Here is a 144179-nt window from a genome sequence, read left to right on the forward strand (position 1 = left end):
AATTTCCTTTGTTGTTAAGGCTGAATGACATTCCTTTGTGTGGATATCACATGTAGTTTATCCATTCATCCATCGATGGACACTTGGGTGGCATCTGCCTCTTGGTATTGTGATTCATGCTGCTTGGAATGTGGGTGTACCCATTTCTGTCCCAGGCCCTGCTTTTAATCTTTTGGGTATGACCCTCTCTGACGAGGTGTTTTAAAACTTTTGAAAACTTTGAACAGACTTTCCAAATATCAGATTCTTTGAACTCCAGCTAACTTTGGGGTGCTTCAAAGGGCCCCTGGAGCATCCCAAAGAGAGATCCTAAACTAGTTGGGTTCACTTGGTGTGTTAAACTACATGGAAAACATTGTCCAAGCTCGCTGTTGCCTGTGGCAGATGGAATCATCAGGCTCTCCCCAGTTTTTTCATAGCCACCAAACAGACGGGAAAGGATTTGGGGTTCTTCTGCTGTCTAGTCTCTCACCTCACCCAACTTCCAAAAATCTAAAGAATTTCTCTGTTTCCCGGACTCGGGTCTTGAACCCCTTGCCCAGCTCCACTTTCTCCAAGGATTCCTCTTTGAATCTATCGGACCCCCTTCACTCCAGGCCTTGGCAGGCCATACACTGCTATGGACAGCCTATCGGGCTGGCCGCTGCCCAGAAGCCCATATTATAAACTCTGTAGATGCTCAAGCGTGAGGAATACACCCCAGTATAGGGAAACTTGTTATAGGACATAGGCTTTATAAACAACAGATCCCCCTCAGGGAGAATCCTGGCAACGCACTGGCACTGGTTCAAACGTCCCCACCCCCAACCCCTGGGGACCCTCGTGAAAGGTACTGGGTTGACCACAGACATCTGGTTGGGCGATGGGAGAGCAGAAGACACTGAAAACCCCATTAGGTTCGAAAGGAATTCGGAGGATGCTCTGACCCCTTCAAGTTAAAGCCTCCTGGTAAATGTTTCCGGGACGCCGGATTCCATTTCTAGGAACGGTCGGTTGTAGGTTGCTCAACATGGGAGGATCCCCTTCTAAGCCAGAAAAAACATCTCTGGAGTGTATCCTTAAGAACTGGAAATTTTTAGGGACTTCCCTGGTGGCACAGTGGTAAAGAATCTGCCTGCCAATGCACGGGACACGGGTTCGAGCCCTGGTCTGGGAAGATCCCACATGCCGCGGAGCAACAAAGCCCGTGCACCACAACTACTGAAGCCTGCACGCCTACAGCCCATGCTCCGCAACAAGAGAAGCCACGGCAATGAGAAGCCCGTGCACCGCAACGAAGAGTAGCCCCCACTCACCACAACCAGAGAAAGTCCATGTGCAGCAACGAAGACCCAAAGCAGCCAAAAATAAATAAATAAAATAAATTTTTTTAAAAAAAGTCCACAAATAACAAATGCTGGAGAGGGTGTGGAGAAAAGGGAACCCTCCTACACTGCTGGTGGGAATGTAAATTGGTGCAGCTACCATGGAAAACCGTATGCAGGTTCCTCAAAAAACCTAAAAATTGAGCTACCATATGATCTAACAATCCCACTCCTGGGCATATATCTGGAGAAAACATAATTCGAAAAGATACATACACCCCAGTGTTCATAGCAGCACTATTTACAATAGCCAGGACATGGACGCAACTTAAGTGTCCATTAGCAGATGAATGGATAAAGGAGATGTGATGCACACACACACATATACACAACACATACTCACTATGGAATATTACTCAGCCATAAAAAAGAATGAAATAATGCCATTTGTAGCAACATGGATGGACCTAGAGAATATCATACTAAATGAAGTCAGAGAAAGACAAATATTATGTATCACTTACATGTAGAATCTAACAAATAATAAAAATGAATCTAATAATGAAACAGAAAGAGACTCACAGACTTAGAAAAAAAAACTTATGGTTGACAAATGGGAAGGGGGGGAAAGGGTGAACTAGAAGTATGGGATTAACAGATACACAACACTATATATAAAATAGATAAGCAACAGGACCTTCTGTAGAGCACAGGGAACTATACTCAATATCTTGTAATAACCTACAATGGAAAATAATCTGAGAAAAACAAAAAATATATATATAACTAAATCACTTTGCTGTACACCTAAAACGAACACAATATTGTAAATCAACTACACTTCGATAAAATTAACATTAAATTTAAAATAAAAATAAAAAAAGAGGAACTTCCCTGGTGGTACAGTGGTTAAGAATCCGCCTACCAATGCAGGGGACATGGGTTCGAGCCCTGGCCCGGGAAGATCCCACATGCCACGGAGCAGCTAAGCCCGTGTGCCACAGCTACTGAGCCTGCACTCTAGAGCCCGCGAGCAACAACTACTGAAGCCCGCACACCTAGAGCCCGTGCTCCGCAAGAAGAGAAGCCACCGCAATGAGAAGCCCACACACAGCAACAAAGAGTAGCCCCCGCTCGCCACAACTAGAGGAGGCCTGCGCACAGCAACGAAGACCCAACGCAGCCTAATTAATTAATTAATTAATTAATTAAATTAATAAAATAAAAAGAGAATTTCAGAGGCGGGTCTTCAAGAACAGACCACGGTCCACATGAGTAGTGACCATGTCAGCGATGACAATTCCTGACAGGCAGGCATGAGGAAATGTCAGCTAGAGGAAAAAGTTAGAACCTGGTGTACACAGGTGCCTTGGATCTGGACAGTTACCTGGCCAGGGCAAGGCCAAACAAGGGGGGGTCCATTAAGGTGACTGCAAAACCTCTGCCTCTGACACCTTCCACGTGACACCACAGGAAGCAGGTGTCGGGGATGCTCAAGGAGAGCAGAAGCCAGTGCTCACACCTCATCCCAACCAACCACAGCACCAACCCAGGGAAATGGAAAAGGAAGCAGTATCCGTGGTCCTGATGAGAGAAAGACAGAGCTGCCACTGGGGAAAGGGGAAGGACACAGGGGTGGATCTGAGGTTCTTACCCAGGGAGGCTCTAAGTGCCAAGTTCTCCAGCTTCACATCACGGTACAGGCATCTCCGAGACTCATCAAGGAGACCCCATTCCTCCCCGGAAAAGGTCACAGCCCCATCTTCAAAGGTCACGCCATCCTGCTATGATGGTGACAGATGAAACCACAAACAGCCCCACTCCCAAGAAGCCACAATCCATTCTCCACCAACCCACCCACCCTCACATCTACCATATGCCCATCCTCCTCCCAACCTCCCCAACTCAGAGAAGAAACCAGGCCCTGGTACCACTGGTGCCTCTGTCTCCTCAGGGGTCCATTGATCACTGGGCAAAGCCATCAGCAGCAGGAGGCACATGGGCAATCAACAGCTAAGCTCTGGGACAAGCACAGAAGGATGTACCACCTCCACAGGCTATTGCCCGGGTGTGGCCACAGTCATGTGGTTTCCAGTGCAGTGCTCTAGACCATCAGACGTGCTCCCTGTCCGACGCACATCCCTCACAGCCCCATGCCCACGGCCACCAGCATCAGTACCCCCTACTGTAGGCGTCTTGTTACTCGTATTTCAGTCACCTCCTCATAACCCCACTGGTGAGGGTATAATTCCCACCCTAAGGGTGTGGCCAAACACATGACCCCTGACACTGGCCAGATGTAATCAACAGCTATTTATTAACCACATATTAACATGTGGGAGACAACACACAAGGCCATGGGAAGGCCACACGCTGGCGGAGTGAAAAACCAAGGGCTGTGGGATGCAGTCTCTTTGGGATCGAGAGGGTATGGTGCCCTGCTTCCCACAAGAGGACATGATTGGCTTGTTTAAATGACTCTGCAGGCTGGTAGGGAACTGAAACTCACTACAAAGGGATAAGCAGGAACTGTGCCTGCTCCCTTTGATAAAAAGGGTTGTAAGGTTAGGAGACATTACCTGTGAGAAGCATGTGCAGGGAAACTTGCACCACGGCCATTTGAGGGCATCCTTGTTTCACCAGATGCCAAGGCAGCGTATCTATTGGCCTTAATTTTAGAACTTACAACACAACTTGGCAGACAGCATCCAGAATATCCTTGACAAATTCAGAGAGGATCCAGTATGACTACAGACTTCCCATGGTTCCTGTTAGCAACCACAGCCCCAAATCACTCCATGCAGGTCTCATTCAACTCCTTGGCTCAGACGCAGCCACAGAGAACCATGTGTGGATCTCAGCTACCCATGGTCCTATCTGCTTTTTCTGCACTTGCTGTGCCCTCAGAAATCACACCCTTCCTCTGTCCATCCAACCATCATTCAAAGCCCAGGCCCACTGATAACCCACCCCAGGTCTGGTGACTCACAGATGACTGAATTTGCCCCTGATCATATGCACCTGGCTGAATGAAACATCCTAGACTCCACCAAAGTCCTCACAAAGTCTTGGTGAGTCCATAAAATGGTGAAAAAGCACAAGTTTCAGCCTGAGTATATCTTTAAGTATGCACAATTTATGGCAAGACAATTAGTCAATCCTCATTTTTCATGGATTCTGCATTTGTAAATTTGCCTACCTGCCAAAACTGGAAACCCCTCAAATCAATACTTACATTTTTACACTTCTTGGTGGTTTTGTGGTCCAAAATGGCCTCCAAACCTGGTGCTTATGTGCCGCCTAGAGTTCCTAAGCCCAAAAAATGGGCCTTAAAGAAAATACATGTTAGGTAAGCATTGTTCAGGCATGAATCATCATGCTGTTGGCCATGATTTCAGTGTTAACGAATCAACAGTATACAGTAAATGAGTTGTCTTTAAACAGAAACACATGGAAAACCATGTTATGTACTGACCTGTTGACAAAAACATTGTGACCAGAGGCTCTCAGGAACCTAATTCCTGATTTCCCCTAGGAACAACGGCTCTATATTCACTGATTCAGTGAATTAGAGAACATGACTAGCGTGAATGACAACTGACTGTACTTCAGTAAAGCTGTTTAAAAAGCAAAGGTAGGGCTTCCCTGGTGGCGCAGTGGTTGAGAATCTGCCTGCCAATGCAGGGGACACGGGTTCGAGCCCTGGTCTGGGAAGATCCCACATGCCATGGAGCAACTGGGCCCGTGAGCCACAATTACTGAGCCTGCGCGTCTGGAGCCTGTGCTCCGCAACAAGAGAGGCCGCGATGGTGAGAGGCCCGCGCACCGCGATGAAGAGTGGTCCCCACTTGCCGCAACTAGAGAAAGCCCTCGCACAGAAACGAAGACTCAACACAGTCATAAATAAATAAATAAATAAATAAATAAAAGAACGTGAATTTCTAAAAAAAAAATAAAAAAAAAAAAAAGCAAAGGTAACTCTTAAAATTTGTAACTTCCTAATTATTTCACTATGCTTTACTATTCTATACATTCTCAAGGTTATTTGCGTCTACTGTTATCAGTACGGCAAAAACAGAATACAATGAGGTACCTTCTTGGCATCTTTGTCTCTTCAGGCTGCCACAACAAAATACCACAGACTGGGTGGCTTAAAGAAATGTATATTCTCCTATTTCTAGAGGCTGGGAGTCTAAGACCAAGGTGCCATCAGGAATGGTTTCTGGTGAGGCGTTTCTTTCTGACTTCTAATCAACCACTTTCTTGGTGTGTCATTAAATGGCCTTTCCTCTGTTCGTGAATACAGCGAGAAAGTGAGCACCTTCTGGTGCCTTGTCTTCTTCCACGGACACAAGTCACACTGGATTAGGACCCCGTTCTTATGACCTCATTTGTCCTTAGTTATCTTCTTATAGGGCATACCTAAAAACATAGTTACATTGGCTGTTAGGGCTTGAACATATGAATCTTGAGGGACACAATTCAGTCCATAACAGACTTACCTATATTATGTAAAGGCTTTTATTTCTTGTGAACATTCTGGTATTTTAGGAGATTGGGGTTGAAGGTAAAGGACTTTCCATTCACTGCACTCATAAGGCCTTTCTCCAGCGTTAATTCTCTGGTGTCTAATGAGGTGAGAGCTCTGGCTAAAAGATTCCCCACGTTCACTGCACTCATATGGCTTTTCACCAGGGTGAACTTTTTGATGCATGATAAGGTTGTACTTCTTGCTAAATAATTTTCCACCTTCCCCACACTCATAAGGCTTTTCTCTATTGTGAACTCTCAAATGCTCCCTGAGGCTACAGTTTTTTCTAAAGGATTTCCCACACTCACGGCACCTGTAAGATCTTTCCCTCTTGAGGACTCTGGTGCTGAACAAGGGTGTGTTTGGGGCTGCAAGCTTTCATGCACTCTAGCCGGTTGTAATGGCTGTTTACACTGTGGAAGTCCACCACACACTCCGGTCCACTGTTTGACTTCTCCCTGATGTGAGTGGCCTGTTGCTGAAGATGTCCCGAGCTGGCCAGAAAGTCCTTCCCAACATCCTTACAGGTAAAGGACTTCCCTAACACATGGAATTAGCAGCTCTTCAAGAATAAGGCTCTGCTCATGCTGCTTTTGAAGCATTTCTCTCCAACACGCTGCTTGTGCAGCTGATAAAGGTCTGCAGTGAGAGGAAATTGTTTTCCACATGCCCCACACATGTGCAGTTTCTGCCTGTGATGTGTTTCCTGGTGTTCAACCAAGTGCAAACTGTCTCTCAACATGGGTCCACACATCTCACAGAGGTGGGCCTTCTGGGGAGACAGACCTGCTTTCAGAGTCCTATCCTGTGGCATTACTTGGCAGAAATGCTGTGCTCAGAAGATGCCTCCTTATCCTTCACTCCACACCAACAACCTGAAAGAAAGAAATGCTGGTGAAGTGCATGTTGATTCCGGTGAGAAGGGTAACCTGTAGAAAAGTGTGTGTGGGACAAACCCAGGAACAATCAGTAGGATTGTTCTGGGGACCAAAGAGTTGGGTACAGGTTGAGAATGGGTTGCTTAGCAGAACTGGGCCTCTAAAGATCACAGAACAGGGGAGGACTCACGAGGTTAAATACACCACCACTGGGTGCGGCACAGGGAGGAAAGGGTCTACAACTCCTTCCTTTGGAAACAACTCTCTCTGGAGATCTGGTCTTCTGCTGACATGAGTGTGTTATGTAGAAGAGTGTGTTCAGGACCAAGAAAATGCAACTGCAACAGAGTAGCTGGTGTTCAATGACTGTTTAAGAATATGTGTGCTGTACTTCCCTGGCAGTCCAGTGGTTGGGACTCTGCATTCCAATGCGGGGGATGTGGGTTCAATCCCTGGTCGGGGAGCTGGGATCCCACATGCCTTGGGGCCAAAGGGCCAGAACATAGAACAGAAGCAATATTGTAGCAAATTCAATAAAGACTCTGAAAATGGTCCACATCAAAAAAATCTTAAAAAAAAAAAAAAAGTGTGCATGTTACGATGCACATGTAGAGGCCAATGTCAGAGAGTACTACAGGTGGAGAAATGAGAATGGCGAGTGATATGTGTAGCCCACAGATGTGGTGAACAGCCCTGAGCTGGAAGAGCAGAAGTGACAAATAGCAGAGCTGACAAGTTGGTAGTGTCAAGAATGGGAAAGGAAAGGCGTTAGGCTGCCTTTGTCAGCAGCACCAAAATACTACTCAAACAGAATAGGTTTCTGTATGATCTGAGCACAGCTCAGACATCGTGCCTCCCCCAGGGCTAGGCTCCCATGGAATCCATACTGCTGTAGCTGGATTTATGCTACAAACTCAAATGTTTATGTCCCTGCAAACACCATATGTTGAAATCCTAACCCTCAATGTGATGGTAGTAAGAGGTGGGGAACTTTGGCAGGTGATTAGGTCATGAGGGTGAAGCCCTCACCAATGGGATTAGTGCCCTTGTACAAGTGACCCCAGAAAGCCATCTCATTCTCCTTCTGCCATGTGAGGACACAGCAACAAGAAGGCCATTTATGAACAAGGAAGTGGGCCTCACCAGACACTGAAACTGCCAGTGCCTTGATCGAGGACTGCCCAGCCTCCAGACCTGTGAAATAAATGTTTGTTGTGTAAGTACCAGCCTACGGTAGTTTGTTATAGAAGCCTGACTGGACTAAAACAGAAATTGGTTTGAGAAGTGGGATGCTGCTTGCAAGAAAAACCTGAAAAATTAGAAGTGGCTTTGGATCTGGGTAATGGTCAGAGGTTACCAAGAGTTTTGAGGTGCATATTTGCAAAAGTCAATATTGTCAAGAATGCTAAGTAATTCTGGTAAGAGCTTAGGAAGAAAAGAGGGGAGTTATAGAGAAAGCTTCCATCTTCTTAGATGATAATGAGTCATGAACAAAATGTGCATAGAAATATGGATGGTAAATGCTATTCTATTCTGATGAAGTCTCAGAAAGAAATGAGGAATATGTTATTAGACAAGGAACACTGAAGATCCTTTTTATAAAGTGGAAAAGAACTTGGCTGAATTTTGTTCATGTTCTAGTGTTTTATAGAAGGTAAAATGTGTGAGCAATGAAATTTGATATTTAGCTGAGAAAATTTCTAAACAGTGCTGCAGAGTGGCTTGGTTCCTCCTGACTGCTTAGAGTAAGATACAATTAGAGAGGTGACTTGAGGACGGGATTGTTAAGCAAAAAGGAACCAGAACTTAAAGATCTGAAAAACTCTCAGCCTATCCATTTTGAAAAGAATGAGAAGGTGTTTTCAGAAGAGAACACTAAGACTTTGATAAGATTAGCATGCATATGACCCAGGAACCTCATCTGCCATCTCAAAAATGATCCCCCTTAAGGTGATCAGGGACCCTCACGGCTGCCACCCCCACCACAGGCCCAGAGAGCAAGGGCCAAGGGAGAGCAACATGACTCCAATGGGTGGGGCCACCTATCTGGGTCAGGCACACCACGATATTCCTGCTCCGTGCCTCATGGTGGGGCCCCAGCAGAGAGCTGTGGTGTGCTTGGCGGACACATGGGGCCAGGGATTCACAGAGCCATAGCACCTGGACCCAACACCAACAGAGCCACCAACTAAAAGTGCCAGACTGAGAGCCACCGTCATGAGATCCTAATCCAGGAGAGCAGCAGAGGCAGGACTGCTCCCCAGTGGGCCTGGAGGGCAGAACACTGAACCACAGAGGATTATTCTTGAGGCTTAAGGTCCAAAGACATTTGCCCCAGTAAGCTTTGGACTTACTCGGTACCTATCACTCCTTTCTCCCTTCCCTTTAGAATGGGAATTGCTTCATTCTGGGATGGGAATGTCTACCTCATGCCTGTTCCACCACTATATTTTGGAAGCACATAACTTGTTTGGTTATATAGGTTCTCAGCTGGAGAGAAATCTGTTGCAGGGTAAACTGTATTTCAAGTCTCACCAATATCTGATATAAATGATATTTAGATGAGACTTTGGAATTTAGAGTTGATGCTAGAACTAGTTAAGATTTTGGGGGCACGTTTGCTGGCCCTGCAAGGTAGAAATGGTGGCGTAGTAGGTTTTTGTTTTGTTTTGTTTTTTTCCTTTCCACCCACAGGATTTGGGTTTCTGGCTGGGAGTCAGGTTTCTGGAAATCTTCGTGGAAAATTAACGGTATATGCGGTATCTGTCTTCAATAGAGCTAAAAGGAGCCCAAGCCCGTTAACCAGCTGAACAAAAGCTAAGATGGAATAGACCCTTGCTGAGATTTAGACTGGAGAGGTTGTGGAAGTGGGGCTGGGCCAGGATACAAAGAGAAATACGGGGGAAGAGAGAAGTTACTAAGAAGAATCAAGAGATCCTAGCATTCTTATTTGCTGTGTGATCTTAGTCAAGCAACTTATTCTCTATAGGAATTCTTTTATAAAATTTGACCAACAGGACCCACCTCACAGAATTACTGAGAAGAAAAAAATGAGAATTCTATAAACCTGAAGAGTAAGCTTTTAGAAAAATCATCAGAAGGAAGGAAATTGTAGAAATAAAACTGGAAGCATTCAGAATCTTGATGGTGTGCCAAACCAAATGTCAACTGGAGCTCGACCAAAAACTAAAATGAGCAAACCAAGGCCCAGGAAAGCCATGTGGCTGACAGGGTCTTGGTGCTCTGGGCTGGTGTCAGGCCTGAGCCTCTGAGGTGGGAGAGCCAAGTTCAGGACATTGGACCACCAGAGACTTCCTGGCCCCATGTAATATCAATTGGTGAGAGCTCTCCCAGAGATCTCCATCTCAACACTAAGACCCAGCTCCACCCAGTGGCCAGCAAACTCCAGTGCTGGACGCCCCATGCCAAACAACTAGCAAGACAGGAACACAACCCCACCTATTAGCAGAGAGGCTGCCTAAAATCATACTAAGTTCGCAGACACCCCCAAAAAACACCACCAGACGTGGTCCTGCCCATCAGAAAGACAAGATCCAGCCTCACTCACCAGATCACAGGCACCAGTCTCCTCCACCAGGAAGCCTACACAAACCACTGAAACAACCTCACCCACTAGGGGCAGACACCAAAAACAATGGGAACTACAAACCTGCAGCCTGCAAAAAGAAGACCCCAAACATAGTAAGTTAAACAAAATGAGAAATCAGAGAAACATGCAGCAGATGAAGGAGCAAGGTAAAAACCCACCAGACCAAACAAATGAAGAGGAAATAAGCAGTCTACCTGAAAAAGAATTCAGAGTAATGATAGTAAAGATGATCCAAAATCTTGGAAATAGAATGGAGAAAATACAAGAAACGTTTAACAAGGACCTAGAAGAACTAAAGAGTAAGCAAACAATGATGAACAACACGATAATTGAAATTAAAAATTCTCTAGAAGGAATCAATAGCAGAATAACTGAGGCAGAAGAACGGATAAGTGACCTGTAAGATAAAATAGTGGAAATAACTACCGCAGAGCAGAATAAAGAAAAAAGAATGAAAAGAATTGAGGACAGTCTCAGAGACCTCTGGGACAACATTAAATGCACCAACATTTGAATTATAGGGGTCTCAGAAGAAGAAGAGAAAAAGAAAGGGTCTGAGAACATACTTGAGGAGATTATAGTTGAAAACTTCCCTAACATGGGAAAGGAAATAGTCAATCAAGTCCAGGAAGCGCAGAGTCCCATACAGGAGAAACACGCCGAGACACATATTAATCAAACTATCAAAAATTAAATACAAAGAAAAAATATTAAAAGCATCAAGGGAAAAGCAACAAATAACTTACAGGGGAATCCCCATAAGGTTAACAGCTGATCTTTCAGCTGAAACTCTGCAAGCCAGAAGGGAGTGGCAGGACATATTTAAAGTGATGAAAGGGAAAAACCTACAACTAAGACCACTCTACCCAGCAAGGATCTCATTCAGATTTGATGGAGAAATTAAAATCTTTACAGACAAGCAAAATTTAAGAGAATTCAGCACCAGCAAACCAGCTTTACAACAAATGCTAAAGGAACTTCTCTAGGCAGGAAACACAAGAGAAGGAAAAGACCTACAAAAACAAACCCAAAACAATTAAGAAAATGGTAATAGGAACATACATATTGATAACTACATTAAATGTAAATGGATTAAATGCTCCAACCAAAAGACATAGACTGGCTGAATGGATACAAAAACAAGACCCATATATATGCTGTCTACAAGAGACCCACTTCAGACCTAGGGAAACATACAGACTGAAAGTGAGGGGATGGAAAAAGCTATTCCATGCAAATGGAAATCAAAAGAAAGCTGAAGTAGCAATTCTCATATCAGACAAAATAGACTTTAAAGTAAAGACTATCACAAGAGACAAAAGAAGGACACTACATAATGATCAAGGGATCAATCCAAGAAGAAGATATAACAATTGTAAATATTTATGCACCCAACACAGAAGCACCTCAATACATAAGGCAACTGCTAACAGCCGTAAAAGGGGAAATTGAAAGTTAACACAATAATAGTAGGGGACTTTAACACCCCACTTTCACCAATGGACAGATCATCCAAAAAGAAAATAAATAAGGAAACACAAGCTTTAAATGACACATTAAACAAGATGGATTTAATTGATATTTATAGGACATTCCATCCAAAACCAACAGAATACACTTTCTTCTCAAGTGCCTATGGAACATTCTCCAGGAGAGACCATATCTTCAGTCACAAATCAAGCCTTGGTAAATTCAAGAAAACTGAAATCTTATCAAGTTTTTTTTCCGACCACAATGCTATGAGACAAGATATCAATTACAGGAAAAGAACTGTAAAAAATACAAACACATGGAGGCTAAACAATACGCTACTAAATAACCAAGAGATCACTGAAGAAATCAAAGAGGAAATCAAAAAATACTTAGAAACAAATGACAATGAAAACACAACGACCCAAAATCTATGGGATGCAGCAAAAGCAGTTCTAAGAGGGAAGTTTATAGCAATACAAATCCTACATCAGAAATGAGAAAAATCTCAAATAAACAACCTAACCTTACACCTAAAGCAAATAGAGAAAGAAGAACAAAAAAACACAAAGTTAGCAGAAGGAAAGAAATCATAAAGATCAGATCAGAAATAAATGAAAAAGAAATGAAGGAAACAATAGCAAAGACCAATAAAACTAAAAGCTGGTTCTTTGAGAAGATAAACAAAATTGATAAACCATTAGCCAGACTCATCAAGAAAAAAAGGGAGAAAACTCAAATCAACAGAATTAGAAATGAAAAAGGAGAAGTAACAACTGACACTGCAGAAAAACAAAGGATCATGAGAGATTACTATAAGCAACTATATGCCAATAAAATGGACAACCTGGAAAAAATGGACAAACTCTTAGAAAAGCACAACCTTCCGAGACTGAACCAGGAAGAAATAGAAAATATAAACAAACCAATCACAAGCACTGAAATTGAAACTGTGATTAAAGATCTTCCAACAAACAAGAACCCAGGACCAGATGGCTTCACAGGAAAATTCTATCAAACATTTAGAGAAGAGCTAACACCTATCCTTCTCAAACTCTTCCAAAATATAGCAGAGGGAGGAACACTCCCAAACTCATTCTATGAGGCCACCATCACCCTGATACCAAAACCAGACAAAGATGTCACAAAAAAAGAAAACTACAGGCCAATATCACTGATGAACATAGATGCAAAAATCCTCAACAAAATACTAGCAAACAGAATCCAACAGCACATTAAAAGGATCATACACCATGATCAAGTGGGGTTTATCCCAGGAATGCAAGGATTCTTCAATATATGCAAGTCAATCAATGTGATACACCATATTAACAAACTGAAAAATAAAAACCATATGATTATCTCAATAGATGCAGAAAAAGCTTTCGACAACCTTCAACACCCATTTAAGATAAAAACTCTCCAGAAAGTAGGTATAGAGGGAACCTACCTCAACTTAATAAAGGCCATATATGACAAACCCACAGCCAATATCGTTCTCAATGGTGAAAAACTGAAACCATTTCCTCTAAGATCAGGAACAAGACAAGGTTGCCCACTCTCACCACTACTATTCAAGATAGTTTTGGAAGTTTTATCCACAGCAATCAGAGAAGAAAAAGAAATAAAAGGAATCCAAATCGGAAATGAAGAAGTAAAGCTGTCACTGTTTGCAGATGACGTGATACTATACATAGAGAATCCTAAAGATGCTACCAGAAAACTACTAGAGCTAATCAATGAAATTGGTAGAGTAGCAGGATACAAAATTATTGCACAGAAATATCTTGCATTCCTATACACTAATGATGAAAAATCTGAAAGAGAAATTAAGGAAACACTCCCATTTACCATTGCAACAAAAAGAATAAAATACTTAGGAATAAACCTACCTAAGGAGACAAAAGACCTGTATGCAGAAAACTATTAAGACACTGATGAAATAAAGATGATACAAACAGATGCAGAGATACACCATGTTCTTGGATTAGAAGAATCAACATTGTGAAAATGACTGAACTACCCAAAGCAATCTACAGATTCAGTGCAATCCCTATGAAACTACCAATGGCATTTTTCACAGAACTAGAACAAAAAATTTCACAATTTGTATGAAAACACAAAAGACCCTGAATAGCCAAAGCAATCTTGAGAAAGAAAAACGGAGCTGGAGGAATCAGGCTCCCGGACTTCAGACTATACTACAAAGCTACAGTAATCAAGACTGTATGGTACTGGCACAAAAACAGAAATATAGATCAATGGAACATGATAGAAAGCCCAGAGATAAACCCACGCACATATGGTCACCTTATTTTGATAAAGGAGGCAAGAATATACAATAGAGAAAAGACAACCTCTTCAATAAGTGGTGCTGGGAAAACTGGACAGCTACATGCAAAAGAATAAAATCGGAACACTTCCTAACACCATACACAAAAATAAACTCAAAATGGATTAAAGACCTAAATGTAAGGCCAGACACTATAAAACTCTTAGAGGAAAACATAGGCAGAACACTCTATGACATAAATCACAGCAAGATCCTTTTTGACCCACCTCCTAGAGAAATGGAAATAAAAACAAAAATAAACAAATGGGACCTGATGAAACTTAAAAGCTTTTGCACAGCAAAGGAAACCATATACAAGATGAAAAGACAACCCTCAGAATAGGAGAAAATATTTGCAAATGAAGCAACTGACAAAAGGATTAATCTCCAAAATATACAAGCAGCTCATGTAGCTCAACAGCAAAAAAACATCCCTCATATCCCTAGATTCCACAGCCACATGCCCATGGCCGCCACCACCTTAGGGTCCACACCATAGGCATGTCCTTGGTCTCCCCACATTACTCGTGTCTTAATCAACACCTCTTCACCCCACTGTTGAGGGTGGAATTCCCAGTGTGTAGTTATGGAGACAGCCAAACATGTGACATTTGACACTGAACTTATGAGACATACAGCAGTTTATAAATCACATATACTCACAGCCTGAGAGAGGAGGACACACCACACTACACAGGGCCACATGGAGGTTGTACTCCAGAAGAGAGGCTGTACACTGGGGGCTGTGGGACATAAGCTTTGTAGTATCAAGAGGGAGAAGTGTTCCTTGGTTCCCATGGGAGGATGTGATTGGCTTTGTGCAAAATTCCATGGATTGGTAGGAACTGAAACCTGCTACAAAGGGATGAACAGGAACTGCTCTGGTCTCCTTGCTAAAAAGGTGGTATCTGGTAGGAGCAGAGTGGGGAGGGCAACTTGCACTGAGGACATCTGAGCCATCCCATTTTCTACCACCCATGTTAAGGCTACCCATAATGGGCCTATGCTGCAATTTGGCAGATGACATACAGATTATGCTTGACATAGTTTCCACTTGACTGTGTTGGTTCCATAAGCAGCCATGGAAATGTGGAACAAGTGATGAGTCTATGGAGGGGTTTGATGGGCTCAGGTTTCCATGTACCCCTGCCTGGCCCTGAAGTCTGGGATAGCTCCTTAATCTCTGAGCCTCAGTGATCAGTTCGCCTTTTACAAGGTGTCCCTGTGCCTACCACCCTCCCCCACTTGCCACCACACTGTCAGAAACAGGGCCCCACCAGAAACCTAGCAGGACCCTGAGGGGCTCCTGGGTACAGAAGCCTTTCTGTGTCTTGCGTTTCTTGTTTGTAGGTCAAGGGATACGCATAACAATATCCTTGAGCTCTACTGCAGAACTAAAACCCCCAACAAATAGAAGACGCTAAGTACCTGATGAAGCATTCTTCAGAGAAGATCAGGAGACCACCTGAGGCCAGATTAAAGGAATGCAAGCCTTGCTCACACCCTGATCCTTAACAACAACCCCGCTCTTCAACTGCTGCTATAAAACTCCTCACCAAATTCCCCCGGGGTTGGGACAACAGGTTTTCAGGGCACGAGCCCACTGTGTCCCCCCTTGCCTGGCAAAGCAATAAAGCTATTATTTTCTGCTTCACCGAAAACTGTCTCCGAGATTCGATTCGGCACCTGTGCACAGAGGCCAAGCTTTTGGCATCACACCCACGGCCGCCTCACCGTCCTGGACACCGGGGCCTGGGCTGCGAGCACAACAGCAGGCGCCCCGCACTGGGGGCTTTAGTGTCTGCTGGGGTGAGGGCGGTGAGGGCCCGGAGGACAGGCATCTACCTGAGGCGGGTCCCTCAGCACCACCGCTGCCACTGGGGTCTGTGGGCAGAGCGGGACCCGGATCGGCAGTCCCTCTCCCAGGCCTGGCGCGGGGCATCAGGGCGGCGTCGCCGAGCCTCAGACCCGCTTTTGTCCTGGGGGAACAAGGCCTCTTCTCGGACCTTCTTGGCCGTCACATCGGTGCAGACCCAGCAGTCTGGAGCCAGAACAGACCCAGAGCAGTTAAAATGGCCGCCACGAGAAGGAAACCGGAAGTCCCTCCCTTATGACTTGCACCTGATACGGAAACGCCCCTTTTATGAGACTTTGATTGGCTGAATGGCGCTGCCGCCCTTCGTGGAGCGTTCTGGGTAATGTAGTTCCTGCAGAGCCACTCGCCGCGTGTGAGGATTCTCCCCGCTGACCTCTAGTAAAGAAGGCAGAAAAAAAAAAAAAAAAAAAAGAAGGCAGAGCTCCGCTGCCAGGGGCGCTGGGAAATGGTGCGTCTGGGTTCCCGGGCAGAGGAGGGACTTCGCTCCTTCTTGAAGAGGCCATACTCAGATTTCTGGGGAGCCCTTTCTGCAACTGATCGCGCAGGTGTTTGGAGACGTATTAGTTTGGACTCCCGGGAAGCTCAGCGTGCTCTGAGAGGCTAAACAAATTCTTTCAGACGCCCCCAAAGTCTACAGATACAAATGAACCTGTCATTCCATAGAGTCACAAAAGTTGTGTCCCCGGGTATAGGAAACTCATAAAAATTATCGTATGCAATTCAAGCGTCAAAATTATAAAAATTCAACCATGTTTAGGAATTCAAGAAATTATCTTTAACAATCATACGGCAATGATCATAGACAAAAATAAATTAACTATGTAAGTTTGAAGTAATTGCTGTGAAGCAAATTGAGATATAAATCTACAGTAAAAAAACAAACACAGGGACTTCCCCGGTGCCGCAGCGGTTAAGAATCCACCTGCCAATGCAGGGGAGATGGGTTCGAGCCCTGGTCCGCGAAGATTCCACATGCCACGGAGCAACTAAGCCCGTGCGCCACAACTACTGAGCCTGCGCTCTAGAGCCCGCGAGCCACAACTACTGAGCCTGCGTGCCACAACTACTGAAGCCTGCGCACCTAGAGCCCGTGCTCCGCAACAAGAGAAGCCACTGCAATGAGAAGCCCACGCACCGCAACGAAGAGTAGTCCCCGCTCGCCGCAACTAGAGAAAGCTTGTGCAGCAAAGAAGACCCAGTGCAGCCAAAAATAAATAAATTAATTAATTAATTTAAATAAATAAATAAATATGGTCTGGGGACTTCCCTGGCAGTCCAGTGGTTAAGACTCCACGCTTCCAATGCAGGGAGTGCGGGTTCGATCCCTGGTCAGGGAACTAAGATTCCACATGCCGAGTGGTGTGGCCAAATAAATAAATTAATAAGGTCTGCAGCACTGAAGTACACAAATGGTAAAATATGAATTTAGACCTCCTCTTCAAACTATACACAAATATTAGTTGCCAGTAAGGACACTGGTAGATTCCAAACCTTGGGGCAGCTGCAGGGAGACTGCAGTCCTGCAGTGCCGGGCAACAAAAAGACTAAGGCAGAGGAATGCAATAGAATGTTTAATGCCCTGAGAAAAATCGGAGCAAGGGTGGGGAGTGAGACTATTAGGGAAATTAAGACATTTAAATGCAGCATAGGGACTCCCCTGGTGGCGCAGGGGTTGGGAGTCCACCTGCCAATGCAGGGGACACGGGTCCGGGAGGATCCCACATGCCTCGGGGCAGCTGGGCCCAAGCGCCACGGCTACTGAGCCTGCGCTCTGGAGCCCGTGAGCCACAACTGCTGGGCCCATGTGCCTGGAGCCCGTGCTCCGCAGCAGGGAGAGGCCACCGCAATGAAAGGCCCAGGCTAGCCTCAACTGGAGAGGGCCCGCACGCAGCAGTGAAGACCCAATGCAGCCAAAAATTAATTAATTAATTAATTAATTAACTTTAAAAAAAGACTAAAAGGCTTTCAATCCTACTTTTAAAAAATAAAAATAAATGCAGCATACTGTATATGGTAGAACTGGTGAAACACACACACACGCGCGCACACACACACACACACACACACACCAGGGAAGATGCATGTCTGGAAAAAATCTGAGAAAGCCTGAAGCCTTCACACTGGGTTGATTAGTAAAGGTCTTTCCCTGCATGGAGCCAGTCCCTAAAGACTTGGACAGGTGGCTTAATGTAACAATTAAGAGAGCGACAATCCCATCACTTTTGCGTAATCACAAGAGTGACATCTGTCATATTCAAAGACCCACACTCAAGAGAAGGGAACTACACAGCTGTGTACACCAGGGGGCAGGAGTCTTGGGGCCATCTTAGAATTCTGCCTGCCTCAGTGATTCTTGCTAAGACACATCTGCCTGAGAAGATTCATGCTCTTCTCATTTGCTTGATACTTGATAAAAAGCAGTCCAGGGATTTCCCTGGCAGTCCAGTGGTTAGGATTCAGCGCTTTTGCTGAGGTAGCCCAGGTTCAATCCCTGGTCGGCAAACTAAGATCCTGCAAGGTGCGGCCAAAAACAAAAAAGAAAGAAAGAAAAAGAGTGTATATATATATGTATAACTGAGTCACTTTGCTGTACAGCAGGAATTAAAACAATGTTGTAAATCAAATATAACACTTGTCTCTTGAGTATTGGTCTTTTGAGTGGTGAGCAGCTGAACTTGAGTTCGGTACCAGCCTCCTCAAGTTACACTAATCTTTTTTTTCAACATTTTCATTGCCCCCAAGAGAATCCTCCTACCCACCAACCATCTTTCCCTTTTCTCCCCTCCCCTGGCACCTAGAACCACTTATCTACTTCGACCTTCTATGGATTTGCCTATTCTAGGTATTTTGTATAAATGGAATCATACGATGTGTGGACCTTTTGTGTCTAACCGCTTTTACTTAGCATAATGTTTTCAAGGATCATCTATGTTGTACCATGTGTCAGTACTTCCTTTTCCTTGCTTAATAACATCCCACTGTATGGAGAGACCACATCTTGTTAATTTGTTTATCGGTTGATGGACATATGCGGTGTTTCCACCTTTTTGCTCTTATGAATAATGCTGCTATGAACGTTTGTGTGAGGGTTTCTCTTGTGTGCAGATACATATATTTTCAATTCTTTTGGATATATACCCAGGAGTGGAATTGCTGGGTCAGGTAGTGACTCTATGTTTACCCTTTCAAGGAACCATCAGACTGTTTTCCACACCAACAGCACCGCTCAGATTAAATCCTGCCCCTTTTGTTTTGTTTCCACAGCTCTCGGTGACTCCCAGCTTACAGCACTCAGTACATCTGGCAATGCTTTATAGCTCTTTGCCCGCAGACCTATTTCCTGAACCAGGTCCCAGATCCCTAAAAACAAAGGTTACTGTCTGCTGTCATATTCATTTTGACATTCTCAGTCTTGTTATACATAAAATGGAAGCGAGCTTCTGGGATTAACAGATAATGTCACTGGGGAGGCTTTGTTTCATGAAAGTGGTTTCCTCACATGGTCTGGGAGACTTACCCGAAGAAACTACTGTTTAGGAGTGAGAAAAGAAAATCCTGACAATTTCTCTTTCACACTTACGAAGTTGGATTTTTTTCTTTTCCAATTAAGTTATATTTATTCATAAACTCTAAGAACTAGGAAGCAAGATTGCTATGAATTGCTATGAATAAATTCATATGAATTTATTTCCTGTTTTTACGTCTGGTGTTCTTCCTTTAGAGTGCTCTTGCACAAGGTTCTCCAGGAGCAAGTCATGCTCATATTCTGTCATGTCACTGTTTCCTCCACACTGGCTGGCATGTCCTGCCTCTCTTTCATTTCTTTTCACAGACGCCCCGGATTTGCGGTATGTATAGCATCCTTTATTTCTACTTCCTTTACCAACTTTTGCTCTGTGTTCAATCTCTTCTTTTCCATATGTTTTCTTCTTTTTGATCTAATGACTAAAATGTAGATGTAACATTATTTAGATACTAATAAATCAGGAATTAGAGACAAAAGAAGTGAGGAAATATATGGAAAAATAAAGGAACAAACAATGGAATTTTCAGGCTTTCATGAATGTTATTTGTCTGATAAGGATGGTGAAAATTGCATTTCGAAATGATTTTCCCACTTTCTGTATTCAAGCTTTATAAATATCCAGTTTTAAAATTTTATAATATTGTAAATCAACTATACTTCAATTTTTAAACATTTAGAAAAGTTATAATTCAATGCAATGAAAATACATTAAAAAATATTTTCTAAGAGTACAAGGGCGGTCTGCCTCAGTAAGCATCAACTATCTCTTCTACTCTTGGCCTCTCAGCCTCTCTCTGACTATCTCTGGGGGTTAGAGAGCAGATCCATGCAGCGGATGCTTAATAGTATTGAATCAGACAATGAAATCTACATCATTTTGCTCTAGAATTTTTTTAAGCAAGTACTGAAGAATCTCAGAACTTCTACAAAATCAGGTTTCTATGAGCATATATGTTGTTCTCTCCTCACAAGGATTTGCAGGGGTAGTGGGCAATTCTCACGGAGGCGTCTCTGACCTGGGGGTAGTAACATCTGTTTCGTGGGCCTGCATCTCATTTCCACATCAGACTGAGGCAGACAGCGCAGGAGGGCATTTGCCTGTCTGTGGTCAAAACTCGGCAACAACACGACACTGATAAGTATGTTTAAGGGAAATGTTGAGTCCAGGAAAAGTCTTGTATCCTGAACTCTCTTTTCAGTCCTTGGAATTGCCTTGCAAAAGGAATCAAACAACCACACAGCTGTTTGCCCCTCTGTGTAATTTGATGTGAATGGCTCATTCCTGCATGTGTGGCTGTAAATATTCATTAGCTTTGCCTTTGAAAACCCAACCATCATTGTCAGCTCAGCTTCCCTTGGATTTTGGATCTGACAAGATAAATTTGTTGACCCTCTACCTGAATGAATGAACTTTTCCAGTTCCTTGTCACTCTCTGGAAGGAGGTGCGTGGACTCATCCTGGCCCTCATCCTCAGAGCCCTCCTCTTCATCTCCTAATAATGGTATCTTGACATTTTTATAGAGCGACGCAAGTTGTTGTTTTTCCTCAGCCTGTACCAGTCGACTGGAGGACAAAATAGATAAATTTAAAAGCACAATTTTCCCACTAAATCATACTCTCTTAATCTTGTGACTTTCTGACTGAAAACGGGTCACTAGTACATGGGGGAGGAGGCAGAAATAGACTTAAACCCAAATAATTATAGAACTCAGATTGGGGCTGACACGCAGAAAAGGGGCGACTGATTTGGAGCCAGGTGACGGGAATGGGGCACTCGGGCTGGGCACAAACCTCCATGATCAAGTTCAATAACATCTTAATGCAATATTTTACAAAAGAAAAATTAATGCCAAGAAATCCATGAGGAACACAATGTCAACATTTTAAATAAATGTAGCATAGGTACCGCTGATTTTTCCTTTCGCTTAGTCTCCAATATGCTTTGGCCCGACAACGTCACTGATCATGTATTTAAAATGTTGATATTTTGTTCATCATGGATTTTTGAGGGCATTAATTTAGACTTAAAAATATTGCAATAAATTATTATTTTTCTTGACTACTGAGTTTCTTGACTACTGCACCCCCTTAAATTTTGCACCTGAGTTGAGTGCCTCGCTCTCCCCACCCTAGGCCCAGACTTGGAAGTGGATCATTGAACAGATATTTCTGTGTGAAGTGAAAATGGGTAATAGAGTGTTCTACTTTTTCCTAACATACTTACCTTCCTAATTGTGTTTGACTCATGTAATAACAAACCATTTTAGGGTTAGCTTATTTGTGTTCTAAGGGGCTATGATGGAGGAAGGGATGTAGGGGGAACATTCCAGAATCATGCTCTGTAGCAGGAAGAAATGGCCTGATTGTAAACACTGTTACAGATAATCAGGAAGCTGGAACAGGACCAGATTTTGGGTGAAGAGAGTGAGGTGCTTTAGGTGCACAGTTTAAGGGGGTGCCAAAAAACTCAGTAATGGAGATAAATATTTTGACTTAATATTGTAAAAAATTAAAATGAGGGGATTCCCTGGCGGTCCAGTGGTTAGGACTCGGTGCTTCCACTGCCTAGGGCCCAGGTTCAATCCCTGGTCGGGGAAATAAGATCCTGCAAGCCTCATGGTATGGCCAAAAAAAAAAAAAAAAGAAAGAAATGAATAGGGAAAATCCATGATAAACCAAATATCAAAATTTTAAAGACAGGATCCATCAGTGCTGTGATGAACCATATGGGAGACTGAGTCAAAAGGGAAAATGTGAGTCCCTATATACATGTTTTTATGTATTATTTTACGGTTCTTCTTTTCCAAAACATTAAAGTAGTTGAAATATATTTTAAAAATTGAAAAGTGCTGTATCAAAACTCATAGCATTATTTTAAGTTTAAATACTTTATCTTTACCAGAAACAAAATTTATTATAACTTTACTTTCCTGGTTTAAGTGAAATCAAACTCACCAATATATTTTCAAAAATCTACTTCTGGAAAAAATTAACCACTAAAAATTATGTAAAAACATGTACTTTGGGGCACATATTTTTCCTTTTGCCTCAGGTCCTAAAATGTCACTAGGGGGTAACACAAATATAAAAGCTGTAAATGTTGACATTAGCTCAGTAATTTAATTGGGCACTGAAATTCCAGGAGGATACGTTGTAGTGAGTTACTTTAGCAATCTTCATATGTTAACATCTTTGTCTAGACTAATGAAATAAACTGAAATTCAGTTACATAAATTGAGTCATAGATAACCCAGAACCAAACATACTGGGGACACTCTCTCCTTAGCAAAATTTCTTCAATTTTACCTTTAATTTTGCCTTCATTTGACATATTCCAAGTGGTCCTAAAATGGCTACCTTAAAAAATATCCCATACATGGCAATACGTTTCCCATGTACACACTTAATTCTGATAGAGTAAATAATTTAGTACTTCCTCAAGCTGTTTCTGATGGGATATAATGGAGTCCTGGAACTAAATCCTAGAATAAGAATCAATGTGTTGGTCCTGATCAGAGTAGCATAATGTCACAGTGCGGCTCGCTTTCGTCTGACACTAATTTCAAAATGATCACATAACCTGAGCTTGACCACAAGCTTTATTTGTGCGAACAAGATGAAGTGTCTTCCCTAAACACTACTATTACCCCTACTATTGCATTGATAATAAGTTTCTAGTGAAAGAGAGAGTGGTCACTCTTTTCTGCTTTGCACTATTAAGATTCCCTCCAAAGTATCAAGTTCACTCTAGAAAGCCACATTTTGGGAGGATGACAGCATCTCTGACTGTGGCTTTCAAACATTTTTGATCATGATCCACAGTAAGAGATAAGATTTACCTCACAATCTTGAGTCTGAAAAGGTTGAAAATCAGCATTTACTTTTTGTTGTTGTTGTTGTTTACTGCGTTGGCTCTTTGTTGCTGCACGCGGGCTTTCTCTAATTGGGGTGAGCGGGGGCTACTCTTTGTTGCGGTGCGTGGGCTTTCTCATTGTGGTAGCTTTTCTTGTTGCAGAGCACAGGCTCTAGGTGCACAGGCTTCAGTAGTTGTGGTGCGTGGGCTCAGTAGTTGTGGCTCGCTGGCTCTAGAGCGCAGGCTCAGTAGTTGTGGTGCACGGGTTTAGTTGCTCTGCGGCATGTGGGATCTTCCCGGATCGGGGCTCTAACCCGTGTCCCCTGCATTGGCAGGCGGATTCTTAACCAGTGAGCCACCAGGGAAGCCCAACATTTACTTTAATACTTTCTATTCTACTAAATTGTATTCTGTTCTGTTTCTTTTTTGTTTGTTCGCTTGCTTTTTTTTTTTATTAATTTCTATTTTTACTTAAAAAATTCTTTTTATCCAGTTTCTTTTAAATTTTTTCATTTATATCATGACCCAACGTGAATATAGCCCATATTCTGAAAAAGACTGTCTGAAAATGTATAATGACCATAATAATTTAAGGATTATAAGAATTATCACCATCATCATCATTACTATCACAAAATAATAACCTAGTTAACTTATGTCTTACTTAAGGATGGTACAAGTTATTTAGCATAGACTTACTATATCATGTAGGAAATAGTGATCCCACATATCAGGGCAATACTGAAGGCTATACACGCAATTGTAATTACTTGAGCAAGAGCAGGTCTATGAGGAATCAGCGCTAAAAATGGAGAAAAAAAGTTCTCATAAAATCTCATTTTAGGTGTGACTATCAGTTAATATATTTGTTAATCATATTGTTTTGGCAGAATGGGAGAGAAAATCAGAAATAACCTTAAAAATAGTATTCTTAACTAAAAAAAAAAACAAAAACACAGAGGCTAGATTGTACAGCCTGTGTGAACAAATATAATTTGAATTCCCACCCAATCTCTGATTCCTTTTTCCATCTGCCTCCTGTCTTTGGTCAAAGCCCTCTCTTATGAGACTGGATCCCTGACTTAGTACAGCAGAACCGGCCATCGATGTAGCTGAAAGGAGAGTGGCCTTAGTTTTACAACTCAAGTGTTGCCTGGATGGTCTTAGGTTGTGTAGTGCTGTTACAAAAGGAATATTGTAGGGCAATTCAGAATCTAATTCCACAAACCTGTATTGGGGTTGGTATTTAGGCCCACTGAATGTGCTACAAAACCTTGGATGCTTTTTGTAGGCTCAGGTGTATCACTTCTCCCATTATCTGAAATAAAAATAAATAAACAGAGCTATTGTTGGTACAAACTGAACAAAAGAGCAATTGACTAAGTACATTACTCAACCACTTGTAGGAACTTCCCTGGTGGTCAAGTAGGTAAGACTCCACGCTCGCAATGCAGGGGGCTCGGGTTCAATCCCTGGTCAGGGAACTAGATCCTGCATGCTGTAGCTAAAGAGTTTGCATGCCGCAACTAAGATCCCATGTGCCGCAACTAAGATCCCATGTGCCGCAACTAAGATCCCATGTGCCGCAACTAAGACACGACACAGACAAAATAAATAAATAAATATTTTTAAAAAAAACCACTTGTAAAAATCTGACAAATTGAAGTGCCTACTCCTTGTCGCAAACGTGGCCTTCCCTCACTTTCTGTCCCTTCACTGGTTCAACGACTGAGCTGAGAAATACTTTGAGATTCATACCTCAATGTGAAGTCAGCCTGACATGACAAAAAGGATCTGGACTGTAAAAATGCTTGCAGATTAAACGCTTAATTGTAGACTTTAGGTGTGGCATACATAGATGTTCATTCTATGATTCTCTCAACTTTTCTGTGCTTTCAGATTTTCTTAATGAAATATTAGGTTGGGGAGGTATGGGTTACAGTCGGTTTCAATACAATGACTCCTGAAAATTGGTTGTTGGACTTGGCAATGGGAAGGTCATTGGAGACCTAGTCAAAGGAGATATTATCGATGTGCATGAGTGAAACAGGTTCGAGAGAGAACAGGGGGAAAGGAATTGGAGAGAGCAAGTTTTGGAAATTTCCTGAAGTGTTTTGCTGTCATGGAGGGAAGAGAAATGGGGGCAGCTCCCAGAGGGGACTGAGGGATCAAGAGACGAGTTTTGTTTTTTAATATGGGAAAACCGACAACATGTTCATATAAGAACGGGGATGATACTGTTAAATACTGTGATGTTCCTGGAAAGGGACAGAGAATTGCCCAGGGTGTCCCCAGTTGACCTGAGGGGATGTTAGCTGGTGCACAGGTCGGGGGTCAGCCTTGGCCTAGACAGCAGGAAAAATGAGAAGGTACAACTGGGCTAGATCAGGGGATGCAGACACTCTGTCAAGTGCTTGTATTTTGTCAGTGATGGAGGAAGCAAGGTCATCCCCTAAGAGCGAGCCTGGGGTAGATATGTTGGGAGTATTTGTGGGATGAGAAAAATAGACGAGAAAGTCACCAAGCAAAAGGGGAGGGTAAGTGAACTAAGGAAATGGAGTAGCTTTCTTTCTTTCTTTCTTTCCTTCTTTCTTTCTTTTTTTTTTTTTTTGCCGTGCCACGTGGCTTGTGGGATCTTAATTCCCTGACCAGGGACTGAACCCGGGCCCTGGCAGTGAAAGTGCTAAGTCCTAACCACTGGACTGCCAGGGAATTCCCTGGAGTAGCATATTTTAAATAAAATTCCCAGAAATGGAATTGTGGGGTATATCGACTCTATTTTCTTATTTTCTATATCTTTGATGGTCTACCATTTGGGGCCTTCATCCTGGGAAAGCTCCACGTCTCAGGGCTGGCTACTTCCCAGAGACAGCAAGCGACTCCCCTGTGGTGTCTTTGATATTCAAACCAACAATCAAACCCTCACACACCAGGCCAATACTCCCTCTGCCCTGAATCACCCCAGGGCCTGGTACTGGACACCTGAGAACCACTCTTATAGCCCAGGGCCCACCAAAATTATTCAAACTATGCAACACTAAGCTTACTCCATGTACCTACCCCACCTCACCCATTCCTTCCCTCAAAAACCCCAATAGAAGCTCTGGGTCATCCTCTCCCCTCTCCTCCTCCTGCCTCCTAACCCACTCTGGTCCTTCCCCACATGGCCCGGCATGGTGTGCCATGCCTTCTGTTTCTAGGATTCCGTGTGTATAAATGTCTTCCTTCATGACGATCATTTCCGTGTCTGCGTGTCTTACCATACCTGATTAAAACAAATCCCAGGGATATTTCAACACTCTGGGTCAAAAAGTGAATGCATTCTTTTTATAAGAATTGCCAATTGCCCTCTGTAGAAGTTGTACTCATTCCTAGCCTACAAACAAGATATGAGATTATCTTTCCCTACTCCTTTGCCAGGAGAGTTTGTTGTGAAATATTTTGCCTATTTTCAACATGATAGCTGAAAACTGGAATTCTAGTGTATTTTCAATGTGTATTTTCCTTATTGTGAGGTAGGCAACTTTCCACATAACCAAGAGCTGAAGGTTACAGGAGAAAATGGGAGTCTTCCAGTGATCTGACTAGAAAAACAATTCTGTCTCTGTCTCTGTATCAGAAGCTACACTTGGGACCCAAAGCTCAGGCATGGCAGAGGTCTCAGTGAACCTCTATTACCATCTCACAAGACAGGTTAGTGTCAAAGTAAGGACTAGAATGTGGGCTTTCTGATACCTTGGCCCGAACTCCTTTTCTGGGCTTTGGTGCTGGGGGGTGGCGGGGGGTGAACTGGGAAGTGAAATATTATAGCTGAGCTTTAGGAAGGGTAATAACGTCTTTGGGATGGATGGAGGGATGGATTAATTGTGGGTTTGGTTTTTTTTTTTTCCTGTATTTCCTGATGCTTTGACCTCTGTGCTATTTTCTAATCTGCCCCAAGCAACATCATTACTAATCCAACCATGGGGCGGGGGGCGCCTTTTTCTAATTTGCACAAAGGGGCTGTACAGGTTAGTGACAAGCAGCACGGGGTGCCCTCTGGAGCCACACAGCACAGCAGCTTTGTGAACGTCCATGGATCCCACCCACCCTCTCAGATGCCTTGACTTACCAGTACGCCCTGGGAATGGCGTGGGTGTAGTACGTGCTGGAGCTACACGGCCGTTGAAGGGGATCAAAAAGAAGAGACAGGTTTAAGATGCATTTAGGAAAATTAGGATGTAACTTGGTATTAGATGAGGGGGCCTAAAACGTAGTTTCCAAATAGCTAAGTTGGTAAATGTTCTCAATAAGTTTATTCCAGTGCCTAGTATTGATAGAAATGCGCGGCTTAATTTGCAAAAGCATGGTGCTCTGCTTGCATCCAGTGTTTCCTCTGATGAATCTGGACCATTAAGAACACAATGCATTTGGGTCCTGGTCTGCTTTTGCAGTCACGCAAGCTGGGAAACCTCCTCCCAAGCTGAGGACCTGGAGAAACTTAGCACAGAGCTGAAGGGGGCTGTGCTATCATCAGGTCAGAGAGCCGGGGCCAGGGAGGGCCCAATAGTCACAGCCCTTCTGTCACCCAGCTTACAGAGAATGAAGAGTATAGGATGTAATTTCCAAGCAATGCTTATCTAGTTTTATTATTTTATGGACCATGCTACTAACAAATATACAAGAAGAGACACATTGGGCTTCCCTGGTGGCGCAGTGGTTAAGAATCCGCCTGCCAGTGCAGGGGACACAGGTTCAAGCCCTGGTCCGGGAAGATCCCACATACTGTGGAGCAACTAAGCCCGTGTGCTACAGCTACTGAGCCCGTGCTCTAGAGCCCGCAAACCACAACTACTGAGCCCACATGCTGCAACTACTGAAGCCCGCGTGCCTAGAGCCCGTGCTCCACAACAAGAGAAGCCACTGCAATGAGAAGCCCGTGCACTGCAACGAAGACCCAGGCAGCCAAAAATAAATAAAATTTTTTTAAATCTTAAAAAAAAAAAAAGAAGAGACACATTGATATAGCACATAAGAGGACCCCAGAATACAGTTCTCATTTCACTGAACGAGTACTAACAATGACTCATCTCTGTGTTTTGAGAAAGCTCCTTGAACGTGAGATAATTGAAATTCCTTAGCGTACAGTGTGGGCTTTTTGGTGACATTTGTGGGTCTTTGTGACTGTATATAACCTGGAAAAGAAAACTTGTAGCAGTGAAATGTAATTACTCCTTTTTACTTCCTCTAAAACAAGTGAAAACATGCTTGAAGTGACCCATTAAGTGTGTTGTCTGTCCAACTGGTTTGAACTCACCTGCATAAGGCAAGCACAAATGAAGTGGGAATTCCATTAAAAACAAAAATAAAATGGTGAAAGAACTTTGAACCTTGTCCATCGTTCCAAAACTGCTAGTTTGTTATCGTATGGATGAAAGGAAGTATTTAGTTGTAGGCTAGCATCTGTCCTATATTTCTCTGAGCAACTAAGGAGCTCTTCTCGCTACAGAATGTTTGGGTTCTGACTGGGAACCACCAGTGTGAGGTCAGCTCACGTTGCCACATGGAATTCTTTCATGGAACCAAGTCAGCCAGTGGGGAGCCTAACAGAATGAGTGAGCGCGTTGGGAGGGATGCTAAGCTCTTGGGTACAGGTGTGAATAAGACCAGGTCCCTGCCCTCAGAGACCGTCCAGATTAGTGAGGAGGCAGAAAGAAATCAATTATAATCCCATGTGAGGCCTTCCCTGGCAGTCCAGTGGCTAAGACTCCGTGCTTCCAGTGCAGGGGGCCCGGGTTCGATCCCTGGTGGGAGAGCTAGATCCCGCATGCACGCCACAACTAAGACCCGACACAGCTAAATAAATAAATAAATATTTAAAAAATAATAATAATTCAATGTGACACATCATAAGAAGCCAACAGAGAAAACAGCAGGGCTCTGTGTTCAAATGCCTGAATTCTAACCCTCATCTCTGGCTTCCTAGATGTTTGAGCTTGATCAAGTTACTTACCCCTCTGAGCTTCAGTTTCCTCATCAGAAGAATAGGACAGGAACTAATACCTACTTCACAGGGTTACAGCGATGGCTCAATAAGGGAGTCCACGCAAAGCTCAAAAAGAGTGTGGGCACTGAACGTTAGTTTTGGTTGTAAAATGGGAGAGTATAATATTTGCAATAAAGCAATTCAATACTCCTCCAGCCTCTGGGGGTGCTGTTCAGAAACCTAGACCCAAGTGGCCATCTCCAGAAGTTTCTTTAAAGGAGATTAAATGAATCATCTGAAAATGTGGAAATAGGATAGAAAACTAGATGGCATGGAAGAAAGTTGTCCCCTGGACGTGCCCTTTGCCCATCTGGTAGTTCCCACAATACAGAAAACAGGTTTTCATTCCTCCTACCAATTAGAATAAGTGAACAGACCAGAGACCTTTCGAGGCTTGTAAAGTCCCCTGGGGTTAGGAGTTGGTTCCTCGTGTGCTCTGCCCCAAAGGGCAGCTCCTTCCTGAATGTGAGGAGATGACAAGGCAGGCCTCCAGATATACGCCCGCTGTGGGCCATGAAGTTTCTTGCTCTGCTCTTACAACAGCCCAATCTGCCTTCCTCCCATCCTGCCATGCCCGGGGGGTGAGCCAGGTAAGAACAAGCGCCCCATGCTCTCTCTCTAAATCCCGCAGTCTCAGAGTCGCCCCCAATCAAGCCCGTCTGGATGAGTTCATCTGCTGTGTCTCTTTGAACTTAGTTTGGGGCTCCCTATCGGTACTGTGACCTTTAGACTGGATTTAGGTCTCTCAAGCTCCCCATGGACACCACTGTCTTTGGGGCTGGTCTGGGATATCAACTGCCCAATGGTCACTACTGCCTTGCCCAATCCTTTCCGATAGGTCTGTGAACACCTGGCTCTTCCTAGACTTGGTTCTTACAGTCTGTGCACCCAGCCCAGCTGGATGAATCCTACAAGCATCAGAATACCACTGTGAGTTAATAATGCTGACAGATGTGTAGAGAATAATACCATGTCAAGCTATGAGGATTAGGCCAAGAGATAAGATCTTTCATAATGTCACCAAAACCTTTCAACAGATTCCCTTAAATCCAGAGGTGCCTGACCTGTTCTCTTGGCTTTCTTCCAAAGTAGGGTGTACGGTTGCAAAACTGTGTTCCCAACCTTCGTCATATGCCTTATAGGACTATTCCTCATTGTCACCTTTACCAAAATTTGCCGTCAGTGGCCATGTCCAGCCGTCCCAGTCACCTTTAGCATCTCCACAACCCAGGTGGAAAGTGTTATTCACCCCAAATAATATTGTTAATGATGTTGGAGCACTACAGTGTGGATTGTATTGTAGTTTTTTTTTTATTGAAGTGTAACTGACATTAACATTATATTAGTTTCAGGTGTGCAACATAATGATTCGATATTTGTATGTATTGTGAAATGATCATAAGTCTAGTTAACATCTGTCACATATACATATCACAACATATATAATTACAAGATTTTTTCTTGTGATTAGGACTTTTAAGATCTACTCTCTTGGGACTTCCCCGGTGGTCCAGTGGTTAAGAATGTCTTGCAATGCATGGGACGCCGGTTCGATCCCTGGTTGGGGAACTAAATCCCACATGCCGAGGGGCAACTAAGCCCTCGCGCCACAACTAGAGAGCCCGCACGCCACAATGAAGAGCCCACGCGCTGCAACTAAGACTCGACACAGCCAAAAATAAATAAATATTAAAAAAAAAAAAATCTACTCTTAACAGACTGGTGGTTTGCAAGGGGGAGGGATGGAATGGGAGGTTGGGGTTAGCAGATGTAAGCATTTATACAGAGACTGGATAAACAACAAGGTCCTACTGTATAGCACAGGGAACTCTATTCAATATCCTGTGATAAACCATAATGGAAAAGAATATATTTTTTAAAAATGTATATATATGTATAACTGAGTCACCTTGCTGTACAGCAGTAATTAATGCAACATTGTAAATTATTTATATTTCAATAAAAAATAAAAACAAATAAAAATAAAAACATTTACTCTCTTAATAACTTTCAGATATGCAATACAGCATTATTAACTACAGTTGTGACGCTGTACATAACATCCCCATGACTTATTTTATAAATGGATGTTTGTACCTTTTTACCCCTTTCACCTATTTCATTGTATTGTAAAATTTTAAATTTTGTATTTTCCTGCTGCCTCAACATCCCCGCAAACTGGCTGTGAGCACCCCTCCCAGGTGACCAGGCTTATCAAGTGATAAGGCTGGCCCCTGCTACAAGGGGCTTCCTCTTTGCTCTCCCCTGAACATGACCTAGTGACATTCAAAAGCACCAATGACATACCTCATGCCTATTCCTGTGTATTCTACCCCCACCCCTAATAAAACACTTGCCTGTGGGCTAGTCTTCACTCTCTGCTCCCCACCTGCTTGGTTGAGCCCGCTCCCTGGCTTGCAGCATGTGTGGACCTTCGTGGCATGCCGTAACTCCGTCTTTCTAGGACCTGTGAGTATAATAAACTTTGTTTCTTCCTGCTACTCTCCTGTGTCTCCTCTTATGGCTGCACCTGACTGACCATCACCTAAAAGAACATAAAACAGTGTTCATAACATTATTTATAATAACCAAAAAGTTATTATAAACCCAAATGTCCATCAACTGACAAATGGATAAACAAAAAGGGTATATCCACATGATGGAATATTATTCATCCAAGAAAAGGGGCAAAGTACTGATTTATGCTACAACACTGATGAACTATGAAAACATTATGCTAAGTGAAAGGATCCAGAAACAAAAGGCCACGTTATATCATTCCATCTATATGAAAGGTCCAAAATAGGAAAATCCATACAGACAGAATGTAGATTACTGGTTGCCAAGGGCTGGGGGGAGGAATGAATAGGGAGTAGAGTAATTGCTAATGGGGTTTCCTTTTGGAGTGATGAAATGTTCTGGACTTAGATAATTGTGATGAATGAACAATACTGTGAATATACTAAAAACAACTTTAAAAAGGTTAATGTTATGGTATGTGAATACCTCAAGAAACCTATTGTTTTTTCAAAAGACTTTCTTTTTTAGAGTAGCTTTATGTTCACAACAGAGTTCCCAGGTACCCTCTGCCCCCTCACAAACACACACACACACACACACACACACACACACACACACACACAGCCTTCTCCATGATGGCATCCCACACCAGAGAAGTACATTTGTTACAGCTGATGAACCTACATTGACACATCATAATCAAAGTCCCTAGTTTATGTTGAGGTTGACTCCCGGCATTACAATTCTATGGGTTCTGACAAAGGTATCATGACATGTATCCAATCTTATAAAATGTCATACAGCACAGTTGCCCTGCTGTAAAAATCCACTATGCTCCACCTATTCATCCCTCTCTCCTCCCCCAACCCTCTGGCAACCACTGATATTTTCACTATCCCAATAGTTTTCCCTTTTCCAGAATGTCATATGTTGGACTCATACAGTATGTAGCCTTTTCAAATTGGCTCCTTTCACTTATTAATACTTATTTAATATATTCTTTAGTAGTATGTTTCTCCATGTCTTTTCATGGCTTGGCAACTCATTTATTTTCAAAGCTTCCAAGCTCTTTTTAAAATAAGGTGTAGTTGATTCACAATATTAGTTTCAGGTGTACAACATAGTGATTCAAAACTTTTATAGATTATACTCCATTTAAAGTTACTATAAAATATTGGCATATCCCTTGTGATGTACAATATATCCTTGTAACTCATTTATTTTATACACGGTAGTTTGTACCTCTTAATCACCTACCCCTGTCTTGTCCCTCCCTGTCAAAGCTATTATTTTTAAAAAATGAGAAAAGCCTTTGAGTTTGGGTGATCTTAAGTGAAGCCCATGGACTACAACTCCCAGAAGGACGCACAGGCCGCTGTCTCCCAGCGGCCTGAGTGCTCCCATTGGTCGGAGGCACGCCACGGTGCCTTCTGGGAGTTGTAGTCTGAGCCTCACAGGTGCTCCCCTGTCCGAGGAGGCCAGGGCCCGGCCTATGGACCACAACTTCCAGAAGGCTGTGCAGCCCAGCCGCGTCTCCTAGGTAACTGAGGATGGGCTCCACCAGTCTCTTCCTGCTGCGGTTGTTCTCCAGTTGCCTTAAGCTTTTTGCTCAAGGTTAGGAGTTTTTAATTACTACCGGAAAGAAGGTAAATCCGATCCAAGCTTCTCCACCATGACCATGACCTTTTCTCTTGGGCTTCAGTACTTTTTAATAATGTGGTTTCTTTGTGTTTATCTTGCTCTGAGGTTCACTGAGCGGTTTGAATCTGTACGGTGAAGCGTTTCATCACTTCTCTGCACGCTTCTGCACCACGTTGGTCCAAGTTTCCATCTCTTGCCGGAACGACCACAGTAACCTCCGCGCTTGCCTTCCTTGGTAACGGTTGCCTCCATCAGGTCATTATCCACACAGCAGCCACTAGGACCTCTTTAAAAACAAAAGCATTTTCTGTCCTTCCTGGTTAAAGTTGCTCAGTGGTTCCCATACAGAAACCCAGCCTTCGTGCGTGTCTGGGCAGCTCACCAAGGCCTTGTGGGAGGTCATCCTTCCTGCTGTGGGTTCTGACCAGACCCAGAAGCAGGGCCTGGAGCCAACTTCTGCCAAACAGAAAACAAAATCAAGCTTAGGTAAGGAGAGACTACATTCAAAAAGACGATTCCAGTAAGGAGAGGGGGACTGTTGCAGTAGGGAGAACACTCTGACAGTAAGATCTGCAAGCATCTCCAAGGTTGCGCAGAAAGGAACTTTCTTTCACAGGGAGGAGTGAACAAGGCTAGAAAGAACCGGGTGTGGGGAGTGGAAGATCAGACTGCAGCAGGAGATGTCTTGCCGTCAGCTGGTTCTAGAGAGGGGCCACTTTCCTGCATTCGAATACTTATTTAACCTTAGGAGTAAGTCAGAGTTCAAGGGTCTTTGGGGAGGGAAGAAGCTGAACTAAAGTTTGGTGAAGTCAAGTCAACAGACTTTTGTTCTGATTGATCAGCGTGGACAGTCTAGCTAATCATTTATGAGAGTGAATGGAAATTTGGAGAGTCTGGCTCTGGCCTTGTCCTATGTGAAAGAGGGGTCAAGAGTCCTACCTGTCCTTCGCAGTAAGCCGTTTCCTGGAACACAAAAGGTTGGAGGGACTCAACTATCTCTGTTTTCCAGGAGCCTGGAGGTAAGGTTCAACATTTTCACCCCTCACCTCCAGGTTTCACCCCTCCTTTATCCCAGAACCCTTTGAAGAGGATCTTGGGGTTGCCCCTCTAGGCCACGTGAAGCCTGGGCTACCAGGCTTTTCCTATGGTGTCGTCATTGCATGGGGCCGGGTTAGAGTCCCTCACACCTTGCGTGGGTCCTGCCCAAGGTGGACCCATAATGACCCCGATCCAAGCTGGCTTCCTTCCATGTCAGGTCCCACTGGATGTCTGCTCCCAGCATGACAAGAATCTCCAGAGCACTGGGTCTAGAGGATCGGGGTTGGGGCCAGGAGGTCTATATTTTTAATAAGCCCCCAAGTGACTTTTAGGATCAGGAGTTTGGGGAGCAAGGCCAAACTTAGTGACTTCCTGCTGGAAAATCTGATCAGGTTCCCTCTGATTCGGGCCCCCAGTTCTCCACCTGGGGACCCTCCGTCCTCAAGGCATAAATACTTGTCTAGACTCTTCAGCAGTTCCTCCCACCACGAGGACCCACCTTGAGCACAGTGCTGCCCGTTAAGTGCTACCCACTCCATCTGCAGGGGGATATTGTCTCTGTGACAACACAAGGAAGGGTGTTGCCTGTGCAGACAGAACAGCATCTGCAGGGAAGGCTGGGATGAGCCCTGACCCTCGTGACTCGAAGACTCTGTGTTGCTGGGGAGCTCCCAGCACCGCCCACATTCCTGGCCACTTCTCTGCCCACAAGGTGAGTCTGATTTGTAGCATCTCTGATATCCACCCCCACCCCCCATTTTATGGTCAAGCCTTCTGACTAGTCCTTCTCCCACATACAGGGGTTCTTGACCATCTGTCTATGATTGCAAAGCCCTTCTCCCTGTGGGCACCACCCCACAGTCACCCCCAGTCTCCTCTCCATGGTCAGAAGACCCAGGATGATGAGAACTCATGGCCACCCCACCTGATGAGGTCGGGCTGCTGGGAAGCACAAGCAACAACCTGCTGGTGTGTTCCAAGCACTCACAGAACCACAGGTGCTGTGCTGGACACTAGGGACACAGCACGACCAGGACCAACGAGGTGCCCTCCCCCATGGAGCTCACAGCCTAGTGTATGGTGTCGGGAGATGGTGTGGACAATAAGGAAGGAAAAAAATAGACCAGGTGATGTTCCGTAGAGACGTGTGCGATGAAGCAAGTAAAGACAGGGCAGTGAGGTGGAAAGTGAGGAGAATTCGTTGACTGGATGGTCCAGCATCACCCACAGCTGCAGTGACACAGCCTCTGGTTCAGGCTTCCTGAGGAGTGGAATCAAGGCAGGGCTTCGGAGTAGCTGAGAGACAGGCAGAGACTACATCACATCAGGCACATGTTTCTCCACCCTGCCTCCACAGAGCCCTGGGCTGGTGAATCACATTTCAGCTATCTTGTGAGGTAAGAAGTCAGTGATTGGCTTTCTGATGCCTTCACCTCTCCATCCTAGGATCCATCCTCCCACCCCTGAGTTCAGTGGGGTTTACAGGGACCAGGATCTGATCCTGTCTCATGTATGCATAAAAACTGATGGAGTAGCTGCTTCCCTAAGAGAAATAAACGTGCTCACTGGCCAGGCAGTAAGCAATTTTCTGAGCATAACTATTTCAAAAAGAAAAACAACACACTGGATTACAGATTCCACCAGAAGCACGTATATTAGAACAGATGGACCAAAATTTTAACTTAGTCAATTAAGTACATTTAAAGAGATAAGGCATGATACTAACAATAGGAAATGAGAATAAGAACACATAAAAGAGAACCAAGTAGAAATATTAGAAATGTAAAATAGTGGTTGAAATGAAGACACAGTAGAGGAAATGAGCAGCAAAATGGACAGCTGAGAAACAAATTAGCAAGCTGAGGAAATGTCCAGACAGAAGGAAGAAAGGAGAAGGAACTAGAGAACACAAAAGAGCAGGTAACAGATATGAACAACAGACACAGACACACTGACATCTAAATAATAGGAGTCCTAAAAAGAGAAACTTTTTAAATGGCAAAAATGAAATATTAAAAAATAAGAGATAAATTTCCCAGAATGTAAAACAGAATAAAGACATCAGATTAAAAGGTCCATAGAAGTGTCTTATGAAGTTAAACATTTACTTACCGTACAACTCAGCTATTCCACTCCTAGGTTTTTACCCAAGGTAAATGAAAACCTGCATACACAAAAAAGCCCTGAAGAAGAATGTCCATAGCGGCTGTATTTACACTAGCCCAGAACTGGAAACAAGTCAATGTCCATCTACAGGTGAACAGGATGACTACTACCTGTGGCACATCCGCATAATGGAAAGCTACTCAGCAAAGAAAGTAGACTACTGATAAATGCTACAACGTGGATGAGCCTCCAAAACATGCTGAGCAAAAGAATCTGGATACAAACGTAGCATATGAATAGAATACTGTATGATTCTATCTTTATAAAACTCTAAAAGACAATTCTAATATGTACTGACAAAGCAGACATGTGGTTGCCCAGGTCTTGGGGTAGGGTGGAGATTAACTGTGAAAAGACATGAGGGAACTTTTTGGAGAAGGGCAAATATTCTCTATTTTTATTGTAGTGGTGGTTGCAAGGGTGTTGACAGTTTTCAAAGCTCATCAAACTGTGGCCTTAAAGGGAGAGTCATCAGCATACCAGTGGTGTTTACAGGGCTTCAAGACTGGATGAGATCAAGGCACTGTGAGCAGATGGGAAGTGGGCAGTCTGACAGTAAGAGGTGAAGGAGGTGGGAAAGGAACAGCAAAGGGGGCTTGAAATGAAGGCCAGAGAGGCAGGAGGCAAGTCCCAAAAGCCAGGTGAACGTGTTTCAAGGAGGAAATGATCTATTATCTAAGAATCTAAGATGCTGCTGATAACGTCAAGGAAGAAAACAGAACTGACCACTGGATTTAGCAATGTGGAGGTCATCTGGCAGCAAGGTAGGTTTTGGAGTGGGTCCAAGAAAGAATGGAAAGGGGTCTTCCCTGGTGGTCCAGTGGTTAAGAATCTGCCTTCCGATGCAGGGGACGCGGGTTCGATCCCTGGTCGGGGAACTAAGATCCCACATGTTGCCAGGCAACTAAGCCTGCGCGCCACAACTAGAGAGAAGCCCATGTGCCGCAACGAAAGATCCCGTGTGCCCCCAACTAAGACCCGATGCAACCAAAAGTAATACATATTTTTTTAAAAAAAAAGAAAGAATGGAAGGGAAGTGAAGACAGCAAGAACAGACAACTTTTGAAATATTTTGCTTTCTGAAACAAAGCAGAGAATGATTCAGGAGCCAGAGACTTTTTTGTTTTGTTTTTTGAAGTATGTTTCCATGTCCATGGGGATAATCCAGTATATATAGAAAACCTGAGGATACAAGAGATAAGGGAAACTTGCTGGAGTGATGTCTTGGAGTAGTGGACATGGGACAGGCTCTGGTGCCAACCCAGTCAGTTCATATACAGGCACCAGTGGGAAGGCACGGAAATTATGGAAAGTGGGTAGAGAAGGTGGACAGATGTCATGCAAGGCCTCTGCTGGCTTCTATTCACTCAGGGAAACAAGAAGCAAAGTCGTCTGCTGGGAGCAAGCGTAAGGGAAGATTCAGTGAAGGGATTGTTGAAATCTCGGTACTGAAAAGCCAACGAGCTTAGGAAAAGACATTTGAAACCGATGGTGGGGAGGTTCCAGTCACTGGTAATGGAATGCTCCTAGGGATGACTATGGGAGTGACCGTCTGTTGCAGGGTGGGTGACAAAACCGTGAGCAGACAGGTCAAAGAACTGTGAGGTCAGGACACAGGAAGATCATCTACCTGGACAATAAAATCAGGAAGTATTATGATGGGGGTGGTTTTAGATGCAATACAGCAAGAGCTGAAATCTTTACGGATGGGAAGAGTGAACCATTCATAAGGTGATTGCAACAGAGGGAAGCAAGAGTGATATGACAGTTTGGTGTCCCAAGAGTCAGAACTCAGTTTTAGAGAGAAGGGAGCGAAAACAATCTAGAAGCAACAAATGAAGCAGCTACTCCCTGCAAGGATCATAAGAAAAGGTACTGTGCAGAGGGGAGACCCAAGTTTCAGTCACAGCAGAAGATGGCTGAATGGAGAGTTCCAACTGAGCCCAGCAGGTTTCAGAGTTGGGGAAGAGTGGAGCGTGGGGATCAAAAGGGCAATGAACTGAGCTACATGTGGGTTAGAATAAGGGAGATAAGAGGGGACCTGGGAGCCCTGGGCATACATAAGGTTGTGTAATAGGTGGTAGGGAGGTAGGGAATCCTTCTAGGAGGAAGCAGAAGTCTGGGACCCTTTTAGAAGGACACTTTAGAAGTCCAGGAGGCCCATTTAGAAATATTTTTTAAAAGATACTAAGCTTGGTGGTACAGTTACAGAACTTGCCAGGATGCTTGTGGAATATTTGTGTATGACTTACAAAATCCTTTGTAGTCCCTAAATCAGAGAATCTGGGTTCAAAGTATATTACTTTTGGTGTTAGAATACAATACCCATATGTTGGCAATACATCTCTTGATGCATTAGGCTGCTGTCTCTTACAGAGGTTAATAGTGCTGCCTCTATTCTCTCCAAGGATCTCTGCACAAATCACACAAGAAATCCAATTAATTTACCCCTGCAACCTTTACTGGGCAACCCCTATACATTAAGGTAGGGTCAGTGTTACATACCTATGGAAGCGCCAGCTACGGGAGTCTGACAGTGAGCACAGAGTCCCACCATACCAGCAGGCCACTTTTTCTCAACCACTGGAGAGTCATGGACCCCTCGAGAACTAGATGAACCTTCTGTACCCTGGATTTCTAACCAATGCCTTTGAAACCCATCCAGGAAGGCCTGCTGGCCCCTAATTATAGCCCTACCTTAGGGAAATACAGAAAATATTTGTGAACCGAAGAAACGCCACCCAACGCTATCCATCTTGCCCCCTTTCCACTCTGAGCACTCAGAGAAACTTCCTCATTTTATGACTGATTAGCTCCCTTCCCTTCTGAATCCTCCCTACTATCAAGTAATCTCTTCATCTGGAGAAGATAAAGAAAATATAAACATTGAATTCTAGGGAGATCTTGAGAAATGGTGCTCTCATGTGCAGATGTGTCTCTTGCCCTCTGCCTCATGAAGGGCATTCTAAACCCATCAAGGGGCATTTCCTCTGACTTGCCCAAACCTCCAGTGAGTCCTCCAGCCCCTGCTCTGCTGTAATCTTCAGGGTCATAGGTGGTGAAATTCTAGGGAACGCAGAGCCCAGAAAATGCACTGATTCTGAATGTCCAATCCAGACTTCATATTCCAAAGGGAGCTTTGCTCTCATGCTACCCAAAATCCCACAGGGCAGAAATCCAGGTAACTTTACTTCTCATTGTTTAGGAATTTGATTTTTATTATCAAATATCTACCATAAGAACACTGAACAAAATAAAAAAAAAAAACATTAGGGGAAAAAAATCACTGCAGAGGCAGTGCAATACAGTGGTTAAAACAATCTCTGGAGCCAAACAATCTTTCTACTCCTAACTAACTGTGTCCTTAGGTAGGTTTCTCATGATTTCTGCCTCAGTTTCTCCCTTTGTAAAACTGGGATAATAATAGTACCTATCTCATAGAATTAAGGGGACTGAACAAGTTAATATTTGAAAAGTATTGAAAACAAAGTCTAGCACATGATAAGTGCTGTATGTGTTTGTAAAACTTAAAAAAAAAACCTTAACTGGGTTAATCTATCCATGGGTCTTTCCAGTCGTTATGCATATACACTTTTTAGATGTTATAGTAGATATGTATATACAATTTTGTGTCCTTTTTATTCCTTTTTTTGTTATGTATATTGACTCAGTATCCATAATTATAACTTACAGTGACTGCCTAAAACAGATTACAAACTAATTGTCCAACAATGCAGTAATGAGTAAACCATGGTCACTGACACACTGGGTTATTAAGTATCACCTTTTGTTCCAACAACATCAGTCTCATACTTATGGGCAATACATTTCCATCATTAGTAATCTCATTTACTAATCTTTTCTAAGGTTAATCTCGATCAACAGTAAATATCCCATTCAACACTTTTTTTCCCTTAAATTCAGGTTTAGTATTCCACATTCTATTCCTTAAAGGGCACCCAGACCCTCCCCTTATAATAGCACAATCTGTGTTTCCGTAATGATGCACAAAATGTTATTGTAAAGCTTCCATCCAATATTCCAGCTTGATGCAAAACAGCGTATTTCTAGTTGAAACACTTTTCCTAGGATAAAGTTTTTCCTTTAACAATGCACTCTGATCCACAAATAGTTGAGATCTCTTACTAAAAGATGTCTCATTCCCTACGTTCATGTTGCTCAAGTAGGATTCCTGGTGGACCACGAGGGGAGTCTGGTGTCCTCTTCACTGTAATTATTTGATGTTAAATAAAGGCTACACAACTGTGGAAGGCTTTTGCCTATTCTTTTCATTCACAGGTTTCTTCTACGAAGATAATTTCTACTGATTAATAAGGGGAGAAGTCTTACTGAACTCGTATTAAAAATTTCCCCTCTTGATTATACTTATAGGGTTTTTTTCAATGTGTTATCAAATGTACAATAAAAGAAAAATCTCTCATCAATTCAATTCACAGAGTTTCTCTTCACTATGATTTCTCTGGTGTTGAAGTAGGGCTGAGTGACCACTAAAGGCTTTTCCACAGTCAGTGCATATAAAGCGTTTCTCTCCACTATGCATTCTCTGATGAATAATAAGAGAAGAATTCTTACAGAAAGCTTTCTCACAATGATTACATTTGTAGGGTTTTTCTCCAGTATGGTTTCTCAGATGTACAATAAGGGAAGAACTCTCATTAAATGCTTTCCCACATTCATTACATCTATATGGTTTCTCTCCAGTATGAGTTCTCCTGTGTGCAATAAGATGAGAGCTACAGTTAAAGGATCTTTCACATTGATTACATTTGTAGGGTTTCTCACCAGTGTGGATTCTCCGATGGGCAACAAGGTGGCAACTCTGGCTGAAGGATTTTCCACATTTATTGCACTCATAGGGCTTCTCTCCAGTATGAGTCCTTTGATGTCTAACAAGGTGAGCCATCTGGCTGCAGGATTTTCCACATTTATTACATTCATAGGGCTTAATTCCAGAATGAATTATTTCATGTTTAGTGAGGGCTGAACGTTCTCTGAATGCTTTGCCACACTCCTGACAGTTATAGGGTTTCTCTCCTGTGTGAGTTCTCTGATGGGCAATAAGGTGGGAGCTCCAGCTGAAGGATTTTCCACATTCAGTACATTTATATGGTTTTGCTCCAGAGTGAGTTCTTTCATGTTTACTAAGGGCTGAGTAATCCCTAAAAGCTTTTTCACATTCATCACATTTAAAGGGCTTCTCTCCAGTATGCATTCTCATGTGGGCAATAAGATGGGAGCTCCAGCTAAAAGATTTCCCACATTCAGTACATTCAAAAGGTTTCTCTCCAGTATGAGTTCTCTGATGTCCAATAAGATGGGAGTTCCAGTTGAAAGACTTCCCACATTCATTACATACATAAGGTTTCTCTCCTGTATGAATTCTCTTGTGTACAATAAGATGAGAATTCCAGCTGAAGGCTTTTCCACATTTATTACATTCATAGGGTTTGATTCCAGTGTGAGTCCGTTCATGTTTAGTAAGGGCTGAACGATTCCTAAAAATTTTTCCACATTTATCACATTCATAGGGTTTCTCTCCAGTATGAGTTTTCTTATGTTGGATAAGGTAAGAGCTCCAGATGAAAGACGTCCCACATTCATTATATTCGTAGGGTTTCTCTGCAGTGTAAGTGCTTGTATGCTGTGTAAGGAATGAGTCATACCCAAAGACTTTCTCCCATTCATTGTATTTATATGCTTTCTCTACAGTACCAATTTTTTGATGTTCCATAAAGGATGAAAAGTAAAAGATATTCTCATATTCTTTGTAATCATACTGGTTTCCTCCAATATGAAGTCCTGGATGTTCACTAAATGATGGGCTCTGGTTAAAGATTTGATGGCATTCCTTATATTCATATAGTTTTTCTCCTGTATGCATTCCCATATGATCACCAAAATGCAGTATATGATTGAAAGATTTAACAGCATCAGTACATTTGAAAAGATTATCTCCAGTTTGCACCCTTGCAGGGTGAACAGGTTGCATGGAGTGGTAGAAGGCTTTGTCATACTCATTATTTTCACAGGTAATCTTATCTGCATACATTATGGCTGAGTTACATCTCCAACTTTCAGCATTTGTATCAGGCTTATAGAAATGTTCTATTTGAGAAACTTTCTGAGATGGAACAATGCTTAGGCTCTGGCTACACCCTGCCCCAAGTTCACAGAACTCAGAGCCTCTTTGAGACAGTACTTGCTTTTGCATGAAGACCATTTGCCTCATAGCTGTACTCTGGTTCATGTGATACATTTCTAATTGGTCTTTACATCCCAAAACTTCTAACCTGGAGAACCAAGGATCATCCCATATGTATCTCTCCAACTTCATGCTATGGGACTGTTCCTCCTCAAGAATGCTGTGTGTTGGGATCAACGCTTTGCTTTCAAGATTTCTCATCCATTCTGAAATAAACAGAAAAAATCCATGAGAGCATAGGGAAAGAACTTCTAAGAGTAGAGTGCAAAAGGTAAGATTTACTGTCCATATTATTGAAAAGGTAAGCATGAACTTGTTTCCAAATAGACTTGTAACCCAGAGGAAGATCGTAATAGGAAAGAGAAGAATGGTAAAAAGTGAACAAAAGTAGTTCACCAGAATACAAAGTGTGCACTGAATATGAATAAAACCCATTTAGGAGTATCTTCCCATGAAAAGGAGGACCAGTTATTACGTGTGTGCAGGAAAGAGTTAACTCTACACACTTGAGTTGGTCACACTTTGCACATTTCCAAGAAGGCCTGTTTCATGACTGGCCCTCGGCCAACTCCTAAGGACTGAGATCCTGGAATGTTCTAACTCATAAGAGTGTTCTGCATGCTTGAACCCTTGAAGTATACTGTACCAACTTCTCTAGATAGTTTGTACATTTATGGTGAACACCTGCTTTCCTTCTGGGGTTCTGGAGCTTCCATGATTAGTCAGTCAGTCATGTGTGTCTAAATGACCAACCCCCAATAAACACCCTGGACTCACAGGCTTGGGCAAGCTTCCCTAGTAGATGACACTTCACACAACTCATTGCTGAAGGAATTAAGTGTGTTCTTTGCAACTCCACTGGGAAAGAACTACTGAAAGCTTGCATTTGGTTTCCTCCAGACCTAGCTCCATGCACCTTTACCCTCTGCTGATGTTGCTTTGTGTCCTTGCACTGTAATAAACCATTACTCTGAATATAATGCCTTTTGAGTCCAGGGAGTCCTTCTAGTGAATCACTGAACCTGGGGGTTGTCTGGAGGATCCAGACGCATTTAATACTATTAAGGTGAAAAAATAATAACTGGCTTAACAAAAGACAGATGAACAACCAGCCCCTCAGCAACTAATGTTTAAATTATTAAAGTGTGCTAATTCATTTCTATGTTATAATGTCCTTTCTGTTCCCCTACTTTGACACCTGTCAAAAAAAGAAGGGGATGGGGTTAAGAGAAAGTATCACCAACAAAGGCTTCAAGCTATCACATTATTTCCTATCTCACAGAGTTCAGTCAATAACACAAAATCATCCACCCGAATGGCAAAAATCACATGGTTTCAGGATACTCCTTAAGTTCTTCTAACATGTGTAGAATAATGACAAAAGAGATAGACTTGAAAGACAGCACACTGCAATGAAGCAGATACAGGAGTTATAGTCTGATAATCTGTATTTAAGTACTGGCTCTGCCACTATCCTTACGTGACTTTTCTGAAGATTAAATGAGATTGTGAATCCAGCAAAATGTCTGGCAAATTCAATATGTGGAAGCTACCTATCATCACTGCTGAGGTATCAGTCCTCCAACAACAGGGGTCTGTATTAGTTTCCTATTGCAGCTGTAACAAATTACCACACATGTAGTGGCTTAAAATAACAAACTCACTGTCTCACAGTCTGAAAGTCAGAAGTTCTAAATGGCTTTCACTGGGCTAAAATCAAGATAGCTTTCCTCAGAAGCTCTAGGGGAAAATCCACATCCTTGCCTTTTCCAGCTTTAAAAGCTGCCTGCATTCTTTGGCTTGTAGCTCCCCCCTCCATCTTCAAAGTATATCATTCCAACCTTTGCTTCTGTCAGTCACATCTCTGTGTCTCTGACACTCCTGCCTCACTCTTAGAACGACCTCATGATAACATGGGCCCATCCAGACGATCCAAGATAATCTATCTCAAGATCCCTAGTTTAATTCACATCTGAAAAAGTCTCTTTTGCCATATAAAGCACCATATTCACAAGTTTCAGATGTGGACATTTTGCGGGGGCGGGTATCATTATTCAGCATACCACAGGGTCTAATGCTGCAGGTACCCAACAGGGCCTAGACCCTTGTCCTCTTTCTTCAGGTTTTTCTTCTTTCTTCACTATACACCATTTTCCCCCTTTTACTACCCAAGTCCATTACAACAGAGAGAGATCCTACTCTGCTCAAGAAATGGCACTTACTATCAATTTTAAGCTTAGCTCCTAGTAGTTAGGGAATGATCTTCAAACAACTTTTGAATTTTTCCAGTAGAAACTTTAAAAAATGGTAGCTGACCAAGTCACTGATTAGATAAACAATGTCCGTCCAGCTTCATACTCAGTACTTATGGCCTGAGTGTCTCTTCCACCTGTAAATTATAATCTATGTGATGAGATGACGATCTAAACAGTTATGAATACACATATTACATCACTGAGAGTTTGTGGGGTTGTAGATGCTAAGCGGATGGGAGGTCAGAAAAGGAGACCACGACAGAAGGAATCAAGGAAGGTTTCACACAAGAGAAATGACATGAGCTCAGTCTTCGGGCATGGCTCATATACAGACAGACTGCTGGTATGGCATGAGCAAAGGCATGCGTGATGTGACTGAAATGTAAGGAGGGCCTTAAGGATGCCAGCTGAGTAAACTGCAGGAACTAGTCAGGAAATGAGCAAAATAATAGAAAAAAATTGGAAGGTCTTGAAATCCGGTCAGAGTTATTTAAAAGGCAACTCAAGTCACTGTAGGTTTACTGGCAGAGACCTCATAATGGAAGATTTCAGGGATATAAATCTAGAAATAACATCTGAGGGGGCTAATAACAAATAATAATTCACTCACCAACTTGAGCTGGAATTTTATGAGGGTGCCTACCTGAGGGTGATGTTGGTGGAAGCTGAATGACACAGCTGACATTTCAGAGGAAGAAAATCTCAGAAGTCAGACAAGAGATTACTTCTTAGAGAGGAAAGAGCAGGGAGTCAGGATGACTTCCCCACTTCCAGCTTAGCAGACTCACAGAAGGTTGGCATCAGGGATATAGATCAGGAAGACGGGGAAACAATCTAGAAGGGAGAGCCGAGATTCCTGGTTCTATCAAGATCAAGGAGACAGCTGAGATGATTTCCAAGAAGGCAGAAGTGTAAGGATGGAGGTGGTGGAACCACAGGGCTCAGGACAGTTACTTAGAATGGTCAGCACTGACCATTAAAGCTACTGGAATTCATGACTCCTTGGTGGAAGGTTTCAGATCCAGATAGGAGGCAACTGGTAAGACTCCACAAAAGTCCACTTCACTAGATGGGAAGATGTCCAACTTCAGGACTCAAGAGGGGGCCATTGTACATCGTTAAATTAAAAACAACAAGATACAGAACGATATGTATTGTATTCTACCTTTGGAAAGGTGAAAAGTAACTACATATGCCTATACGCTTATAGTTGCATAAAGAAACTCAGGAAACAAACAATAGAAATTATTGCAAGTAATTAACCTCGGTAAGACGTCAGTGAAATTTCACCACTCCATAAAAGCAACCATAAAACTGGCAAAACCTGACAGAATAAGTTTCTTCAGAATTCTCTAAATTAACCAAAGCCTTGCAGCAAGCCAGGGAGAGTTTATTCAAGGAAAACGGCTGAGTTTCAATAATAACGGTGAGTTTTGTGGCATTTTAACTTACCCTAATCCCATCTGACTCCTCAACTCAGCAGTAGCCTTGGAAAATAACAGCTCACATTTCTGGTGATAGAAGGAACAGAACAAAGCTAGAGCTTTTTCAAAGCCTCATTCCCAAAGAACAGTCATTATCTGACCTGTTTGGTAGTTCCCAGGAAGACCCCACTTGAAAGGCTTGTGGGAACTTGCATAGCGCTAAAAACTTCTAGGAAGTAGGTATTTGTCAAACATTTAATGGCAATGTTTTAAAGCGTTACTGTCTGAGGTGATGGAAAACAGACGGGGTACACAATACACAAACCAGAAAATGAAAGGAAAACCTGAGGAGTGAGATGTCCATAGATTTGAAAAGTTCTAACATATTCCTGCGAATCTAGAAGGCCCATGCATACACACTGTAATTAAACTTTCAAAAGCCAAAGCCAAAGAGAGAATCCTGAAAGCAACAAGAGAGAAGCAAGTCATCACAGACACGGGATCCTCAACAAGATAAACAGCTTATTTCTCATCAGAAACCATGGAGGCCAGAGAGAAAAAAAAATATGTCAACCATGAATTCTATACCTGGCAAAACTATCATTCAAAAATGGAGAAATCAAGACATTCTCCGATAAACAAAAGCTAAGAGTTTGCTGCTAGTAAACCTGCCCTACAAGAAATGCTAAAAGGAGTTCTTTAGGTTGAAATGAAAAGACACTAACTCGAACTACTGACCACCAGTAAAGGTAACTACATAGGTAAATACAAGAAGACCATACAAATGCATTTTTTGTTTGTTTCCTATCTGATTTAAAAGACAACTACATAAAGCAATAATTATAAATAAATAAATCTGTTATGAATCTATGTTGAGACACAATGTACAGATGTAATTTGTGACAATAATAGCACAAAAGAGGGAGGACAGAGCTATACAGAAGCAAAGATTTGTATACTATCAAAATTAAACTGATAGTAACCCAAACTAAATTGTTATAAATTAAGATGTTAATTATAATTCCCAGGGCAACCACTAATAAAATAACCCCAAAATTTATAGTAAAAGGAAAGTGGTTACCTGTGTGTGCCTCTGTGTGTCTGTGTGTCTGTGTGTGTGTCTCTCTGGAGAATAATAATAATGTGGATAAGAGGAGAGTGTATAAATGAGATTTTTTCAGCTTACACATTTTATATAGCTTTGAGTTTTTTGAATCACATAAATACATTATCTATATTAAAAAAATTTTTTTTTTGTTTTTTTGAAAGAAGAGTCAGTGACTACAGGCCACAAGTTTGGCAATAAAAAATTAAAAAGCAGGTAAATGAATGAGAAGTCTTCTTAGACAAAGGGACAAAGCAGAGAACATGAGAGGTGAGGAGGGAAACTGTAGCATACAAAACTGTTACCGTGTTAAACAGGTGGGCATCTTTGCTCTGAATCAACAGCAGAAAAAAGTCAATATAAGGGATAAAGCTCCTTGGAAGGAACTGTGACCGTCTCTGAGGAAGTGAACTCCTCACAGCCTCAGCCCACTTCTCAAACAAGGAGGGCTTGGAGGAAGGTTCCTCGCTCCCACCTGGGGTCTGCTCTCACCTGGACAAGTGCCTTGAGGAGGATATGCCTGCTCCACTGACCACGGCTCTTCTCCTTGCTCCAACAGGGAGATGACCTCGGGCTTGGCGATCTGATTCCCTACATGTGGAGGAAAAACACAGGCTTGTAGAGCCATGTAACCCTCCCTTGCCTATTTTTCATGAATGACTTCACTTCATGCTTTATGAGCAATAGGGATTTTGTCCTTGAACCTCAAGGCTCAAGATCATCTCAGCCCTTCTGAGGCCTCGTAAGCTTGTAAACAGAGAGTAGCATAGGGGATCACAAGGGGGACAGCATCGTTTACTTGGGCAGTCCCCGCCTTACCCACAGAGAGCAGATGCCCATAGGTCTCCAGCATCACATCACGGTACAGGGTCCTCTGAACAGGGTCCAGCTGCCCCCATTCCTCTTGGGTGAAGTCCACAGCCACATCCTTGAAGGTCACTGGTTCCTAAAAGAGCACACATGTTCCTCCTCAGCCCGGAGCCACCCCCGCTCCAGTGTTTTCTGGGGCTGGAGTGAGGCTGACAGCCCTGGGGAGGAGAAAGTACATAGAGGAATTGTCCTGGATGCGTTCAGGATTCTCACTGACGTGGGTCAGGTCTCACTGGGAGCCACCCAAGACCCTGCATTTGGGATGTACTCTTAGGGAGTTAGATATCTGGGCCCACAATAAAGATGAGCAGGTCTCTTCTAAGATCTTGCCCAATTCTAGTTAACACTGGCTAGTATGGACAGGACTCCCATCTGGGCAATTCCTCCTGCTCCTCTGGAACTGCAGACACTTAATAAGACCGAGATCAGGACCAGGGTGGATGCAGACTCTGAGCCCTGGTCACAGACCAGAGAACCTGGGGCTCAAGTCTGCTCCACGTGTGGATCTAGGACCTGGAAGGGTGACCGCCTTCCTGGCCACAGCAGAGACACTTCCACTCCCAGACTGTCTCCGACCCAAGGACTGGAGGTAGGGGTGAGACAGGATTGAGCAGAGCAGCCCAAGCCAAAGAGAATCACTTACAGTTGCTGTCAAAGCACTTTGAGTTTGAAAAAGTTCAAACTGATGTTTTTAGGAAAAAGAGAACCAGGAATACCCACTAGAAAGCTAAAGGGAAGTCTGATTTTTGCAGTGAATGCATCCCTTACAGTCCTTTGAAGCCATCAACGTGAGCCTCAGGTATCTGGGCACTTCCAGGGTGGGGCAGGGGGACTGGGGAGCAAGCTGTGCTTCATGGGAGGTGAGCGAGCGACAAACCCCACAGCCCCTGCTCCTTCCTAGGGCCCCCTCTTGGCCTGTCTATTCACTACGGTCCTCCCCTCCATGTCAGTGCAGAATCATCCCCAGGACAAACACCCACTGAATGGATACACGCGCAGCGCACTTCCACTCCAAGCATCCTTCCACTTCCTCACAGCCTGCTAATCACTTCCCTTCCACCCGCATGCGGCCTTCCTTTCTGTCCTGCGAGTCATCTCCGATCAGGGTCAGCCCTCATGCTGGTCTTCAGTGTAGACTTTACTCTGCTGGTCTGAACTGCTCCTCCTCCACCTTCACATGACTGGCTTGAAACACAGAACTGCTTCTGCTCCAGTGATTCTCTAACTCCAAAAAGCATTTACAACTGCTAATCACAACCTCCTTTAGTGAAACCCTCCCTAACCTTGGACTCCTCAATTCCAATTTTTTGATTTTCCTCTTACAGACATGCCCAGGCCTCAGTTTCCTTACTGGCTGCTGCTTCTACATTTTTGGGGTAAACTTTTTTTACTTAAATGTAACATTCGGGTAGAGAAGTGCACAAAACCTAAGTGTGCACCATACCTAAACTCAATGCACTTTCAGAGTGATCACACTTGGGAGACCAGCTGGGAGGCCAGGCTTCCTGCCCAGGGTGCTCCTGGTGTGCCCGTCTCACGCTCCCTAATCTCCCTGAAGGGTGGCACCTACTTAGATGGCTTCAAAGTTCAATAGTTAACAAAGTCCAAACCCACACCGTGGCAGCTGTCAAGCTGGTGGACTGAGCCACAAGTTCACCTCCCACCCTTCCCAAGACCCCAACAGATCCCCATACACATACTTAAAAAGGAACAAAACCACCACATCTAATTGACACAGAAGGAATGAAATCACTAGAGAGATTCTGCAACCCCTAATAAAATAGTGGACATTGGCAATGATCATCAATGACTGCTAAACCACAGGTGAAAGGGAGAAAGGGAAATGTCCGATGGAGGGGTCAGCCTGACAATACCTGCACCCACTAATCCATCACATCACCTGGAAATGGGCCAACCAGACAACCTGTGCCCACTGATGCAGGACAGTAAGAAGGACCCAGCACCACCTATCAGGTACTCTTGTCCAAAATACAAAGCCTGAATCTGCCCTAGCCTCTAGCTCAACTACCAGTCTATGGGAGACAGCGGGATAGAGGAACTCATCCAAGGACATCACAAGGGCAAAAGCAGGCAACCCAACAAGACAGGTGACCTGGTTTCTTCAGTACACGAAGCACTTGCAACGTGTGGTCCTTGCTTGGATCCTGATCTGAATAAACCAACTGCAAAAGACATTTTGGGGACAAGTGGGAAAAAGTGAATACGGGCTTGGTATTAGGTAATAGTAAGGAATTACTGTTGTTAATTTGTTGGGTGTGATAAAGGTATTGTGTTTATCTTCTAAAAGGTATGTATGTCTCAGATACATACACAGAAGTGTTTAGGGGTGAAATGATACAGTATCTGTGCTTCACTATAAAATACTCTAGTTTTTTTTTTTTTTTTTTAAAGGTTGTCCGAATAAATGAAAAGGCAGAAAGCTGGAAGGTGACATTTGCTAAGGCTGGTGAATGTGGGTGTCTGTCGTCAGCTGAATAATGGCACTGCCAAAGACGTCCATGTCCTAATGACTGTTACCTTAATATGACAAAAGATGTCATAGTTACAGAGATATGATTACGTTAAGGATGTTGAGATGGGAAGACTATCTTGGATTTTCTGGTGGGCTCAATGAAATCACAAGGGTCCTTACAAGTGAAAGAGGCAGGAGGGTCTGCGTCAGAGAAAAGGAGAGAATGCAAGCAGAGGTCGGAGTGATGCACACTGAAGATGGAGGAAAGGGTCATGAGCCAAGAAATGGCAGGTAGCCTCTAGAAGCGAGTGAAAGCAAGGAAGCAGCCTCTCCCCTGAGCCTCCAGAAGGAACACAGCCCTGTAGACACATTCTAGACTTCAGACTCCAGAACATGAGAATAAATTCATGTTGTTCTAAGCCATTTAGTTTGTGGCAATCTGTTATAGTGGCAACAGGAAACTCTTAGGGTTTTAAAATCTCCTAAAGTTTTTTTGAAGAAAGTAAACGACATAACTGGCCAGCAAAGAGGCCATCGGCATGTGGTGTTCTACACATTCCCGCAAGATGGGGAGCAGATGAGTGTGGCTGACCGAGGAAACAGAGCAAAGGAGACCCCAGGCCTGCACGTTAAAAGGGGCTGCAGGGGAAGCAGGACCCCAGGAGAGGCTCTGGGCTCTGAGCTTAAATGCCACTGAAGTCATGAGAATCAGGCTGCAAGGTCTATACTCAGGACCTCTATATTCAGGACAACTTTGCCAGTTGCCCCACATCCCTGCCAGCCACTTTGCCTTGTGGGCAAAACTCCCTGGACCCTCCTCATACTCAAGAGTGTGGGAGGTTCTCAGGCTGCCTGGATGAGTGACTACCCTGGAGTTGAGACCCCTTCAGCCCAACACAGGGAGAGGGGAGGGGTCTGTGGCCTAACAGCCAGCTGTGCACCCAGGAAACTGGAAGCAGAACCGACCTGGTGATCCTGGCCCACCGAGGCACATGGAGATTAGAGTGAGACTTGTCAGGGGAGGGAGGGAGAGAGAGGGAGAGAGACAGATAGAGACAGAGACCTAGAGGCAGGTCAATCAGGAATCAGACCTGCTCAGGTGCACAAAGCAGATTTGTCAGACACAGCCTCACAGCTCTTCTCTGGTAAACAAAGACAGACCAGAGGGCCCCTGCACACATGAGGAACATCTGCACAGGTGGAAAGACCGAACTTAGCAGCTAAGAGGACAGAGAATCCAGTCAGCAGTCACATCCAACTTCCAATGACCTATACTTCTAATTCCCAGATGGGAAAGATTCGGTATAAAATAGGACAGGATAATACAAGAGGCTCAGAGAATATGAAGAAGAGATAAAAAACACAGCAGTCAGGGGGCCATCTAACAGACAACCTCAGAAAAATAATATAAAGGAAAACAGGAGGGAATTTTTAAAAAATACAGGACTTCTTTAAAAAAGACACAAAACACTAGCCATAAACAAAGACAGATATATTTGACAAAAATATACCAAAAAACATTTCACTGATAAAAGACACCATAGAGACAAGCTACAGATTTGGAGAAGATAATCCATATACGGCAAAGACTCAGGATCCAGAAAGCATGAAATGCCTGTATATTAATGTGAGATTCAGAAATCTAGGGATGGGAGACACACAGAGAAAGAAGGAAATACAGATGGCCAATAACTCATTTAAAGATATTCAACCTCACTAGCAATCAAGGACATGAAAATTAAAATAATGCAATATACTTTTGTGGTCTTGAGGTAAACAAAAAATAAAAGACCCGATATTAATATTGTCAAGTGGCAGCAAAGATGCAGGGAAATAGGCACCTTCTGAGTGGGGAGACTGAGAAGGGGCTTTGCCCTTTCAGAGCCACGTGGCAGCACTGGTCACACTAAAAACACAAACACCCTGAAACTCAGCAAAATGCTGCCTCCAGGGTATGCCTAGATAAACTTACATGTGCGCACAAAGTAAAACTATAAGAACTTCCACAGGGCTTTGCTTGGAATAGGAAAAATGGTGGAAGGAGGAAGGACTTATAAGCCTATTCTCAGAAGAGATGAATAGAGTGTGCTTCTCTGATGTGGCAAAAGGAATGTACTTGACCTTCATCTACCACATGGATGAACCTCAAAATTGACCTTGAAAGGTGTAGAAAAGCTACATGTAGAAAAAGCATTGTTAAAAAAAACAGATTACCTTATAATGTCTACATAGTTTATTACCTACATATGCGTATGAAAATGGATTAACTGTGTACGTATCTTAAGTGGTTGTTGTCAGGAAGGGTGGGAAAAGAATGTGATTGGGGACTAAAAGGAACGAAAAGCAAATATGGCAAAACATTAACGATGATTAATTTGGAGTGGAACCCTGTTTAATCATTTTTTACACTTTTCTGCAGTTATGGAATTTGTCAAAATAAAAATTTAAATAAAAAATATTTTCAGAGTTGAGAGATGTCATCAAAACTGGAAGGGCCCATGGACTGCCAATCAGGAAGAAAAAAGACCCCCAGAGGAATACGCCCCAATGTCAGGGCCCACAACTCGTGGAGGCCTTAGGGATGCAAAGAAAATGCAAAACTGAGGCTGGTGATGAAACAGAAGAGACAGCAGAAGATAGGCACCTAGTCTCACCAGCTGTGGAGACAAGAGGTGGGGCTGGGAGACGAAAGTCTCACTGTTACCTAATGCTTAGGAGCAAGGAAGCAGGACAGAGAAGGGCCCCACCCCCTAGGTAGGAGTGAGCCCTTCCATTTCACAGGTAACCCTTACCTGAACTCCTACTTTCCAAATACCATCTGCCAGGATGACTTGCAAAGATGTTTCACCCAAATTCTTGTAAACATTTTTGGACATGTTGCTTTGTACACAAGTATAATCGTTTATCTAGACATTCTAAGGCACTTTATGAAATCTGACACACCAGCCTCACGTTTAAACTACAGGAGGGTTTAAGGGAGGATGTAGGGGGTGCTGAGCTGGGTCTTAGCTGTTTGCCTGACAGCTAAGGATCTCATCCGATTGCTCCTGCATTACCTGAATTCTCTGACAACTGGCCCCTTCATGGAACCTGGGGAAGTTCAGATATACTCTCTGGCATCTTCAGAATTTCAATATTTACTAATATTTTAGGGCAAGCTCTTAGCAGAGAAGGAAAATATAACTAAACTGTGCTCATCCTTGAGACAACCAAAGATGGAGGCAGAGTATTCCATTAATTGGTGTTTTATGTGAATGTTTACTGTGTAGAAATCTTTGGTGGATTGTTATAGTGGGGGTTTGAGAGTTTCCACATTTGGGGGGGCTGGCTGGGGTTTTTATATGGGCTGGGATATTATTATTATTTTCCCTATTCATCAAAATAATGGGCTCCCATTAGCTGAAACTTCACTAACCAACATGTTTGTAAGATCGGACTATTCAGATAACAAGGGATGACAGCATTTGATATTTTCACCAGGTGAATGCTTTATTTCAATAAATACTTAATTTGGAGGGAACAATAGAGGGATAAGGGGCTCTTGTTTGTGTTCCCAAGACCTCACTTAATACAAAACTCACACATTCAAGTCTTGAGTTTCCCACAGGGAAAGATCCAAAGTGGGTGTGGGGAGGGGCCAGGAGTACATGCTCACAAATCACAACTCTTCAGACATTAGAGGGTGGTGTTATTTTAATTCTCCATTTTATTTTCTCGGCATTAACTCTAGTAACTCTCAGAAACCCTCACATAAATCGACAGCAGAGTGCAGCACAGTGGTTATTAGAACTTCTTCACAGCACTTCACTACAGCTAACTTCTGTTCCCAAGCAACTGATCAGGGCCCATCTTTCAGCCTAGTCTAGCTTCACTATCGATTGTCTGCAAATGACCGCACGTTGTAAGAGCAGCGAACACCAGTCACCCAAGCTGTGATGCCCTCATTACGTGGCTCAGACCTGAGACGGCAGTGCTGTGACGTGGGGACAGCATACTCACGACGTGCTTCACCAGTCAGCCTTGAAACCGTGGGAGGTTTCGTTAATTTTTTTTTAACTTGGCGGGAGGCATAAAGCTAAGCAGAGATGTTATTAACGTTTTTATATCACAGTATCTCACATTTGCTTGATTCATTATTTTAACTTAGAAATGAAAAACCTAAATATAGTAATGAAATTATTTTTGTCTTTCACAGCAGAGAATCATTAGAGTACATGTAAATTTGAAGAACTAGGATAAAAATCTCTCATTTAGAAAAAACCCTAAGAAACTGAAACAGTAAGTTAAAAATGGCTACTTCCGAGTCATGAAAAGAAATAAAATACTGATAAACGATATGACATACAGGACCCTTGAAAATATGCTAAGTGACAGAAGCCAGACACAAAAGGCCATGTATTATATGATTCCCTTTATATGAAATGCCCACAATGCGCAAATACAGAGAAAGTAGATCAGTGGTTGCCAGGAGCTGAGAGTTGGGGGAAACAGGGAGTAACTACTAATGGGTATAGGGTTTCTTTTTGGAATGATGAAAATGTTCTAGAATTAGATACTGGTGATGGTTGCAGAGTTCTGTGAATATACTAAAACCCACTGAACTACATACTTTAAAAAGTTGAACTTTACGGTACATGAATATTTTAATAAAGCTTTTATTAAAAAAATTTTTTTAAGTGGCTGCCTCAAGTAAGGGGGTTGAGCAAGAGGGGAGGCGGGAGATGACACCTGTCCAACATCATGAACTGTGCTGCCCTATTTCTCTTGGAAGCCACCCTTGTGCCCTTACAGTCACAAAGTCCTCCTGCTTCAACTCCCTTATACCTCTCAGATCTTGCTTCCAGGTGCCAGTCAGACTGAAGCCTGATACGCCAGCCTGCTTCCCACAGCCCCCCTTCTTTCCATTCCCCTGCTAGGGGCAACTTTCCAGCCACATTCTAGACCCTGGTTCCTCCTGCTCCCAACACTTCTGAGGCTTCTTATTACCACCAGGATGGAGACCCAGCTCTGCGGCGGGCATTCAGGATGCGGCTGGGTTTGTCCTGGCCTCTTTGGCCTAAAATCTAATTAAGGTCAGCCTTCACCCAGATGCTGGTCATGCAGTGTGTCCCCATGGTGCTACAGGAGGCCAGATTCCTGCTCACCAGGCTATGCCCACCCGGCTGACATGTCCCCTTTACCCCTTGGCTCAGGGGTGCCCTATCTCCCAGGCAGCCTCCTCTCCACAGCAAAAGGACCCCAGGTGCTCTGTGCTCCACGGCCTCTATGCAGACTCTCCCAAGGCATCAGTTGTGCTCAGCTCTTCCAGGGCTCAGGGCCTCCCTAAGCACCTCTGGCTTGTGTCCTGAACCACATGTGCAGCACTAGGCAGATGGTGAGGTCTCAGTAGTTGACTGAACCACCCTGGAAAGTGGCATGGGAGCTCCTCAGGATGGGGGCTAACACTTCACCTTGTTCTCCTCCCAGTAAGCACAGAGCTCAGCAGACATCATCAATCTGAGTCAGGCACTGAATACATGAGGGAAGGTGGGAGGGAAAGAGGAGGGGGCTGCTAGCCAAAAGGGGGTTGCCCCTTATCCACCAAAGAGCCCACAGCACAGCTGGGGCTTGGGACTCTGAACAGGCTGGTTGACAGTGAGGCTGCAAGTCATGGAAAACAGAATTCTCCCAACCTGTGCTCAGGAATCAATAAACTTCTAGCTGATTCCTTCTCTACCCAAACCCTAACTGTGGTAAACTGAGGAAGTACATCGACTGGGATGGCCGGGAACACCCTGAACACCTTAGGGAACAGGGCAACCCTCCAGGAAAAAGCAGAAGCCCCATCTCACCTGGACCTGGGCTGTCAGACGCCTGGGGGCCCTCCTCCTCTCCTCAGGGGTCTTCTCCACGCACCAGGTAGAGTCCTGAGGACACAGAGCTGGGGGAGGAAAGTGAAGTCACAGAGGCAGTTCTCCCTGCCAGAAGTGAGTCCCACCTCCTGACCCTGTCCTTCCCCTTTGGACAAGGGAAAAACCCTACCTCCTCATGCTATAGATGAAAGCAGTGGGGCCGAGAAGTTAAAGAATGTGCCTAAACACATGAACCATCTCCCCTTGCTCTGAGGCACTGTCTTAGACACAGTGTCTCTTCACAGACTTTCTAGGCCTGAGCCCTCAGTGGCCACACATTCATTCTCATGCATCCTGTCCTGGAGATATCATCACACTGTATCCCCCAGTGGAGTGTTCTGCCCAGAGACAGAGCTGGACCAGACCCCATGCCCCCAGCCCCCTCCTCCCCAGCTCTAATTCCCTGGCAATGGCAGGTTACTGCTGGGAGAGACCACAGCATGTTAACCAATGTGCCTGATGGGGACACAAGTTGTTTTTTTTGTTTTTTGGGGTTTTTTTGCCACACCATGAGGCATGTCGGATCACAGTTCCCTGACCAGGGATGGAACCCGCATCCCCAGCAATGGAAGCGTGGAGTATTAACTGCTGGACCACCAGGGAAGTCCGGGGACAAAAGTTCTTGACTCACCCCAGGAGGCCCACGGGTCAACAGCAGCCATCCCCCAGGACTGGTCCGTAAGGATACCTGCATCAGAGGATCCGGTTAGGACAAGGAAAGGAAAGAACTGTGACACCAATCCTAGTGACTAAAGGCTACAAATGGAAAAGGAGAACTGTCTCACTAATGCGCAAAACAAAATTCCATAAGTAGAGTCCAAGGACGTGTGAAACAAACCCAACATAAGCTAGATTTATAGCAGAAATGCACAGGTGGGTCACTTTCAGGAATTTTATTGATATGATACAGCAACAGAACAATTAAGAACAGAACTCCTTAAATGGGCTAGAGAGATATTTGATAAAATTTAACATTACTTAATTTTTTAAAAATATTAGTAGAAAGATACTCCTTTGATGTCTTTAATGACAGATACATGAAAGCTCGCTTAAAGATAAAACACACCACTGACACTATTTTAACATTGTTCTTATATTATAAACCAGTGCTATATAGTGAGAAACAATAATAATAGTAAAAAATACGGGACTAGTAGAGAAATTTTGGTTGTATGTATGACTGTCACACAAATCACTAGAAAATCTCTTAGAACTAATGAGACTTCTCAGGAGATGACTATGAAATACACAAAAATTACATTGTCTTTAATACAAACAACCAATTTTTAAAAGAAATCTCACTCAGTTCTAATTCTGTACCAAGACAGAGAGACCCCCCCCCCCCAATCCCAAAAGCCCTCAGCCCTTCTCCAGCAGATCATTGCTGGGGCGGCCCAGAAGAAACAAGATTTGTACTCACCCCAGGAAGCCCACGGGTTGATGGCTGCCATCCTGCAGGATTAATCCACCAGGAACTTGCCCAGGAGCAGTGGATTTGGGTGATTACTGAAAGCAACTGCAATACCCACCTAGTGATAAAAGTGTAAAAAGACAAAAAATGGTCTTTTCTCACAGAAGATCCAGTGGGAATAAAGAGAAAACATCCACAGAAACAGCAAGACTCCTACAGAGCATTGTAAGAATACAACTTACATGTCAAAAACATAACAGAATTTCTTAAGAGAAATGAAAGGTGACAAGAATTAGCTGAAAAATGGGCACGTTCCAGAATAAGAGAGCAGAAATCTGTCAACAGTTCTCAAGAGACAGCTACTGACAATGACAAGGTAGCTTTTCTGTTGATTTAACGAAAATTACTGTAAAATCTACCTACAACCTTCACACGTAAATGGCTGTCTAGAGCAGAGAGGAGGGAGTAACGGGGGAATGACTACTAAATGGGTTCAGGGGTTTTCTACTTGGGGGGGTTATGAAAATGTTCTGGAATTATATAGTGGTGATGACTGCACAACGTTCTGAAAGCACAACAAAATCACTGACTTGTACGATTAAATGGTTAATTTTATGTTACGTAACTTTTATCTTAAAAAAAAGAAAAAATCCACCTGGAAGACCTACCAGGCCCAAGTCTGTCTGTCTCTGCTGGTGCAGAGGCCAACAGAAAGCCGGGTTTGGAGCCCAGACCCCCCCCCCCAACTCCGTAAGTTCTAGGCTCATTTATGCATGTCCCGCGACCTCTGAGGGCACCGACGCCCACGGGCAGAGCTCTGCGGATTCCTGGGAGCGTGCATAAAGCACTGGGACGCCCACTGGGCACCAGGAGCACGGGATCTGCGCCCGAACTCCAAGTCGGCACACTGAGTATTCTGCACTCTTGCCTGCAACTTGACAAAGTCCTCCGGTCACTGTACGTTTAAAGGAGCCCTGGGCTGTTCCCAACCCCCTTTTGACTTGCCTCCGCATCAGATGAGAACGGGCTCGTACGAGAAACGCCCGCAGGGGAAGGAAAGGTGGACTCCCCGGAACCGCCTCGGAGGCGTCCTCGCCTCCCGCTTCCTGGCCTCCCGCCCCGGATTTCCTCCGCAACCCTGCCGCGGGTGCGATGCTCACAGCCCGTCCCAGGAACGGCCGGACTCACCTGGTTCGCAGCCACCGGCCTCGCACCCCTGCGAGCCGGTGACCGTCGCTCTTCGCGGGCGACTTAACAAGCTCGCGTTTGCTTCGCCGGGGACGTTCGGACCGGCTCGCCCGTGCGTCTGGGGTTCCCGCCCGGGGGACAAAGGCCCGACGCGCAGGGCTCACCCGGGCCCGCCCAGCTGCTCCAGCGCGGCCGCGAGGCCGGAGGCGGGCCGAGGGACCCGCCCTGGCGTCGCGCCCGCCGCGAGTGTAGGCGTCGGCTCTCCCCACCCGTTCTCCCGACCCTCCCGGCCGGCGGCAGCGGCAGCGGCAGCAGCAGCGGCAGCAGTAGCAACCCCACCAACTGGGCGACCGCCTCACCTCAGCAGCGGACAATGGCGGCCGCCTCCCCCACCCCGGCCCCGGCCCCGGCCCCGGCCCCGGCCCCGGCCCCGGCCCCGGCCCGGCGTCGACCGGGACGCGCCGCGCGGACTGCTGGGAGTGGTAGTTCCAGGCGGAGCGCTTCCGGTTGGACCGGAAGCGCCCCCTTGGCAAGTTCCTGGAGGTGCTCGGCCTCCGAGTTCCGCCTTCTACGGATTTACCCGGACCGCTGTGCCAGAGGCCTCGGCGAGGCGGGCCGTGCTTTCCCAGCCACGGACCGCGCTCCCCAGCCACTGCTGCCTGACGTTAGGGGGCCTCGGTAAATCGCCGGTCGGTGAGCCTCAGTTTGCCCGTCCGTAAAATGGCGGCTCGCGGTAGCCGCACTTAGCGGTGGGAACTTTGTTGAAGTCTGAGCACTTTCCTTTTCATTCAGTAGTTACAAGATTGTAAGGACGTGGTTGTTATGATACCCTTTTCGGACAAGGAACCTAATTTTGAGCTTCCGCTCACATACGAAGCCCTACTCCTTGTTACCGAGACGAATTTGAGTCCGCTGGACCGAGGCCTCCTTCCCAGCTGTATTGGGGGTGACCCTTGTCCAGAGCTCCCTAGCCCCTTCCTCCTTTCTCCTTATTCGCCATGCCTGTTCATTTCTCCACCCTAGTTTCGACTGTTTAGTTGGGGGAACAGCATGGTGGTCAGAGAGAGAGTGGCCAATTGCAGAGAGCCTTACGGGCATCGTAATGGCTCTGGCTGTGAGCCAGGGCATGGTTCTGAGCAGAGCAGTCATGGGCTCTGGCCTCCTCAAAGGATCACTCACTCTGGCTTCTGTGTGGAGGGCAGACTTAAAGAGGGTGAGGGAAGGACCAGAGTGACCTTTGTACCAATGCAGTAATCACCGTGGGTGGTGATCCGTGGTCAGATTGTGGAAATGTTAGTGTTCTAAAGGTAGCGCCAACAGGCAGTAGGTTAAAGGTTGTGCATCATGGGCTGCAGTCCGGTCTGTAATACCCAGAACAAGGAAGGGCATGGAGGAGGCCTCTCAATGCAGAGCTGTTCACCAAGGCCCGGTGGGGAGTGGGTTTCAGGTGTGTGATGATACTGCTTCCCTCATACCCAGGCCCTCTCCTACTTCAGGTACCCCAGCTTGTTGGATGGTACCTTGTTCTCTCTGTGTCATGAGGTGGCAATGCTGGGGCGAACAGCCATCTTGGATGCCACATTATGGAAGTCTGGGCTACGTCTGGGCTGTTACTGAGGTTTCTGAGTGGGGAGAGACAAGAGCAGTAGGAGAATCTAGGTTGTCTGTGGACATGCCCTTCCTCTGAGAGGTGCCCAAAATGTGGTCACCCCATGCCACGTGAAGGGCTTCAGCTGGTTCCATTTCCTCATAACCAGATAAGAATGAAAGGTAAAGGGAGGGGCTTCCCTGGCTCAGTGGTTAAGAATCCACCTGCCAATGCAGGGGACACAGGTTCGAGCCCTGGTCTGGGAAGATCCCACATGCTACAGAGCAACTAAGCCCGTGTGCCACAACTACTGAGCCTGCGCTCTAGAGCCCGTGAGCCACAACTACTGAAGCCCGCGCACCTAGAGCCCATGCTCTGCAACAAGAGAAGCCACCGCAATGAGAAGTCTCCACGCCACAATGAAGAGTAGCCCGCACTGGCCACAACTAGAGGAAGCCCGCATGCAGCAAGGAAGACCCAATGCAGCCAAAAATAAATAAATAAAAATTAATTAATTAATTAATTAAAAATTTTTTAAAGGTAAAGGAAGGAGGAGTCCAGGATACATTACTTGGAACAAGTAGGGTATTTTATGAACTGGGTTGTAGGGTCACCAATAGTATAATAACTAGCACAAGTCAGCTAGACTTGAAGTTACCTTATGCTTTCAAATCCTAGGATTAACTCATCTTCTCCAGCGAAGAGTCCAAGAGTCACTAAGGTCAACACTATGGGATTCTGAGTCCCCCCAGAAGGACGTCAAGATGCTTCTCTACTGCTGGTGGCCATGCAGAAGCTCCCTGTTCCACAGCTTTTCTTTGCCACCAGTTCACCATTCAGCATTCAATTTCTCACATCCTTGGAATTTAACGTTAGACGTCTGCTCGTTTTTCTTTTAAGAAAAATATGTAAAACATAGTAAACTCGTAAGAGATTCAATGAAACCCTGTGAACACACTCCTAAGCAAAAAAAAAAAAAAAGAACATCAACCACAGGCTGAAACACCTGTGTTTCCCTCGCCAATAGAAACCCCCCTTCCTCCAGAGGCAGCCATTATCCTGAATGAGATGTGGATCACTCCATACATTTCCTGAAACTTTACATGCCCGTATTCGAGAGCAATACAAAGCATGTTTTGCATTCATATAAATGCATAAGATTTCATCTGCAACTTGCATTTTTTGCTCCATATATTTATCATTGAAAGATTTATCCTTTCAGTGTTTGTTTTTTTTTTTTCCATGTGGCATGTGGGATCTTAGTTCCCCAACTAGGGAATCGAACCCGGCCCCCTGCAGTGGAAGCATGGAGTCCTAATGCATTATTTAAAAACTGCATTATTTATTTATTTTTTTGGCATTATTTTTAAAGTTTTTTTTTTTGACATGGACCATTTTTTAAAAGTCTTTATTGAATTAGTTACAATATTGCTTCTGTTTTATGTTTTGGTTTTTTGGCCATGAGGCATGTGGGATCTTAGCTCCATAACCAGGGATCAAACCTGCACCCCCCTGCACTGCAATGCAAAGTCTTAACCACTTGACAGCCAGGGAAGTCCCAACAATTGCCTTTTTATATGCTTGTAATGAACAACTGGAAATTGAAAATAGTAAAAATACCATTTACCACAACATCAAAAAATATGAAATACTTAGGGATAAATGTGACAAAAGATGTGAAGAATTCGTACATTGAAAACAAAATATTGCTGACAGAAATTAAAGAAGACCTAAACAGAGAAATATACTTGTTTATATGTTAGAGGACTCTATTGTTAGGATGTCAATTATCTTCAATTGATCTATAGATTCAATGCATTTCCAATCAAAATCCCAGCAGGAGTTTTTGTAGACATGGAATCATATGAAAATGCAAAGACCTAGAATAATAAAAACAACTCAGATATGAAGAAAATTGGAGAGTTAGCACTGTCTGATCTCAAAAATTATTATAAAGTACATAATCGAAACAGCATGGTATTGGTATAAACAGATACATCAATGAAACAGAATATATAGTTCAGAAATAAGCCCATACATCTATGGATAACTGATTTTTTACAAAGGCACAGAAGGCAACACAGTGGGAAAAGGATAGCCTTTGCAACAAGTAGTACTGGAACAACAGAATATCTATCTTTATATTTTTTTAAAAAAAGAACTTTGATCCTTAACTCACACCGTGTACAAAAATTAAATAAAAGTGGATCAACAATAAGAACCCAATTTTTGAAAAAAGGGTAAAAATATTTTCATGAAAGAAAATAGGCAAATGATAAACAAGCACTTGAAAAGATGTTCAACATCAATAGTAATCAGAGAAATATAAATTAAAACCACAATGAGTGGCTTCCCTGGTGGCGCAGTGGTTAAGAATGCAGGGGACACAGGTTCAATCCCTGGTCTGGGAAAATCCTACGTGCCACGGAGCAACTAAGCCCATGCACCACAGCTACTGAGCCTGCGCTCTAGAGCCCGCGAGCCACAACTACTGAGCCCACGTGCCACAACTACTGAAGCCCACGCACCTAGAGCCCATGCTCTGCAACAAGAGTAGCCACTGCAATGAGAAGCCCATGTACCACAATGAAGAGTAGCCCCCGCTCACCAAAACTAGAGAAAGCCCAAGTGCAGCAACAAAGACCCAACACAGCCAAAAATAAATAAATAAAATAAATAAATTTATTTAAAAAAAACACACAACGAGAATCCAATACACATCTACTGGAGTTGCAAAAATCAAAAAGAATGACCATACCAAATATTGATGGGGATGTGGAGGAACTGGAACTCTCATACTTTGCTGATGGGAATGTAAAATGATATAACCACTTTGAAAAACAAAGTGACAGTTTCTTAAAATGCTGAACTTACACCTACTGTATGATCCAGATATTTTAATCCTATTTATCCAAAAGGAAATATATGTCCATACAAAGACTTGTACACTATACTAGTGTTCATAGCAGCTTTATTTGTAATAGCCCCAAACTGGAAACAACCCAAATGTCCACCAACAAATGACTGGATAAACAAATTGTGGTAGATCCATAAAATGGAATACTAGTCAGCAGTAAAATGGAATGACCTATTGATACATGCAACAACATGGATGGATCTCAAAATAATTATGCTAAGAAGCCAGTTCCCCCTCCCAAAAAAAAGAGTATGCAACATATCATTCCATTTATATACAAGTCTAGAAAATTCAAGCTAATCTATAGTAACCGAAAGCAGACCTGTGGTCATTTGGGAACAGAGGAATGGGGAAGGGTGTGGAGAGGTAGGAGGAGGGACTTCAAGGGGCATGAAGAAACGTGCGGGGGTGATGGTCATATTCATTTTCTTGATTGTGGTGATGGTTTTACAGATTTAAACGTCAAAATTGGAACTTCCCTGGAGGTCCAGTGGTTAAGACTCAGCGCTTCCACTGCAGGGGGCACGGGTTCAATCCCTGATAGGGGAACTAAGATCCCACAAGCCGCATGGCGTGGCCAAAAGAATAAAAAATAATTTTTTTAAAAAAGGTCAAGGGGAAAAAAAAAGTCAAGTGGACTTCCTCGGTGGTCCAGTGGTAAAGAATCCGCCTTCCAATGCAGGGGACGCAGGATTGACCCCTGGTCAGGGAACTAAGATCCCACGTGCTGCAGGGCAACTAAGCCTGTGCGCCTCAACTAGAGAGAGAAGCCCGCGCGCCCCAACAAAGGATCCTGCATGCCGCAGTGAAGATCCCACGTGCCGCAACTAAGACAGGATGCAGCCAAAAATAAAATAAATATTTTTTAAAAAGGTCAAAATTTATGAAATTGTACACTTTAAAATACGTGCAGTTTATTTTTATTTATTTTTTTGGCTGCGTTGGGTCTTCGTTGCTGCGCTCTGGCTTTCTCTAGTTGCGGTGAGCGGGGGATAGTCTTCATTGAGGTGTGCGGGTTTCTCACTGTGGTGGCTTCTCTTGTTGCGAAGCACAGGCTCTAGGCACAAGGGCTTCAGTAGTTGTGGCACACGGGCTCAGTATTTGCGGCACACACGCCCTGGAGTGCATGAGCTTAGTAGTTGTGGCTCACAGGCTCTCGAGCACAGGCTCAGTAGTTGTGGCACATGGGCTTAGTTGCTCCGCAGCATGTGGGATCTTCTAGGACCAGGGATTGAGCCCGTGTCCCCTGAATTGGCAGGTAGATTCTTAACCACTGCACCACCAGGGAGGTCCATGTGCAGTTTATTATGTGTCAATTATACTGCAGTAAGCTGATTAGAAAGTCTTTTAGGAGAAAATACAAGATACTATTTTTAAGACCCAAACGTAGTTGGGATTTTGAACTGAAGACATAAAACACAAACAATGAAAAAAAAAAAGACATTTTTTTAAATCCTTCTTTTCTTCAAAAGACACCATAAACAAAGTAAAAGATAGGACTCCATGCTTCCACTGCATGCACAGCTTGCGGGATCCCAGTTCCCCCACCAGGGATTGAACCCAGGCCACGGCAGTGAAAACACCAAATCCTAACCACCAGACCACAAGGGAACTCCCTGCAATTAATTTTTTTGAGTACTTAGGATTTTTGTTATTTCAACTGTTTAAAAAACAACAAAAACAAAATGGAAAAAGATCTTTCCAAAATGATTGGATATTTACCTAAGGAAATTATTCTCACATAAAATCTCTAGAAGAACATCATTAACAACAAGAAAAAGTTACTGTGGCCAATAACACTGAAAATGTTCCTCTTTTTATAGCAAAACCCAGGCCATGGCAGTGACAGTGCTGAACCCTAACCACTAGACCACCAGGGAGCTCCCTGCAATTTTTTTAAAAAATATTTATTTTTATATTTATTTATTTGGCTGCACTGGGTCTTAGTTGTGGCATGCTGGATCTTCGTTGCCACGTGCCAGATCTTTAGTTGCGGCATGTGGGCTATGTTAGTTGCAGCATGCGGGGTCTACTTCCCTGACCAGGGATTGAACCTGGGCCCCCTGCATTGGGAGTGCAGAGTCTTAACCACTGGACCACCAGGGATTTTTGAATATTGATCTTGTATCCTGCAATCCTGCTCTACTCACTTGCTAGTCCTAATAGTTTTTTTTTTTTTTGATTCCATCAGATTTTTTACATTGAAGATCATTTAATCTGTAAATAACAACAGATTTTACTTCTTCCATTCCAATACGGATTCCTTTTATTCCATTTTCTTGCCCATTGCCTTAGCTAGAACCTCCATTACAATGTTGAATAGAAGTGGTGAGATCAGACATCCTTGTCTTGTTCTCATCTTAGGGGTAAAGCATTCCGTTTTTTTCTATTGAGTGTGATATTACCTGTAGGTTTTTGTAGATGCCTTTTATCAGGTTGAGGCAAGGGACATGAAAGAACTTGCTAGGGTAATGGAAATGTTCTGTGTCTTGATATGCATTTGTCAAAAATGATTCAATGGGGCATCTAAGATATGAGCACTTCACTGTTCTGGGTACACAGCAAAATTCTAGGCCAAGGGGATTCTCAGGATGAGAAAATTACTTTTGTACTTGGAGTTCTTCCTGCCCCAAGTTTGGGACTGTTCCACCCGCTCACTGTTGTCCAAGGTTCTGCTGCTCTCCCCTTCTTTGTTCAGAGTTGCTCTAGCCAATTTTGAGGCTACCTGCACCCAGACCAGTTGCTTGTCCCCAGCGTGCTCACCTGTGAAGGGGTCACCTCCTTGAAATGCATCAAGGCTTCCTTGCTCCCAACCCCTCTTTGGTAGTGTACCACAGGAGAGTATAATTTTTGAACTTTGTTTTACTCATTGTTACATTGGGAGCTATGGTTGTTCATGCACTCCTACGTGTTCATTGGAAACAAGTTCGATGTTGTCATTTTCTTTAAAGCTACCTCTGTGATTAAAATGTAGTCAGGGGGAGAATCACAGGTGAGGGCCCCAGTAAGCTGTTAAGGATCTGAATCTTAAATTCTGGATAAAATGGGAAGACACAGGAACTTTCTCCACAGAGGCTGGCATGACAGGAGTTACGTTTCAGCAGGAATTCTACCTGCTGTTTGAAGAAGAAACAGGTAAACAAATCTTTGCAAACTCTGATAAATGGTGTGATGAAGGATCAGCTAGGTCTGGTTGGTCATGAATGTCCTTTCTAAAGTGATGTTTAAGCCCAGACCAGAAGGATGGGTCTCAGCTTCCCAGAGGTTATGCTGGGTGGACTGTGGTTCCAGATGGAGGGAAAAACGTTTGCAGGCACCTTGACAAGATTCCAGGAACCAGAACAGGGCCAGTGCAAGCCAAGCAGGGTGAACACCTGGGACAGTGCTATGGTGGGAGCATTCAGAGGCAGGCAGAAACCAGACACAGGCTGAGAAGTTACTTATTCTGGGAACTGTGCTGAATAAGTAAGCTGCATGTGTATCAAATGGTACACATTCACTGTAAACAAAATCGCTTAGGAAAAGGTAGAGCAAACATTGCTTAAAAGTCCCATCACCCATAGATAATGAATGTCAACGTGTGGGTGACATTCTTCCACAGAGTTCCCCTGAGATTTATGGTTTCACAGAGTTGGGATCATCCAGGTTGTTATGAACCTAATTTTGTCTCCCAACAATATGCCATTTAATTTCTGCACCATAGTTACTTAAACATTCTCCTATTGGTGAGCATTTCTTAGTTTGCTGTTACAAACCGTGCTATAACAAAGGTCCTATGCCCGTGTGCGTTCATAACTGGGCAGTTATTTCCGCGGGTGAGACTGCTGAATCAACTCATGAGCATACTTTACATATGGACACTACTAACCTGACCACCCTATAAAGAGGGTGCACCCATATAACCATCCATGGGTGCTGAATAATAGGGTCCATTTCCCTACTAGTTTTGCCTACATCCAACACAGTCTTTTAAAATCCTTGCCAGTCTTTACCTGTCAGTTAGTCTCCTGGGACTGAATTTTCTGCAGTCTAAACAGAACTTCCTTACTAGGATTTTTGTATTAAATGAGGTTACTTAGACTGAATGCTTGGGATACTGCCTACCTCATAACAGGTTCCCAAGTATATACTTTTATCATTTTTATTTATATCTCTTTGATTATTGATGAGCTCATACACTTTTCCATGTATTTATTGTCCATATGTGCTCCTTTTGTGAACTGCCTGCTCATACATAAGGACTGGTGAGCAACCTTGCCTTGGTCCTTCCTGAATGGAAAAGGAACGGCTCTAGGTCAGGGATTGGCAAAGCTTTTCTGGCATTTTGGCTTTTCAGGCCATGCGACCTCTTTCACAGCTACTCTACCTCATAAAGCAGCTACCGACAACATGGAAATGAGTGGGTACATGCTATGTTCCAACAAAACTTTACTTACAAAAACACATGGCCCAGATTTGGCCTGTGGCCCTAGTTTGCCAACCTCAGCTCTAGTGCCACCATTAAGCCTGATATCATCGTATTATAAAAATACATTTTCTGTTACCAGGGTTTTTTTCCCCTGAAATAATAAATATTAAATTTTATCAGCTTTTTTCATGAATCATTGAGATGACTTGTTTTTCTCCACTGCTTTATTAAAATGGAGCATGGTAGTTGTATATTTCCTAATGCAAGGTACCCGTTTACTGCAGTGATTGTTCTTAAATCCAGGTATACTCACTGTAATGTCTGATCTGGAACTTTTGCATTAATATTCCTGAGAGATATTGGCCTTTTTCTTTCTTTGAGCTTTGACAGACTGGTATCACAAAAGAGGTAGCATTCAACTTTCTATATGTTCTGGAATAGTTGTATATCAAAGAGTTTTCTATTTCTTGAAGGTGGAAATAATTCAGTGGTAAAATAGCTTGGGCTTGAAATTTTGTGGAGTAATTCCCTGAGAACTTTTTCAATTTATTCTGAAATGTTTAGTGTATTAGGTTTTCTGTGTCTTCTTCAGTCAATATTATGTTTTCCTAGAAAACTGTCTTTTTCATCTAAGTTTATCAGGTGTGTTAACACAAAAATGTACAAATCTTATGATATAATTTTCTCTATGTTTATTTCCCTTTTCATTCCCAATGGTGCAAATCTGTGTGTTATTTTTCTTGACCGTGTTAGTTTGGAATTTATAGTTTGTTTTTCTCAGAATCATCTTTTACCATGTATTTTCTCCTTTTATCACTATTACATCCTTGTTTCTGCCTTGATTAGAAATATTTTTTTTCTAATTTCTTGTGTTTAGCACTAAATTTATTTCCATTTCTTCTTGTTTTTGCTACTTTAGTGCACCCATTTCTAATGATTCAGACTGACATTTGAGCTTCTTTCTCCTCCTTGTATTTTTATTTGTTGTAAAACTGTACCAATTTTTAGAGAAACATAAAAAGGCACAGTATTCCCAGACTCTTATTAAATTAGCTATGTTCATTTCTGTTTTCTTCTAAGCCCTTGTCCAGATGCACACATAGGACAACACAGCCACAACAATTCTGCACTTCTCAGTACACATTACAGGTGCTTTCCATATTTCTACACAGTGTTCATAATAACAGTTTATGGTGACTTCCTGAAACAAATTAGAAGTACCCTAACTTTCTAGCATTGGAGAACAAAGAAGTAAATAATAGCACTCTGGCTCTTTGAAATAGTACATTCAGTCTTTGAGTCAAATATCATCAACCTATTCTGACTTCTCAGCAACGGCCTTTCCCACACTGGTTGATTGTATTAACTAGTATTATTGACGGGAGTTTTGATTTCACTAATTATTTTTCATTGGCAATTTACCCAGGTATCAAATACCACCCAGTCTCAGCCCTTCTCTGGAAATGGTTAAAAAAGACAAAATCTACATATACTTGTATAGCTTTTGTGAATTAAAGTGCAATGTGTAATTTCCTCCCCCTGGTATGAGTTCTTTGGTGCCCAATAAAGTTAGAACCTTGATTGAAAGCTTTCCCACACTGATGACATTCATACGGTTTCTCTCCAGTGTGTGTTCTCTTATGTTTAGTGAAGGATAAATGAAAACTGTAAGTTTTCCCACATTCATTACATTTGTAGGGTTTCTCTCCAGTATGTGTTCTCTTGTGCACATTAAGATTACACCGTCCACTGAAGGATTTTCTACATTCATCACATTTATAGGGATTCTCTCTAGTATGAGTTCTCTGATGTACATTAAGGTGAGAATTTTGGCTAGAAGATTTTCCACATTTATTACATTTATAAGGTTTCTCACCAGTGTGAATTCTCTGGTGCAAAATGAGGTGAACACTCTGCCAGAAAGATTTCCCACATTCATTACATTCATAGGCTTTTTCTCTACTGAGATTTCTTAGATGATGAGAAAGAGATGAAAGCTTCTTAAAGGCTTTCCAACATTCATTACATTCATAGGATTTCTCCTTACTATGAGTTCTCATGAACTGAGAGAGGTGTGACCTATGGGTAAAGAAATCCCCACTTTCCTTATATCCGTAACATTTTTCTCCAGTATTAATTATCTCATGTGTAGAAAAGTATATGCTCTGGTTGGTATATTTACCATGCTCATTCAACTTACACAATTTTTCCAGGACTTTTCCACATGGATTGCCTTTACAAGGTTTCTTTTCTACCAAGATTTCCTGATGATTCTGTAAAACAAAATTATACTGTAAACTGTGAACTCCTGAGTCAGTTTGATGAAAATGTTCTTTGATAAGAAATCTCTGTGAAGAAACAAAGTCGGAATTGAAGCTGCATTTCCCCACAACTTCAGCATTTTCCCAATCCCCATCCGGGGTCACTAGTTGCCCTTGTTCATATTCCACTGGCCCCACACTAACACTGTACATCTTCTGCTTTTCTGATTCATTCTCAGATTTCCAGTCATCTGCTACGGTAGAACGCCAGGAATCACCCATTGTGTATCTTTCCAGGTTCATGCTGCTGGGTAATCCGTCACCAGAAATGGCCTCTGTTGATGGTGACTCTTGGCTTTTAGGTCTGTTCTTCCATGCTGGAAGGAAATGAAAAACAGGTGCTTGGGAAAAAACTCCTAGAGTGAGAATGATGAGATAAAAGCAACAAGATGTGCACAATACAAGTAGATGTTTTTAAATATCAACTAAGGGAACAGATGGAACTTTGAGAAGAGAACCCACAAAATGTACACACAGAACAAGAGGAATCCACAGGAAGACTGATCAGCTAAAAAAGTCATCAGCAAAACAGGGGGAGAAGACACATTAGGGGAAACATCATGGAATAAGCAGACATCCCAAACATAAAATATTCTGAACAGCCACCCCTCTTTAATGCTTAGATATCTCCAAATTCTGATCCATCTCCCTAGTTAGGTCCATTCCTCCTGTAACTGACATCATATTAACCTTCCTAACAAACAAGTTTCACAATGTCAAGAGAATACCTCTTTAGACCCAGTCCTCCCGAGCACTCAGAATCAGGGTCAAACTACCACAGCTCTCCTTGTTCCTTTTTCTGCTGGGTTTCTTTAGTTCTCCCTGTAAGTGACCATTTCCCCCATTAACACACAGTTCCTGTCTGAGGACCTGCCTTTGATCCCCAAGGTCTCAGGTGACAGCAACCCTTCCCTTTCTTCTCATCATTCAGGTCACAACTCCCAGGTCACCTCCTCTAAGAGACCCTCTCTGACCTCCCCTCCTATACGGGTTCCTCCTCATTTTCCAGCTCACTGTCCTGTTTTATCTGCTGCTCAGCACTGGTTAGCGCTATTTAACATCACCTTGTTCTTTTGGTCCTTTATTGTCTGCTCTTCCCCAGACACCAGCACAGCACTGGTAGCTCTGTGGGTGCCTGGGACATGTCTGTGAGGTGGACAGAGTGTACACAATTGTGCTCCTGCCAGGTGGGGAGGCCCTACATTCCTGTCCATAGGGAGGAGGATATGGAACTGACTGTGAGGAGGGCTTTGCAGAGTCAAGCAGAGCAAAGGAGGGGACCCAGAAACCTGCAGTGGGTTTCTCCATGAGTCCTTAGCTGGACCCTAACTGCAAATGTATCGGAAAAGGCTCTCAAAGACCTGGCAAAGAACAGCTGCTAGGGTTCTGAGCAGAGGTTTCAGGAGTTACACAGTGTTGGGAGGCATTAGAGTTCTGACCCAGCTTGGGCAAAAGAACTTCAGTAAGCACCCAAGGCATTCAGCTGAAACCCCAGAAAGCTACATCCCAGAAGGAAAGACCATGCCCAAGAATAAGGGCTACCTCCAAGGATTAAGCAAAATCAAAGTAACTCTACCTTAATCAATCCTAAACCAAGCCTCATCAGGATTAGGGTGATTTGTAATTATTTAACCACCTACCAAAACAAAATTCACACTCTTTAGTAGAAGACAACAATCTATAGTCCCTACAATGTATCATCCACAGTGTCCAGTATACAAAAAAATGACTAGAATCAGGAAATGTAAGAATCAGGAAAATGTGACACATAATCAAGAAAAAAAACTCAACAAAAATAGATATCCCAAACATTAGAAGTAGCAGGAAAAGATTTTAAAATAACTATTATAAACATGATAAATAATTTCATGGAAAAAAAAGAAGAAAAGAACCAAAAAAATTATAGAACTAAATAAAAATATAATATCTGACGTAAACCATGAATGCACTTAACGGCAGACTGGACACAGTAGAAGAAAGGATTGTGAACTAAGGCAGGTAAGTGGAAACTTTATGATGATACAAAGGAAGAGAAAAGAATGTAAAAACAGAGCATCTAACACAGGATTAACGTGTAACGTGTAATGTTACAGCAGAGAGACAGAAAGCAGCAGAAGGCATATTTGAAGAGAAGTGGGAGAGAGTTTTCCTAGATTGATTACAGGCACCATCCTATAGATCCAACAAGCTCAGCAAACTCCAAACAGAATCATTTCAAAGAAGACCTCACCTAAAACATCACAATCTGTTGAAAACCAAATAAAAAGTAAAAATCTTAAAAGTAATCAGAAGAAAACAACAGATTATATTCATGGAACAACAAGAAGAAAAACAGCTGACTTCCCACAAGAAACAATGGAAACAAGGAAACAAAAGACAAACATCTTTAAAGCTGAAAGAAAAAACCTAAAATTTTATATCCAAGAAAAAAATCCAAAATGAAGGCTTAATAAAGACATTTTTAGGCTCGCGTGCGCATACACACACACACACAAAGTGGAGAGAATTTTTCACCATCTGAGCATATCACAAGAAATACTACAGCATGTTTTGTTGTTGTTTTTACATAGAGTAGTTTATTCCCTATCGCTCTACAGTCATAAGAAATGATATAACAATAAAACTGAAAGGTAACTAACATAATCCTGATGATGAAACTCAATAACAAAGCAGGTACCTGAAACTGAACATTGTTTAACAAAATGGAGGAAAAGCCACGAGCTGATGTTGTCTTTTAACCCTTGACCCTCTGTCTTTTCACTACTGCATTCAGCCAATATTCCTTAATAGTACTGGCTTCTATCAACTGCCTGCATAATCTGGGTTTTAGAAGATTACATGTCTAACCAGAAGCCTCTCCCCTTCCACCATTATCCTTCATAACAGCAGGAGTATAGGTATGTACATTTATTTCCTGGCAAATGTTCTATCCCTAAGGTCTGAAATTTATAACATTAGCTTTTAAATTTTATCATTATCTTTCAAAAACTATTCTTCTGGTTGTTAAATCAATTATCATCGATGTTAATTTTTTATCTACAGGTTATTTCTGTTGCTAATACTCTATGGTGATAGTAAAGCAACCTCAGAACTCTAGCATAAGGTTACCCTCTGAGAGTTAATCTAGTAAAATTAACAAATAATGACTGAGACTCATCATCTGTATAAATAAGCAAAGTGTCAATTATTGTAAATGTCTGCCTCAATCTCAACCAGGGTAACGGCAGTCTGATCTTGGGGAGAAATTACTGATACATGATGTTAAGTAAGAAAGCTAGAACCAAATCAGTACAAGAAAGATCATAATAACAGAAGTAACTTGGATGGTGGTATTTGCAAAGCACTGAAATCTGGCATGTTACATCTGTTAGATATGTAACCTGATATATAACAAATATTTACTGAGTTAAGTAATCTGAACTGAGAATAAAGAAGCCAGATATGGTGATAATGTAGTCCTTACCCTAATAGATGTTTACTGTTCAAGGGCAACAACCTGCAGAGAAAATCTTATGATTCTGACGTTTGACATCATATATTTTATCATGTCATTACATACTTCAATGTATGCTAAATACAGCTAGTAAAGTCATTCTAAATGACAGTCTCTGGGGGAAAGATATACATGAAAACCAGATTTCCATTTTACCCCCTCCCCACTTAATTTCCATTTTTTTAATGTAACTTTTTTGTTGAGCTCGTATTAAACACTTAACCAAAACAGAATCAAAAAAGTGAAAGGTCACAGGCAGTGTGGGTTTAAACTTTAAAGCACCGAACTCAGAGACACAGGAACTGAACCATCAGTTCTAATCTCATTAACTTTTTCCCTGTAGATGCTCTCTGCTCCCTTAAAAACAGTTCATGAACTGCACCTCCCTCCCAGAGAGAAGTGAGACACATGTGGGAGCCTCATCCAGGCTGGAATGACAGAAGAAGCAGCCAAGACTTTAGAATGATGACAGACTCATCTGAAATCTCCTCCGGGTACAGCATGTTTTTTAGCCTGAAAGGAAACCATCAAAGATAGAAGCCTGGATCTGCAGAAAGGAATGAAGAGCAACCCCAAAACTAATTAACTAGGAAAAAAATATTGTACAAAATTACTTTTAAATTCCTTTAAAATGCTGGTGACCGTATAATGCAAGAATAACAACAATGCATAATGGACTTATATAATATGTAAAAGTGATATATACGACAACAGGGAAAACTGCAATTATACTAATATATAAGTTCTTACATTAAGTCGCATAATATTAATTCCAGGTAGATTATTATAAGATAAAATTTGTATTGTTAACCCTAGAGCAAATAAAACATAAGATTATACAATATTACAAAGACATAAAGCTAAGAAGAAATAAAAGGAGATGAAATGGAATAAATACCCAATTAATCCAAAATAAGGCAACATGGAAAAACAAAGGTACAAAGACCAGATGAGACAAACAGAATAACAACGTGGCAGACATAAACCCAAACATATCAGTAATTATATAATAAATACAAATTTACTGAACAAATTAAGAAATAAGACTGCCAAAATGGATTACAAACAAAACCCAATTAAATGCTGTTTACAAGAGACTCACTTTAACATTTCAACAGGTGAGTTGAAAGTAAAAATAAAGAAAAAGACAGGTGGGACTTCCCTAGTGGTCCAGTGGCTAAGGCTCTGTGCTCCCAATGCAGGGGGCCTGGGTTCGATCCCTGGTCAGGGAACTAGATCCCACATGCAATCTTCGCATGTGGCAATGAAGATCCTGCGTGTGGCAACTAAGACCCGGTGCAGCCAAGTAAATTAAATTAAAAAAATTTTTTTTAAAGTGTATGTTCGAGTCAGCTCTACCCACCACCAGAGCCTCCCATCAAGCCTCTTAGATAGCCTCAACCACCAGAGGGCAGACAACAGAAGCAAGAAAAACTACAATCCTGCAGCCTGTGGACCAAAAACCACAGTTACAGAAAGATAGACAAGATGAAAAGGCAGAGGGCTATGTACCAGATGAAGGAACAAGAAAAAACCCCAGAAAAACAACTAAATGAAGTGGAGATAGGCAACCTTCCAGAAAAAGAATTCAGAATAATGATAGTGAAGATGATCCAGGACCCCGGAATAAGAATGGAGGCAAAGATTGAGAAGATGCAAGAAATGATTAACAAAGACCTAGAAGAATTAAAGAACAAACAAACAGAGATGACCAATACAATAACTGAAATGAAAAATACACTAGAAGGAATCAATAGCAGAATAACTGAGGCAGAAGAACGGATAAGTGACCTGGAAGACAGAATGGTGGAATTCACTGCTGCAGAACAGACTAAAGAAAAAAGAATGAAAAGAAATGAAGACAGCCTAAGAGACCTCTGGGACAACATTAAACGCAACAACATTCGCATTATAGGGGTCCCAGAAGGAGAAGAGAGAGAGAAAGGACCAGAGAAAATATTTGAAGAGATTATAGTCGAAAACTTCCCTAACATGGGAAAGGAAATAGCCACCCAAGTCCAGGAAGCGCAGAGAGTCCCATACAGAATAAACCCAAGGAGAAACATGCCGAGACACATAGTAATCAAAGTGGCAAAAATTAAAGACAAAGAAAAATTATTGAAAGCAGCAAGGGAAAAACGACAAATAACATACAAGGGAACTCCCATAAGGTTAACAGCTGATTTCTCAGCAGAAACTCTGCAAGCCAGAAGGGAGTGGCATGATATACTTAAAGTGATGAAAGGGAAGAACCTACAACCAAGATTACTCTACCCGGCAAGGATCTCATTTAGATTTGATGGAGAAATCAAAAGCTTTACAGACAAGCAAAAGCTAAGAGAATTCAGCACCACCAAACCAGCTCTACAACAAATGCTAAAGGAACTTCTCTAAGTGGGAAACACAAGAGAAGAAAAGGACCTACAAAAACAAACCCAAAACAATTAAGAAAATGGTCATAGGAACATATCGATAATTACCTTAAACGTGAATGGATTAAATGCCCCAACCAAAAGACATAGACTGGCTGAATGGATACAAAAACAAGACCCATATATATGCTGTCTACAAGAGACCCACTTTAGACCTAGGGACACATACAGACTGAAAGTGAGGGGATGGAAAAAGATATTCCATGCAAATGGAAATCAAAGCTGGAGTAGCTATACTCATATCAGATAAAATAGACTTTAAAATAAGGAATGTTACAAGAGACAAGGAAGGACACTACATAATGATCCAGGGATCAATCCAAGAAGAAGATATAACAATTATAAATATATATGCACCCAACATAGGAGCACCTCAATACATAAGGCAACTGCTAACAGCTATAAAAGAGGAAATCGACAGTAACACAATAATAGTGGGGGACTTTAACACTTCACTTACACCAATGGACAGATCATCCAAAATGAAAATAAATAAGGAAACAGAAGCTTTAAATGACACAATAGACCAGATAGATTTAATTGATATATATAGGACATTCCATCCAAAAACAGCAGATTACACGTTCTTCTCAAGTGCGCATGGAACATTCTCCAGGATAGATCACATCTTGGGTCACAAATCAAGCCTCAGTAAATTTAAGAAAATTGAAATCATATCAAGCATCTTTTCTGACCACAACGCTATGAGATTAGAAATGAATTACAGGGAAAAAACGGTAAAAAAGACAAACACATGGAGGCTGAACAATACGTTACTAAATAACCAAGAGATCACTGAAGAAATCAAAGAGGAAATAAAAAAATACCTAGAGACAAATGACAATGAAAACACGACGACCCAAAACCTATGGGATGCAGCAAAAGCGGTTCTAAGAGGGAAGTTTATACAAGCCTACCTCAAGAAACAAGAAAAATCTCAAGTAAACAATCTAACCTTACACCTAAAGAAACTAGAGAAAGAAGAACAAACAAAACCCAAAGTTAGCAGAAGGAAAGAAATCATAAAGATCAGAGCAGAAATAAATGAAATAGAAACAAAGAAAACAATAGCAAAGATCAATAAAACTAAAAGTTGGTTCTTTGAGAAGATAAACAAAATTGATAAGCCATTAGCCAGACTCATCAAGAAAAAGAGGGAGAGGACTCAAATCAATAAAATCAGAAATGAAAAAGGAGAAGTTACAACAGACACCGCAGAAATACAAAGCATCCTAAGAGACTACTACAAGCAACTTTATGCCAATAAAATGGACAACCTGGAAGAAATGGACAAATTCTTAGAAAGGTATAACCTTCCAAGACTGAATCAGGAAGAAATAGAAAATATGAACAGACCAATCACAAGTAATGAAATTGAAACTGTGATTAAAAATCTTCCAACAAACAAAAGTCCAGGACCAGATGGCTTCACAGGTGAATTCTATCAAACATTTAGAGAAGAGCTAACACCCATCCTTCTCAAACTCTTCCAAAAAATTGCAGAGGAAGGAACACTCCCAAACTCATTCTATGAGGCCACCATCACCCTGATACCAAAACCAGACAAAGACACTACAAAAAAAGAAAATTATAGACCAATATCACTGATGAATATAGATGCAAAAATCCTCAACAAAATACTAGCAAACAGAATCCAACAACACATTAAAAGGATCATTAAAAAAAAAAAAAAAAAAAAGTGTATGTTCAATAGGAAGACCAAACAATCTGCCATGTCATTAAGCCCAGTAACATAGCTTCAAAATACATGAAGCAAAAATTGGTAAAAAATATTCAGAGATACAAACTACTATGTATAAAATAGATAAGCAACAGGATATATTGCACAGCACAGGGAAATACAGTCATTGTTTTGTAATAACTTTAAATGGAATATAATCTATAATACTGAATCACTATGTTGTACACCTGAAACTAATATAACATTGTAAGTCAACTATACTTCAATAAAAAAATAAAGTTATGCTAGCTTCATAAAAACTTTTTTTAAGTTTTCATCACAAGAAATAAAAAATTATAGCTATGTAGTGATAGATTTTATCTAAACTTATTGTGGTAAATATTTCAAAATACATACATGGATCAAATCATAATGTTGTACAGCTTAATGTAATACAATTTTACATGTCAATTATATCTCAATAAAACTAGAAAAAGAAAAAAGAATTGATTAAAAAAATATAAAGAAATCCAGTAATGGTTGGAGATTTTAACACTCTTCTGTCAGTAGCTGATGGAACAAGCAAACAAGAAAATCCATGAGAATAAATTGTGCAACACAACAAAGCAGCTCAACTTAATTGACATTTATCAAGCACTGTGCCTAACAAGAGCAGAATACACATTCACGGGCTTCCCTGGTGGCGCAGTGGTTGAGAATCTGCCTGCCAATGCAGGGGACACGGGTTCGAGCCCTGGTCTGGGAAGATCCCACATGCCGCGGAGCAACTGGGCCCGTGAGCCACAACTACTGAGCCTGCGCGTCTGGAGCTTGTGCTCCGCAACAAGAGAGGCCGCGATAGTGAGAGGCCCGCGCATCGCGATGAAGAGTGGCCCCTGCTTGCCACAACTGGAGAAGGCCCTCGCACAGAGACGAAGACCCAACACAGCCAAAAAAAAAAAAAAAAAGAATACACATTCACTAAAATAGATCATATGCTGTCTCATACAGACATTTCTCAATAAATTTAAAAGGACTGGATACATACAGAATATGTTATTTGACCACAATGGAATTAATCTGGCCATCAATAATAAAAATCTCCTCATATTTAGAAATTAAACAGTGTATTTTCCAGATCAAAGAAGAAATCAGTTTCATATATTCAAAGAACTGACCGCCAATGAAAATATAACATATGAAAATGTGCAGGATGCAGTTAAAATCGACTTAAAGGAAAATGTGTAGCTATAAATGCAAGCATCAGAAAGGAAGGATTAAAATTAATGACCCAGGGACTTCCTGGTCCAGTGGTAAAGAATCTGCCTTGCAATACAGGGGACACGGGTTCGATCCCTGTTCAGGGAACTAAGATCCCACATGCCACAAGGCTGCTAAGCCCACATGCCACAACTACTGAACTCACGCGCCTCAACTAGAGCCCACATGCCACCAACTACAGAGCCCTGGAACATGTGCGCCACAACTAGAGAAGAGAAAACCCTCACACCACAACTAGAGAGAAGCCCGAGTACCACAACGAAGAGCCCGGGCCACAAGGAAAGATCCCGCATGCCTCAACATAGATCCCACGTGCCACAACTAAGACCCGATGCAGCCAAAAATAGATAAAATAGATAAATAGATAATAAATACATCTTAAAAAAAAATTAATGACCTAAGCTTCTATCTCAAAAAACCAGGGAAAAGGAAAGCAAATTAAACCAAGAAAAAGGAACAAAATAGTCAAGTGGGGAAACCAACAGAACAAAGGTAAAAAAAATACAACCATGACAATACATGCATGTAGAGTATTTGATAAAATATAATGCCCATTCATGATAAAAACTCAGCAAACCAGGAATAGAGTGCCCTCAATCAGACTGCCCTCAATCAGATAAAGGGCATCAGATCACATTTAATGGTGAAATACGGAATGCTATTTCTTGGTATCATGAACAAGGCAAGTATGTCCATTCTCACTTTTATTCAAGATTGTACTGGATAATCTAAAGTAACAGATATCATATAACAATGGTTGTCACCTCTGGGGGTACTAACTGGAGAGGGACATAAAGGAAATATATGGGGAGATGAAAATATTCTATGTGTGGATTAGAGTATGGGTTACATAAATATACAGTTCTAAAACTTTACTGGACTGTACTCTTAAGGACAGCATGTCTCACTGTTAAGTACCAGAGATCCTAGTCAGTATAGTTAACATTAAATAAGGAAAACATAAAGGCTGGAAAGGAAGAAGTAAAGCAATTTTTTTTTTTTTTTTGTATATGACATGATTGTGTAAGAAATCCAAGGAAACTAACAAATTTCTAGAACATGTAAATGATTTTAGCAAGTTCACAGTGATGAAATAAAATTTATATTTTAAGGCAGGACAAGAAAAAATTAAACATAAAATTCTCTGTGTTTGTTTGGGCCTTCTCCCTCCCTCCCTAATGTGCAGCGTCAATCTGCATTACACATTAACCAGAGCTCCTCAAAGATGGGAGTGCCTGCTCGACGGTAAAGATCAATTTTTTTCCCTTTCTTCTGACTCTAGCAACGTAACTTCTTAAAAGAACAGCATTCTTGGGACTTCCCTGGCGGTCCAGTGGTTAAGACTCCACACTTCAAATGCAGGAGGCGCAGGTTCGATCTCTGGTTGGGGAACTAGGGTCTCACATGCCGCGCAGCGCGGCGAAGAAAAAAAAAAAGGACAGCATTCTTCCCCAACTCTGTAGGGGTCATAGTGACTTGTTGCTCGCTTTGTACGTGCTTACCTGGACTATCTTTGGAGAACTTTATATAAGTATTTTGATGTACCACCCTCCTACTCTCAATAGGAGGATTCCCACCACTATCAGGATTCATGCCTAAATGAATGATCATTCAAGAAATAACAAAAAACAATACTATTATCCTACCCACACTCAGCTACCACAGCACTGCTCAACCTGTACTTCTACATACAACTCACGTACTCCACAGCACTGATCTTATTCCCCTCTACAAACAACATGAAGATAAAATGACAATTCAACTCTACAAAACAAATAATCCTTTTACCAACCATAATCGCAGTATCCACAATACTTCTACCTCTCACACCAATACTGTCAATCCTAGAATAGGAATTTAGGTTAAACCAGACCAAGAGCCTTCAAAAAGCCCTAAGCAAGTACAATTTACTTAATTCCTGCCTAATAAAGATTGTAAGACTATATCTTACATCAATTGAATGCAAATCAAACACTTTAATTAAGCTAAATCCTCACTAGATGGGAGGGATACATCTCCCACGAACTTTTAGTTAACAGCTAAATACCCTAATCAACTGGCTTCAATCTACCTCTCCAGCCGCGAGAAAAAAAAGGTGGGAGAAGTCCCGGCAGGGTTGAAGCTTCTTCCTTGAATTTGCAATTCAAAATGATCAATTCACCACGGGACTCAGCAAAAAGAGGACTTAACCTCTGTCTTTAGATTTACAGTCTAACGCCTGCTCGGCCATTTTACCTATGTTCATAAATTGCTGATTATTCTCAACCAACCACAAAGACATTGGTACTTTATACTTACTATTTGACGCTTGAGCCGGAATGGTAGGCACTGGCCTAAGCTTATTAATTCGCGCTGAACTAGGCCAACCCAGAACACTGCTCGGAGATGACCAAATTTACAACGTGGTAGTAACGGCCCACGCATTTGTAATAATTTTCTTTATAGTTATACCCATTATAATTGGCGGGTTTGGAAACTGGCTAGTACCCTTAATAATTGGGGCGCCCAATATGGCTTTTCCCCGTATAAACAATATGAGTTTCTGATTACTCCTTCCTTCTTTCCTATTATTACTAGCATCATCAATAGTTGAAGCCGGTGCGGGTACAGGTTGAATTGTATATCCACCCTTAGCTGGAAACTTAGCACACGCAGGAGCTTCAGTTGACCTTACTATTTTTTCTCTACATTTAGCTGGCGTATTCTCAATTCTTGGGGCTATTAATTTTATCACTACTATCATCAACATAAAACCACCCGCTATAACCCAGTACCAAACACCACTATTCATATGATCAGTACTAATCACAGCAGTATTGCTTCTACTATCCTTACCTGTCCTAGCAGCCAGAATCACCATGCTATTAACTGATCGAAACCTGAACACAACTTTCTTCGATCCTGCAGGAGGAGGAGACCAAACCTTATATCAACATCTATTTTGATTCTTTGGACACCCTGAAGTATACATTTTAATCCCACCTGGATTTGGAATGATCTCACACATTGTAACCTACTACTCAGGTAAAAAAAGAGCCTTTCGGGTATATGAGTATGGTATGAGCTATAATATCAATCGGGTTCTTAGAGTTTATCATATGGGCCCATCAAATATTCACAGTAGGTACAGACGTTGATATGCGAGCATACTCTACATCAGCCACTATAATTATTGCTATTCCTACAGGGGTAAAAGTATTTAGCTGATTGGCAACACTCCATGGAGGCAATATTAAATGGTCCCCGGCCATGAGGTGAGCCTTAGGTTTCATCTTCCTTTTCACAGTCGGCGGACTAACAGGTACTGTCCTAGCTAATTCATCATTAGACATTGTCTTTCATGATACCTACTATGTAGTCACACACTTTCACTATGTGCTCTCAATGGGAGCTGTTTTTGCTATCATAGGAGGATTTGTACACTGATTTCCACTACTCTCAGGATATCCACTCAACATGAGCAAAAATTCACCTCGTGATCATATTCGTGGGTGTCAACATAACCTTCTTCCCACAACATTTTCTAGGCTTATCTGGCATGCCTCGACGATACTCCGACTATCCAGACGCCTATACAACATGAAATACTATTTCATCAATAGGCTCATTCATCTCATTAACAGTGGTCATACTGATAGTCTTCATTATCTGAGAAGTATTCACATCCAAAGGAGAAGTATTAACAGTAGAACTTACTACTACAAATTTAGAGTGGTTAAATGGATGTCCTCCACCATACCATACATTTGAATAGCCAACCTACGTTAATCTAAAGTAGCCAAGAAAGGAAGGAATTGAACCCTCTTTTATTGGTTTCAAGCCAACATCATAGCCGCTATGTCTTTCTTCATGAACGAGGTATTAGTAAAATTTTACATGTGTCGAAGTTAAGTCACAAGTGAAAATCTTGTATACTCTCCGGCATATCCCTTCCAACTAGGTTTTCAAGACGTAAAATCACCCATGATAGAAGAATTGCTACATTTTCAAGACCACACACTGATAACTGTTTTCCTAATTAGCTCCTTAGTTCTCTATATTATTACGCTAATACTTACAACTAAGCTAACACATACTAGCACAATAGATACACAAGAAGTAGAAGCTATCTGGACTATCCTAGCGGCTATTATCTTAATCTTAATTGCCCTGCCATCATTACGAATCCTTTACATAATAGATGAAATCAACAATCCATCTCTTACTGTAAAAACTATAGGCCACCAATGATACTGAAGCTATGAATATACTGACTACGAAGACCTAAATTTTGATTCCTATATAAACCCAACACCAGACCTAAAACCAGAAGAGCTACAACTGCTAGAAGTAGATAACTGAGTAGTTTTACCTATAGAGATAACAATCCAAATACTAATCTCCTCCGAAGATGTATTACACTCATGGGCCGTACCCTCCTTATGCCTAAAGACAGACGCAATCCCAGGGCACCTAAACCAAACAACCCTAATATCAACACGACCAGGCTTGTATTACGGACAGTGTTCAGAGATCTGTGGGTCAAACCATAGCTTCATGCCAACTGTCCTTGAGCTAGTGCCCCTAAAATACTTTGAAAAATGATCCACATCTATGCTATAAACTCATTAAGAAGGTAGATTAGCGTTAACCTTTTAAATTAAAGACTGAGAGCTAAAGTTCTCCTTGATAGCATGACACAACTAGATATATCAACATGATTTACTACTATTTCATCTATATTTCTAACATTATTTATTATATTTCAACTAAAAATCTCAAAACACATCTACTACCCCAACCCAAAATCAGCACTCACTAAAGTGCAAAAACAACCTGCCCCTTGAGAAACAGTATGAACGAAAATCTATTTGCCCCTTTCGTAACCCCAATAATAGGCCTCCTTGTAGTCGTTCTAATCATTATATTCCCAAGTATTTTATTTCCAACATCAAAAGGACTAATTAATAATTGCATAATTTCCCTTCAATGACTAATTCAACTCACATCAAAACAAATAATAGGTATCCATAATCATAAAGGACAAACCTGATCACTAATACTAATATCACTCGTTCTAGTTATTGGCTCAACCAATCTCCTCGGACTATTACCCCACTCATTTACCCCCACCACACAGCTCTCAATGAATGTGGGAATGGCCATCCCTCTATGAGCCGGTGCCATCATTACAGGTTTCCGTAATAAAACAAAAGCATCCCTAGCCCACTTCTTACCACAAGGCACACCCACCCTCCTTATCCCTATGCTAGAAATTATCGAAACTATCAGCCTATTCATCCAACCAGTAGCACTGGCTGTACGACTAACAGCCAATATTACAGCAGGCCACTTACTAATACATCTAATCGAAGAGACAACCCTAGTGCTAATAAGCACCAGCACATTCACGGCTCTCATTACATTTATCATTCTCGCCCTACTCCCATCCTCGAATTCGCTGTTGCTATAATTCAAGCCTATGTATTCACCCTCTTAGTAAGCTTATACCTGTATGACAACACATAGTGACCCACCAAACCCACACGTATCACATAGTAAATACTAGTCCTTGACCCCTCACAGGAGCTCTTTCAGCACTTCTCATATGATTCCACTTCAACTCAATAGTTCTACTAATACTGGGCCTACTAACTAATATTCTAACAATATATCAATGATGACGAGACGTCATTCGAGAAAGCACTTTCCAAGGCCACCACACACCAACCATCCAAAAGGGACTTTGAGACGGAATAATCTTATGTATCATATCAGAAGTCCTATCTTTTACCAGCTTTTTTTGAGCCTTCTACCACTCAAGCCTTGCCCCTACCCCTGAATTAGGCGGGTGCTGGCCACCCCTTAGGCATTCACCCCTTAAACCCCCTAGAAGTACCACTCCTCAACACTTCTGTGCTATTGGCCTCTGGCGTATCCATTACCTGAGCCCATCACAGCCGTATAGAAGGAAATCGTAAGCACATACTTCAAGCCCTTCTTATTACAATCGCCCTCGGTGTTTATTTTACACTCCTACAAGCATCAGAGTATTACGAAGCCCATTTACAATCTCAGATGGAGTCTACGGATCAACTTTCTTCATAGCCACAGGATTCCACGGACTACATGTAATTATTGGGTCTACTTTCTTTATTGTTTGTTTCCTACGCCAATTAAAATTCCACTTCACATCCAACCACCACTTCGGCTTCGAAGCTGCTGCTTGATACTGACGTTTTGTAGATGTTGTATGACTCTTTATGTATCTATCTACTGATGAGGCTCATAGTCCTTTTAGCATTAATTAGTACAACTGACTTCCAATCAGCTAGTTTAGGTACACCCCGAAAAAGAACAATAAACCTAATACTGAGCCTATTAACAAACACAATACTAGCCTCATTACTCGTACTTATCGCCTTCTGACTTCCTCAACTAAACACAGAAAAAACAAGCCCCTACGAATGCAGATTTGACCCTATAGGATCCGCCCGCCTACCCTTTTCCATAAAATTTTTCCTAGTAGCGATCACCTTCCTCCTTTTCGACCTAGACAACCTAAAAACAATACTTACCATAGCCCTACTTTTAATCTCATTATTAGCAGTTAGCCTGGCCTACGAATGAACTCAAAGGGGATTGGAATGAGCTGAATATGGTATTTAGTTTAAAATAAAACAAGTGATTTCGACTCATTAGATTATGGTTAAACTCATAATTACCAAGTGTCCTTAGTACATATAAACATTATCATAGCTTTCACTATATCCCTCATAGGGTCACTAATATATCGGTCTCACCTAATATCCTCACTACTATGCCTAGAGAGCATGATATTGTCACTATTCATCCTAGCAGCCCTGACAACCTTAAACTCACATTTCACCTTAGCCAGCAATAATACCAATCATCTTACTGGTATTCGCGGCCTGCGAAGCAGCCCTCGGATTAGCCTTATTAGTAATAGTATCAAACACATATGGAACCGATTACATACAAAACCTCAATCTTCTCCAATGCTAAAATTTATCATCCCCACAATCATACTAATACCACTAACTTGGCTATCAAAAAGTAATATAATCTGAATTAACTCCACAACCCACAGCCTACTAATTAGTCTCACAAGCCTACTTCTTCTTAACCAATTCAACGACAATAGCCTCAACTTCTCATTAACATTCTTCTCTGACTCCCTCTCCCCACCATTACTAATCCTAACAATATGACTCTTTCCCCTAATACTAATAGCCAGCCAATCTTACCTACTCAAAGAGCCACTAATCCGAAAAAAGCTATACATCACAATACTAATCATGTTACAAACATTCCCAATCATAACATTCACCACCACAGAACTATTTTACATTATATTTGAAGCCACACTAGCTCCTACCCTCATTATCATTACCTGTTGAGGTAACCAAAGAGAGCAACTTAATGCAGGACTCTATTTTTTATTCTGCACACTAGTTGGATCACTCCCGTTACTAGTGGCACTAACATATATACAAAACATCATAGGCTCTCTAAATTTCCTAGTACTTCAATATTGAGCTCAACCACTATTCAACTCCTGATCCAACGTCTTTATATGATTGCCCTGCATGATAGCCTTTATAGTAAAAATACCCCTGTACGGCCTCCACCTTTGACTACCGAAATCACATGTAGAAGCTCCTATCGCAGGCTCTATGGTCCTGCAGCCATACTACTAAAACTCAGGGGCTATGGCATGCTACGAATCACATCAATACTCAACCCCCTAACAGAGTTCATAGTATACCCTTTCCTTATGCTTTCCTTATGGGGAATAATCATAACCAGTTCTATTTGTCTATGTCAAACAGACCTAAAATCACTCACTGCCTACTCCTCAGTCAGCCACATGGCACTTGTTATTGCAGCTATCCTCATTCAAACCCCTTGAAGCTACACAGGGGCTACCGCCCTAATAATCACCCACGGCCTCACATCGTCTATACTATTTTGCCTAGCAAACTCAAATTACGAACGAATCCATAGCCGAAATATAATCCTAGCCCGAGGCCTACAAATTCTTCTCCCACTAATAGCCACTTGATGATTACTAGCAAGCCTGACAAACCTGGCCCTACCCCCTACTATTAACCTAACTGGAGAACTGTTCGTAGTTATATCAACTTTCTCATGATCAAACCTCACTATTATCCTAATAGGAACCAATATTGTAATTATATCCCTATACTCTACGTATATACTAATCACAACACAGCACGGCAAATGTACGCACCACATCAGTAATATTACACCCTCCTTCACACGAGAAAACGCCCTTATAGCTCTCCATATCCTGCCACTTCTACTCCTGTCACTAAATCCTAAAATCATCTTGGGCCCCCTATACTGTAAATATAGTTTAAAAAAAACACTAGATTGTGAATCTAGCAACAGAAGACTAAAACTTCTTATTTACCGAGAAAGTACTGCAAAAACTGCTAATTCATGCCCCCATGCCTAATAGTATGGTTTTTTTCAAACTTTTAAAGGATGGTAGTTATCCATTGGTCTTAGGAACCAAAAAACTGGTGCAACTCCAAATAAAAGTAATAAACCTGTTCTCTTCTTTTGCCCTAATCACATTACTAGTACTAATTATTCCAATCATGATAACTAGTACAAACTCCTACAAAAGTGATAAATACCCATATGTAAAAAGTACCGTCTCATGTGCTTTCGTTACCAGTCTAATCCCAACAATAATATTTCTTCATACAGGCCAAGAAATAATCATTTCAAACTGACACTGAATCACTGTCCAAACCCTTAAATTGACACTCTGCTTCAAAATAGATTATTTCTCAATTATGTTCGTACCAGTGGCATTGTCTACCACACGATCCATCATAGAGTTCTCAATATGATACATACATTCAGATCCTTATATCAACCAATTCTTCAAATACCTACTTCTCTTCCTCATTACTATACTAATTCTTGCTACAGCCAACAACCTCTTCCAACTTTTTATTGGGTGAGAGGGGGTAGGAATCATATCTTTCCTACTCATCGGGTGATGATATGGAAGAACAGACGCAAACACACTGCTCTCCAAGCAATCTTACATAACCACATCAGAGATATCGGATTCATTATATCAATAGCATGATTTCTGTCCAACTCAAATGCATGAGACCTACAACAAATTTTTATACTCGACCTAAACTCTCTAAACCTCCCCCTCACAGGACTCGTACTAGCTGCAGCCGGAAAATCAGCCTAATTTGGACTTCACCCCTGACTCCCTTCAGCAATAGATGGTCCTACCCCAGTATCAGCCTTACTCCACTCAAGCACAATGGTCATAGCAGGAATTTTCCTACTTATCGGATTTTACCCTTTAACAGAAAACAACAAACTCATTCAAACAATAACATTATGCCTAGGAGCTCTTACCACCCTATTCACAGCTATATGCGCTCTCTTCCAAAACGACATTAAAAACAATTATCGCTTTCTCTACCTCAAGCCAATTAGGTCTGATGATGGTAACAATCGGTATCAACCAACCCCATCGAGCATTCTTACATATATGCACACATGCTTTCTTTAAAGCCATACTATTCATGTGCTCTGGATCCATTATCCACAACCTAAACAACGAGCAAGACATTCGAAAAATAGGAGGCCTATTCAAAACCTTGCCCTTCTTTGCAACAGCCCTTATCACTGGGTGTCTGGCACTGACAGGAATGTCTTTTCTCACTGGTTTTTACTCTAAAGACCTAATCATCGAAACCGCCACCACGTCTTATACCAAGGCCTGAGCCCTATTAATAACTCTAATCGCTACCTCCCTCACAGCCATCTATAGCACTCGCATCATCTTCTTCACACTACTGGGACAACCCACTTCTCTCCCTCAGCTCCTATCAATGAAAACAATCCCCTCCTAGTTAATTCTATCAAACACCTACTAATCGGAAGTATCTTTGCTGGATTCATCATCTCCAACAACATTCCCCCAACAACCATCCCCCTAATAACCATACCTTTGCACTTAAAACTAACTGCCCTCATAGTAACAGCTCGGGTTTTGTACTAGCATTCGAAACCAACCTTAACACACAAAACTCAAAATATACTTACCCTCAAACTCCTTTAAATTCTCTACTCTCCTAGGATACCATCATACACGGCCTACCTCCCCATCTAAACCTATTAATGAGCCAAAAATTAGCAACCTCCCTCCTAGACTTAATCTGACTAGAAACTATCTTACCAAAGACTACAGCCTTCATTCAACTAAAATCCTCCACACTAATCTCAAACCAAAAAGACCTTATTAAACTATACTTTCTATCATTTCTCATCACCATCACCCTTAGTATACTCTTATTTAATTACCCCGAGTAATCTCCATAATAACCACAACACCAATAAATAATGACCAACCAGTAACAATCACCAACCAAGTACCATAACTATGTAATGCCGCAATCCCCATAGCCTCCTCACTAAAAAACCCAGAGTCACCAGTATCATAAATAACCTAATCCCCCAACCCATTAAACTTAAACACAATTTCCACATCCTCATCCTTCAAAATACAAAACACCATTAAAAACTCTACTATTAACCCTAAAAGAAATGCCCCCAATACAACCTTATTAGAAACCCAAACCTCAGGATATTGTTCAGTGGCTATAGCCGTTGTATAACCAAACACAACTAATATGGGGAATACTAGTATGTAATGTAATCATTGATATTACATAATACATATATATTATTGATCGTACATAGTACATTAAGTTAAATCAGTTTAAATCAACATGCTTGGAATCCCGTCCATTAAACCACGAGCTTAATCACCAGGCCGCGTGAAACCATCAACCCGCTCGGCAGGTGTCCCTCTTCTCACTCCGGCCCATAACTTGTGGGGGTTTCTACTGAACTTTATCAGACACCTGGTTCTTACTTCAGGGCCATCTCACCTAAAATCACCCACTCTTTCCCCTTAAATAAGACATCTCAATGGGTTAATGACTAATCAGCCCATGCGCACATATAACTGCGATTTCATACATTTGGTATTTTTTATTTTGGGGGGGGGGAAGTGCTTAGACTCAGCTATGACCTTAAAAGGTCTTAACACAGTCAAGCAAATTGTAGCTGGACCTGGATGTATTTATTAATTGGCCAGAGCAACCTGCGTTGTACAATCAGTTAGTGGTCACAGGACATAGCACTTTACTATTCCCCGCCCCGGCTTAAAATATTTATCCATCACAATAAATCAACCTCAACCCCCTCCCTATCATACCAATGAGCTACTTAGATATTCACCACCCACATAGACAGAAATCCCCCTAGATTCACCAGCCATTTTATCAAAAATTTAATACTAAATCTGACATAAGCCACATAATACAACCGTACAAACACCACCTATGTGCAACAAGTTAATGTAGCTTAAACATTTCCTAAAGCAAGACACTGAAAATGTCTAGATGGGCTCACTAGCCCCATAAACGTAACGGTTTGGTCCCAGTCTTTCTATTAGTTTTTAATAGAATTACACATGCAAGTATCCGCACTCCGGTGAGAATGCCCTCTAAATCACTAAGACTAAAAGGAGCAGGTATCAAGCATGCTACACCAGCAGCTCACAACACCTTGCTTAACCACACCCCCACGGGAGACAGCAGTGATAAAAATTAAGCCATAAACGAAAGTTTGACTAAGCCATATTAATCAGGTTTGGTAAATATCGTGCCAGCCACCGCGGTCATACGATTGACCCAAATTAATAGAACTACGGCGTAAAGCGTGTTAAAGAACCATACAAGATAAAGGTAAACGTTAATTAAGCTGTAAAAAGCCATAATTAAAATAAAAATAAACTACGAAAGTGACTTTAACATATTCTGATCACACGATAGCTAAGACCCAAACTGGGATTAGATACCCCACTATGCTTAGCCCTAAACCCAAATAATCATAAGAACTAGACTATTCGCCAGAGTACTACTAGCAACAGCCTAAAACTCCAAGGCCTTGGCGGTGCTTCACAGCCCTCTAGAGGAGCCTGCTCTATAACCGATGAACCCGACAAACCTCAGCAGCCCTGGCTACTCCAGTCTATATGCCGCCATCTTCAGCAAACCCTAAAAAGGAGCAAAGGTAAGCACAATTATAACACCTAAAAATGTTAGGTCAAGGTGTGACCTATGGGGTGGAAAGAAATAGGCTACATTTTCTACACCAAGAACACCCTTTATCCACACGAAAGTTTTTATGAAACCTAAAAACTAAAGGAGGATTTAGTAGTAAATTAAGAATAGAGCGCTTAATTGAATAAGGCCAAGAAGCACGGGCGGTGTGTGCGTGCACACACCGCCCGTCACCCTCCTCAAGTGCCATGACAAAGCCACATTCATTAACACATGCTAAACAATTATACGAGAGGAGATAAGTCGTAACAAGGTAAGCATACTGGAAAGTGTGCTTGGATAAAACAAGGCATAGCTTAAATAAAGCACCTAGTTTACACCTAGAAGATTTCATAAGCTATGTATGTCTTGAACTAAACCTAGCCCACACCTTTCCCACCATAGTAACACAAGCTAGTCAAATAAAACATTCACCAGACATCTAAAGTATAGGAGATAGAAATTTAGACACTGATGGCGCTATAGAAAAAGTACTGTAAGGGAATGATGAAAGAAATACTAAAAGTAATAAAAAGCAAAGCTTACCCCTTGTACCTTTTGCATAATGACTTAACTAGCAACAACTTAACAAAGAGAACTTAAGCTAAACTACCCGAAACCAGACGAGCTACTTATGAACAGTTACTAGAACAAACTCATCTATGTGGCAAAATAGTGAGAAGATTTATAAGTAGAGGTGACAAGCCTAACAAGCCTGGTGATAGCTGGTTGTCCAGGAAAAGAATTTCAGTTCAAGGTTAAATAATACTAAAAACCATAATAAGCTTCCACGTATATTTAAACGTTAGTCTAAAAAGGTACAGCTTTTTAGAAATGGATACAACCTTAACTAGAGAGTAAAAGCAAACAACACCATAGTTGGCCTAGAAGCAGCCATCAATTAATAAAGCGTTCAAGCTCAACAACAAAACACATCCCAATTCCAATATTAAGTAAATCAACTTCTAGTCTTATTACTGGACTAATCTATAAGATTATAGAAGCAATAATACTGTTAACATGAGTAACAAGAAATATTTCTCCTTGCACAAGCTTATATCAGCAACTAATAATATACTGATAATTAACAGTAAATAAATACAATCCAACACTAATCTATTTATTAAGTACACTGTTAACCCAACACAGGCGTGCATTCAAGGAAAGATTAAAAAAAGTAAAAGGAACTCGGCAAATACAAACCCCGCCTGTTTACCAAAAACATCACCTCTAGCATCACCAGCATTAGAGGCACCACCTGCTCAGTGACAACCATTAAATGGCCGCGGTATCCTGACTGTGCAAAGGTAGCATAATCATTTGTTCTCTAAATAAGGACTTGTATGAATGGCCACACGAGGGTTTTACTGTCTCTTACTTTTAGTCAGTGAAATTGACCTCCCGGTGAAGAGGCGGGGATAACAAAATAAGACAAGAAGACCCTATGGAGCTTCAATTAATCAACCCAAAAAACCATAATCTCAAACCGCCAAGGAATAACAAAATTTCACATGGGTTGACAATTTCAGTTGGGGTGACCTCGGAGCACAAAAAACTCTCTGAGTGATTAAAGCCTAGACCCACTAGCCAAAGCATAATATCACTTATCGATCCAAAAAACTGATCAACGGAACAAGTTACCCTAGGGGTAACAGCACAATCCTATTCTAGAGTTCATATCGACAATAGGGTTTACGACCTCGATATTGGATCAGGACATCCCAATGGTGTAACCGCTATTAAGGGTTCGTTTGTTCAACGATTAAAGTCCTACGTGATCTGAGTTCAGACCGGAATAATCCAGGTCGGTTTCTATCTATTACGCATTTCTCCCAGTATGAAAAGACAAGAGAAATAAGGCCCACTTTAAAAAGTGCCTTCAAAACAATTAATGATCTAATCTCAACTTAATAACCAAGCACAAACTAACCACCCAAGACCAGGGTTTTGTTAGGGTGGCAGAGCCCGGTAATTGCGTAAAACTTAAACCTTTATGCCCAGAGGTTCAAATCCTCTCTCTAACAAAATGTTTATAATTAACATTTTAATGCTCATCATTCCTATTCTCCTAGCCGTGGCATTCCTGACATTAGTAGAACGTAAAATCCTAGGCTATATACAACTCCGAAAATGACCAAACATTGTAGGAACTCACGGCCTACTCCAACCCATTGCCAATGCAATCAAACTATTCACTAAGGAACCCCTACGACCAGCTACAACCTCCACCTCCATATTTATCATCGCACCCATCTTAGCCCTAACCCTAGCCCTCAAATATGAATCTCCCTACCCATGCCATACCCCTTCATCAACATAAACCTAGGAGTATTATTCATACTAGCAATATCAAGTCTAGCCGTATACTCTATTCTATGATCTGGCTGGGCCTCCAACTCAAAATATGCATTAATTGGAGCCCTATGAGCAGTAGCACAAACAATCTCATACGAAGTAACACTAGCAATCAATCCTCTTATCAGTACTCTTAATAAATGGATCCTTCACCCTATCAACCCTAACCACAACACAAGAACAACTATGACTAATCTTCCCATCATGACCACTAGCCATAACATGATTTATTTCTACCTTAGCAGAAACCAACCGAGCTCCTTTTGATTTAACAGAAGCAGAATCCGAACTCGTGTCTGGCTTCGATGTAGAGTACGCAGCAGGCCCCTTCGCCATGTTCTTCCTAGCAGAATATGCCAACATCATTACAATAAATATATTCACAACAATTCTATTTCTAGGAGCATTCCACAACCCCTACACGCCAGAACTACATACAATTAACTTCATCATTAAAACACTACTACTAACAATATCTTTCCTATGGATTCGAGCATCCTACCCTCGATTTCGGTATGACCAACTAATACACTTACTCTGAAAAAGCTTCCTACCTCTAACACTAGCCCTATGCATATGACATGTATCACTGTGCGTCATAACAGCAAGCATCCCTCCACAAACATAAGAAATATGTCTGACAAAAGAGTTACTTTGATAGAGTAAATAACAGAGGTTCAAACCCTCTTATTTCTAGAATCATAAGAATTGAACCTACCCGTAAGAATTCAAAGTTCTCCATGCTACCATATTACACTACATTCTACAGTAAGGTCAGCTAAACAAGCTATCGGGCCCATACCCCGAAAATGTCGGTTTATATACTTCCCGTACTAATAAATCCCATTATCTTTACCATTATCCTGACAACTGTCATTTTAGGACCTATAATAGTAATTACCAGCTCTCACTGGCTACTAGCCTGAATTGGATTCAAAATAGATATAATAGCCATCATCCCTATTACAATAAAAAACGTTAATCCACGAGCCATAGAAGCGTCCACTAAATATTTTCTAACACAGGCCATCGCATCCCTACTACTTATAATAGCAGTCATCATTAACCTATTACACTCCGGCCAATGAACCATCGCAAAACTATTCAACCCAACAGCATCAACAATGATAACACTGATAAGATCAGTGCCCGGATATATGCCTTACCTGATGACCTCGTGGAAGTGAAACCCAAGATGGTTACGACAGTGTTTGCATGCTTAATGGGAAAAGGACTGAACAAAATAAAATAATGAAACATTTATTATGATTTTCTGCCACATTAAACACATTGAAGGCCTCACAGTTTACAGAATTCTGAAATGTACTGGGTATAAAACCAGAGATTATTTGTATGCTCAAAACAGTTGTATGAATCGTTAATGAATTTAATATCTTGTTCATACTAGCTAGGATTTATTGGCCTTTTTGGATAACACAATTAATTTACCAGTCGATACTGATAAGAGTGTGTTCATTTTCAAGATGATAATTTATGGTTATTGTTTCCTGAAAGTCTCATTAAAACAAGACTAATTCATTCTTTTTCATGGCTATGGAAAAGCTAATTCACTCTATTTCATAGCTATAAAACTAGGACTATCCCCTTTTCACTTTTGAGTGCCCGAAGTAACACAAGGCGTCCCTTTAACAGCAGGCCTAATCCTACTAACATAACAAAAACCTTCACCCCTATCAATCCTATATCAAATCTCACCATCAATCAATCTAAACCTAATACTAGCTCTATCCATACTTTCCATTCTAATCAGAGGTTGAGGTGGTACATAAATAAAAAATAAAATAGATCTACTGAGACGTGGGTCAAAATATGAATATAAAAAAAGGGCATATCATGTTGGCACAGGGCAAGCAAAATAGATCAATGGAAGAGAAGAGAGCAACAAAATAGATCCACACATATACATTCAATAGATTTTCAACAATACTATGAAGGAAAATTTTTTCATTAAACGGTGCTGAAACAACTGGACAACCATAAGAAAAATAAGTGCCTTGTCTACTACCTCACACTTACATAAAAATTAATTCAAGGTGGATATTAAGTCTTGATATAAAAGCAAAAACTATAAAACTACCAGAAAACAGGAGAATATGTTTGGAGTTTTGGCAAAACGTTCTTAGGACATTTAAAAAAAAAAAAAAAACTCACACAAAAAACCTAACCATAAAAGAAAAAATTGATAAAATCAGACCTTGTTAATTATGACCCAGCAATTCCACCCCTAGATATTTTCCCAAGAGAAATAAAAACATGGTTCTACTAAAAGCACTGTACAAAAATGTTCATAGTAGCATTACTCATAAAAGCCCAAAACGAGAGACAACTCAAATATTCATCAACAAGATAATGGATAAATAAATTGCGGTTCATTCAAAAAATGGAATATTACTCAACAGTAAAAAGAAACAACCTAACAATGCATACAATGTCATGGATGAATCTCAAAAATCTTAGGGTAAGTCTTACACAAAAGAAATAATGTATGATTCTCTTTATATGAAGTTCTAGAAGAGGCAAAAGTTCTATGGTGGAAAAAATCTGAACAATGGTTGCCTTTGTTAAATGGAAACCTCGTGGCGCAGTGGTTAAGAAGCCACCTGCCAACACAGGGGACACGGGTTCGAGCCCTGGTCCGGGAAGATCCCACATGCTGCGGAGCAACTAAGCCCATGCACCACAGCTACTGAGCCCATACACCACAACTACTGAGACAGTGCTCTAGAGCCCGCGAGCCACAACTACTGAGCCCAAGTGCCACAACTACTGAAGCCCGCGTGCCTAGGGCCTGTGCTCCACAACAAGAGAAGCCACCACAGTGAGAAGCCCGCGCACCGCAACGAAGAGTAGCTCCCGCTCACTGCAACTAGAGAAAGCCCACGCCCAGCAACAAAGACCCAACACAGCCAAAAATAAATAAATAAATAAATAAATGTTTTTTAAGAAAATGGAAAGAGGTAACAAAAAGAATTTGTGAGGTAATGAAAATGTCCTCAAGCTCAATTTGAATGATTACATTTAGGTATACATTTGTCAAAATTTTTCAATTGTACACTTAAAATTTGTGTATTTAACAAAGCACTGTTAGCAAAAATACATACAAAAAGGCCCACTGTCTACAAAGTAACAATAATAAGATGGAGAGTTGACTTCTCAACAGAAACCATGGAGTACAGAAAACAATAGCATGGTGTCTTTAAAGGGCTGGAAAAAAAAAAAAAAATGAACTGCCAACTTAAAATTCTCTGCTTAAAGTATCTTTCCAAAATGAAGATGAAATAAAGACATTTTCAGGCAAACACGAAGTGGGGGAATTCTGTCACTCTAAAAGAAATGATAAAGGGAGCTCTTCAGACAAAAGGAAAATGATCCTAGGAGGAATTATGGAAATACCAAAGGGAGTGAAGAGTATACGAAAGGGTAGATATGAAGGAAAATATAAATATTGACTGTAAAGATCCTTTCTCACCTGGGCAGGAATCTTGGGAGAGTCCTCTGTCCATTATCATCCATGGCTCTACTCTGAGTTCTAGCTGGGCCACGATAGCTGGTTTGGAGATCCAAGACACTGTCCAAGTGAGAGATCAGGCCTTGAGGGCTTGGAAGAAGAGAAACCCTTCTAGGGTTCACTGACCCCACACTCCCAGCCAGGTCACACTCACTCTGCCGAGACCCCAGGCAGATGCAAGTCAACACAAGGCACAGCCTCACCCACAGTGACCAGGTGCCTAAAGGTCTCCAGCATCACGTCGTGGTACAGGGTCTTCTGGCCAGGACCCAGCAGCCCCTACTCCTCCTGGGTGAAGTCCACAGCCACATCATCGAAGGTTACTTGCCCCTGAAATGTCACCGTCGTGTCTGCTTAGCTAAGACCCTGATCTCTGCAAAGCTCCCACAAGGGCTGGGAGCGGCATACATGAGAACGTGAGGATGCACTCAGGTGTACACAGAGATGTCCTGAGAGGGTTCTGGCTTCTGAGGGATACTCAAGGCTCCCCGGGGGATCTGGGGGCCTACATCAGCCATTTCAGAGGAGAGCCCCCATAATACTGAAATGTTTACCCCCTAAGAATCTCACGCATTTCTTGATAAACTAGGGATCCTCCACAAGATCAAAATGTACAGTCATCCTTCAGGATTCCTCTTCCTTTTTATATACCAGGCATAAAAAGATGATGTTATTAACTGCTGATAATAATGTTAACATTTGCCAAGAGTTCTCCAGTCTGAGCGCAGTGCTAAGTCAGCACTTTCTCTAACGGAAATTCACTTAACCCTGGAAACAGTCTGAGAAAGTAGTTGCCACTTCCTGGAGTCTGTTTTTTTGTCCTTTCAAAGGAGGAGCCTGAGCTCAGAGAAGTGCACAGGTTTTGGAACACAGGTTACGCGGGCTTCATAAGAATTAACAGAGACACGCTCCCTCTTTTAGACAAATCATTCCAGATGATAGAAAGACCAGAATCGTTTGTTCCTTAAACGGGTGGTAGCTGAAGCCATTCGGGTCAGGAAGTTTCTTGCTGGGGGGCTTTGTGACTAGATCTTCACTGGCTCTAGGGCTTTATTGATACACTTGAGCACTGCAGGACCAGGCAGGTTTCTGCCTCTTCTGTTCATTCCTCCTCGGCCAGAACGACGGGCTGAGGGTCCCAAGTTGGAGGAGTTATGCCCCCCAGCCTGGGGTCCAGGACCAGCCCATCAGGAGGGAGAGGAGCGGCCACTCACCCGGAGGCAGGCAGCCAAGAGCCCCGTGGCCGTCATCTCTTCCGACTCCGAGATCTCGACCGAGTCAGAGTCGGGAAAGGCGAGTAACAAACCTCGACGGCGGTCAGGTCCGACCAGCAGGGCCCACCCCCGGAGTCTCTGCACACAGGGAGGGGCCAGGGCCACGGTTCTTGGGCCCCGTCAGCTCCCGACACCGTCCGCCCCAGGCCCCGGCCGGCCGGACCCCGCAGCTCTCCCGACGGTTACTGCGTCCCCAGACCGCGAACTCCGGAGACCCCGGCCCAGAGCGCCCTCCGGGGAAACTACCACGACCAGGAGACCCGCGGCGCGGCCTGCCGACCAACACGTGGGCGCCGCTGCCGGAGCCCTGTTCCTGAGCGCACAGAGAGTCAGACTACATTTACCAGAAGGCCCTGTGGCGCGACCTACCGACCAACGCGAGAACGCGACGTGGGAGCCCGGGACGTTGAGACGCCGCTGCGCTGGGGCTTCTGGGAGTTGTATTCTTGCAGCCGACTCTGGACCAGGGCTCCAGGGAGCCAGACTACATTTCCCAGAAGGCGTGGCGGCGCGGGGGACCGCCCAATGGGTTTGCGGGGCCGGGCCTAGGCTGGGACTAGGGCCTTCGGGAATTAAAGTCCTGGCTCCCGGGCCAGGCCTAGGACGCACTGAGACCACTTTGTCTCGCTGTAACACACAGAAGCGACTGTTGGCCGGGCACCCAGAGGGTCCGGGGAGCCTGAGGATGAGCGTTCTGGGCGTTCAGGGCGTTCTAGGAACTCATAATCACAATAACCTTGTCCGCCAGGCGGCGCGCGTGGGCACCTAGAGCGTCATACTACATCTCCCAGGGGGCTTCGCGGTGCGGTGGGCGGTTCCAGTCTGCGACCTCTTGGAGCTAGGCATTCTGGAAGTTGTAGTCCATTGTCTCCAGGCCTCGTGAGGCCTCTGAGGACAGCCTGCCCTTTACACCAGGTGTGGAAGATGCTACCTTCACAAATATACCTGCCTGGAGATGAAGTAAAAATAAATGTCACCTTATTTGTTTATTTGGTTTGTTGTTATTGGGTTTTTTTAAATAAATTTATTTATTTATTTGGCTGCATTGGGTCTTCGTTACTGTGTGCGGGCTTTCTCTAGTTGTGGAGAGCGGGAGCTACTCTTCTTTGCAGTGCACAGGCTTCTCACTGCATTGGCTTCTCTTGTGGAGCACGGGCTCTAGGCACATGGGCTTCAGTAGCTGTGGCACGTGGGCTCAGTAGTTGTGGCTCGCAGGCTCTAGAGTGCAGGCTCAGGAGTTGTGGCTCAAGGGCTTAGTTGCTCCGCAGCATGTGGGATCTTCCCAGACCAGGGCTTGAACTCGTGTCCCCTGCCTTGGCAGGCAGATTCTTAACCACTGCGCCACCAGGGAAGCCCTGTGTTTTTTAAATAAGAGACAAAGATGTGTTTATTTATTTTGACAAAGAAATATTTAAATATTATATCCTGTGCCTGGGTGTTTCTGTTTATTAGGTGGGTAATGAAGGCAAGTATCAGTCGTAGGTTGTTGGATAGTTCTTTCATAAAATGTTATTTTTCATCTTTTTTCAGCTACATCACTCCACGGCCACAGTGGACTTGCCATGTAAGAAGAGGGGATTGGGACACAGATATGCACAGAGGGACGACCATGTGAGGACACAGGGAGAGGGTGGTCATCTGCAAGCCAAGGAGAGAGACCTCGGAAGGAATCAATGCTGTCGACATTTTGATCTTGAATGTCCAGCCTCCAGAACTGAGAAAATTAACGTCTGTTCTTTAAGCCACATCGTCTGTGGTATTTTGTTACGGCAGCCCTTGCCGACTAGTACAGCAACTCTCACCCATTCTGCCACCCCTTCCTTTGGAGATTAAATTGCTGTTCTGACCACAATGAGATAGCATCACACCCCACAAGTCAAAAGACCCAACAACCCAAAGGCTGTCGAGGATGGGTATGTTGAGAGGCGTGATGTTACCCCCTAAAGCCACACACATCCTTTACACATTTTAAAGTGTCAAAAATAAACACACTCATTAACACGACCCAAATCTATGCTACCCTACAATGCGTAGAGATATGAAGTCAAGGTAGAAATACAAAATCTAGGGAATTCCCTGGTGGTCCAGTGGTTAGAACTCCACACTTTCACTGCAGGAGGCCCAGCTTTGATCCCTGTTCAGGGAACTAAGATCCTGCAAACAGCACGGTGCGGCAAAACAAAAACGAAAACAAAAACACCAAATCTATTCTTTGAGACCAGACTTTCAGTGTTCTGTCTTACTTAGAAATTGTTCCAGTATCCAAAGATCGTTAAATAATTAAGAAATTAGCATGAGTCCAATCACTTATGTTAAGTTAGGTTCTTGGAAATTATCCTTCAGTTGATACCCCATGGATCATAATTACTATTGATGTAAAAATGTGTCAGAATGATAATTCAACTTAGTCGAACATGTTTTTTGTTTGTTTGTTTTGGCCGCACTGTGCTGCAGCATGTTGAACTTCCCTGACCAGGGGTGGAACCCGTGCCCCTGGCAGTGGAAGCTCAGAGCCTTAACCACTAGACTACCAGGGAAGTCCCAGGTTACATTTTTTAAAAATCTTAAACATTATGTGAAACTAATAGTCATATATCTGATTGGATTCTAAAAGAAACAGAACACAGTTAAAATTAGCTCTTTCAGGACAAATACCATATAATATCACTTATAGGTGGAATCTAAAATATGACATGAATGAACATATCTATGAAACAGAAACAGACTCACAGACACAGAGAACAGACCTGGGGGTTACCAAGGGGTAGGGGGTGTGGGGGAGGGATCTCAGAGAGGCAGCAGTGAGTGGTGGCGTGAAGCAAGATCTTAATTCCCTGCCCAGGAATTGAACCTGGGGAGCCTGGATGAAAACCAGGAATCCTGGCCACTACACCCCATGGCTTTTGCCCCCAGTGAAAAATGCATTTCTCACGGAGGCAAAAACTGTAAAAACAGGTACAGAGTTTATTATTAGAGACATAGCACAACAACAAGTGGGAGAGCACACAGAGAAACAGTTTGTTTAGTTAAGACAGAAGCAAGGCAGAGATGCACACCCGGAGAGAAAGGGTGTGGACACCCTGCCTAATGAGGAGGAGTGCAGTAAAGAGGCAGTTAAGTCATTCATATAGGGCAGTTCTTCCGGGTCTCTGTTTACCTCTGGCCAATTATCTGGTTTCTTTTTCCACACCTGCCCTGCCCTAGGACCCTCCCCAACATGCGTGCTCAACTTTTTTCAAAGATGGATTACAGCCCAGAGGCCTATGGGACGGCCTTAGCATCACCTATTATGGGGAGGTGCCCCCTCCTTTTTGACCCCCAAGGAACCTTTCTGCGAGTGTGCAACGTTTCCCTTGCTCCAAGGATGGGAAACGTATGACCGCTTGATCTTTTAACAGGGTTTAGTCCCACTCTGTCCCTGTCATAAGAATGTCCAATCTCCAATTATTCACCCTATTTCTGTTGCTGGTTTTTATATAGAGGTGCAGATCTCAAAATATAAACAGGGGTCTGGTCATAAATATGTAGTCCTGGAGGCCGTTTGTCTCTTGCTTCAGGAAATGTAAACAGGGGGCTGGTAATGAATGTCCAGCCTGGAGCCCATCTTCCTCTCACCCTAGGAAGTGTGAACAGGAGGCCAGTTGTAAATGTCTAGCCTGGAGCCCATCTATCTCCTGCCCCCAATGGACTGGGAGATTGGGATTAGCAGATGCAAACTATTATATAAAGGATGGATAAACAACAAGGTCCAACTGTATAGCACAGGGAACAATATTCAGTATCCTGTGATAAACCATAATGGAAAAGCATATGAAAAAGAATATATATATATATATATATATATGTATAACTGAGTCACCTTGCTATACAGCAGAAATTAATACAATATTGTAACTCAACTATACTTCAATAAAATTAAAAAAATAAAATTAGCTCTTTCAGAAGTGAGGGAAAAAAATTCTGTATTTTTTTTTTTGTTTGTTTGTTTGTTTAACTGGGGCATGACAATTCAGCCCAAGCCCCAGGGGTTATTCTGGTAATTTTCTGAATCTCCTCTCTCTGGGCAGATTATGCAAAGAATCCCCTTTTACTACCTGTTGCTAAGAATGGTCTGAATATACCAAGACCAGTTTGGCATTTTAACAGAAGGAAAACCAAATTCCAAACTTGTATTAATATGATATTTGACAATAACAAATTCACAAGGCTCTCTCTCTCTCTCTTTTTTTTTTTTTGCTTATGATATGAATGAAGTCTTATTATTGTGTTACCACCTGATCAATTTATTTTCAAACTGGATCATCATTTCAGTTGAGGCAATGCAGCTACAACCATCTATGTGTCTGTCTTAAGCAAGGACCAATTGTTTCTGCAACTTAGCAGCTTAAAAAATCACTGATTTTTTAGCTAACATCTTCTGTGGGTCAGGAGTGAGAGCATGGCTTACTTAACTGGGTCCTTTGCTCAGAGTCTCCCATGGCGGCCATCAAGGAATCAGCCAGGGCTGGGGTCTCATCTGAGGTGTGGGGTCCACGTCCAGGACCATTGGTTGTTGGCAGAATTCAGTTGCTTGCAGTTGTAAGAGTGAGGTCCTGTTTTCTTGCTGGCTCTTGGTGGAGGGCCCCTCTCCACTACTGGAGGCCACCACAGATTCTTGTCACATGGCCTCCTTCTCACAATATGGCCGTTTCCAAGAAGAACCTACTGTACAGCACAGGGAACTATACTCAAATTTTTGTAATAACCTATAAGGGAAAAAAATCTGAAAAAGAATATATATATAAATATATATATAACTGGATCACTTTGCTGTACACCTGAAACTAACACAACACTGTAAATCAACTCTACTTCAATAAAAATAAATAAGTTAAAATCTAAAAAAGTTTTTAATAAAAAGATAAATTATCTTAAAGGAAAAATATCAATATGGCCGTTTAATCCTCCTTTATGTCAGAGGAGAAAAGTGTCTCTTCAGCCTACACTGTCGAGTCTAGTATGATGTAACATAATCACGAAAGCGAGGGCCCCAGCGCGCTCACAGGTTGCTCTGGCCGCTCACGGTCGGGGACCATAGGGGGCGTGTGCACCCGCAGGCAAGGATCTCAGGGGCCACCTCAGCATCCTGCCCCCCAACACAAGCGTTCTTCTTTAGATGGCATCTTGCATTCACAGCCCTGTCAGAATCCACAGATAGCTCCCCCCAGCTTCTTCCCCTGCAACAGCGGTGTGGTTACTTGCAGAGGTTCTCTAAGACTCCTTTTTATCAGGAGAGAACTGGACGAATCAGTCAGACAGCCGAGCCCATACCTGGAGTGTTACACTTAAGAATAAACCCCGTCACATGACAAGCCCTCCGAGGAGGAACCAGGGTTGGACTTCCTCTGTGGCACCCACACCCCTAAAGCCCCCGCCCCCAGAAATGCCCTGGAACCTATTCTGTGACTTATAAGGCCCCAGCTTCACGGGTAGGACGGAAATCCTCTCCCGGCAGGCCTGGGAACCTAGCAGATTTAAGGCTTCAAGGAGAGAATTCACTCCACTATATAGTTTCAAAGTCAAAATGAATAGATTTAAATTGGAATCCTCAGACCATGCTGGTGGGAATGTAAAACCGTGCAGCCACTTTGGAAAATGCTCTGTTAGTTCTTCAGATAGTTAAATATAGAATTACCATGTGGCCCATCGATTCCACTCAAATACCCAAGAGAATTGAAAACACACATACAGAAAACCTACCCTGTTCACAGCAGCATTATTCACAGCAACCAAAAAGCGGAGACAGCTCAGATGTCCCTCGGCTGATAAACAGATAAACACGTCGTGGTCCATTCATACAATGGACTATCCCTCAGCCATAAAATGGAATGAAGCTCTGATAGACGCTACAACACTGATGAACCTTGAAGACATTATGGTGGGTGAAAGAAGCCAGACACAAAAGACCACAGGAGACATGATTCCATTTACATGAAATGTCCAGAAAAGGCAAATCCATAGAAATGGAAAGCAGATTAGTGGTTGCCAGGGGCTGAGGATTATGGGAAGTGGTGGCTCGTAGGTTTGATGTTTCTTTATTGGGTGATGACAATGTCCTCCGATTGTGGTGATGTCTGCATAACTCCGAGTGTAGACTAAAAGCACTGAACTGTCCACTTTAAGTGGGTGAATGGCGTAGTGTGTGAATTCTATCTCAACAAACCTGTGAACGTAGGAGCCAACTTTAGAGGAAGACAAGAAGATGACCACCATCGTAGGGATGACGCCCAGGGCCTGAAATTTGGGGAACAGCAGGTGGTGGCATTCCAAGCCTGCCTGGGCGAGCTTGGACCCATCATTGATTTGTTTCTAAACCTCAGTTTCCTCGTTGATGTCACAGGGATTGAGGTTCCCTCACCACCAGGTTATGGCGTGGAGTAAAAATAGTGTCTGGCACATAAAGCATTAGCGGGAAACCTGGCAGGTAGTAGCGAAAGCACAGTTTGTGAAGGGGACAGGCTTTGGGGTGATTCACCGGGGGAAATTTATAGAGCCCTAGGAGCCAGGCCATGGGGATGTGCAGGGCTGACCACATATCTCCCACTAGGTGGCCACGCGGGATCTTAGTTCCCCGACCAGGGATCAAACCCGTGCCCTCCGCAGTGAAAGCACAAAGTCCTAACCACTGGAACGCCAGGGAAGTCCCAGGCTTTTTTTTTTTTTTTTTTTTGGCTGTGTTGGGTCTTCGTCTCTGCGCGCGGGCTTTCTCTAGTTGGGTGCACGGGCTTCTCATTGCAGTGGCTTCTCTTGTTGCGGAGCACAGGCTCTAGGTACGCGGGCTTCAGTAGTTGTGGCTCGCAGGCTCTAGAGTGCAGGCTCAGTAGTTGTGGCACATGGGCTTAGTTGCTCCGCTGTATGTGGGATCTTCCCGGACCAGGGATCAAACCCGTGTCGCCTGCATTGGCAGGCGGATTCTTAACCACTGCGCCACCAGTGAAGTCCCGCAGGCATTTTTGATAACAGGCAGCAAAACTTGTTTTTCCTGTGTCTATTTCATATTTATTTGACTAATTGGTTTTATATGGACCGATAGCAGACAAGGCAATCCTCTTGTTCCTTTTTCATATGTGGTATCATCCCTTTGTTATACTTGGGCTTTGATCGCTTTTTTTAAATTGAAGTATAGAAACTAATATTACATTAGTTTCAGGTGTACAACATAGTGTCCAGTATTTTTATAGAATATACTCCATTTAAATTTATTACAAAAGAATGGCTATATTTCCCTGTGCTGTACAATAGATCCTTGCTGCTTATCTATTTGAAGTTCTTAAAATACACTCAATGTGAAACATGCTAATCCTAAAAAGCACTCACGGTTATCTGCAATTCAATTCTTAACTGGGCCTCTCCTAATTTTTAAGTTGCTAAATCTGGAAATCCTATACTGGGACATATTACACTAACCAAGACATATTTTAAAAAAAAATTTTTTTTGGTACTTCCCTGGTAGCGCAGTGGTTAAGACTCTGCGCTCCCAATGCAGGGGGCCCGGGTTCCAACCCTGGTCAGAGAACTACGTTCCACATGCATGCCGCAACTAAGAGGCCACATGCCACAACTAAGGAGCCCATGTGCGGAAACTAAGGAGCCCGCCTGCCTCAACTAATACCTAGCGCAACCAAATAAATATTTTTAAAACGAAATTTTTTTAACATACTAAATATGAGACACACTCATAGTCAAAAAGAAAAACTTTCCTCATTTGTCTGGGATTTCGGCCTTGTCTGGCAGCTGAATTGCAAAGGTAGCACGTTTGCACAGCACCGCTCAGAGGCAGTGCAGACACTGCACATTCTCCGCCCCCTCTCCGGACAGGGCACCCTGTTGCCATGGCGACCGAATCCGGGTCCCGGTAACACCCGGACTCCACTGGGGTGGCGAACCCATCCTAGGCGGCTTCCGATTGGCCGCTAGCCTGGTAGAGGACCTCACCCAGATGCCGCGGCAGGAAGGTGAGGGGGCGGCCGCACCGAGAGCCTGCGGGTGCCCAGTTTGGGCTCAAGCCCACGTCTCCATGGCCCGGTGCCCACGGATCGCTTCTTTTTCCTCTGGGACTTACAGTGTTGCGTCCACCCAGCCCTCCTCTCACCCCACCACCCGCTCCAGTCCCAGCCCCCTCCCCGCCCGCAGTGCCCCAGGCCATCCCAGCAAACCGTGTCCCTGCATACGTCCTGCCCAACATGCATCGAGTTCCGCGCACCTGTGCTTTTAATTTTTGTTTTTTACATAAATGTCACTGTGCCGCACGCCTCTGCCTCACTTCTCTCGCTCCGTCGGTAACTGGAGAGCCTCCATTTTACCACGTGTCCATCTGGCCTGCGGCTTGCGTCTGTCTGCTCTCCCTCAGAAGGACACCGGTTTCCCCGGCGCTGCTCCAGACCAGGCTTGCCCCCGACCCGGACCCTGGGCCCTGTCGGAAACCCTCCCCTGAGCCAGGTCGGTGGGGCGCAGACCCCGTCCCAGAAACTCACGGGCTGGTTGTGCAGATGGACGCCCGGGTCTGTCCGGGAAAGCTCAGCAGAGGGGACTCGCCCTCGGGCGGCCCTGACCCCACGCCGCTCTGGGCTCCCCTTTCCCCTGAAGAGACTTCGTCCCTCCTTGTGCTGTCTTGCCCCTGTGACCCCACGTGAGCTTGCATCCTCCCAGGGCCGGCTGCATGGAACAGAGCTCGCTCTTTCCTAGGAATGTCAACAAAAGTGCAGGAATTGGACTCTGAGGGGCCCCCCAAAAGCAGACGTGGATGCGAAAGCCAGGCGACGCAGGGTGGAATAGCGAAGGCTTGTGGGAGGAGTGTCAATGAGCTCGTGGTGAACAAGAGGGGAACACCAGGCGGAGGGCACAGCAGGAACAAGAGTCAGGGGTGAGAAGGGCCATTCTGTGCGCGGGTGCGCCTTCCTGTCGCCAGCTCCAGGAGACCATGGGGTCGCGGGCGGGATTTTTATCCATCGTGCACGTGGTCATTGGTGCCTGGCTGCCCACCATGTGGTCAGGCCGCATCACAACGTCTGGAGCAGGTCCGTCCCGCATGAGTGCTGAGGTTAGGGCGTCTCCAGGCCCTCGGTTCAGAATGGACTTGCCGTTTACAGAAAACAGGGTTCCCGGTTCCGCACGCTGCCCCGGGAAGCCGCCTGACACATGGGGCTTTGCAGAGGCACGAGCCCAGTCCGCATCCGCAGGCGCTGAGGGGTCCAGGTTCCTGTGGCATCGTGGCGACGTGCGGCGAGGCAGATAAAGCAGCCCTTGGACCTCCTCCCCGTTCCCCGGGGAGAGGAGCCCAGAAGCATTTGCTATGGTGCTTGGGGGACCCGCGCAGCCTGCAGGGCCCAGGCTGGCTTTAAGGCTTCCCCGTTGCCATCCTGAAGTTCCAGCAAGGGGCCTTCCTCTATGTTGTGCCTGGGTCCGTGGAGCAGTGAGGTTATGGGGGTGGCGGGAGGCTGGGCCTGATATGGCTTCTCCGCCTCCCGCTCCAAGTCCTGGGAGCCAGGGACACGGCAGGTGTATCACACGCTGCTCCCTAGGAGGCTGGGTTTCATTCCTCAGATGGGAAGTTCCTGAAGGGTGTTAAGCGGGAAGGGGGCAGAGAAGGAGGACAGCGACGTGAGCACAGAGGTCGTGAAGACCGCGGAGAAGGTGGGGAGGAAGGGGCCACAAGGCATAAAAATGTGGGGACACCAAGAGTTGAGAAAAGGCCAGGAAATAGACTCTTCCCTGGAGCCTCCAGAAGGAACGAGCCCGGCAGACACCTGGGCACGAGCGCAGGGCAAGTGACTTTGGACTTGTGGCTTCTATTGCTGCGGGAGTTAATTGACTGTGTTTTCAGCCGCTGAGTGCACCAAGCTTTGCCTAGGCCGGGCAGGAGCTCATACGCACCACACCAACCAAGGCAGAGAGGCCAGAGGAATGTAACCTGTTACAGCAGGCATGGGGCTCAGACACACTGTATACACCTAAGCAGACCGAGCAAAGGCAGGGACCCAGGGTTGTATTAGGACTTTTGTGGGCCCTGTGTGTTTTTGCTCCATAAAAATAATATCAAAACTTAACATTTGTGGTACTTCCCTGGTGGCACAGTGGTTGAGAATCTGTCTGCCAATGCAGGGGACACGGGTTCGATCCCTGGTCCCGGAAGATCCCACATGCCACGGAGCAACTAAGCCTGTGCGCCACAACCACTGAGCCTACACTCTGGAGCCCACGAGCCACAACTACTGAGCCCACACACCACAAATACTGAGCCTGTGCTCTAGAGCCCACAAGCCACAACTACTGAGCCCGCAAGCCACAACAACTGAAGCCCGTGTGCCTAGAGCCCATGCTCTGCAATAAGAGAAGCCACTGCAATGAGAAGCCCACACACAGCAACCAAGAGTAGCCCCCACTCACCACAACTAGAGAAAGCCCGCGGGCAGCAGCGAAGACCCAATGCAGCCATAAATAAATAAATAAATAAATTTTTATTAAAAAAAGTTACATTCGCGAGTTTCAACAAAATAACATTAAAAGTTATATTTGACGGGAATACCCTGGCTCTCCAGTGGTTAAGACTCTGTGCTTTGGGGCTTCCCTGGTGGCGCAGTGGTTGAGAATCTGCCTGCCAATGCAGGAGACACGGGTTCGAGCCCTGGTCTGGGAAGATCCCACATGCCACGGAGCAACTAGGCCCGTGAGCCACAACTACTGAGCCAGCGCGTCTGGAGCCTGTGCTCCGCAACAAGAGAGGCCGCAATAGTGAGAGGCCCGCGCACCGCAATGAAGAGTGGCCCCCGTTTGCCGCAACTACAGAAAGCCCACGCACAGAAACGAAGACCCAACACAGCCAAAAATAAAATTTTTTTTAAATTAATTAATTAATTTAAGAAAAAAAAAAAAGACTGTGCTTTCACTGCTGAGGGCGCGGGTTCAATCCCTGGCTGGGGAACTAAGGTTCCACAAGGCACACTGTGCGGCCAAAAAACAAAAACAAACAAACAAAAAGTTATATTTGAAAAAAGATCTAATGAGCTAGAGATCAAGATGGTGAAATAGGACATGGAGCCCACGTCCTCCCACTTCGCAGTCTCTGTAATGATCAAAGCCCAGGTCCACGGGACTTTCGGGATGTTTCCTGTATTTGGAGGTACAGACAGGGCCTGGGAATGTCCTGGTGTCGGTGCCCAGCCCAAGCGTGTGTATCTAGACACCTCTGGATGGCAGCCCACGCCTCCAAGTGGGGAGGGGGTACTAAACATGCCCTAACGTACCCCCCAACACACACACGTCCTGGTCTTCTCACTCACGCAGTCCCTCTGCATCCTTGGTCACGGTCACAGCCACAGAGGAGGATGCAGGACTCACTGCTGCTGAGGGTCTCAGGGTGTCACATACAAGACAGAATAGCGAAGGGAGTCCTGCCTTCCCCCTTGTGGATGGCGGGTCCTCTGGTGACTATTACAGAATTCAACGGTGTTTGTTTTACAATCAAACCTAGTGTTTAGCAAGAAACAAAAAATCCAGAATCCAGCCAAACACACCATTCCATGTATCCCCAACCTGAAAGTGGAATAATCTTGCACCATCCCATCCCAGATCCCTCCCGCCATCAGTCCTTCCTCCCCCAGCCCCCCAGAGCCCAGCTTCCCTTAGCGGCTTCAGACCCCGAACCCCCGGGGTCTGAGCTCAGCAGCTGCTGAGCCTGGTCCTGGGTCCTGCAATGCACTGCTAGCCCTCATCATCTCATGCACCGGAGGACCCTTCCCCACCCCAGCCAGGGCCTCTGGGGTCAGAGGACGGCTGGGCACTGCTAGCTTTTGAGGCTCCCAAAATGATATTTTTTTTAAAGGAAAAAATGTATCCACAGGGCTATGTAAACATTGTAGTATCTTTAGATGTACATATCAAACAAATTAACAAAAATGCAGCCTAATGCAGTTGTGCTTTCCAGGATATGATTATAGAATTCCTTGAAAGTTACACTGATTTGTAATGCAGCTGCTCATGGTGGGTCCTGTCACAGATACATGGAGGCGCCCCCCTGTGGTTGGAGAAAGACTGGGCTCAAAAAGCCCCAGCCAGTGGTGACATCGTGGTCTGGAGGGTGAGGTCAGCTCAGAGGTAGCCTTCAGTATATGTTATTTGACTGGCAGAATGTTTTTAAAAACTTTGAATCCCTGCCAGCTTTCAAAAATCAAGATATTTCACACACAAATGCAGACCTTTGGCTTCTTTTGAGAAATCCAGACCCGGGACACTGGACTTACCTGTCCACATGACACCACTTGGCTGGAGCCATTAGTATCAGCCCCTTTAGAAAAAACCCAGCCCCTGCAAGCGTTTAAGCTTGTGAAAGTTGGTTGGGAAAAAACAAGAATTAGATGGTCAGAGGCAGGGGACAGAGGGGCACATCCAAGGGGAGCTGAGCAGGGCGACCTGGCCCAACGTCAGGACTGGGGTGCGTCCTCATGGGCAGGCAAGCCTGGCACGGCACCACCAACAGCTAGCTCATCACCAGGACTCTGTCCAGACCTCTGGGGAAAAGATTTCATCAAGACAAGTGTGTTCATGCTTCATGATCTGGTAAAAGGAAACTGGGGAGAAAAGGGTACACATTTTGTGGAAGAAAAAGTTAACAGAAAAAAAAAAATTAAGTCTTTTTTTGCATTTGGATTTGTGGGTAAGGGAAGTGATAACTGATGTTTTATGTACATTTTAAAGCTTATAGTCTCTGAATGTACAGGACACCTTTAAAGAAAAGCTGCTAAGCTTGGCTTTGCTTTGTTTACATCAGTGCATTCCAATTTTGAGCCATCTGTCATATTTCCTCATAACAACCACTGTTATAGAGCTTACAAGATTTAAAGTCTTTCACTCACACGTGAACCAGCCAAATCTTTTCACGTGTCTCTATACGTGTAAAGAAGATGTAACCAGCTAGGTTTTTTCCTAACATGAGAATTCTTATTGTCTTCTCTCCTGTTTTCAGAGTCAGAGTTTTTCCAAAGAAATAGTTGTTTCAGTCAAAGAAAGAAATGCCCTTGTCTTGAAACATTTTCTCAGCTTCAGATCCATCATGCAAGCCCCAACTGATCGGAATCAATCAGTCCCTTCTTAAAAGGGCAAAGGCACATGGCTCAGCCATGGTTAGATTCTTTCCATTCACTACTCCACGGATGTTCCACCTGCATTAGTGAAAATAAGTCCAGCTCAAGTGGGGGGGTGGTGAATGTTCTCACCTTGTACACTTGGCTGCTGTACCCTGGGCCTGCCACCTGGTAGGCCTTGGTCAGTGTTCACCAAATGGCGAATGCAATCATGTGAGGGCACATCAGCTTTGAATATTATGCTGCTGTTGAAATGCACCATTTTGACAATTACATAGCAATGTGTAAAGTAGTTTTAAAATGTTCAAGTGTCTAGCCTGTGATGTTTCTTATTACCATGTACTAAATACTGGCAACTGTTCAAGCCTGGGTCAGTGTGGCAAAATGTAAACTGCTCTTGTGTTTGAAGTTTTTGTGAATTTTTTCTTTTCTTTTTTTTTTTTTTTTTTTACTTTTTGGCCACGCCACACAGCATGTGGGATCCTAGTTCCCCAACCAGGGATCAAACCCATGCTCCCTGCAATGGAAGCGTGGATTCTTAACCACTGGACCGCCAGGGAAGTCTCTCATTTCAATTTTTAACGTATTTTTAAACACTGGTTTGTTTTACAACAATAAAGTTTACAGTATTGTTACCAAACTGAACTCGTGTCTACTTGCCCTACGTGCCAATCTAATGACACCAGGTGTGGTGAAGAAAAGTGTAGTGTTTATTGCAGGGCGCCAAGCAAGGAGAACAGGCAGCTCATGCTCAAAAGACCTGAACTCCCCCTTGGCTTTCAGGGAAGGGTTTTTAAAGGCAACATTGGGGTAAGGGTTGCAGCTCATGGACTTTCTTCTGATTGGTTGGTGGCGAGGTAACAGGATGATGTCTTTGGAGTCAACATCATCAACTTCTGGTTCCAACTGGCCTGGAGTCTATGTGCTTATGGTCAGCAGTTTCCATCTGATGGGAGTCTGGTTTCTGTAAAAACCACTTAGGAATGTAAGTCTGACATTGCTATCTATGTCCTTCAGGGAGGAACTAAAGGTCCTATGACTCTGCTATACGGCTGATTCATTATTTAAATTGTTACAAGTTCTCCAGCTGGACTTCTGTTCTTTGTCTCTGCTTGCTTTCACTCCTCTGATCATTAACCTTCAAGCCAGACTTTTTGAAACCCCGGTAAGGTTCAGTGGACTAAAGTTTTTCTTTAAGCAAGAAATAGAGAACACAAAGGAGTCTGTTACCAAGAGAGCCCATCCAGGGATTGCTCCCTTTCACTCCTGAACCCTCTGCCAAAATTAGTCCCCCAGCCAATCACCCGCTGAGCGCCGGCGCCACGGTCATGAGGCTCCTCACACATCAGCGGGTAGGGAATACTTTTGACGGTGACACAGGTACAGGCGTCAGGACTCGAACTCCCGTCCCAGATGAATCCAACGGGAGGGGACAGATGCGCAGGGAGGCCGCGCGTGGCCCTCTGGGAGATGTAGTTCAGCGCCCTCCGCGCAGGTGCGGTCCCGGCCCTTGGCGGTACAGCCTTCCTCCTCCATTCCATGGAGCGCAGCAAAAGGAGGGCTCCGAGCCGCTCAGTCTCGCCCCGGGCGGGAGCGGGGCGACCAGGGAGATGACCGGAAGTGCCCGCGGCGCCCTCTGGGAGATGTAGTTCGGCGCCCGCCCACCCAGGCGCAGTAGCGGCCCGTGGCGGGCGTGGCCTTCGTCCTCCATTCCAAGAAGGAGCTCGGCGTGGGAGGGTCCCAGGGTGGGAGAAAAGGCAGAGCTCAGTATTCGAACCCCTCAGCCTAGGCCCTGGGCGGGGGCGGGGCGCGCCAGAAGGCGACCGGAAGGGCACGTGCTGCCTTCTGGGAGATGTAGTTAGGCGTCCCTGCGCAGGCGCAGGTTGGTTGGTGGCTGCCGTGGCCTTTGTCCTACAGTCCGGCGGGTAAGTGAGATTGGGGGTGGCCGGGGCGGCGGAGGCCGAGCCGGGAGCGGGTCCAAGGTCTTCTGTGGGGCCCCGGCCCGGGTGTGTACCTAACGGCGCGCGTCTGTGTCTCGTCTCTTCTGCTGCTTTGGGCCCAGGGCGAGTCGCTGGGGGTAGTATGGGCGGGGCCGAGTGGGCGGGGCCCGGTTTGGGTAGTGGATTTGGGGGTGGTCTCAGGGTCCGAGAGGAGGGCTTGGGGCAGGGGTTGGGTACTGGCTTTGGTGGAAGGCATTGGGGTCTCTGGCTTCGCGAGCATAGTAAGAGATTGGCTGGCCGGACCCTTCAGAGCCTGGAGCCAGCCTGACCTGCATCCCTTCCCTATTTTGGTGGGACGTCCAGGGTTTGGAGAGTGGGTAAGGTCAAGGCCGCACCACAATGTCATCTCTGGAGCTTCACCTTCCTGAGGGACTTCTGTCTAAAGAATGAAGGTGAGGGAGAGCCAAAGCACTAGATTTTGATCCTAGCCACCTGGGACCCAGGAAACAGACTCATTGTATTAAAATCTTATTGAGCACCGACTGCATGCCATGCACCATCCAGGCTCCTTCATTAATTCAACAAGCAGGTATTTATATGTCCTGGGTGCGAGGCCCATCTTATATCCTAGAGCCCCCCAATATTGTCTCCACACTGGATGCCGCAGGAGAGTCAGGGAGATGATGATAAGCCCATAAAACATCACTAAACAAGATAACTCCTATCCAGGAAACTGCAATGAAGACAACGGAGCACAAGCTGGATGGGGCAGAATCAGGGGTGCATAGGCAGGGTCGTCAAGGGACAGTACAGAGAGAAGGGAAACACGTCCTACCTTTGGCCTGAGTTTCATTTTGGGCAATCAGCCAGGGAACGGCTTGTAAATCACTGGGAATTGGGCCGTGCATGTAGTAGATGCTAAACAGATGCTGACTGAAGCAAGAGACTTCCCTCCCAGCAACAGTCGCCTTCCTGTGTATTCTGCTGCCTGCTGGGCTCCATTGCCAGCCGTTTTCACATTTTAATTCCCATAAGCTCTGTGCTGGGTCACCACCCTCATTTTATGAGAGGGAAGCTGCCGCACACCATACAGTGCCCAAGACCCCCGTACTGTCTGGCTTTCTGTCACAGTAAGTCATCACCCTGGAAATCATCTGTGCAACCCAGACTGTGCTCCTTGCCCACCTGGCGGTCAGTTTTCCTGTCTGGAATGGGTAAGGAAAATTTGAGCTCATACTTCTACAGTGCCTGGAATAGCACCTGGGTGCACAGCAGGAGCTCGGGAAATGCCAAGCTGAGGTTGCACTGCTGTTGAGTTTGGCCTGGGTGCTGAGCTCCTTCCACCTGCACGCAGGGCTTCCAGGGCCTGGGGTTACTGGTCCAGTCTCTCACATCCCCTTTCCCCCTAGAACTGCCTGCCGAGGAGCTGGCTGTTCCTGCAAGAGGCCCGAGGAGGAGGGAATGACCGCCGGGCTCCTCACTGCCAGGGACCCGGTGAGTACACCACCACCTCACTCTCAGGCCTCCCAGGCTCTACCTGTGGTCCCCACCAGGCTCGTTCTGCCCTCAGGGCCTCTGCCCTCACCAGGAATGTGCTTTAATCAGCTCCATGTCCTCCTCCACATCTCACCTCACCACCTCTGAGAAGACCTCCTGGATTCCCCCCCGCCCCGTGCCACCCTGGCAGACATGGTTCATCCATCCCACTGATGTGTCTGGCACTTTCTCAACACAGGGCTCTAGGTCTGTTCTCCCAGCTCACTCTCTTCATCCAGTCACTTGGCCAACCTGTACTGAGCACTGCCAATGAGCAGGCACCATTCCAGGCACCGTTCCAGGTACTCCAGGTAGAGGAACAGACAAAATGAGCAGAAATCTCCATCCCCGGGGGCTCACAGACCACATGAGGAATGTAAACATGCCAAGTGTTGGGCAGGGAAATGAGGCCCAGAAGAGGGTGGGCTTGGGGACCAGGCATTAACCAGTACAGCCCAGGAGGCCTCTCTGAGGAAGTGGCCCCCAGACAGACCTGCAGGAAAGGAGAGGGTGAGGCCAGGGCCCACAGGGAGAATGTTCCAGGTGGAGGGAACAGCATGAGCAAAGGCCTGGAGGTGGGATCACGCCAGGCACCTAACATGAAGACCAGGCACACGTGTGGCAGGAGGACCGAGAACCAGGGCTCCTAGGCCGGCTGCAGGGGCCTGGGGCCTTGGGAAGCAGTTCTGGCCATTTTGGCCACGTGCAAAGGCCCGGCACACAGTAGGTGCACAGTGAATGGGTGAACAATGAATGTTCGGAACTCTGGTCAGTGCTGGACACATGTCACTCTGTTCAGCCCCCACATCAGTCCCACGAGGTGGGATGAGGAGGAGATCAAGGCACAGGGGCAAGTCACGCAACTGGGAGTGGCTGAGGCAGGCGTGAGCTCAGGACCCCTGGCCTGGCTCAGACCACCTGCCCCCTGAGGTCCCCAGTGCCCAGCACACATCCTGCTGCCTTCATGGCTCCTCCTCCAGATCCCTGTGTGGTTGCCCAGCAGCGTCCCCCCATTTTCTCCAGAGCACTGGCCTCTCCTGGGGTTTTCATTTTTGCCAGCTCCCCAACCCTGCAGCTAGCATACAAGCACCAGGAGGCGGGCTGTGTTTGTCCTGTTTCCACGGCCTCTGCAGTGCCTAGAACGGTGACCTGCACTCGGTAGGACTCCGCACATAACCACTGCGCGAGACCTAATGAGTCTGGAAGGTGTGGAGCAAGCAGGGAGGGTTGGTGAGAGAAAATAAAACCTCCCCGGGCCCCCCAGCACAGCTGTTTGAACGGTGGGTCCTCAGGTAAACCACCCACTATGCACCGGGCCAAGGGTACACACTTCCTGTGAATTCCCTCACTCCTCCCAACAGCCCTCAGGGAGCTCCCAGTAACTTGCAGATGAGGGCAGGGAGGCCCAGCGCAGTTAAAAGACAGCTGGTGCTGGAGTCTGAATCTCCATCATGTGGATCCAGGGCCGGGTCTTCACAGCGTCACCTCCCAGATGCCCAGTTCTGGTGGGAGAAATTCTAGCAGAGGCGGATTCTGCCTGGTAGACCAGGGTCCAGGATGTGGGCCACCTTGTGTCCCTGACTCCCGCCTACATGGCCAAAGTCTATAGACCTTGCATCTCCCCCACTAGCCATCCATAGCACTTGCTTCTGTGAGATGAAAATCCCTTTGTGGAGGATGTCTGCCCAAACCTCACGGGCCTTAAGGGAAATCATAAACTCTCCACTTGATCGCGGAAGAAACTGGCCTTGTTCTCTATATCTATGAGTCTGCTTTTGTTTTATTATATTCATTCATTTCATTATTTTTTTAGATTCCACATATAAGAGATAATACTCAGTATTTGTCTTTCTCTGTCTCACTTATTTCACTAAACATAGTATCCTGCAGGTCCATCCATGCCGTCACAAATGGCAAAATTTCATTTTTTTATGGCTGAGTAGTATTCCATTATATGTGTGTGTGTGTGTGTGTACATATATATATATATATACTTATATATACATATATATATATATATATATATAAGTATATATATATATATATATATGGCACATCTTCTTTATCTGTTCATCTGTTGATGGACACTTAGCTGCTATGAACACTGGGGTGCATGTGTCTTTTGGAATTACTGCTTTTGTTTTCTTCAGATATATACCCAGGAGTGGGATTGCTGGATCATATGGTAGTTCTGTTAACCCATTATCTAAATGTCCAAAGTTGAAGACTAGGAAACAGTCCTCAGGGGTCCTGCCACTGGAGACCCCCACCCATTTCATTTTCCTGGCCACTCTCCATTGGCTCTTTGTCTCCGCAGCCCCTCTTCTGTGTATTCAGGCGTCATTTATGCACAGCGTAGATTTATCTGAGTGTGCAGCCTGGCAACTGCATGTATGGACACCAGTGGATGGTGCAGCTGAGGCACAGGAAGTTCCCAGCCTCCCTGGGGCTCCCTCGTGCCCCTCTCTCAGTTGCTGCTGCTGTGACATCTCAGGGGTCCTTGTTTGTCCAAGGAGGAACTGATAGGAGGGTGCGAGTTCCTTGCCGGCCCAGAACTTCCATTCTGACCCCCAGGGTGTGTTTTTCTCTCACTTGTCTTTCAGGGAGGTGGTTCAGCCACATGGCCAGTAGGCGGACGCGCTGGACCCAGACTACCCAAGTTCAAATCCTGGCTCAGCCCTTTCTCCCTGGGTGATTTTGGGTGACTTCGTTGGCGTCCTCCCTGGGTGAACAGTGGTTGGATGTGATCACCCGTGGCCTGGGGTTATTAAGTGAGCAATCCACGTGCATCTTTCAGCACCATCTATGTGTTTGCTCTGAATTTTTTTTTTAAGGTTCACAAATTTAAAGTTCTTAATGTATCAAAACCCTGATATCTTTCATAGTGATTTCTAGGTTGATGAATTGGCTTATTTATTTTTTTAAGGCCACACAATCCCATAATGATAGTCTCATTATAAAAATGTCAAGCAGCACTTATAAAGTCCCCCTTGCACCTCAGCCCTGTCTCCCAGGCTTCCATCTAAAGTTGCCGCTGCTGTCACTTCCATGCGCCTCATTTTCCTGTGTTTATGTACACATTTTCAGACAAATATTAGAATTAGAGCTTTGTTTCCTTTTACATAAATAGCACTGGGCTGGCAACGTCCCACCATCCAGGATTTTTCCATCTGGAAGGTTATTCCCCAGCTGTGCGTATCAGTGCCCCCCATCTTGTGCTTGGCTGCAGATTTTCCAGAACCTGACTTTGGCTGCTCTGCCACGATGGGCATCGAGGCCATTACCAGTTGCCTGTTATGACATTGCAGCAGGGGAGCAAGGTTCTTGGGGGAAGGGGGAGATGGAGGGGAAGTGGAATTGCTGGCGTAACAAGTGTATATATTTTTAAAAACCTGCCAATTGTGAAAGCAATCCATGCCTGGGAGCTAAGCCATCCTCTTCTCAGAAGGACCAGACTCTCTGTCCTCTTGTTTGCCTTTTACTTACTGATTTGTCAGCTCTTTGCATGTGCTGGCCACTAATCCTTTTCCTTCCATTTATGTTGCAAATATTCATTCTGCTGTCATGGGTCCTTGAAGTGGCTTCTAAAGACTTTGTCATCTAGAAGTCATGAATTTTGATTGCTGAATGTATTATTTTCCTGTCGATTCTGTAACAAATCCTAACAAACTTAGTGGCTTAAAACCACACAATTTATTATTTTATGGTTCTGGAGGTCAGAAGTCTGTAGTACATCTCATTGGGCTAAAATCAGTGTGTCAGCAGGGCTGTGTTCCTTCTGGCAGCTCTAAGAGAGAATCCACTTCCTTACCTTTTCCAGCTTCTAGAGGCCTCCCACATTCCTTGGCTCCTGACCTGCTTCTATCTTCAAAGCCAGCTTTGGCCATTTGAGTCTTCCTCACATACTGTTACTGTGAGGCTGACTTTTCTGCCTCTTCCCCATTGAAAGACCCTTGTGATTATATTGGGCTCACCAGGATATTCCAGGATAATCTCCTTATTTTAAGATCAGTGGACTAGCAACCTTAATACCATCTACCATCTTTTTTTTTTTTTTTGGCCACACCATGGCATGTGGGATCTTAGTTCCCCGACCAGGGATCAAACCCATACCCCCTGCAGTGGAAGCACAGAGTCTTAACCACTGGACCGCTAGGGAAGTCCCGTCCATCTGCCATCTTAATTCCTCCTTGCCATGTAATCCAGGGATGGTAGTGACACAATTCTGCCTACCGCACTCATTTTTCTTCTTTCTGACTTTTAGTGTTTTATATTTTATTTGTGAAGACTTTCTCTACCACCCATTTATTAAATTCATGGCCTATACTTTTCCAACTTTTTCCTTTTTTATATTCATCTCTTTAAGATTTCTGGAATTTATTTTTATTTATGGTGAGGTAGGGATCTACTGATTTTTCCCCCTAACAGAGGGCCAGTTGCCCTGGTGTGTCCATTGCTTTGAAATGCTCCCACTACCACACTGATTTTCCACGTATACATGGATCTTCATGTACTTGAATTTAATTTACACGTGAACAGATTCTTAACAAAGTCACCCAAATTCAATCCTTGGATTTGCTGCTTACTAGCTTTATAACTTTGGGCAAGACACTTAAGCTTTCCCATTCTCCGTAAAATGTGCTCGTGGCAGCATGGACCCTCTCATCTCTTAAAGAGGGCTTTGTTTCATTCATTATGTATGCATCTTGGACCCATCAGGATGTTATTTTGGCCAAAGGGTGAGGCAGGGAGCCAACCTGACAGTTTTCAGATGCTCCTTCCTCGCTGCCCAGACCCAGCTGCTTCTCGGAGGGGCCACCCACGCAAGCACACTTCCTGTGAACCCAACACGCCAGGACCGTCCTCCCCTTCATTGATGACGCATCAGCAGCATTTCTCATTTCAAGAGACTCTTCTCCAGCAGGGTCCCAGGCCCCACAGTAAAAACCTGATCCAAATCCCCAGACCCTCCCACCCACTTGGCCAAGGCCCCCGTTCACCAGATGCTGCCACTGGCAGCCACGCCGGGGACACTGAGGACGCTCATGTGTGACGTTTCAGGAGCAAGTGACTTTTGAGGACGTGGTCGTGGAGTTCACCTGGGAGGAGTGGGGGCAGCTGGAGCCGGCCCAGAGGACCCTGTACCGAGATGTGATGCTGGAGACCTTTGGGCTCCTTGCCTCTGTGGGTGAGGCCACCCCCGTGCCCCTGATGGTCTGCCTACAGTACAGATTCTAATTTTCCTGGGATAAAAGTGGGAGTAGATCTAGGCCATAAAAGCAAATACCTTAAAAGCAAATACTTGGCCTTCAGGGACCTGTTTCAGTGCAGGGAATGTCAATTAGGATGTTTTGGTTGCGAATGACAGACCCTAGCTAACAATGCCAGAAGCAGAAAGTCATGGGGTAAGAGGGACATACCGGGTCCCGTGACCACAGAACCCCGGGTAGACCTGGATCTTCCTATGGTGCTGTCGGGACCCCTCTGCTGCCCGCCCCCATACCCCTTTCTGCCTCCTTTCGCAGACGGGCCCCTCTGAAGGTGATAAGACAGCTGAGAGGGTGCCTCTCCCAGGTTTGAGACCAGCAGAAGAGGCAGGCTCTGTGTCCCGGGCACCCATAGAAGGCCCCTGGGTTGTCTTGGTTTGGCAGCCAGGTCCCCTCCAGGCCGGTCATTGTTGCAGGCACGGGACGAAGCAGAGCTCTGATTGGCCACACCGGGGCCAAGGATGGGGTCGGGGACTGAGTGAGGGGAGGAGGTCCCTAAGGAATGTCAGAGGCTGTTACCACACCATGGCCTCCTGGAACCCCAGCCACTTGGGTCCTGGGAGACTGAGGGTGGAGTGGGCAGAGGGCTGGGGAGGGTCCTGGGACACAGATGCTCACTCCATGGGTTTCTCCCTGAGCAGGACACTGGCTCCCAAAGCCGGACGTCATCTCCCTGCTGGAGCACGAGGTGGAGCTGTGGGTGGTGGACAAGGGAGCCCCCCGAGGTGTGTGCACAGGTGAGATGAAAGCCCTGCAGGTCTGGGAGGAACCCATTCACCCCCCAGGTTCTCTCTCCATTTCTGCACTCAGATTCTTCAGAGCAAATTAACTACTCAGTCTTTCAGGGAACATTCGCCAAGCATCCATTTTGCTGTGAGTGAGACCAAGTTCCCATCTTCACTGAATTTACATTTTTGGTGAGGGAGAGAGGCACACGATAAATAGCTAAAATAATAATAATAACAGTGAACAAGATGATTACAGATTATGATGAATGCTGAGAAATGGAAGCAGGGGATGAGGTAGAGACTAGGATTGGGGTGAGGACTGAGCAGAGAGATGAGGGCTAGCCTCTCCAAGGAGGTGGTGTGTGAGCTGAAGCTTAAACCATGAGAACAATGTTACCATGAAACAATCTGGGAGGACAGAACTCCAGGCAGAGGAAACAGCAAGCACAAAGCCACCAAGGCAATGCAACAGCCAGCTCTTGCCATGTAACAAACACTCCAGCCTCAGTGGTTTAAACCAAAGAATCACTTATGACTCATGCATCTGTGGGCTGGTGGATCCAGGCTGGGCCCTTCCATGTGCCTGTAGGTTGGCTGGGTAGTTCTACTCTTCATACCTCTTGTCCAGCTCCTGAGACCAGCAGGCAAGTCTGTTGGGAGTGGGAGTGTCCCGGCCCTCTGGCGACAGGCCCTGACCCTATGTAAGCAGTGGCCCATCACCAGGGCCTAAGAAGGGATGGGCCAGTGTGTAGGGGAGTTTATAACAGGGTCTCCCTAGCCTCAAATAATAACCAGTCCTTACTTAGTATATCAGCTTCCGATTGGTGCTGTGACAAATTACCACAAACTTAGTGGCTTAAAGCAACACAAATTACCTTACAGTTCTAGAGGTCAGAAGTCCAAAATGGGTCTCCCTGGGCTACAGTACAGTGTCAGCAGGGCAGTGTTTCTTCTGGAGGGTTTGGGGAAAATCCGTTTCCTTTCATTGTCCAGCTTCTAGAGACTGCCCACATTCCTTGACACAAGGCCTTATCCATCTTCAAAGTCAGCAATAGCTGGTCAAGCCTTCTCACATCATGTCCCTCCTGCCTCTCTCTTTCACACTGAAAAACTCTTATGATTACATTGGGCCCACCCTGATAAGCCAATGAGGGTAATCACAGATGATTGCTAATGTCAAATGATGAGCGGCCTAATTCCTCCTTGACATGTAAGGTAAGCACAGATTCAAAGGTTCCAGAGATTAGGATGTGTATATATTTGGGAGCCACTGTTCTGCCAACCACATCTGGCTTGACCTTTTTTATTTTTAGCTTTTCACTAGAGTGTAACATAAATGGGAAATGTGCCCATGTCACACCTTTAGGCCAGTTCGGTGTCAGCGTGGGGACACCGAAGCTATGGCTCTGCAGAGAGGGCCAAAATGAAGGAGGAGGAGGAGCAAATGTACCTGTTTGTTTGTTCAGCATGCCCATTGAGCTCTGCTCTGGGCTGGGGGTACTCCAGGCCCGGGGCGTCTGTCAGCAGTTTCCCTGGATGCTAGCTCTCTCCTCAGCACCGTCTCCCACCCTCATTCTCTGTGCTCCCCCTGAAAACCCCATCCACACCCCTACACCAAGTCCCCCACCCTGGTTATTCTCTGTGCTTCTCCTCCCTCTCCCGTTCCTTCTCCGATTTGCAAAACTCTTATTTTTTTTAATGGACAAAGCCACCTGTGCCTTGGACCTTTCAAAACCATCAGTTTTATTCTTCCATCCACCCACCCAGCCACCACAAACTCTTCCCCCAGAACTGGGATTAAGGGACATTTCCATTTTTCTGTTTCTTTCAGACTTTGAAACTAGACAGACCAAACTATCAACTGTGAAGCAAGACATAACTGAAGAAATACCCAATAATGCCCTGGTAGAAAGGTTCCTGTGGGAAAGTCTGTGGAACTCCAAGGGTGAAAATGCTGAGGGCCACTGGGAACAGGGTCGCAAGAGGCCAGACAGCCATGTGGTGCAGACTGCCTTCATGCCTGTGAAGACACCCACTCAGGAGCAGCAGCAGGGGAATGGGTTTGGGGAAAACTTGAGTCTGAGGCCTGATCTCCCAACTCAACCAATGACTCCTAAAAGGCAAGGCCCCCCCATGTGGGGAACACATGGAAAGAGGGAGAATCCGGACTCAGATACTCAACAGAAAACCTGTACAAAAGAGAAGCCCTACAGATGTCAGGAATGTGGAAAGGCCTTTAGTCACAGCTCAGCACTCATCGAACACCACCGAACACACACGGGAGAGAGACCTTACGAATGTCACGAATGTGGAAAAGGCTTCCGAAACAGCTCAGCGCTTACCAAACACCAGAGAATCCACACTGGTGAGAAGCCTTATAAGTGCACTCAGTGCGGGAGGACCTTCAACCAAATTGCCCCACTGATCCAGCACCAGAGAACTCATACAGGTGAGAAGCCCTACGAGTGCAGTGAATGTGGAAAATCCTTCAGTTTTAGGTCCTCCTTCAGCCAACATGAGCGGACGCACACAGGTGAGAAGCCCTACACGTGCAGTCAGTGCGGGAAGGCCTTCCGGCAGAGCATCCACCTCACCCAGCACCTGCGAATCCACACTGGGGAGAAGCCCTACCAGTGTGGAGAATGCGGCAAGGCCTTCAGCCACAGCTCGTCCCTGACCAAACACCAGCGGATCCACACGGGGGAGAAGCCCTACGAGTGCCAGTCATGTGGAAAAGCCTTCACCCAGATCACACCACTGATTCAGCATCAGAGGACACACACAGGCGAGCGGCCCTACGAGTGCAGCGAGTGCGGGAAGGCCTTCAGCCAGAGCACGCTCTTGACCGAGCATCGGAGGATCCACACAGGAGAGAAGCCCTACGGGTGCAACGAGTGTGGGAAAACCTTCAGTCACAGCTCGTCGCTTAGCCAGCACGAGCGGACGCACACGGGTGAGAAGCCCTACTCGTGCAGTCAGTGCGGGAAGGCCTTCCGGCAGAGCACACACCTCACTCAGCACCAGAGAATCCACACCGGGGAGAAGCCCTATGAGTGTAGCGAGTGCGGGAAGGCCTTCAGCCACAGCTCGTCCCTGACCAAACACCAGCGGATCCACACCGGGGAGAAGCCCTACGAGTGTAACGAGTGTGGCAGAGCCTTCAGCCAGCTTGCTCCACTCATTCAACACCAGAGGATCCACACGGGAGAGAAGCCCTACGAGTGTAACAAGTGTGGCAGGGCCTTCAGCCAGAGCTCCCTCCTCATAGAACACCAGAGGATTCACACCAAGGAGAAACCCTATGGGTGCAATGAATGTGGAAAATCCTTCAGCCACAGCTCATCGCTCAGCCAGCACGAGAGGACACACACTGGGGAAAAGCCCTACGAGTGCCAGGATTGCGGAAAATCCTTCAGGCAGAGCACCCACCTCACTCAGCACCGGAGGATCCACACAGGAGAGAAGCCATATGAGTGCAGGGACTGTGGGAAAGCCTTCACACACAGCTCCTCCCTTACCAAGCACCAGAGAACTCATGCTGGGTAGACCCACTCCACATGTTCTGGGACCCAGCAAAGCCTTAAGCCATAGCGCATCGCTTACTAGATTTGACCCAGTCATACTCCTGAGAAACAACACAAACATTATACACAAGACTTCATGCTCAGCAAACTCCTCACACCCCCACAGAGAGTTCACATTTACGGAAATGATTGTGGGAATACCGAGCTCTGGGTCATCCATCCCGGGATATCAGCTCATCCAGACAGTAGGGAAGTGTGGAGTTAATCACTGTTGAGGACCTTCAGCCGTGAGTGGCCGCTAATGCTTCATTATAGAACCTACAAAAGAGAAATGGAAAAAAATGTAGTGGATCTGGGGTGGCTTCTAAGGATTCACCATATTCCAAACCAGAGATTTTCAAAGTGGTGACAAACTCAGCAAATGCCTTTCATATAAAAGAACCAAACGCAGTCAGAATTTATCATTATTGTACATTACCTTCTTGGCAGGGGTTGCTTATGAATGGTGCAACTTGACTCTGATATTCCCTAAAAACAATATGGCCGAGTGTTCCAGACATGAGAGTGGCACTTTATGGAATCACCATGAATATTCAGCTGTCTCAGTACAAAATTTTCTGATTTGTGTGTAAATTCTTTGGTCAAGGCACATGGCCACCAGCCTCACAGATGTGAATGCCATATGACAAAGTATCCATGTACTATAAACAGATTTTAAAGTAGTTATATGCATTATGTTGCAATAAGTTAATCTTTATATGCAATGGAATTGAAAAGATTTGTATAGGAAGACTTGAAAGGTAAAGCCACTTCCATGGAGTCTTGCAGATTCTGAGATGGCTTTTGCTGCTCTGTTCTTGCTATAAGTTTTTCTACAGGACTCACAGGCATTAGAAATGCAGATGTTGCTGTTTCACAAAAAGAGGAAGATTTTTTCTTTGTTAAGCCACCGTCTTATGAGCAAGAGCACACTCACATTGGAACCTTATGTTTTGCAAGATTTATCTCTTGAGAAATGTACAAGTTAATCTTTTGAACTGTTTTTTCATTGATTCTTTATCCTGGTGTTTAATAAGCTTTTGTTTTTATAAAATTTAACTTGAAGGCAGTCTATAGTATTTCACTGAATCCTGAATCCACTAACAGCAGTCACCCTGACAACCGTGATCCTTAAACAGTGACTTGTCACCCTCACTAGAACCCATATGTAAATTGCATTGGCTGGTTTTGGTCACTAACCATCAGTTAGGGTTATAACGATCAGTTTGACTTTTCTAATCACAATGCTAGGATATAAGCTTCCAGGTAACTTGAAATTTCTCCCTTGGGGAAACCATGTTGCAAATAGTCTTCCAATACTGTTCCTCAGTATGCTTGTGGAATGCCCCCTCTTTTTTGGACTTAATTTCAGTCATTTGAAAACCACGTGAGAAAATCATGGCTTGCCACGCCGCTCCCCGCTCGCAGCCCCGTGCCTCGCTCCTCTCCGAACATGGCAAAAATATCCAGCCCTACAGAGACTGAACGGTGCATTGAGTCTCTGATTGCTGTTTTCCAAAAGCATGCTGGAAGGGACGGTAACAACAGCAAACTCTCCAAGGCCGAGTTCGTTGTCTTCATGAATACAGAGCTGGGTGCCTTCACAAAGAACCAGAAGGACCCTAGTGTCCTTGACCGCATGATGAAGAAACTGGACCTCGACTCTGATGGGCAGCTAGATTTCCAAGAATTTCTTAATCTTATTGGCGGCCTGGCCGTAGCTTGCCATGACTCCTCTATTAAGTCTACCTCTTCCCAGAAGTAAATCAGAGGAGCCTTTGGGCCTGGCCTCCAGCCCCACTCCCTTTCCTTCAGCCTCCCAATTATCATCTACCCCTCACAGCCCACAAATACCCTGAGCCAGGCACACCCACCACCCCATGCAGGCCACTCCTGCTGGTAGTAATAAAACAATATTGTTTTTTAAAGCACACACTGGAGAGTCAAATTTGTGCAAGGGAGGGAGATGACTGGGAGGAATATAAATTAGATTGATGGAAACAGTAACCAGAAGTTGCAAAGTAAATAGTAAAAATGCATCTTGGGTGTATACATAATCATGACTAATGATACCAACATAATCATCTCTAAATTACTCAAACTGATGGAGAGACGTCACTTATTGTTCACTCATTAAATGTCTATACACTCCTACTACAGGCACTGTCATAGGCTCTGAGGATACAGTCAGCAAGACAGACAAGGTCCTGCCTTCTCTGAGGTTACCTTCTAGTTGCGGGGGGGGGGGGGGAACAATAAGTGAATAAACAAAGAACTATGAGAGTGAAAAAAAAAAAAAACACCACAAGAAAATCAGTAAATAGTGCATAGCAGCACTCTCCAATAGACACAACGTAAGCCCCATTGGTAAATTTTAAATATATTGTAATAGTCCCATTTAAAAAGAAGAAACAGGTGAAATTAATTTACTATTTGTCCCTATATATCCCAAATGTTACCATCTTGACATGTTGTTTATATAAAAAAATCACAAGTGAGATATTTTGCTTTCTTTTTATACTATGCCTTTGAAATCCAGTGTGTGTTTTACATTTACAGTACATTTTAATTTGCTGTAGCCACATTTCAAGTGCTCATTTGCCACATGTAGCCAGTGAGCAGCTGTACAGGACAGGGCAGCTCAATAGCCTTGGTCCTTTGGTCAGGTGTTCTGTCCTCCCTCCCTTTATTACATGTATCCTCTTCCCTTTGCCTGTGCTTCTATCCTTGTGTAGCTTCTTGTCCTCAAGGAAATTAGATGTGCTGGGAAGAGCAGCATCAAAGTCAGTCAGAATAGAGAGAAGGAGACAAGGTGAAGGTTGGCCAGAGATAATAACACCTGCATTATGGTGTGGTGGATTGGGAGGTGGGAGGGGTCTCACGTTAGGAGCCTCTGCACTTGTGGTTTGTTGGCTTTTTCAGAGGGGCTTGCCCTGATGCCTTGGTGAACACCTGTTTTATGACTTACTGCTGTCCTTAGGTTTTTTGGTGCTCATGTTGTCCCAGATATGGCCAATAATAGTCCCTTCAGGAAAGTTCCTGCCATCCCTGTGACATGCCTTCATCATTTTCAGTATAAGATGTTATAAGCTCATCTTGTTTCTACCCTGAAATCAGCCCCTAAATCAGTCATATTTCTGCAGGTCCAAAGAACTGGTTCATTTTAGTAGGGGATGCTATTCAGGACCAAATCTGAGTGCCAGGTGTGCTCATTGCTACTAGGTTGTCTACTGCTGAGCTAGGAAATAAAGGCGCATGTAAAAACACTTATATAGATACACACAAAAAGGTATATGGGTGCATATACATACACAGAAATACCTCCCATTCCAATCTGTGACTCCCCGTATTTTTATGTCCCTCTTCAATAGCGAGAATGCTGAGACCCCTAAAATAAACATACTTACTAATTTGCTGAATTCTAAAATACTTGTAAAATAGTTTCAGAGTTGCTTTTCTCAAACCACTACAAAAAACAAACCTACTAAAAGAAATGTAGAATTTGTTTGCTGTTCTTCTTCCATCACCACCCTGCCCAACACATGGTAAAGCACACAAATGGATGACTTATTCTACGGAGAGACAAAAATATCGCCAGATATCCCCACTTGTTAACCTCAGGGGAAGCTGTGTTGGGTCAGGCATTAGGGAAAATGGGTCTGTGCTGAGGGTCTTAACTCCCATCCAAAGGTGCAGGGACATGAACCATTGAGAAGAAACTTGGTAAGAACCTGGGCAGGATTAGATTTATCTGTCCCAGAGTCTCCCTCTCAGAGCAGTCTCCACTACAGGAAACTAGACCCTCCTACTGCAGAAGCCACGCTCCTTTCCCCACACTTCTGGGAAGCCTGGGAGGGTTTCCCTAAGAGCTGCCTCAGTTTGTGTGTGGCCTCTCAGGAGCCCAACTCTCAAGAGACAGTCTTTGTCGGCCAGAGGCTGGAGCTGGAGAGCTGGTTGTTTCACTGAGACTTCTGGAAACTGTCCTTTCTATAAACTCAGGTGCTCACTGGTTGAGAGAGGCTTGAGTTACATTATGTTTTGAGGATCGGGTTTCATGGAGTGGCCATGAAGTAAATGAAGCTGAAACTCCAAGGTCCTTCACTCTATTGCACCCCTTCCAAAGCCTAACAAACACCTCATTTTATCTTAGTAATTTTTAATTCTTCCTCCCAAAGAGGGACTTCTCAGTCATGTGAGCAACAGGCCCAGTGAATCTGGACTGATCCCTCACTCAGGATACTCAAGAAACACACACACATTTATAATGAAGATGCTCACAAATTTTATACATGCACTGAACACATACATACCAAATCTTGTACACAGAAAAATGACTGGAAGGACGGATACTGAGATGTCAAAAGTTCCCATGAGCTGGGAACATGAGAAAAAATTTTTTCTCCTTCATTTCTTTTTTTTTTTTTTTAAGTTTTCCATGATTGGGAGAATTTTCTTCAAAATGGTGAAAAATGAATTTTATTATAGAAGTGCTGTAAATAAAGAATTCTCAAGGGAATTCAAAAACCAAAAACAAATGCAGCCAAAATTCCACCATGTTTTATAGTTACAATGTAACAAATATTTGTATTCTACTCCTTGAGCTACACTTAGAAATTTTTCTTCCATGTTGCTACATAGTCTTCTTAATTATCATTATGCTTCATTATTCCTTTGAACGGCTCTACCAAAATTTAAGTCATCGTTCCTCTGTAATTGGGTATTTAACTCCATGTAAATAGGCATCCTAGTCACTTGTATATATTATACTTTTAGTATTCCACCTAGATCCAGAAAGGATTTCAGCCTCTCAATGTATGTAGCTTTCTCCTTTTTTTCCCCACTAATTCTTTAGGAAAAATCACCACACCTGAAATTGAAAGTTCAAGGAATACAAATGTCAAAGTAGTTCTTAAGCAACTGGGCTGTTTGTGTTCCAGACCGTTGCACTGGTTGACACTGATTTACAAAACTCATCAACCCAAATAATAAGGGGGGTCATGTATTAGTCTGCTCAGGCTGCCATAAGAAATAAAAAAAACACACAGGCTAGGTGGCTTAAAACAGCACAAATTTATTTTCTCACAGTTATGGAGGCTAGAAGTCCAAGATCAAGGTGCTGTCAGGGTTGGTTTCTGGTGAGACCTTTTTTCCTAGCTTCCTCTGTGCACACTTGGCAAGAGAGAGCAATCTCTGCTCTTTCTTTTTATAAGGACACCAGTCCCATGGGATTAGGGCCCCACCCATATGACCTCATTTAACCTTAATTATCTCCCTAAGGCCCTATCTCTAAATTAGGGGTTAGGGCTTCCACATATGAGCTGGGGGCAGGGGGAAGGAGGGTAGGGGGGCGCGGTGGCACGCAACTCAGTCCATTACAGAAGGTATTTAAGCATCTCCTTCCCATTGGAACTCATTCCCATCTTGCCAGGTTTCCATTTATGTGGTTTACCTTCCCCCTATCCCTATGAACACAGCTACCCTCTGACACTCCGTGTGAACCCACTAACACTCAAGCAGCAGCAACCACCATAAGACTGTGATGTGAGTGAGGAAATAAATCCTTTATTATGTTAAGCCCCTGTGATATCGGGCACCATTACAACAGACTGCCTGCCCAAACACAGTGACAGAAAGAGGCACCAGTCTCTCTATCCACAGAAAGCAGTTAAATTTATGCTCAGGCAACGAAAACAATGCTGCAACCTGAGATTAAATGCAAAACTCAAAAGATCGCCTTACGTAGCCCAAGGAGTTAAGTTCCCCTTGCCCACGCAGACGGATCTCATCAACCTTTATTGGTGTTTTCAACTGGTTTTGATCACAGTACCCCCCACTCCCTGCCTAGTAAGATATACATTTTACATTGCAACCAGTTCTCATATTTAGATGTATGGCTGAAAAGTTTCACAAAACAATATTTGCCTTTACTACATTATGAATTTTGACCTATTTTATTCTATTTCATTGCTCTGTAATGCCGGTGGCCACCCACTAATTTGATTTTGCAACTCACTAATGGGCTGAGACATGGTTTGAAAACACTGCATTACTAGGCTCCGAGTGTTTTTGTTATCTTTGTAAGCCACTCCATACCCATGTGAGTTAAAATGGAGAACGGTACGCTACTGAGGACTCAGAAGTAAACCTGCCATCACATATTTACGAAAAAAACAAAACAGCAGGCAAGATTTCTGCTTGAACAGCAGCCCTGGAAAGTTCTAACAAGAGGAACAGACAAGGCTGACTTCAAGAAAGAGCTGGCAAATCACACAACTTAAGGCAACTCTACACTTTGCACAAAGACCAATGTTCCAATGTGTGGGTGGTGCTGAAACGGTCAGAGAAGAAAGCAGTCTTCTTTCACTCCTGGCGGCTTGTGCTCACAGGTAAGCATCTTTGCAGCTGTGTTTGCAAGGTGAGGGCTTCATGTGCGCCCTTCCTGGGTTCTAAGTGCTTCAGCCACCTTAGCTCGTTTAGAAAACAAGCAGACTTACATCCACACAGACACCGCAGGAAGCCACACAAGGGTTTTGAAGGAGCCCAATGTGTTACTCTGAAATTTCAGGCAGGTAGTTGTCCTTCCCTGGGGGCACTTAACAGCAAAGTGGCTCATCTCTGTGCCTCAGAGTGCACAGGGAAAACATCACCTTCCATGTTCTCCAGGAGCTTGCCAATCCTCCACTGGCATGGGCTCCACATGCAGCACAGGGGTGCCCAGGGCACTCTCCAATGCATTGACTTTCTCCTTCTCATGGGAATTCTGGTGCTCAGCCAGGGCCAGGCTGAAGTGGAAGTTTTCCAACAGCTCTGGCACGTGTAGAGCTTCCTGGTGTGGCTCTTGAGATGATCCATGAACGGGAGATACACACAAAGGTCTCCCCGCAAGTGCTGCCCACCGAGGGCTTCCCTTGGGACACCCCCCAGGCTCATGTACTGCAGGGCAGCACATGGCTAGAGATGGCCCACGTGGCCAGGGACCCAGCACTCTGCCCAGCCCAGGAGGTCTGAGGGACCTGTGAGGCCCAAGGGCAACAAAACCTGAGTCTCGATGCAGAAGAGCAAGGTGCACGAGGGTGGGGAGGTGGCTGCTGGGTGGGGGGCCGGGCGAGGCCAGGAGTCCTGGTTGGTGGGAGGTGGGACTTGGGGACAGCAGACGCAGCAGGAAGGGTGAGGAGGGGAGCTGCCGTTGGCAGCCACAGTGCACCCTCGGAGGGACTAAGGGTGCACCAGACACAGCCAGAGGGACAGGGAAGAGGCCATGGAGTCACCACAAAGTGGGTTGGGAGGGAGCCTGCAGTCAGGGGCCACCTGGCCAGCACTCCCCAGGAGGCAGTGGGACGGCTCGAGTCAGAGCCCTCCCCCTGGTCTCAGAGAACTCCCCCACCCTCACCCACCGCTCAGGGCCAGGCTCGTCCCTTAGCTTCCTGGGGAGGCAGCAGCCTGGGTGCCCAGGCCTGGAACCTCAGCCCACCCTAGCTCCTCGTCCTCTGGCCTCCCTAGGGCAGCTGGCAGCACACTGATGAGGGAGGGAGGGAGGCAGGTTGATAAGACAGGGTGGGACAGGCCCTGTGAGCTGCTGGGCAAGTGGGCTCCCACCCACCCACCTCTGGCTCAGCCTTTGTGGGCCTGGCCTCTCTGGTCTTCTCCTCCCTGATGCTCTCCTGTTCCAGAAGCACGGGGTCTGGAGCAGAAGAGACTGGGGAGAAGGGAAGGCAAAGCTGAGAAGACTAGATCTCACAGCTGAGCACCCCCAAGCCAGTCAGGGAGGCCCCAGCATGGTCACATCACAGAAGGTCCCAGGGTTCCACTGACCCCACATGTGTCCTCAATTGACAGAGCAGAACAGCCAAGAAGAAAGCAAAAAGCAGCTCAAGCTCAGCAGTGGCCCTAGATATTCAAAGAAAAGCCAAAAAGAGATAACACACTTTTCTACCCATCAGGATGGTAGAGATCTTAAAAAGCAACAATATGCAGTGCTGGCACAGATGTGGGAAAATAGGCACCCTTGTATGCTGGCACTGTACATATATGCTATAGAACTTTTGGAAAACCATGTGGAAATGCCCTTTGTCCAACGGTCCTGAGGATCCCACCCTACCCAAACAGAACTTCCCACACCCAGGCACGTGTCTGAGGACGTTTCACTGCAGATTTACAGGAAGAGGCAGAAACCTTAACGGCAGCAAAACTCCCACTCTAGGACAACGAACGGTGGATCCTGTGAAACGCCATGGAGGTGAGGAGGAGATGGCATTGGATATTGAGCCACTGCCTGGAGGGGCCTGGGTGGGTGAGGGGTTGCTCCATGCAAACAGCCAGTGCTACAGGCATCATTTCCAGGGAAACGGGCTGCCAACCTCTGCACAGGCCCATGGGTGAGATGTGTGCATACACAGGTGAGATGTGTACGCACTCAGGTGAGATGTACAAAAGAACACGAAGGGGCAAACGCCAGGGTGCGCACCTTGGTTTGATTTGCAGAGGGTGTGAGGGAGTAGGGAGATTGTTACTTTCTTCTTTATACCTCGATGCTTTTCACTGTTTCTGATAAGCACGTACAATTTGAATCATCTCAAGAGGAATTTAATTAAAAATAATACTCGTGACATTCACAGAGCCTGTGGGGAGAAGGCGAAATTACAGCACAGACTTCCAGGCCTCAGCTACCTGGCTTCCCTCGGGCTCCCTCAAGAACCAGCACGATGGCTCTCTCCTGGCCTTTCCCAACCACAGACCCTGGCCCACCACACGTACCCAAGAGCTGGTTGGTCACTCACAGGTCTCGGGGGTGCCTGGGTCTTACTGGGTTCCAGGTCTTCGCTGGCTCTCGCCGGCCCACCTGGAAATGGCAGACAGGAAAGACTCAGCGTGCTTCCCTGTGACACACCGCCTTGCTCAAAGCTGTGGGTGGACCCCAAGGGAGATCTTGATGGCATCCCCGTTTACACCCAAGGGTAGAGTGAGCCCAAGAGGTTCACAGAAGCTCACAGGGCTGGGGGTGGGGGACAAACATGGACCCAGGCTTCTGACCCCGAGCCCAAGGCTCCAGGGCCCCATTACCACCAGTCCATAGGTCTTGCCCTCAGATGTGGTGGAGACTGCCCACCCAGCCCCAGTGCTCCCCTTCTTCCCGTAATAAGGAGATGGAAGTGTGCCGAGAATACTTACTTAGTTTTTAAGGGGCTGCTTCCTCCTGCTTCCTTACATCTGGAAGGCAGATGTGAGGGCAGAAACCCAAGCAGCCTTCCTGGCCCATGAGGGTGATGCCCCTGGGCAGGGTGGTGGGGGCCAGATCCCTGCTGACTGAGGAGCTGCCCCACCAGCTCAGAGTGTTTAGCTTCTGTGCCTCTTACACATGAGGGAACTGAACTCTCTCAGGTAACCCGCTGGCTGGGGTCTGGGCTCCATGCTGTCAATGTCACTCCTTCCAGGGCTGATCCCCTCCCATTCCTCAAAGGCATACTCTCCTCTGGGGAGGTGGCCTCACCTGGCTCCGCCAGGGCCTTGGTGAGGTCCTCCACCAGGGAGGCTGCCTTCTTGCAGCTCTTGGGCTGCTCTGCCACCACCCTGGGCTGGAGCTTGTGGAGTAGGATGCCCAAGAACTGCTCCATCACCAGCAGCTCCATCATGTGTTCCTTGGAGTGCACCTCAGGCTGCAGCCACTCTCAACACAGGTCCCGGAGCCGGGCCAGGGCCTGGTGGGACCGAGCCACCTCCTGGTAGACAAAGTTCCAGAAGTGGAGGCAGGAGAACTCGAGGTCAGCAGGAGCCCTTCCAGGGTTGGTCTTGGGCCCCTCCTACTGGTCCCCAGCTGTTGACTCCAGTGTGGGCAATTCCAGGGGAGTTGGGGAGTTCCTGGGGGTGGCAAATGCTTTCCCCAAAGGCAGCATCTTTCCAAACATGCAAGGCGCCTGTTGTGAAGGGTGAGTTCACGGGATTGAGGCTCCGAGGGAGACAGACCAGGAATGACAATATGCTCTGGGATCTTAGCCAGACTCCACACCTGCAGAGGGACAAAGAGGTACCGACACAGTGAGAGGCACGGGCCTGTGAGTGGGAGTTCAGGTCCTGGCCAGCCCTCTCCCCATCCCCAGCTGATCCTGAAGGGTGGAGGCAAATCCCCTTCACACAGGGCTGTGCAGAGCTCAAGCTTCGCTCCCACCTCCAGGCCCAGCCCTGCCCCCATGTCGCCTTCTCCCCACATTTCCACAGCAGATGACTCGGTATTCACAGCGTCTCCTGGCCTCATGCAGAGATTACTCACTCATTATAAAGAGGGAAAAAGTGCCTTTAGAATGAAAAACACGTGGAGTAAGGAGCGTCTTTAGTATCTCAGCTGCCTTCCTCAGTCCCTGCCAAGAACGCGCACACTGGACCCGCTCACGAGAGACAGACAACCAAGAGACATCCTGCGTGACCGGCCTGGGCGCCCCAAAAGCCTCAAGACCAGGAATTTAAGGAAGTCACAGTCCCAAGGAGCAAGCAGAGGAAAAGCAACAATGTGTCACGCCGGGCCCTGAACTGGCTGGGGAGCAGGAGAAGACACGACTACAGGAGGTTGTTGGGGTGACTGGGGGAACAGGGACCAGACCCTGGTATGGAGTCGAGGATGGTGGAACTGTCCAACTTGGCCTCCGATGAGTCAGCTAAGAGGCAGGTCTGTGTATGATGGGATTGGGGAGGGGGGCGGAGAAAATGGAGAGAGAGAGGGGTAAGGGAGAGAGACAGAGGTGTGCAAAACATAAAATACCAACAGGTGAATCTGAACAAAGGGTATGCAGAAGTCCTATCTGACACTATTTTAAAAAGGTCCAAAAGCAATCCTCTGTGGTCCTCAATGCCCGTTGCCGGCTGACCCATTCTTGCCCTTTCCCCGATAGGGTTTCCCTCGCCCACCTAAGAGGTCCCAGAGCAGAGGCAGGCACCTCACTCAAACCGAACCCACGTCCGGGTGACGGGGTAGAGACGCAGGGCGACCGGCCGGCAGAGACGACCCCGCGCTCCAGGCCGCAGCCCAGGGCGGCTTGGCACCGTCCCCTGCTCCCACCTGAGCGCCCACCACAGACACCCTCAGCCGTCAAGCCCCCTCCGGTCACCTCGGAACGCAGCTGCGTGCGTACACGAGCCGGGCCGCTACAACTCGTCTGTCAGGAACGGTACGTCGCGGCCGCCAGCCTGCGTTCCTTCGGCGCAGCGGCCCCAGGAGCCCGGCGCGATGGCGTCGGGCCAGACTGCGCGTGCGCGGAACATGCGACGCCCAGAAGGCAGCAGGTCATCGGCGCGGACGTGGGCAGAGCGAAGACGCGACGGCAGACCAGACAGCCAATCAGAGGCCGAGCTAGCCTAGCCTGGCGTCCGACCTCCTTTGCGCCTGCGCCGTCCTTGATGCCATGGCAACGGCATAAACAAGAGAAGACCAGAGAGACAGACGGAGAAAGGAAGAGAAGAGACACATACGCAGAGACAGAGAGCGGGGCATAGAAGAGGAGACACAGACGCAGAGACGAGGAGGGAGAGAAAGGTGAGGACAAGAGGCGCGCACACCCAAAGATGGAGAGACCAGAAGGCCCAGAGTCCCCAAGACAGCGAGATACTGAGGATCACAGACACAAGGAGACCAACAGATGAAGACACAGAGAATGAGAGGAAGACAGACTCAGAGAAGGGGAGATCCAGAGCTTGGGAGACTCTGATGTGGAGAAAGACCCAAGACAGGGACAGTTAGAAATGGGCAGGCCTCGAATGGGGAAAACAGAGACCCTGAGATAAGAAGACCTAGAGATGGAGACAGAGAAGGTGAGAAGCAGAAACGGGGAGACAACAGAGACAGAGAGACCCACAGCCTTAGAAATAGAGGTGAGGGACTTCCCTGGTGGTGCAGTGGTTAAGAATCCGCCTGCCAATGCAGGGGACACGGGTTCGAGCCCTGGTCTGGGAAGATCCCACATGCCACGGAGCAACTAAGCCTGTGCACCACAACTACTGAAGCCCGTGCGCCTAGAGCCTGTGCTCCACCACAAGAGAAGCCACTGCAATGAGAAGCCCGCGAGCCGCAACTAGAGAAAGCCCGCGCACAGCAACGAAGACCCAATGCTGCCAAAAATAAATAAATAAAAATAAATAAATTTATTAAAAAGAAAAAGAAATAGAGGTGGGGACACTGAGAGACAGGGATGTGGGGTCAAAAAAAGGGTTCTGCATATGCAGGGAATTGACAGAATTTGAAGACTAGCCATGCTGGGGGCTTCAGGAGCCGCTGAAATGGAGGAAAACGTAAAAGAAGCGACTGGGGTGAGTGATGTCCTCCAAAACCCCAAATAGGTGTCGCCACTCCGGTAGACAGGGCCAGGGTCAGAATGCTGCTTCCCATTCCAGAATTTTCTAGAGGGCAGTTTATGAGGCTGTCATTTTGTGCAAGCTGATTTTTTAAAAAATGTTTCTCTGAACAGTTTATTTTGCATATTTATTTACAACAATACTCCCATTTTCCGGTATTCGGTTCCATGAATTTTAACTTATATAACCGCCAACACAATCAGAATAAAGAATAGATCCATTGCACCAAAAACTCCTTCCTGAAGACATACAGATAGCCAAAAAGCACATGAAAAGAGGCTCAACATCACTAATTACTAGAGAAACGCAAGTCAAAACTACAATGAGGTATCACCTCACACCAGTTAGAATGTCCATCATCAAAAAGTCTACAAACTATAAATGCTGGAGAGGGTGTGGAGAAAAGGGAACCCTCCCACACGGTTGGTGGGGATGTACATTGGCACAGCCACTATGGAGAACAGCATGGAGGTTGCTTAAAAAACTAAAAACAGTGCTACCATATGATCCAGCAATCCCACTCCTGGGCATATATCCAGAGAAAAATATGGTTCGAAAGGATACATGCACCACAATGTTCACTGCAGCGCTGTTTACAATAGCCAAGACATGGAATCAACCTAAATGTACATCGACAGAGGAATGGATAAAGATCTGGTACATATATTCAATGGAATATTAGCCACGAAAAAGAATGAAATAACGCCATTTGCAGCAACGTGGATGGACCTGGAGATTATCATACTAAGTGAAGTAAGTCAGAGAAAGACAAATTTCATATGATACCACTTATACGTGGAATCTAAAAAAAATTATACAGGGACTTTCCTGGTGGCACAGTGGTTAAGACTCCACACTCCCAATGCAGGAGGCCCGGGTTTGATCCCTGATCAGGGAACTAGACCCCACATGCATGCCGCAACTAAGAGTTCGCATGCCACTACTAAGGAGCCCACGTGTCACAACTAAGGAGCCCGCCTGCCACAACTAAGACCTGGCAAACCAAATAAGTAAATATTTTAAAATAAATAAATAAATAAAATGATACAAATGAACTTATTTACAAAACAAACAGATTCACAGAGTTCGAAACAAACTTGTGGTTACCAAAGGGGAAACGTTGGGGGGAAGGGATAAATTCGGAGTTTGGGGATTAACATATATACACTACTATATATAAAATAGATAAGCAACAAGGATCTACTGTATAGCACAAGGAACTATACTCAATATTCTGTAATAACCTATATGGGAAAAGGATGGATAGGACTTCCCTGGTGGCGCAGTGGTTAAGAATCCACCTGCCAATGCAGGGGACACGGGTTTGATCCCTGGTCCGGGAAGATCCCACATGCCGTGGAGCAACTAAGTCCATGAGCCACAACTACTGAGCCCACGCGCCACAACTACTGAAGCCCGTGTGCCTAGAGCCTGTGCTCCGCAACAAGAGAAGCCACTGCAATGAGAAGCCCGCGCACCACAACGAAGAGTAGCCCCTGCTCACCACAACTAGAGAAAGCCTGCTCACAGCAACGAAGACCCAACACAGCCAAAAATAAATAAATAAGATTTTTAAAATAAATAAATAAATAAATAAAATAAAAATAAAAAAGAATGGATATATGCATAACTGAATCACTTAGCTGTACACACAACATTGTAAATCAACTATATGCCAATAAAAAATAAAAAATAAATTTAAAAAAAAACCTCCTTCCTGGTGACCTTCTCCCCCACCCATAACCCTGGCAACCACTGATCTGTTTTCCCCAGTATAGTTTTGCATTTTCCAGAATGTCATATAAACAGAATCATAGAGTATGTGGACTTTAGAGATTGGCTTTGTTTCACCAAACATAGTTCTTTTAAGATCCATTCAGTTCATTCCTTTTTATTGCTAAGTAGCATTGATGCTAAGGATATACCACAGTTTGTTTAAACATTCATCACTGAAGGACATTTGGGTTGTTTCCAAAATTTTGCTATTACACATAAGGCTGCTGTAAACATTTGTGTACAGGTTTTTGTGTGAACCTTCGTTAGTCTTCATTTTTCTGGGATAAATGCCCAAGAGTGCAATTGCTGTGTTACATGGTAAGCACATGTTTAGTATTAAAAGAAACTGCCACTCTTTTCCAGAGTAGTTGGACCATTTTACACTTCCACCAGCAATGTATGTGTGCACCTGTTTCTCCACATCCTTACCAGTGTTTGGTGTTATTGTTTTTTATTTTAGCCTTTCTGATAGATGTGTAGTGACATTTCGCTGTGCTTTTAATTTGCATTTCCCTAACAGTTAATAACTTTTTAAAAAATTTCATTGAAGTATATTTCATTTACAATGTTGTGTTAATTTCTGCTGTACAGCAAAGTGACTCAGTTATACATATATATTTTTTCCCTTTCATATTCTTTTCCATATTATGGTCTATCACAGGATATTGAATATAGTTCCCCGTGCTATACAGTAGGACCTTGCTGTTTATCCATTCTATATATGCTAGTTTGCATCTGCTAATCCCAAACTCCCAGTCCTTTCCTCCCCACTCCCCTCCCCCTTGGCAACCACAAGTCTGTTCTCTTAACAGTTAATAATGTTGAGCATATTTTCAGGTTTATTTGCCATCTGTATATCCTCTTCAGTGAAATGTCTGTTCATGTCTTTTGCCCATATTCTAGTTTTCAAAAACTGTTGAGTTTGGAGAGATCTTTTTATATTCTAAATATAAGTACTTTGTCAGATATGTGGTTTGTGAACCTTTTCTCCCAGTCTGTAGTTGTATTCCCTTAACAGAGCCTTTAGCAGAACAAAGTATTTTAATTCAGAAGATGTCCAATTTATCAATTTTTCTTTTATGGATCATGCTTTTTATGTCAAGTTTAAGAACTCTTTGTTTATAAGTCCCAAGGACTTCCATTTTACTTTTTACATGTAAGTCAACCATCAATTTTGAGTTAATTTTTGTATAAGATGTGAGGTTTATGTTGAGGTTCGTTTTTTCCCATTGATGTTGGGCGTCTTTTTTCTGACACTAATTCCGACACCGTATGTGTAGTTTTTTTTCAACACCAACCAATTCTCTAACACAAAAGGTGCCCAACAATTCAATTCTGAGACTGACTGCTTACAATTAGCGCAGACTCCACAGGTCAAGGGCTCAGTCCCACAAGACTGTCCCCACTTCAGATGCCTGCCACGGGCTACGCACACTTCTGCTCAGCAGACTTCAAAATCAGTGGTTCCCACAACACGCAGGCCCCTCAGGTTGAAATTCACTAGAACTCAGGAAAACACTTTACTTAATGTTTACCAGTTTTATATAAAGGATGTAACTCAGGAACAACCAAATGAAAATAGGGCAGCGTTTGGAAAGGGGCAGTGTGCAGAGCTCCCACTCTTCCTCCCGGCATGCCACCCTCTCAGCACGACGATGTGTTCAACAGCCCAGAATCTCTCTCTCAGTCATTAAAAAGACTGGGGCAGACACACATGCACACACGGAATGGCCTCCAGAACACACCGTGAAGAGAACAATCAAGGTAGAACACAAAAACCTACAACCTAGGTGTCCAGAGATCGCCCTTTCCCCCGCCCCCATTAAATGCCTCTAGAAGGATACACAAGAACACATCAACAACTGTGGTCTCCAAGGAGGGGCCTCAGGTGAGAAAGAGGCTCATTTTTCATTCATCTGCTTCCCTCCTTTTTAATTCTTTACCACATGCATGGGTTGCTTTTTCAACTAAAGTAAAAATATTTGGTCCCAAACAGAGAACTACAAAAGCTAGATTGAGGGACAGTTAAGGCTCTCTCCAATGACAAGCAGTGAGAACACACCTGGATGAGCATAGTGATACAGGAGAATCCACTGGCTTTCTATCAGGGCATCTCACAATGTGAGCGCAGCCTGACCCCCGGCGGGGAAGTGCCAGCCCTCCACCCCGTTTGTCTCAGCCACTCCTCTCTCGGAGGCCTCACACTCCTGTCTCTGCCCCCACCGTCGGCTCTATTCTTATCCCTGCCCACACCAGGGAATGGCAGCCCCAGCCTCCAAGATGGCCTGTTCTCACCAGTCCAGCAGTCTCAGCTCACTGCTCAGAATCCTGGAGTCCAATCACACATGTATAAGGGAAGTGCCCACACTGGGGACCCCAGCTCCACTGGAAGGAAGTTAGGACACCAACTTGCTGCTCTTCCAGCACAGCAATCCAACTGAGGCCCTGGTCCTGACTGCCAAGAGGCACACAAGGCCAACCTTGTTCAAGCGGAGCAGGTCTCAGTCTTCACGTGAGCCCCAGGGAGGCACCATCTCATGAGAAGTCTTGCTCCAGACTGGACGGCACATGTGTGGCTCAGTTACCCTGGGAGCGGCAGTTACCATCTGACTGTGGTTCAGCCGCTGGGGCAGGGCCTGTGAGGAGTCTTGGGTGAGTGCGAGAAGCTGTGATTTGGGGCAGAAGTCCTTGTGATACTGAGTCCAGGAGCTTGAGGCCCAAACAGGACCAGGCTCTTGCAACTGCTGTGGGATGGACGTGTACCACAGTGGAATGAGCGCTGGGCAACATCTTCCTTCTCAGCACAGTATGCGCCATCACTCTGGGGCACGCGTGCCAGAGAGCTCGTCTTCACAGCGCCTGGAGCCCCACCTCCACTCCGTTCAGGCCTCCGCACACAGCCCAGCTGCCATCATCCACATCCCGGAGACTCTAGCCCTCTCCCACGTAGCTCCTTCAGAGGCTTCCAGCCAATCACGTGCACCAGGGTTTGGGAAGCAGTGCCAGCTGTGAAGTACTGGCGACAGGGGCCCAGGGTCTACAGAGGTTGGGAAGGCTGCTGATGTCCCTTCTCTTTCAGTCTCCTGAGTCAGAGAGGAGTAACATGAACATCAGCAGCGGCAGCAACAACAAAAACATGGGGAGTTCCCTGGCGGCCTAGTGGTTAGGACTCCGGGCTTTCACTGACGTAGCCTAGGTTCAATCCCTGATCGGGGAACCGAGATCCCGCAAGCCGCATGGCTCGGCCAAAACAAAGCAAAAACATCAATAACAAGAGCAGCAGTAATGGCAGGAGATGCAGTAATAGCAACAGGGGTGGGAGCCGGAGCAGCTAATCCACACTGAACACTGAACACTGTCCCAAGCACTCTGCATACCTCACTTCTCCTACTCCTAATGAGGTAGGGCTTATCCACATTTTATAAGTGAAGAACTAAGGCACAGAGAGATTCAATAATTCACCTGAGATCACACAGCTACTGAGATGTAATCCCATGAGAAACCCAAGTCTGACTGAAGTCAAGAGATGTACTCCTAACCATGACACTAACATTCACGTGGTGCAGTCCAATGTTTTCATGCAATTTCGTACAATTTTTCTTTAACTGGGATTAACTTTCCTGTATAGGCCTTCTGAGCAGCCAAGGAATTGCCACTTGAATGAGCGTCTACTGACCATCAGGCACAGCGTTTTCTTTTATAACTAAAAGGCCCAAAGTGTGCACACACATATATACGCACAATACTAAACATAAAGATATTTTGATATATGAGCTAGAATAGAAGCCCCATGAGCTCAGGAACTCTTTCCTGTTTAACCAGCTTAAGAGCCTATGCACACTTCTGTGTTTTGCTTCCCTCCACCTCAAGAGAATTTTCAATCTTGTAATAAAACAATTACAGGTGATACAGGCTACAGGAAAGGAATAACACTTAATATGCAGCAACACGACAGGGACTACATCACCATCTTTTGTTCCAGCAGGTAGGTCGTTAATCATTATCTCAGCAACAGTCTCTTCCTTGAAAGTTCTAGTTCCCTCAAATGAATGAATCTCACTAGTCATTTAATTCCTCCTCCTGATATTAGTTATTTTATTAGACCTAAGACACAACTGATGGTAAGATGCACATTTTGTGAAGACAAAATGCAAACGAGAAGACAAAAGACTACCAATTAAACTGATTTCTGAGATGTTACAATGTGAAAAGAATGTGCATATTAGAAAAAAATGGAATACAGTTGAGTCCTTAGGGTTCTATGTCAGGACTAACTTCCAGGCACACACTTTTTCTAGAAATGTGTTAAAAACCTGACTGTGGGTTTGTAATGGGACAATTGCTCTATAGGGGGCTCCTCTCCAGAATTCATTCTCTGATACACTAGAGTCATGCTGTCCGATGAAGTAGCAACTAGATGTGCAGTTACAGAGGATCTGAAATGAGTGAGTGTCATATGTTTAAATTATTAGTATTTGGAATATAGGTGGTAAAATAAAATGTTATTGACATTAATTTCACCTCTTTCTTACTACTTTTAAAAACATGTGGCCACTAAAGAATTTGAAATTATACATGTGGCTCACATTATATTTCCAGCAGACAGCATTACCCTGGAAGATCAGATCTCCAGGTGGAAGCTTTCCCACATCAAGTGTACGTTTTCCGTCCATCTCTAGTATGAGCTTTCTTTCACGATAAACTTAGTATCACCTTAAGGGACTTTCCTGTATTATCACTCCATATTGGCTAATTCAAAAATACGTTCCCTTTTACCTAAGAGTTTCAGCAAGGGTTCTTTTTGTTTGTTTAATATTTTATTTATTTATTTGGTTGTGCCAGGTCTTAG

At 44.4% G+C, this 144179-nt stretch overlaps 4 protein-coding genes, 1 long non-coding RNA gene, 1 other non-coding gene and 1 pseudogene across 6 annotated transcripts; 2 read left to right on the forward strand and 5 right to left on the reverse strand.

Annotated features, from left to right (window-relative positions):
- Positions 1–5323: 5323 nt before the first annotated feature.
- On the reverse strand, positions 5324–16193 carry LOC137752598 (uncharacterized). The gene is made up of 3 exons (XR_011071210.1): positions 15971–16193; positions 5807–6710; positions 5324–5726 (listed from the first exon to the last, which is right to left on the reverse strand). It is a non-coding gene; the product is annotated as an uncharacterized lncRNA (long non-coding RNA).
- Positions 16194–16266: 73 nt separating this feature from the next.
- On the reverse strand, positions 16267–28759 carry C19H19orf18 (chromosome 19 C19orf18 homolog). The gene is made up of 8 exons (XM_068527204.1): positions 28639–28759; positions 28437–28555; positions 25630–25726; positions 24081–24183; positions 20925–21091; positions 19885–19946; positions 17493–17580; positions 16267–16376 (listed from the first exon to the last, which is right to left on the reverse strand). Exons 1-8 carry the CDS (start codon positions 28757–28759, stop codon positions 16267–16269), a joined length of 867 nt encoding a protein of 288 aa, XP_068383305.1.
- A 12527-nt stretch (positions 28760–41286) lies between these two features.
- On the reverse strand, positions 41287–99375 carry ZNF606 (zinc finger protein 606). The gene is given in 10 exon segments (XM_068527259.1): positions 41287–41426; positions 41429–43200; positions 48271–48369; positions 48598–48724; positions 56953–57041; positions 57644–57700; positions 58433–58541; positions 61858–62091; positions 70725–71162; positions 97754–99375. Coding segments are annotated over 7 exon segments (2217 nt in total). The 5' UTR covers positions 58464–58541; positions 61858–62091; positions 70725–71162; positions 97754–99375; the 3' UTR covers positions 41287–41384.
- Positions 66150–66222, reverse strand: TRNAG-CCC (transfer RNA glycine (anticodon CCC)). The gene has a single exon. It is a non-coding gene; the product is annotated as a tRNA-Gly (tRNA).
- A 14565-nt stretch (positions 99376–113940) lies between the features above and the next one.
- On the forward strand, positions 113941–126287 carry ZNF135 (zinc finger protein 135). The gene is made up of 5 exons (XM_068527264.1): positions 113941–114109; positions 115534–115618; positions 120722–120848; positions 121569–121664; positions 123487–126287. Exons 2-5 carry the CDS (start codon positions 115586–115588, stop codon positions 125199–125201), a joined length of 1971 nt encoding a protein of 656 aa, XP_068383365.1. The 5' UTR covers positions 113941–114109; positions 115534–115585; the 3' UTR covers positions 125202–126287.
- Position 126288: 1 nt separating this feature from the next.
- LOC137752595 (protein S100-A11 pseudogene) lies at positions 126289–127149 on the forward strand (annotated as a pseudogene).
- Positions 127150–133411: 6262 nt separating this feature from the next.
- LOC137752594 (zinc finger and SCAN domain-containing protein 18-like) lies at positions 133412–136408 on the reverse strand. Its single transcript, XM_068527297.1, is given in 4 exon segments — positions 133412–133836; positions 133973–134057; positions 134706–135221; positions 136315–136408. Coding segments are annotated over 3 exon segments (531 nt in total). The 5' UTR covers positions 135121–135221; positions 136315–136408; the 3' UTR covers positions 133412–133805.
- Positions 136409–144179: the final 7771 nt, after the last annotated feature.

This window comes from Eschrichtius robustus, chromosome 19, assembly GCF_028021215.1.
Source record: "Eschrichtius robustus isolate mEscRob2 chromosome 19, mEscRob2.pri, whole genome shotgun sequence".
Taxonomy (NCBI): domain Eukaryota; kingdom Metazoa; phylum Chordata; class Mammalia; order Artiodactyla; family Eschrichtiidae; genus Eschrichtius; species Eschrichtius robustus.

Bases quoted from the DNA above. Each gene is read 5' to 3' on its own strand.
- C19H19orf18 (XM_068527204.1), bottom strand. From the start codon at position 28,759: ATGGACAAGGTTCAAAGTTCTTTCACCATTTTATTTTTGTTTTTAATG. The intron at 28,556-28,638 runs GTCACTTCAAGC...TTTCTTTTCCAG, and splicing joins ACAGACAACACACTTAATGG to GTTATATACAGTCACAAAGA. The intron at 17,581-19,884 runs GTAAAGGAAGTA...GATTTTTCTCAG, and splicing joins TGAACACAGAGCAAAAGTTG to GGCATTAAACATTCTATTGC.
- ZNF135 (XM_068527264.1), top strand. From the start codon at position 115,586: ATGACCGCCGGGCTCCTCACTGCCAGGGACCCG. The intron at 120,849-121,568 runs GTGAGGCCACCC...CTCCCTGAGCAG, and splicing joins TGGGCTCCTTGCCTCTGTGG to GACACTGGCTCCCAAAGCCG. The intron at 121,665-123,486 runs GTGAGATGAAAG...TGTTTCTTTCAG, and splicing joins CCCCCGAGGTGTGTGCACAG to ACTTTGAAACTAGACAGACC.